This window comes from Coturnix japonica, chromosome Z (genome assembly GCF_054131305.1).
Source record: "Coturnix japonica strain WE chromosome Z, WE-NBRP24, whole genome shotgun sequence".
Classification (NCBI taxonomy): domain Eukaryota; kingdom Metazoa; phylum Chordata; class Aves; order Galliformes; family Phasianidae; genus Coturnix; species Coturnix japonica.
Window position 1 is genome coordinate 30,231,331 of NC_140702.1, and position 119,893 is coordinate 30,351,223.

At 38.9% G+C, this 119,893-nt stretch overlaps 2 protein-coding genes across 23 annotated transcripts; one reads left to right on the top strand and one right to left on the bottom strand.

The window, feature by feature from the left end:
• Positions 1-17,285: 17,285 nt before the first annotated feature.
• RNF170 (ring finger protein 170) lies at positions 17,286-41,190 on the bottom strand. 18 transcript variants are annotated; one of them, XM_015849538.3, is made up of 8 exons: positions 41,152-41,190; positions 35,659-35,704; positions 33,507-33,650; positions 28,752-28,827; positions 27,564-27,675; positions 26,619-26,692; positions 24,290-24,394; positions 17,286-21,368 (listed from the first exon to the last, which is right to left on the bottom strand). In XM_015849538.3, the coding sequence occupies exons 3-8, from the start codon at positions 33,641-33,643 to the stop codon at positions 21,099-21,101; spliced, it is 774 nt and encodes a 257-aa protein (XP_015705024.1). In that variant the 5' UTR covers positions 33,644-33,650; positions 35,659-35,704; positions 41,152-41,190; the 3' UTR covers positions 17,286-21,098. The 18 variants fall into 18 exon arrangements, with proteins under 18 accessions (XP_015705024.1, XP_085384407.1, XP_015705026.1 ...); XM_085528281.1 differs by lacking the exon at positions 41,152-41,190 and adding an exon at positions 40,457-40,513 and having other exon boundaries at positions 27,564-27,672; XM_015849540.3 differs by lacking the exon at positions 41,152-41,190 and adding an exon at positions 40,457-40,513.
• On the top strand, positions 40,586-107,949 carry HOOK3 (hook microtubule tethering protein 3). Of its 5 annotated transcripts, XM_085528272.1 has the most exons (24): positions 40,586-40,739; positions 46,000-46,207; positions 46,317-46,482; positions 54,629-54,714; positions 59,549-59,621; positions 66,751-66,801; positions 70,290-70,422; positions 72,126-72,193; positions 76,485-76,547; positions 77,528-77,611; positions 78,230-78,393; positions 80,521-80,661; positions 83,383-83,584; positions 88,058-88,168; positions 91,086-91,173; positions 91,721-91,793; positions 93,839-93,979; positions 95,944-96,031; positions 100,875-100,909; positions 101,648-101,730; positions 103,033-103,133; positions 106,026-106,130; positions 106,244-106,315; positions 107,648-107,949. In XM_085528272.1, the coding sequence occupies exons 4-24, from the start codon at positions 54,692-54,694 to the stop codon at positions 107,786-107,788; spliced, it is 2,040 nt and encodes a 679-aa protein (XP_085384398.1). In that variant the 5' UTR covers positions 40,586-40,739; positions 46,000-46,207; positions 46,317-46,482; positions 54,629-54,691; the 3' UTR covers positions 107,789-107,949. The 5 variants fall into 5 exon arrangements, 4 of the variants coding, with proteins under 4 accessions (XP_085384398.1, XP_015705039.2, XP_085384397.1 ...); XM_015849553.3 differs by lacking the exons at positions 46,000-46,207; positions 46,317-46,482; XM_085528273.1 differs by lacking the exons at positions 40,586-40,739; positions 46,000-46,207; positions 46,317-46,482 and adding an exon at positions 65,056-65,150.
• The last annotated feature ends 11,944 nt before the right edge of the window (positions 107,950-119,893 follow it).

Sequence of the window (119,893 nt, forward strand, 5' to 3'; positions counted from 1 at the left end):
TGCAGGATGCAGCTGTTAAAGGTGGAAATGTTATTTGGCAACTAATTTCTAATCAGTTATTGTATAGTATTGTTCAGTGCTGTTTGAAGTGCGGAGGCGTAGTATATTTGAATTGCTTGTTGTGCTGAAAATAGGGACTTGGCTGCTACAAAGTAAATCTTAACTATTTGAGTACTGGCAGCTTCTTGGAGACACTGTCTCAATACCCAAAATCAGTACACAAGAAAAAAATTAACATGCCTGTAGCATGTCATCCTGCAATATGTTTTGTGCAGCCTTCTGGATTCTGAGCTGAAGAAGCAGGGAGTAACATTTGTGTGTGTGTGTGTGCAGCTGTAACTGCTGCTGAATGATTTTGCCTCTTCCTTACCTGATTCTCTAACTTTCTATGTTTAGAAAGGAGAAAAAATGGAGTATGACATCTCTGTGTACATATTTGACTGGCACAAAGTTACTTCAGTTTTCCAAGTGTTTTATTTGCAGTTTTTCTGTAACCAGGGGAGACCACTGGGACATTTTTGAGCCAGTTTCGCCACTTTTTGGCCGTTTTATCTGGTTGGTGTTGTTTGCAGTGACAGTGAGCATTCCAGCACAAGTGTGTGGTAACACTTACCACTTTCACGCTCCTGTGAATATTTTGGAAGACCTGCATCAGCAGAAAAGGCCCTGCACAGAAAGATTTAACTGTGCATAATAATCCTGCAGATGGTGACCGACTTCTTGGAATCCACAGTCAGTTGCTGTGATGCTGCATCAGGATTCTACGCACTACCTGGTGTGGAAAAAGGCAGAACCTCACCTTTCTTATAAGCTATTTAGTCATGTCAGAAAAAAGTGAAACAGTACTGAGAATGTGTTGAGAGGTTAATCTGAATGTATAAAGACTTAGGCCATTATGGTACACCATGGTAGATGAAGGGTTTCATTAGTTTTCAATTACTCCTGTCCTCTGATGTTCTTTCTCTCCAGGCTGCTTAGGAAATGGCTTGCAGCTATTTGTGCTGCGAGACTTCTCTCTTCATAGTGGATGACAGTGGCTCTGAGGTGGGACAGGGGTGACTTCTGCACGGAGGGGCCATGTGTGACAAACTCTAAGGATTTGTTCTGTGAAGTGCAGGGAAGATTACTATAAATAATGATTCCAGGGGTGTGGCCCTAGGTAATTACTTGCCTGCCATATGCTTCAGAGTCTGCCATCAGCAAGTCTGCACCCATAGCACGGCTAGTTCTGAGTTCAGCTCTGCTCTGGGTTCTGTACTGGTAACAAACATGGTCTGCAGTAGATTAATAAACCTATGTGCTGGTTTTTCTGGAGAAATTATGATTTCTGCAGGAATGCTTTGGAACAGTGTTTGCCTACAAAGCCCTGCTGACACAGAGATAGTAGATGTGATAGCGCACTACTGGGTTCTGGTATCTAGCACACTTCTGAAAAGACTTACTTCTACTGTTATTTGCTGATTAAAACCTAGTTCAGAGTGGAATTGTAAGCCACTGAAATAAGGTCCATAGAGTCTCAACATATCCATAGCAAACCTCCTATCCCATAACAGAAAATAATTTGGATTGCAGTCTTTATTTATTTCTTGTTTATCAATTAAGCAGTTTGAAGATCTTTCTGCTAGGTACCTTAAAGTGTCTTTTTCAACTGCAGAAGGGTATGCTCCCTGACTTCCACTGGGGAGTAGGTGGAGAAAAGTGGAACTATTTAAAGTCAGACTTCTTATTGCATCCTCCTTCTTAGGCTGTAGACTGTCATTCAAAAAACCCTAACCAGGAACTTGAAAATTGCAGAACTGTTTGATACCATTTTCCTGCCCTCTCCAGAAGACTTCTCACTACCAGGAATGCATGGCCCTCCTGTCTGACAAAAAGATTGGCTTTTAAGGATGGATAGCCCTCAAGAAAAAGCTTATGAAGAATATCTTGTGGCTCCCACAAGACTTTTCTAGAAATCACATGTTGAGCTCCAGAGCTTTTTCCCCCTCCTCTGTATTATAAACCTTCAGATTTTCTTGTGATGCTGGACACAAGCAGCATGGTGGTTTAAAGTTAATAGACAGCTCAGGGCAGCCTGCTTAGGATATCTTTCCTTTCTTCCCTGGAAACTTCAAATGACACAAACAGAAAACTTGCCTCTCCTAATGAACAGAATCAGGATCAGAACTCTTGTGTTGTTGTTGTTGTTTTTTTTCCCCATTACTGGCTTGTTACCAGATCAGACCATTTTTTGCCCATTACTAAAATGGTATGGCAACTCCTTGTGATGTTTGGAAGTCCTGTGCATGCTGTAACTGAAATCACAGCACAAGCTGGTAGATCTGTGGTATGTTTGTGGTATACGCTATTGGATTGTGCTCCCAGCAACACTTCATTGTCCTTTTTTTTATTCCTTTCTCCATGGGAATACATGGAAATAGTTAGATACTGATAAGTGGAGAAACCAGTAACAGTTAAAAGGCAAGGAATCCAGGGAAGGAATATAATGATTATTTAATGGTAACATTTATTGTGTACAGAAAAGAAGTGGGGAGAATTAGTATGGATTTCCAGAATGCTTTTATCTTGTTTTAGTATTTCTGCTTAAATGTCTTCTAAAGTTGTTGTCTTTGGAAGCTGTGTCCCTCCCTGTCTGTTTTGCCTGGTGAGCAGTAATTTCACACTTACCCGTATTTATTCAAAGCCATGGTAACCACCATACTGAAATGTCATCAGCAACAGTCCAGGTCTGATCACTGGCTGATGATGCAAAGGTCTGCTCTCTAATAAAGCATGGCTCATGAAGGATGAGTTCCAAAAGGCAGTTACGCCCTGGCTTCAAGCATTTGCTCTAATTTCAAGGCTTTCCCATGTGGTGTTGCTCAATATGTAGCAAAACAAGTTCTTGCGAGTCCCCTGAGCATTCCTCTCTATGTAACAGATTAGATATTCACACTTCATTAATTTTCTTCTCCTTTCCTCTGTCTGTCCACCCCCCAAAAATAAAACTAAGAACAAAATACCTATTACAAGCAAATCTTGGAGAATTGTTTCTCCTGTTACAATTTACTATTTATTGATTATGGAGACACTTAGGGTAGTCATGTCACCGTGTTCAATGTAAACATTTATTTACACAAGTAATTTGCCTTGGTTGCAGTAGGGGTCAAAGAGAAGGGAATAAGTGTTGTAATATAGTATTGTGCAATTCCTGGCTTTCAAACTGAAAACGATGAGCAAGCCTACGTAGGCCTCTCACCCACCAAAATCTAGCCACTGATCCTTACCACACCCACTCTTCTTAATTAGGAATGGGTCTATGGGCTTTTTAAGGTCAAAAGAAGAGCAGAGACCTTAAGGGATGTTCTACTGTGAAAGTAAAGAGTGGGCCTGTGGTTCCTGAAAACAAGTTTATCTGTTAGATTACCTCTAGTTAACACTGTCTGGAGGTAAGCCTTAGGATCCCTGAGTAGGCTCCTACCAGCAAACACAGCTGTCTGTGTGTGAACAAGTCTTGTTGAAGAGGCATTTTGGCTGCTGTATTTCTTAGACTGTGGAGTTGAAGGGCATTCTTCCAGGACAGTTGTGGTTTTTTGAGCTGTTTATCTGAGGCTTGCTGCTTCTTTCTGCAATTTCTGCCTAGACTGAAGGTTCTCCTGAGGTTGAGGGGCCCACAATGTGCCCTCACAGAATGGTGTTTGTGATGGCTCATGCTGTGTCACTCAGATACCCATGAGAAGGGAGAAACTCTGGATGGGTGCAGGCTTGGCAAGCAGAAATCCATCATTCCTTGAGCAATATGTCTTTCAGACCACCTGACTGCATCACCTGAATAGAGATCTTCCATCAGCTAGAAATGATAGGGCTCCTGCACAGTTGGACCCAGCTTTGGGAGCACTCCATGTCTACTGTTGCTTTTTTTTTGCTCAGTGTCCTTGCAGAAAATATTTATTCATAGCGCCATGAGCCTTGCAATATGGTGTCTGGGGGTAGCTGCTGGGTCTGCTCACGTCGTGTGGTCCTCCCTTGCATGATCAACATACCCAGGGGACCTCTAGAAAAGGAGAAGCAGCCCCTCCCTATTGGTTAGCCACCAGCATCCCTGAGCTCTTTTTCTGTCCAAAAGGAGAAGTGTGAGCAAAATGTCACTTCCTACAACTCTGATGTTCAAACTGGTTCTTCCTAGGCCCTTGGGCATAGCACTGAAACATACTTGTTCAGGACAGCTGTTGAAAAAGAAAGGTGGAGACAGAGCAGCTCAGATTTGCCTCTGCTCTTGCAGTAGCTAATGTGCAGATAGATAGTGGGTGGTTGTCTGCCTACATGCTTTTCTGGGTTCTTACAAGTTGGGCTTATGTGCACCTTTGTATTCTGCCTTATTAAATTAGCTAGCACAGAGGAATCGTCTGAAATACCCTTCCAAAATCTCTTCTTGATGAAGAATTTAAAAAAGAAATTATGGTGTTTGAATAGGTTAAAAACCAAACCAAAACAAAAAACTTCACAAAACCCTACTTTGAATAGATTCAGAAATACTTCTGCTTTTTCTTTTAAATCTGATTATTTGGGTGATAGGTGTGCTGGCAAGCAAATTGCACGCAGACCGAGGTAGTAATACTGAAATAAAATGCAGTAGCTGCTGATTGGCCGGATTAGGTCAGGAGAGGGTTTATCAAGGACGCCTCTGACAGCTTTTTTTCTGATGTGATTATTTTTTTACATAAATAGAAGCTATAGGGCTTAATAATATACAATTGAGGATTATGTCCATTGTATTTTTTTATGTTACTTTAACGAACTATGTAGTACTATAATTAAAACGCTTATTTCTGAAACAAAGTGGACAATATTGTTTGGCAACTTGCACTTGATTAAATGTAAAACATTTTCTTAATTTAGTGATGTGTTTAGGAGAATACTGTAACTTACTGAATATACAACGGTGATGACTGTGTTTACAATAACTTTACAATTCCTACTGTTCAGCAGTAGCCAACTTGTTTAAGAATTAAAAGTAAGGCATACTGCAGCTGTCAATCTTGGAGAAATTAATGCAGTCCTGCTACCACTGTGGGATGGATACCACGGGTTTAAATGGCAGCAGAATTGTATTCCAAGTCTCTGTCTTAAGTGCTTATGACTAAAAGGCGACTTGCCTTGTGCTCATTTATGTATTCCTGTGTGCAGTACATCAGTTAGAAATCTGTTAATGGTTGATTTGTAACACTAGGACCTTTATGGGGATCACAGTGGGATTTTTGTTTGTTTTTGTTTGTTTATGATCAGAGACTTAGACATTTTGGAATGTATAACATTTATCCTTGTGCTGGAATTGTTTACATGCAAAAAGGTATTTATGATTTTTTGCAAAATGCAATGTGCAATTTTGTACACGTGTTTTAAACTAAAGAGTTTATAAGGAAGATATTGTATGTACAATACTTGGACATGAGTATTATTTCTTTGATATAAATATCTAGAGGAAAATTAAAGTTGCTTTATATTCATATTTTTGGCTGATTTTTTTAATTATTATTTCACCTCAAGTCATAGTTGTCATTTTGCTGGAAAATCTAAAAGCCAGTTCATCTGGGTTTTCCCTGTACTATCTTCTTACGCTTTCTGTGCCACTCCCCGCTCCTTTCAACTGTGTCAGCATTTTGACGTTCAAGGAAGAATTTCTGCTGGTAATGATGCTGCTCTTCATGATAACTTTCTTCCCCATACACTAGCAGAGGCAAAGAGGAGAAAGCCCAGCTGCTGTGCCATCAGATCCCCATCTGTTCCTAATGCAGCACTGCTGGGTGGGTTCAGGTTGGTTGCATTGTAGCAGAACCAGGGATGCAGGGCTGGTAAGAACTTCTTCTAGAAGTCACATCTGCAACAAATTGAATAAGGCAGTGCTTTTTTTTTCCCCCTCTCGTGATCATCCTCATGTCTGTAACTGCATTTCAACATATTCCCATGGGAGGGCTGCTCAGCAAGCACTGCTGCATACTGGAAACACCACAGAGGTTCTACTTACTTAAAAACTTTGCTGTGGGAAGGCTACCCTGCCTCCCAAATACATCCTTCCCAGCCAGTCACTTGGGAAGTGGCACAGTGCCAAGCCTGAGCAGGAATACTCAGAGGATGCCAAGTTCTGGTTAAAGCTGAGAAGCTCAGCTGCAGAGACTGCAAGGCCAGCCTGCGTTCTGCAATAAAGCCGGATCCTAACTAGCTCTGCAGAAGTACACAGGTGCTCTGGCACTGAAGAGATGGCAGAGGGGCTGACTTCTGGTTTAAGTTGTGCATTTTAATATGACAGAATCTAGCGTGCAAAAGTTGGAGGGGAAGAAAAAGAAGCCTTGAGTGTGCTGTAATTTGAGTGGTTGTACATACACACTTAGAGTTTATGACCACGTAATCCATTTGGTGTGGGATTACTGCGACTTCTAAATTGGAACCATGCCTCCTTTGGTGCACTGGGAGTCATTTAATGCTTTTTAATCTTTATTTTGTGCATTGCTACAGGCTTTATTTCACACATGCTAGCCAGACTGCTCCACACAGATTTCCACTCCACTCCAGTGCAGATTTCTTCCTCAGAGAACCCACAGTACTCTTGCAATACTCTTCACATTTCTAAACTAAATACAGGCAAGAAGGAGAGCAGCAAGATGGTGAGTCTTAAGTGCTTTGATAGGTGCTTGAGGGTATTGTTTCTAATTTTGGATGTTAATTTGAATTACAGAGCCCACTTATGCAGAAATGTGTTTTTAAATGTAATATAGAAACCAAGCTATTTGTTCCCTTAAAGCTCACAGTTCTGGTGGGGTGTCTCAGAGGTGCCTTCAGAACTAGAAGTGCTGCTCATCAAGGACACAGTTCCAATTGTTTGTGCTCTGTTACCCAACAGTTATGGAGTAAAACTGGATGCTTTGTGTTTGTTGAATGCTGACCTACAGGACCACATTCATCTTTTTTTGGCTCCCTTTCCCTTCACACCCCTATCACTAGGGGACCTGCAAGAACAGAGCAGACACAGCCCTTGTAGTAGTAACTCAGCTCATCACCTGACAGACTTAGGTGTGTTGTGTGCTTCCAAACCTAGTTTCTCCCTCTCCATGTCCTCCGGGTGGATCTGGCAATTGTGTCAGTTGCCAGAAGCTAAATGACAGGGGATGCACAAAAGCAGGGGCATCTCTCAGTGATCCGATGTGAGCTGATAATTCTATGCTCCATCTGTGGATAGATAACAGCTTTTGCCGCGTTACTGTAATTTTCCAAACTTTCCACCTTCTTAGGTGTGACGTAGCAATGTTCGAGTTATGACACAGAAGCTGTGTTGGGTTTCCCCCCACCAACAGAAAATGAGATCAGGAAGTGTAAACGGCAAGCTTTCATCACATTCGGGCAAATGCCATCTTATGTGAGCCACCCTGACACATCTGAAATTCCTGCCTTCCTCATTCACTATTACTCTCAAATGACAGCCCAGCGCTGCCCTGATGAGGCCTTTCGTTCGTGCAGCAGCTCAATGGCAGCTGCTCCCGACGCTGTCCTGCTGTTTGCTCTGTGCTCGCCTCCTTCTGGCACAGCCCCTTTCCCTGACCCCCAGCTGCCCCTCCCCTGGCACAGCTCCATGCCATTCCCTCGGGCCCTGTCGCTGTCACACAGAGCAGAGCTCAGCGCTGCCCTCCGCTCCCTGTGAGGAGCTGCAGCTGCCATGAGGGCTCCCCTCAGCTCTTCTGCTCTGCACAAATCTAGGTGATGGTCTGCAGTCACTGATGCTCATACAAAAGAGAAACTCTGCCTCCCTTTCCACCCCTCTTCCACCCTTACTCCATGCCAGATCTCCCTTCTGTTGTCCCTATCTTCATCTGTGTGCTGCACCCCAAGGTTGCATCTCTTTCTGCTCCATCCTCCTCACCATCTCTGGGGCTGCCCTCATTCACAGCTGTGCAGGATATTGCTCTGCCTTGTTGCTCACCTCCACACTTTTGTCTGTCGATTGAGGGGTGTGGGGGGGGAAGAAAAAAGAAAAACACACAAAAATTTCCATTCAGCGAACTAGCAAACTGACTGACAGCTGCATTGCAGAGGAGAAGGCACTGTACCAGTGCTGTGAGAATGCAGTCAGCACTGCCTTGCTGACTATGTTGGGTAAGGCTACAACCAAGGCACAGACACAGCAAGAACATGGCCCTAAGATCTGGGTGGACTTTGCAGGTTTGGCTCTCATTTCTGAGGAGCTCCTAGACTGCAATATGCACTGGGATTTTTAGTAAGCATAATTTAAGTGGGGAGAATACAGAGAGAGTATTACACAGGAAAGAGTAATAGATACACTTACTTAGAGGTAAAATAAATAAATAAATAAATTAAAAATAAAATAAAATAAAATAAAATAAAATAAGCAAATAGCATGGGAATTCTTGCAGCTATTCTCTGTAACGTATATTAGAAAACCAATAACCTCCGGGTAAAAAGTAACATATAACAAAAGTGCTGGATTACCTCCACTGTCTTGCCACAGGGCAAGGCTCTCCAGCCTTGGAGACTGAATATAAGTTGCTGGAAAGAAGGTCTTCCAGTTGGCTTTTTCCTGGCTGAAGGTTTATGAAGAGTTCTAGGGTTTAAATTGCAGATGCAGGTGCTAGCCAGCTGGGTGATCTCAGGACTGAGAGAGCTCTCCTTGACTGCCCTGACATGTGTTTCCAGACAGCCCAGCAGCATGTCCTGTGGGAAGGACAGAGCTCTTTCAGCCCCTGCACACCTTTAACCCCCTCTATCCCCTAAGGATCAAAGACATGGAGATTTTGGAAAGGGTCCAGAGGAGGGCCACAAAGATGATCAGGGGGCTGGAGCACCTCCCCTATGAGGACAGGCTGAGGGAGTTGGGCTTGTTCAGCCTGGAGAAGAGAAGGTTGCGGGGTGACCTCATTGCAGCCTTTCAATACCTGAAGGGAACTTACTCCCAGGAGGGGAGTAAACTCTTCGAAAGGGCTGACAATAGCAGGACATGGGGAAATGGTTTTAAGGTAAAAGAGGGAAGATTTAGGTTGGATGTTAGGGGGAAGTTCTTCACTAGGAGAGTGGTTAGGCCCTGGAACAGGCTGCCCAGGGAGGTTGTGGATGCCCCGTCCTTGGAGGTGTTCAAGACCAGGTTGGATGGGGCCCTGGGAAACCTGATCTAGTAAATGTGTATGTTTGGTGGCCCTGCTAGGCAGGGGGGTTGGAACTACATGATCCTTGAGGTCCCTTCCAACCCGGGTCATTCTGTGATTCTGTGATCTGTGATTCTGTGATCACAATGTTCATTTCAGAAGCAATGAGGCCCCGCTCACCGCCTGTTCTGGCAGTGTCACAGGACACTTGCCTATGGGTGACAGTTTGTGTTCCCAAACAGCTGCGTAACAATGGCTGCTGTGGGTGGCTGGTGGGGAGACTCTCCCCACTCTTACCCGTTAGTCCTTTCAGTTTACTTCAGAACAGACACTGGGTGGGTGTGACTCACTGCTGCTTTTGAGAAGTGGCTGGTGCTTCACATGGTGTGGCTCCCCATCAGCATTCTCACCAACATGGCTGCAGAGCTGCCAGTCTCCAGCTGGGCTGCGTACCACTGGGTTGCCCCTTTCTCTTCCTCACCCAGCTATGAGGCATGCAAGAGAGATGCAAAAGCCCACGTCCTTGTAATTTGATGTCTGTTTGAGCACCTCAGGGTATGGATAGTGTGAGCATGATACTGAAGGCACGGTGAAGTAAGAACCTGGGCAAACAGGAGTGAGGTAGTGTCTGGGACTGCGGAGCAAACATTGGCCTGCAATGCACTTTGGCAGATAGCTGAGAGGCAGCCAGCACAGGGCGGAGAAGTCCAGAGTAGACAAGGCGCTGCTTGTTTGCTTGTCCATGCAGAAGACTTGAATGCAAAGTCTGGGTCACCCAGGCCTCTCAGGCAGTCACAGAAGGTGAAAGATGGGGAGGGAGGGGGAAAGGAGACACACGTGCCCAAACACCTTACCAGCACTGTTCATGATCTAAAAGCTACTAGTCTGCAGCTGCAACCCTGGCAGAAAGCCCCCATGCCACTCTGGAGGCAAGAAAGTGCAAGATCATGCAACTCAGTGCCTGAATAGCAGAATGTGTTCATGCACACCTCCGAGGAACGGTTCACTTACTACCCTGGAACATCACCTTCCTGCAGCGGCTGCTGGAGCTAGGAAGGGACCAAAGCCTGCCCTGATCCACAGTCTGCTTCCCACAGCTGTGGGAACTGCCCAGGAACAGTGCCCTCATGTAGCTCTCACCCCCACCCTGCTGCTGTCAATAAGCATGTGGAAGCTCTGGAGGGAGGGATTGCTCTGGAACTCCACATTTAATAGTTCCTATGGAAATGCCACAGATTTGTTTAGAAACTTCTGGAAACCAACCACACACACTCCTGACCTCATCAACTAAAAGTTAATGGTTCACCTTATGAAATAGTCCACCCATCTGCTGGGTTAAGACCTATTCTCTGCTAATGGCACGAGGTAACCCCAAGGCCTTGTGGTGAGAAGTGTGGAGTAGTGGCTCCCTGTTCAATCCCATTTTCCATTCTAGCCCTGGTTTCTTAGACCTCCTCTGCTGTGCAGGTGAAGAGCCCTACTGTCTTTGCAATGTCCCTGTACAGAGCTGTCCCAGACATCCTGCTCCTCAGAGTCCTTCCTGGTTCCACTACACCCATTTGTGGGTGGGGAGACCAGAGCTACAGGGACGGCTCACAGTACAGACACAACAGGGAATTATGTGAACCGTTTTATTTTTGGCTCTTCATTCCATTCCTTGTAGTTCTCAACCCTTGGTTTCCTCTCCTGACCCCTCCTGAGCACACCAAGCCATTCATGGCACCTCCTGGGTGTCTGAGTGGTGACAGGCCTGGGGTCTGTCTGTACGCAGCCATGGCAAGGGTTGCTTTTGCCTTGTGCACTCTATTCTGCATTCATCAAAGCTGGGTTTCATCTGTCACTTAATTGCTCTGTTACTCTGACACTGAAGAAAGCTTGTGCTGCCATTCAGTGAAAAGATAGTTTGCTAGACTGCCACATAAACCTTGATAGTGTAAGAGAAAAGTCCCCGAGTTTCAAAGAGCCTGAAACAAAAGCATAAAGGTGTAGTTTACCCTGCCCACAACATAATCACTGATATGCAGAGGTCTGCTCAGTCCACTCCTATCCATCCGACTTGTTTTGCTCTTAGAGCAGCCTTCAGAACAGGTCCTGCCTTTGGAAAGCCTAAGGCAGTTCCAAACCTGGGATTGGGCAGTTCCAAACCAGTGTTGTTTCTGGGGAATGCTGACTTTCCCCACAGCAGATGGAGCACTCATATGACACTCTGTACACTATGTATCATCTATTTACATCTCTTTTTACATTTGCAACAGATGGCTTGGCATCTTTTTTTTTTTTTTTTTTAAATTAAGAGGAAAATATATCTAAAAGTTAGCACAATTTTTTTTATGGGGTGCCTATGGGGTTTACTTTTACAGCACCAATGCTGTGGTTTTTAGCAGAAGGACCTCCCTCACCTTCCCACTGACTTACATGAAGAGGGGTCACGCTAAATATGTGGGGAGGGGGGACAATAGTAAGAAAGCAGAAACTTGCATGGGAGACAGGAGAAGGCAGCAGTGAATAAAAAAAAAGATGAAGGTGAGACAGAACAGGCCTATGGGCAATAACAGGAGGGCAGGAGAAGATGAGAAGTGGTAGTGCTGACAAATGCTATGCTCAAAAGCTGGTCTGACTCACGTCCCACGAAAGCATGAGATTATTATTATAAATACAAAACTTAACAAAGCATGAATTCAACAGTTGGTTTCTTGTTCCCCTTTCAGAGTTCAGGATGATATCATGTTTTCTCTGGAAAAATAAGATTTGGGAAGGAGGAGGAGAGTTACTGTAAATCAGGACTTCCACACACTCATGTGACTGGCAGTGTAAGCATGTTGCCAGCTAGAAGTGTTCTTGCTGTCAGAAGAAAGAAGAGGAGCTATACATGACAGACCATGAGCAGCCACACTACTGAGACAGCATTATCAGACTACATTTGCCTGGAAAACAAAAGGTTTTTGAGAAGTTAGGGATGAAAATAATCAACAGAGTTGGCAGATACGAGCACCATCTTTGTTCACAAAGTCAAGCCTTGCATCTGGACACTGTGCAAGGCTGCTGCCATCTGTTGGGTGGTGGTTAGGGCTTGGTGTGACAGGACAGTCAGTGTGCAACATGAGAACCCTGTATGGACACATGGGATTTAACATGCATCCTTGTGGCAAAGGACCATATCTGAGAGAAGGAAGCTCTCCATGAGGTAGCACAACTGCCCACAGTCTCATCAGGGTTGTAGTACTATGAGTAGACAAGTATCTGCCATGTGCTGATAGGCTAACAGGAATGACTGCAGAATGCAGTTTTAGGTGATTTTTTTCTCTTTTTTTTGGTTGTGATAGTCCTCATGTAACATCTCTTGTGGAAGGAGCATGTGGGGAATGCCAAGATGTGCAGGCAGAGCCCTGGACAAAGGCTGTAAGACCTCTTGGTGGCCACTGGATAAGTGGTGCACTGTGTTTATAAATAAGTCTCTCATGGCTTGAGCATGTGCACCTGCTGGGTGAGATGCCTCTCTTTTGCTAGACTATTTTGACCCACGGACCTTATCTGCAGTAAATCAGATGATGCTCCCACTGTTTCTTGCTTGGTGTTTCTTAGCAAGCAAACATGGTATGGTGGGTGGATGCAAAGCTGGTTTACATTTTTACGCTAGTTTTACTCCTCTGTAAATCCTACTCAGTAGTGACTAATCCACAAGTTGATTCCCCTTTCCCATTCGGATTATTTGATTTTCACTAGATTTTAGTATTTAAAAGAGTTTAACCATTTAGGCTCTACCTATTATGATTTTTTGAATGCTGTAAGGCTGGCTCTAAGGCACTACCCCAGAGCTACTTATATGTAAAGCAGTAAATCCCAAGGCTGAGATAAAAGCAAAGGCAATTGAAATAAAAAGACAGAAAGCCCCCAGAAAGAAAAAAAAAAAGTACTTGAAGGAGAAGGCACAGAAAAAGCAAGATGCAAAAGAAACTATGGCAAATGCCTACGAGAAGTCAGCAAGCAACCAGGACTAGAGAAGCGCACCCATTCTGGCTCTGTTCAAGAATGTTCCTGTAATGACAGGGGTTGCTTGGGCCCTGCAGCCTCTGCTTACCGACTGTCGTCTTTTCCAGGAAGTGCTACCAGGACTCCTCACTCTGGATGGAAGCCAGGAGGACACAAGCAAACCAAAGCTGTACTACTCTGTGAAGAGTTGTGTAACTAATTCCTGCTGGGCTTAGGTCAGTCCACAGCAGCTCAAAGAAAGGCAGTAACTCCTCAGCATTCTGCGAGCCATGCCTCAGGAACCTCAAAAAAGCCAGATGGTCTTCAGGAAGGCTGGAGACCTCTGCGGGTCCATTCAGGAGCATAGAGTGAGAAGACTCGCTCTCCTGATGGTAGGCGGGTGTTTGGACTCGATGGTCTTAGCAGCCTTTTCCAACCTTAATGATTCTATGATTCTAACAACCTCACAAGCTCACAGAGGTTCTGGGCCAGCTAAGCCCTAGGCCCAGGGGTCAGCTTGTCTCTCTGTCACAAGGAGAAGTGCCCCTGCAGCACTAAGGGTGCAGTGGGGCTGGTCTTGTCTAGATGGAGCTCCCCGCATCTACTCACTGACATTGGCACCCACTGCCAGGCTGCTGCTGCGCACTATCTGTCTTTGTTTTCTGGCTGTCTCACTGTACTTGTGGGATCACCAAAGGCCTCTGCTATGCTCTGATCTCCCCAGCAAGGGAGCATACCTTATTCAGGACTATTCTTTCAGCCATTTTGTCATGGTCTAGTGTTCTCCTGCCTCCCCTCCTCCTCCAAAGGGTAAGGATCTATTTATTTGCCTCCTTCTCCTGTTCCTTGGCAATGAAACTCCTGTTGTGCAATCTCCTGGGAAGCATTTCAGCTATTCACTATGTCCTTCTGCCCCCAAATCTACTGTGGCATCTGCAGTGTGAATCAGTGAGAGGCTCAGGGAAAGATAAAGTGGAGTACAAGGCAAAGTGGAAAAATATCTGCTGTTTTGAGGCCCACATTGCTGTCTCTACAGGTGATCTAACAACTAAATTTACTGTTATTGATCACCTCCTTCTTCCAAGCATGATGAAGTGAATCAACAGCAAAGACCTGAATCTAGGAAAGGGTTTTCCTAGCAGACACCTATCGGTTCATGGGATTTCCAGATAAATGGATTTGGTGACACCATGTTGATAGTCCCCATGACTTTAACCATGTCTCTTACATACTTTAGGTTTTGATTGTTGTTATTCTTGTTGATTGTTTTTTTCTTTTTCTGAGTCCCTGGTAGTTGCAGTATGATCACTGAGTTCTCCTTTTCTGCTCATACTGAGCTATTTATTTTTATTTTTATTTTTATTTTTATTTTTATTTTTATTTTTATTTTTTATTATGGGAGCTGTGAACAAAACCATGAGAACAAGAACCCTGGGGACTCAAAAAGTACCTTTGTGTAAATAGGGGTCAACCCTATAGAGATAATCTTCAAAGCAATGCCTTGCTTTTCTTCAAGAAAAGACTTGAGCTCGACAACCCCAAGGACCAGTCTCTCCAGACGCGACTTAAACTGTATGCAGTAGCTCCTCAGTACAAGAGGAGTGCTTTTCTCCAGCCTCCCAGGTGCAAACAGAGCCCTGGATAACTGCGTGTCCACTACACTGCTGTGATTTTTCTGGTATTCTCTTGTCTTGCAGTAGTCAAACCAGGGGTACTTTCAAGAAACCTAAACCAAAAAGCTGCTGGAGGAAGAACCTGGAAAAGGTTCGTCACCCTTTCTGTGGGAAGGCAGCAGATCAAGAATGCCCAGCTTCTTGAGCAAGGAGAAAACAGATGGATGAGGCTGTCCTGAACAGTCTTCCTCAAGTTGTTATGCTTGACTTTTTAACTGGGTGCCTTTCTCACCTTCCTTACTGATGCATGGCCAATGAGTTGAGAGGTAGGCTGGAAGGGATGTACAGAGGCAAGGTATTATTGTGAGGTAGGACTGGTTCATCAAAACTTGCTGTGCAGTATTTACTGTGCACCAAAATAAATAAATAAAATAATAATAATAATAAAAAAAAGTGGGATGAGAAAGATATAAAAACACACAGGGAAGAGAGAAGTGAGCCTAGAAAAACTTAAGGTTTGTATGTTGAACTCTGAAGACTGCAGAGAGAATCAAAACGTCATCCTGACTTAAACTAGCTCAGCAGTGAGTCATGTATGTACTAATAGGTAGTTTGAGTCAGCTTGCATTAAACAGGACCCCATGAGTTTCTGAGATGAGTCCAGGCACGAAGGTAACGCAGTCCCTGGCACTCAGCTACCACAATGTTGAAGAAAGCAAGAAAGATGCAAAGGTGACCTTGCACTTCAGAGAGTACGATGTTTCCCAAGTCTCTCTCACAAAAAGATGTTTTTCCTATAGGTGCTTGTGCTGTATACAACATGGCACAGGTTATTTTCTTGTTTTGATTGATTTTAGGAAAACAGCTTCCAGAATGAAGGCAGAAACAGGGAGGAGGGAGAAGTATATTTTTGACTGTGAAGCACAACATATGCTAGTATGAAGCTGAACAGCTTTCCATGCAGCATATTCTAGCCAATTTATTAGTAACACCTGACATACCCATGGTTCCTCATTAGTTACCTGCCAGCAATGAGCAATTGACTTAATATTGTGTTAATATTGTGTTATTGACTTCACTCTGCTCTTTTTCTCCTTCCCTCCCACCAATTAATCTGTTAGTCATGTATTCCTGGAAGATACGGGACAAACAATGTGTGTGGGATTTTTTTTTTGTTTCTTGGTGCTTTAATCAAAATTGTTATTGTGAATAGTCATTAAAGTGTTTTGGAATAAGGTAGATCCATATCATTAACGCAGGGATTTTAAGCAAGACTCCCAGGGCACAGTGGTCAGGTCTGCTGGTTGATGCATATAGCTTAGTTAGAACCCAAGACAGACTTGGTTAGATCAATACTCAACTAGTCTCGTGTCTAGTAAGGCCCTGAGTTGGCAGCCTTGGAAACAGAGACATCTTTTCACCCATCTACCCATTCCAAGGATGAAGTAACAGTACAGAAGGCAGTCCTGTCAGATGTAATCTTCCATTAGAAGCCTCTTGTAAAGGAGTTCCACCATTGTCCCAGATAATATCTTCTGCTGGTTTTCTGTAGCAACTTTCCTCTAATCTAAGCTTCACTTGCTACAGTTCACCGTCACTCCTCCCAGTTAAATCAGATGTATAGAGAAGTGTTCCTTTCTAATGTATTTAAAGACAGTTATTGTCTCTTCACCAGCCTACCTTCTAGACAAAATGCCAGTCCCTTCAATGTTGCATTTTGTAGATTTTTCATAATCCACGTGCTTTTTTCCCCTAGTATTAGCATAAACAAAAAGCAACAAGATATCAAGATGTTCCCATGGTGGCCATAAAGTACAAATAACAATTATCACAAAAGTAGATATTTTGAGGGGCCTTTTACACCCAACAGCACAGCCTGAGCAACCAAAGAGAGTTACAGCAGAAATTCCCAAGACAAAATACAGAGTTACCTAGGCAAGAAGAAAATGTAGCTATGTTTGATAGACTTTCACTGTGATACAGAGCAAGGGCATACGAATAGGAGAAACCCTTCTTAAGTAACCATCTACCCTGGCAGCCTTGTCCAAGAAAATCTCACTTGCATATGCCTGATCTTCCCAATGCAAACACAGAGGCAGCAGACAAAAGGACAAGTGTCTACTCCAAACTTCCTACCTTGTTTAATAGCATCATCCTGGATTTTATTTTTTTCCCCATAAACATTGTGTTTCCATAATCATAGAAACATGCACCAAAGCAAGCTAAGAAACTTGTTGCAAAGTGTACTCTCAGCAGTGCCAGGTACAACACTGCTTGAGCTGTAAGTGGAGACTGAGGGATGAGAGGCTGGAGAAAAACCCACCTGGACGGGATCAGGACGACCTGAAGACATCAGGGAAAAGACATTTAATGCACCAATATAACTTTGGGACTAAGACCTCTGAGATCGTCATTCCCATAATGGTAACAATAAAGCTGGAAAGAGAGACCGTGGACATAACACAAAAATCAATCAAGACTGTAGCAGAGCTGTCAACAGCTTTAGGCTGGTGAAGGGGAAAAGGAGGAATAAGGACATTCACAGACAGAAAGCCAGTAAAATAAACCAAGAGAATCTCTTTAATAGTAATTTATTATCATTAAAAGTAACAAGAAGTAGGTTTAAATCTTTTTGTCTTAAAAATCTAGAGTAACACACAGGTCTCTGTTACAGTTCTACGAAACCTATTGCAAAATCGCATCCCCAAATTACACCACTCTGCCCTATCCTCATAGGCATCAATGGTGCGAGTCACAAACAACATAGAAACAGACTGCATTATACAGTGCTTGTGATAAGGGTTATCATTAGGCCTCGAGATGCTACAAGTTATTCTGCAAGAATTCTGAGACGCAACTTTTCCTATTTGTTAATACTGCTGAAATATTTCCCAGATTTTGGTGAAGCCTTAAGAATCTTTTAAGAACTCTATTTCCCCCCATATTGCTTCTTTTCTACCAAAGCCTTTTTCCCTTTCTTACTTAGTGACACGGTTGTCCCGTTCCACACAACAAAACTGCAGCAATGTTTGCTCCCCTCAAAGCATCATGTATTTATTTCACATTCTGAAGCTAGTGCTCACTTACGCTGAACATTACTACCAGAATAACTTGGCAGTATATACTTAAGGAATATTAAATGGCCATGTTTTTACCTCCAGCTTCTTGGGAGCTCTACAGCTTCGATGAAGCTCAATATGATAGCAGCACCCAAGATAGTTAACCTAGAGCTAGTTCAGATTTGCCTCCTTCAGGAGGAGCAGCAGCCATGCACTGCTGGTCAGCTGCATCTTCACATTGCAGCTGTTCAAAAAAAGAGAAGCCTGAGCAAGTCATAATACTGTTCCCAAAGTATCTTGGAGAACCAAAACAAAAAACAACAACAACAACAAAAAAAGCACACATTGGTGAAAAGACAGAAAAGATTATCTTAATTCTGTCAAGTGTTTACTGTGCTGGGTTAAAGCTTACGATGTTACTCAACACTCAAAAGTAAGCAGAGGACTCCAAGTGAAATCATTCTGGCTAGCAGAATACAGGTAAACTTTATGCAGCTTTGTGGATGTGGCACGTACGTGCTTTCAGGTACAAAAGGTCTGCTCTTCAGGAGCAGGTTCCTTAGGTTATTTCTGCATGAACTTCTTCACAGTATCAGGTGGGATTAGGGAGCTCAATGAAAACAAATCACTAAGCAGTTTCACATGCATCTTTATCCACTCTAGATTTAGAGAGTCATGGCAAAAAGTATAACCACAATAAAAGGATAAACATGTGTGGGAGGTATCAGATTGACAGATTCTATGAAAAGACTACAGTTGTCCTACAGCAGCAGCTCACTTGATTCTCTAGGTAGACCCACAAGCTAAACTCCAGAGGTGTTAAATTGACTAAAAATACTTTCTAGAGTTTGCACTCAGCTGGATATCTTGGGGAAAACAACAACAAAAGAATTATTGCTTATAGCAAAACTACAAAATCCTGCTTTATCTAACATTCTAATTTATTACCTTGCTTTACCTAAGTTTATGAATATCCCACACTTACTCAGTAATACCTTGAAGACTTAACTGAGGTAGCCACTAAACCACCACCATACAATAACACCAAACAGAGAAAAGCTCAGCTAGGATGCTCAAGAACTGCTGGTCTGCCAAAACCAACAGTCGCTGCTTACGAAAATGTCATTTTCTGTCCTGCTCTCCTCCTCCTACCCTTGTTTCACTTCCTGTTTCTCTTCCTGCCCTTCTGCGATAAACACAGCAACAGGGAAAAACTCAGCCTTCCAGTTCATTTCTAAAATATCGTTGGACTTTCAACACCAAATTTTCAAGTGAAGAATTAGTGAATTTACTTCCAAAAAATACTGAGGGATCATTGCCAGTATCAGCCACAGAATGATACTTCAGATGTCGGTTTTGTCATCTTCTTGAGTAGGAAGGGACCCTTAAGGCCATCTGGTCCAGCCCCTCTGCAGTGAGTGAGGACACCTACATCAGGTGCTCAGAGTCCCATCCAGCCTGACCTTGAGTGTCTCAAGGAATGGGGCTTTAAACAGGGGCAGCCTGTGCCAGTGCCTCATCACCCTTATTGTAAAATACTTCTTCCTTATGACCAGTCTAAATATCTCCTCTTTTAGTTTGAAACCATTTCCCCTCGTGCTATCACTGCAGACTCTGCTGAAGAGTCTGTCCCCTTCTTTCTTTCAGACCCCTCTGGATACTGGAAAGCCACTATAAGCTCTCCCTGGAACCTTCTCCATGATGAACAGCCCCAGCTCCTTCCGCCTACGTACTAGAAGCTGTGGAAAGGTGGCAACTCACAAGAACACGTGTCATGGGCAACACAGAGAAGCTGTGGAAAGGTCCCTTTCATTTTAAGTGTCATAGAACATTACGTAAACATGCAAAGAATCACCTATCTTGTCACAGTCTTTCAAGTACTCAGGAAGTCTAAGTAAAATGACAATTATCTTTCCTAACTAATTATCTGTCCTAAGTTTTCTAACTAAAATGTACATAGAAACAAAACATTCTTGAGCTTTCTAGTGGCAGTCCCTTTCATAAAATGAAAATATTTTCAAATGAATTCTGTAGCTCTGACAGCCTATACTGAAATTCAACAGAAAACCAGAAAAAAAACAGCCCCCCCTAAGAAAAAATAATAAAAAAGTTAAAGCAAAAAACCCACCACCACCAAAACCTCTCTCTACTCCTCCCTCACCCTTCTTACCCCCCCAAAAAACCCCCACAACAACCTTTAGGGATCATCAGTAGCCCAGCCATTTGGAAAACATTTTCAGGAGTTTTTTTTGTTTGTGGTCCCTCCTCAATAGTCTTTTTCAAGTTAATTCAAAATACCCTCTATCCACATTGAAATCAATCAGTCAATCAAGCAAGAAAACCCCAAGGGAAAATCAAACGCCCTCATATCTAAGTTGTTTAATATTCATGTTGAAAATGAACAATCTGGTAAAGTTCTGTAGTGTAAACATCCAGTTCTGACTTCTATAATCACTGTCTAAAATCTGAGGGTTCTTTCTATTGCCTAAATACTTGATGCAGCTAAAGGCATGCAAATGTCCAATGAAGAAACACTACACTGACCTAAAGCTGCATTAAAAAAAACCCACATTCAAGGTACATACCTGCTAAATAAACAACCTTCAGAGGAAAAAAAACAACCCATGCTCCCATTACAAAACAGAGCACTAGCCAGTCTCTGGCGTGCATAACGTAGGTTTCTCCTTGCAGATCATATGGTGAGTGCATTATTATAAAGTATAAAAATAAAACTGTACGAATTGCATGCAACCGTACATAGTGCAGCTCGAGCAATACTGAGGTGTTCCCCCTTGTTGCTGTGAAGCAAGTGGACAGCAGCAAACTGCAGGGTGGAAATGGTACTGCAGTCATTTGATTTCTTCCACAGAGATACACAAAGCTACTTTTATTTAAAAGCTCACAACAGTGAGACATTAAATGTATCAATGACTGTCCTGCAAAGTTTTGAATTTATTTCCTCACATCTAGAGTACCAAACATATATTTTTATCCTTTAAGTCCTTTACTAGAACCCCTTTTTCACAAATCACTCCAAAAGAGGTGTTTTCTGCTTTGATCACATACAATTGTTTGTTAGGTTTAAGCAGATGAAGGTAGTTCATTACACTACAAAACTGACCTCATCGTTATGAAGCGTATGTAATACAAAAGTTAAAGATTCCAGTTAAGCATCACCACACACCAACCTTCCATATTGGTATAAGATAATCAACTAGAAGCTATGGAATTACAACTACTGAAACTGTACAGTGGCACCTTGCTATTCCAAATTTATGGTTCTCCTTTTGAAACATTCCATCTCTGTGACTGGGTGACTTTCAGCCATTTCATCTATTCAGCCGCTGGGTTACCACTTCTCGGTACATGATGGAAATATGTATCAGCAGAAGAAAAATGACAAAGAAATCATCCAAGAATCCCAGAATTCCAAAAAGAGCTTCAGGAAGAAAATCCAGAGGCGATGCCAGGTAGAGAAAGGCTCCAAACAAACAGAGGAATATTCTGATACGAAAGATCCAGAAGAGGTCTCCAACAGAAAACATCTCCCTGAATGCATGCCGCAGCAGAGTGGGCAGATCCATAATTCTTTCCATAATCTACGAAGGGACAAGCCAAGAGTTAACATTTCCATCTTTTTTTTTTTAAATTTTTATTTTCAGTGTGATGTTCCTATTACTGCATTACAGCTTTGGTATCTGTTCATATATATATATAAAATTTATATACTATTATAATATATATATATATAATAAATATAATAATTACTACTATATATATAAATATATAGTAATATATAATAATTATATATTGTTATTTTATATATATATATATATATATTACAGTGTCTGTAAATATATATATATAATTATTATTATATACAGCCCACAGAGAGGTCTGCTGGAGCCTGAAAATTAATTTCAATCTATTCTGGATCAATTGCATAGCTTTAGAACACAAACCAACATCATTTGTCTCTTCGGACTGCAATTTTTCCCCTAGCACTGTTTTGTTATCCTGAGAGCTGCACCAAAAGTAACGTCTCCTTTTTATTGCATTGACCACTGGCAGTATGGCAGTAGAAGGTGAACCTTCCCACCAACATCTCATGACATGTTGCTGTGTGTCACAGAGAGCAGCAGAAGGGCACTCTGACACAATGTCATTTGATATGGCAGTGTGTGTGAAGCAAAGGTGTGTCACTGAATCCCTCCATGAAGAAAAAAAGGGCACCCACTGACATTCATCAATAATTGTGAAGGATTATGGAGACCCAACAGTGGATGTGAGCTCGCAGAGGCAGCAAGGGGTGCATTTCAGCAGTGGTGACAGTGGGTCACCTCAGCTGGTGTCGACTGTTATGAGCATGGAATGCAACCTCTTCTTTATTGCTGATGGAAATGCAGAGCTAGTGGAGGTGACTGTGTTGAAAAACAGTGCTTCATAGCTGAGAACATACTCTATCAAATAATATTGCTGTGCTCTTTGTATTTGTCGGTAGTTTCCATGGAAGTAAATAGGAGGAATTACTTTCAGAGTAACTTCCAGAGCAATATGCTGCCCAAGACAATTTCTCTTTACTCAGTGCAGCCCGGGCAAGCCAAAAGGTTGAACAACCATTTCCTATACACATCCAAATCCAATGAACAGCTGAAGACAAGCGTGTATCAAAGTTATTGGCATCCACTTCATTTCATGAGTCAAGACATGCACTCGGAAGACAGCCTGACTTCCTCAAGTCAAAAGTTGAGTTTCTCATGTCTGTAGAACTTCCAGCATGTCTCTTAGCTATTTACATATATTATGTATAGATATATAGTGGAGGGGGGAAATAAAATCAAATCAGCATACAGCTTGAAATCTGAAAAAGGCACCGAGTAGAACTTCAGATTCTCCTAATCAATTTAAAGAGATTAATCAAGGGAGCATTCTTTCTTACAGCTCATTTGTTTCTTTAAGCATTTCTACTAGTTTTTAAGCCCTTCAAAGTAAGGGTTTATATTTCAAGAAGTAGGTTAACACGGGAAAAGGGAATCTGAGGCCTATTAGCAATTCTTGTTCACAACAGAAATAAACGTTTCTACAAAGATATTACAAGTAAGTAATAATTTGTTATATCTACAAAGATATAATAAGTAAGTAATATTACAATATTACAAAGTGTATTTCAAGCCTGTAAGCCTGTCATAATTTAACTAACTTAATCACTCTGTCCCTGGAGGTATTCAAGGCCAGACTGGATGGAGCCCTGGGCAGCCTGATCTGGTGCACACCCCAACTCAGGGGGAATGGAACTGGATGGACTTTAAGGTCTCTCCCAGTCCAAACTATTTAATGGTTCTGTGACTCTATTAACCATATAAGCATGGATTTCCTTAGCTATGGATGCCCAGCCTTTTGATTTTCCAGCGCCACACTGAATGAAGCGTAATTGTCTTAGACCACATATAATATAGTTAATGCACATATGTAACAATTTTTTAACATACATTAATGATAATATTTTGAAATAGTATTTTTTCTATTGCACTTTCATCTGTATTTTAGATTTTATCATAAATCTTTTAACTTATTGTGTTATTTTTGTGCAAAAAAAAAAAAAAAAGGCTGCTAAATACATGATTCCATCAATCTACAAATAAATATATATGTATAAACATATATGTGTGTGTGTGTGTGTGTATGTGTGAGAATAAATGCAGCTATAATGAGTGTCCTCTGTAAACCCGCCTTTAGCATGCCTGGATTAGTAAATTGACACAAGGTGATTATTACTTGTACATTGCCCCCACGTGGTAAGAACAGCAGAAACACTAATCAAATACGTATTGCAAGACAAAAAAAAAAGTCATGAAGTATTACAGTCTTTTTGTGAGGTTTTTGAGATGTTAAAAATGACAAGATTTGTCAGCACTGCAGGAGTGTTCTGGATATTTCTTCCATAGTGAAAGTGTTAACATACCAATTTATTTTATGAAATAACACAAGACCAAGTTTAATAATATAACAAGACAACTTATATGTCAGCCTAATAACAAAATGTGTGTCTTCATAGGTACATGTGTCAGTAGGCTGTAATAGTATTATCAGCAATTACTGCTTTTTTTTTTTCTCTCTAGGCTTCACAACCATGTGTAAAGTGGAATACATGTAGGTTTTAATTTGACGGAGTATGTGGGGCGTGCAGGAGAGACAGAGTTAACACTGCCCTGTGCCCAGCCCTGCACAACATTCTGTTGTCACCTCTACAGTCCACACTGAAGCTATTCACAACAGACTCATGAAAAACGCTGCCCACAGTCATGTAATAAATATCAAAATGTTACGATCTTGTGAGACTGCATTACAAGCTGTCCAGCCTTGTATATGACCTGCAGGTTGGACAACGCTGTCCTGAGAAAAACCTGCATAGTCCACACAAATCACAAACAAAAATTTCAGTGGGGGAAGAAGTTATCAAAATGCTGTTAAATCACATCCTGAAATCACTGACCTCCACCCAGATTTACCCCAAACTTACAGATCTGGGTTGTCCTGAGAATCTCCGATTGTAATCATTAACATCTTGTAATACTTGTGTTGCACCCTGCTGGTCCTCACTGAAGAGTGGTAAAAACAACGTCACCTAGGCACAGCAAGAAGATTTTGGTACATGTTCAGCCATCTCTTAAATGCAGATATTGGGATTTACAATATATTACAGCATATCTTCAATTAGTTACACAGAACAAACTTTGTGTTAGTTAACTATTTAGTACCAAATTGAAATGAAGACTACTAACATTCACATGGATACAGCTTTTACATTTGAACAAATTATTTGCCGATAACTCTTTAAAGAATATTAACACATTTTCAAAAGACCCTTAAAAATGTGCATAAGAACCTTCCCTCTATGAATAGTTTATTGTAGAACAAGAGGGATAGATGATTAAGAGAATACAGCTAATTCCAGAAATGAACATAGTTTTGTTTCTTTAACTCAAAATGATGTAGAGCATCCACTGAGGCCACTCTCTGTCACCTTTGCAATCACTTCGCTTTTCCACAAATAAGCAAAGCCTTGTATTCCTCCCTGTGGACAATCATACCAAGACCAAGGTGAGTAACAAAAGACAGTAGTAAAATGACAACAGCCTTCATGTTTCTTGTAAAAACAAAGAATTCACTTATGTTCTTGAACTAACTATCACGCAAACAAAAATATGTGAATATGTGTTCACATCTCTCTTATTTTTCTGTTTAGGAGCTTCTGAAGAAGTAAGTCTTGTATTTGAAAACATGTTCAGCTATAAAAAAACGTACTTTATTACAGCAAACAGAACATGTTTATACTTAAACTAAAATCATCCTCAAAAAGTTCTGTCTGTATCTGCCATTACAAGTTTCCAAAGCCAGCTTATGGCTCTAACAGCTAATAATCCCAGCCCTGTGTTAAATCAAAAAGAGGGAAAAAAAGTAATATTCAGAAGGAGGGTCTTCTTCTTTCTCCCAAGCACGAAACCATTACTTGGTTGTTGAGCAGTATTTATTTCTGAATTAATCTTAGTTTTAAAATGATTGATTTCATTACTTTTCATGTCAAGATAAGTATGTTTTAAAAAGAATGTTTCTTTAAGTGTTCTGTTGTTATATTAAATCATCTGTTTCAAGAGATTGGACTCCTAACAGCTTTTGAAAATGTAATGCAAATGATGGTCCTGTAGGATTTAAATGCAGCAGTCACACTTAGAAAACAACAGCATAAGCAGAGCTACAATCCACTTCCAGCCCTGCTATAATCCTTCTGTGTGACTCATGCAGTTCATGTACACACACCTCTGTTCCTCATTTTAGTGATGCATCACTTTTATTACCTTATGAGAAGGGTAAGAATGAATGCATAATCACGAAAGCAATCCCATCCAATGTACTTATTACTCAGAGAGTGACAGAGGAGCATCTATCTACAGGGGGAAATTAAAGAACTCTTCAAAATATCTTAATTTCAGTTTTTCCATCTTCTTTGCCTTCTCTCCCTCTCCTCATAGGCTATACTCGAAACTCATTCATTCTCCCTCTAGCAATACCTATTTTTCTTTCCTTTAACTGTCTTCATGTGGTCCTGCTAATATACAGAACCAAAACAGGATACAATGCATGGGCAGCGCCATGAAGGATGCTAGTAACTTCTAATGAATTAAATAGCTCTGTAGAGTCTCCATTGTTAAACACAAAGCTACTTTTGTTAAAACAGAATGTGGCCCAAAGAATCTTAGCAAACTGCAAGGACGTATCTCAAACTAACAGTGTAAGTAAAGTATGCTGGGAGTAAATTAATACGCTCCCTCTACAAAGTTCAAATTAATTAAAAACTAAAAGTAGGACCAAAAATAAGAAATTGACATAGTTTTCTGTCTGTTTTGTTTCGCAGGGACAACAAGAAGGGAGAGGATACTTCTCAGAAACCAGTAGTATTTTATCTACTGGGAGACTTCCAGACCAACCAGGTCTCTCAGATACAAGTCCTGGTTTAAGAAGTCATTTAACATCCCAAATACAAAGCAGGGAAGAATTGTAGCTAAAACCTTATATTTTTCTGTTTTTCTATACTCTGTTAGAGAAAAATGGTTGGGTAACCAGTGCTGTTCATTAAATGAACATTAAATGTTCATTTAAACATTTAAAGCAAAAAAAAATTTAAAAAACAATGTCCACCATCTACATTTCACAAGTCTATACACTTTCAGCTTCTCAGATTCCTTCTGTCAGTCTTAATAAGGCAGCTCAAATGTAAGTACAATGCATTTCTTTAGAAAAATACTACTAGGTTGCTAAACCATAAGGCCCATGATTGCTTAAAAAATTACCGTTTGTCTGCAAATTGGACAACGGATGGCACCAAGCCACAATCCATACCTCCAGTATGCAATAATGCAGGAACCTGACAAACACAAATTACAGATATTGACACTTCTGAGCTAAACATTATTACATGAAATAATACATTAAGCATCAGCAGAAAAACAAATACCTTAACCATTAATTCAGAACACAAATAATTAAGAATATCAAGAGTTTAAATGTTAGAAATAATAAAAATAATCAAGGAGATATAAAATTCATCCTGATAACCTGGCTTCAATATCAGAGCTTTAATGGGTGAAAAAAAAAAAAAAAAAAAAAAGATAATCTATTTTCTCTTATTGTTTTCCATATTAGTAATTTATTATTATTATTTTTTTTCTACAACCAAGCATTATACACACTATAAAACTACACAGCTGCAGTGAAATAATCCCACTGGGAGGGAGAGGAAGCAAAATGCTACATAGAACTTTCACGTGTGCATTTCTCAATTCAAACAACTGGGCACCAAAGGCAAATATTTTAAGCATTTTAAGCTAGTGGTAATTCGACAAGACCTTCTACAAAACAAACAAACTCCTCTGTGATGGTAACACCAAGCAGATTTTTATTTTATTTTTTCCTAAGCCAGCTTTTAAAATGGTACTTCCCCAAGTGCACTTCAACCTCTTCTGTTTTTCAATAGCAGGAAATAAAATACACTCTTCGTTCATAATGCTTCTAAATGCATTTTCAACTCTGATAGCATAGAAAAAATTCCAGCACATTCTGGAAGTAACCATTTATTAATATGCATTTTATAAATAAATTATATAAAAAATATTTTTAACACAGATGTGAAGATAAACAGTTAAAGTCCAGCAAAGCTATTCCTGACAGTATTACTGCCCAAAGTTTCTGCTTCTCTTCTGGTTTTATCTTTGAGAGTTGGAGGTTTCCCAACTTACCACAGAAGAGATGCCCACAGTTTGTTTCTATAGGAAACGTAGCTTGCTGCAAACAGACTGGACAAGACATGTCTGTATAGAAACGATGCCTGTCACCAGTAGAAGCATCCTGCTGGGACAGAAGAGAAATAGAAAATGATAGAGACCCTATTTTTTTATATAAGAATTCTGCTGAAGTTAAATTAAAAACAAAACAAAAAACAAACAAAAAACCCAGTAAGTTGAATATTCAAATGCAAAACTAGATAAAATACAACTAAATTTAAATTAAAAAAAACATACGTAAATGCATAAACTGCCTCACTAAGCATGCTCTTCTGGTTACAAGCACATAACCCCTTCATCTGTTACATGAGTATGAACTTCAATCCAGTTAAAGACCACAAAGCTAGAACCCCTCAGGTCCTTCACACTACGTAGAATGCATTTGCTAAGGCATGCTGAAGCACAAATAACAATTCAGGTCTGCAGCATTTTTCTAAATAGCTTTGTCCCAAATCAGTCACCTGAACTGCACTGCTTACCAACTCCACAATTTAGGGTTCTCAAGCTCAAACACAGACACCAGCTTGTGTACATCACTGCTATGAGATGTTTTTTCCTCCCCAATTTGTTGTACGTTTCCTCTACTTAAATATGTATTCATGTAAAAAAAATCTGACACTATTTCAAGAATGACTAAAGACTCTCCTGAACACTCTCCATTAAGTATGGCTTCTCTCATTTTAGGTTTGGGACTCAACAACTGCTGATGTGGCTACATGTTAGAGTCTCACCTACACACCAGAATTGTGTGCAAAGCCTGTTGCCTGGCTCTGGCTGCTGTACCATTGTTTTGCTACACAAGTTATCACTTTAAACATCTAAACATCGTCCTGTGGCTCTGGAGCTGTTCTCCAGATTTCCCTTTTTTTTTTTTTAACCACCAAATTCCCAGGAACACTGCAGGAAGCACACAACTAACACAACCTAACACACTCCACCTTGTGGCAAAAGCTGGTTTGAAAAATAACCAGTTATATCTTGTAATGACTTGACTTACATCATCTCATTGTTTGATCAACATTAAGGTAACAGTAAGTACAGTAAGTTACAAAGACTCTCAAGACTAGCTTTTTCCAGAACCATGAGAGAAACCTACACTACCCCAGACCAGATTGAGAATGATTCCAACACTCAGCAAAGCACCTGCTCAGTTTGAAGCTGCTGCCGAAGAGCTCGTACTAGCTCTTGATTTTCTGGATGAATGTTCTGATGTGCATTTCTGTGAAAGGAAATATAAGCAGTAAGAAAAATGAACACTGTGAACCAACAGTGAAAAATAACTGACTGAAAAAAATGAAACATGAACAAAGGGGAAAAAATAATTTTTTCCTGCAATAAAGCATTCTAAAGGAAGTACACAAATAATTAAGGAAACAGGACAATTACTGTAGATACTGAGGTAACTCTGGCCAGCAAGCTGTGCAGCAGCAAAATTTTCCTAATTTTCCATAATCAATTGCTAAACCATATTAAAACTTAAATTCGATCTGAAAAAATATTAATCCATCAGCCTGCAATAAATAAGTAAATAAATAAATAAATAAAAAACAAATCAAGCTGCTCGAAACATTTAATATTCACCATGCAGTAAAGAATGTGTCTTGATTCCTCATCTTTGTGCTGTTGGATTACTTGTAAATTCCTTATTTTCCCCCCTCACTAACTACATAAGTTATCATATACTGAAAAATCTGAACTACTTCAGATTTATCTGCTACATGAAAGATTAATCCACATTTACATAAGAAGAGTAGGCAAATTTGCTTTAGAATGTTGACTTTATGTAACTATCAGCAGATTGGATATAAAAAGAAATCTCTGCAGACTCTACTGGCAAGAAAACTACAGGTTAGAAACATCACGATAAAGAGGAATCTGAGGGAAGACACTGAAGAAAGGAGGCTGGATATATTTGAATTCAAAAGCACAGCAGCAACAGGATTGGAATTAGTCGTGGTGCTGACAACATTAAGAGGTGTTGAGTTACAATAAATACGAGCCAATAACACGTTAAAAACTGTACTCGTGCTTTATTTATCCACATGGATTTAACTAGTGATACACTCTGCTCAGCACTGCGGATGTCTCGATGGGTTGCAGCTTCCACTTTGAGCAAAATGCATAAAATGATGTAGGAAAGTTAGAGGAAGTTCAGAATAGAACAATAAGACTGATACTGCTGACATCTGTAAAATGTTAGAGAAAAACAGAAGAAACAGGACCCTGTATGGAGGAGGCAAAATAAATCTTTCAACCTAATAAATACAAGTAATTATTTTCCACAATTATCTGAAGGCTGGTGGTAAACCATTTCAAACTAAGTGTACCAAATCAGACAAGATTACCTCAGGGTAATGTGAGCCATGTCTGGCTAAAAGTTAAGTTGAAGAACGTGTTATACTGATTCCAGAAGTGACCCAAGCAGCCTGATCCCATGTCAGAGCTGAAGGTTAAACTTGTTGGATTTTCCTAACTTTTTCTGAATCCATTCATGTAAATTCCTCGGTGGCTCTAGGCCCCATCTGCAATATTTCCTTAATTTGAAGAAAGAAACCACAACACTGCATTACTGCTGCAACATTTCCTCCTTCATTCTTTCTTTGAGGAGGAACAGAAATAAAACTGCATTATCAGACTAAAAATAATGTGATCATTTGTAAAAAGTGCATTTATTCAGCAGTAATGCGAGTTAAAAATGAAAAGTATATGAGATGCTTGCACTCAACAAATCTGACCTTGTGGAAGTTGTCCATAATGTAAGTTACATGTTTAACCGTATTTCCCCATTTAGACTCTACAAATTAGCATCTTTTACACCTTTGTTTTGCCAGAAGTTTGATGCATATTGAATCTCAAAGCAAACCACATGTAACTGGGTAGCATGAATTACAAGCCTTGATTCCCTCATAAACAACTAATTGCAAATTTGTTACCAGCGTTATCTAAAAAAGACAAACTGAAGTTACCATTGCATATCTAGCATTTCATCTTGGTGCAAATAATTTACATACATGATTTCAGTCTGGTATTACATACTATACTATCTTTAACATGTGAGACTGCTTGTAGATGCATGGGGGTTGAGCATCTGTTGCTTACGCATAAGATGTTTCAGTAGCAGAACACTGCACAAAGTCCAGAGGAGGACAGGCAGCATTCAAGACACATCCCAATCATAGCTTCTGTTGTGCTGTTAGTGTGAGAAAATATATTGAAATGAATAAGAAACTGTATGGTGCTATGTAACTACAGATATTCGCCTAGCTAAACACAAGCCAAAAAGAAATAAGGTTAGAAGTAAACAACTTTCCTTGTTTCTGAGTTTTCGCACCCCATAACTTCAGGAAAGAAATCTCATGAAATGGCAAGATTGTACAGTGTCTTACAAAGGGCCCCACAAAACTATCACCACCAGGAGGAAGGCTGCCTGTTCATCCAGTGTGAGCTGCCATGAAGGGGAAGTGAGGGACAGGACACGTTCAGACTGGCACCATCATTGTTTTTTGTCATTGTTGTTGTTTTTTTCCCATCAAGGATCAAGACTGGAATTCTGCTGAAAGTACTGACCTCATTTTATATCAAACCTTAAGTACTTATCTGCAATGTGATGATCTCCACATACTTAAAAGATGATAGTAAAAATCTGGTTGCTTTTATCTAAATGAACAACTCTAAAACATACAGTGTCAACAAAAGTTCCTTACAGAAACAGACCTAAACATCCATAACTTGGTACATATGTTAGTAACTAAGTTTCAAAACCAAAAGCTCACAGACTTTCAGCTCCTGCCCCAATGTCATGCTTCTTAGAATTCTGCATTATAAAAAGAGATAGTAGTGACACCCCCTAAAAATTCTTTCCATATTTCACTTTTGCCTCCCCCTAGGTTTACTGGAACAGGCCCTTTTTGCAAGGCATGTATTGTCAGGACAAGGCACAGTGGCTTTAAACTTAAACAGGGGAGATTTCAGATTCATGCTGGGAGGAAATTCTATACTCAGAAGGAAGTGAGGCCCTGGCACAGCTGCCCAGAGAAGCTGTGGTGTCCCATCCCTGGAGGTGCTCAAGGCCAGGTTGGGTGGGGCCATGGGCAGCTGAGCTGGTGGGGGGCAGCCCTGCACACAGCAGGGGACTGGAAATGGGTCATCTTCAAGGTCTCCTCAAATCCAAAATATTCTGTGGTTTTATGACTCCATGTTGCCTGCTTTCCCTTCTCCAGTATTTTTTTTATTTATTCCTGCAACTATACTCACTCTCCCAAGCCCTCCTTCCCATATTTGTGCTCAGGATCTATTTCTACCCGACTTTATATTGGTGGCAAAGTCAATGGGGCAATGAACACAGTATAGAAAACAAAGATAACCAGGGACAAATTAAAAAAAAAAAATCCTCCTTCTCTCTCCCGTCTCTCCTCCGTGGCCAAATATTATTGTACTTCATGTACTGTTTAAATTTTATAATGCACAGATTTTAACGGAGACAGCACAAAGAATTTTGGGGAAAAACACTGCTTAATACAGATAACTATCAAGGTTACAGAAGGCAAATTGTACATCTAAGAAGATGCTGACAAGACCTTCAACCATCAGTTATATTATGCAGAAATTTACTAGTTAGCAGGCTTTTAAAGTATGGGAACTTTTTGCTCAAATTTGTTCACCATTCTAGAAAATAAACCAGCAGGGCACATACCAGGATGCACAGACAATCTGATACACAGGTAGAAAGTAACCAACCCTCCCCGCACAACCCTCCACCATCAATGTATCTTCTGAAGATAACTATCCCTAAGAAAACTTCCATTGCCCTTGTCCACTGCTGATCAACCTTATTTTGCTCACTTTCTTTTTTTATGTGTGTTCTTAACTTACCTTCCATTATAAATAGTAAACATTTTGGTTTTGAACATTAACCAAAAACTTTCAGTTCAAGTCACATCTGCTAAGAAAAACATAAGGGATAACAAAAGCACAAGATAGGAGAGGACTCCTGGGGGAAGAGAAGCATTGTTATGTCATTTAAATAACTGAAACAGCCTCAGCAGGAGAAGCACACTGATGTGTGTTAATTTCTCTATAGTTCCTGGTTGTGAACTGCAGCACTGCCCTGCATGCTAACAAAGCTTTTCAGCTCCTTGTGCCTTTCATGGCAAGCTCTCAAACACACCCTATCTTAGCAATACTTCTCATACAGACAGGTCCTCCTTGGTAAGTTTCATAATGCCATTACTAACATTCAGTCCTCTCAGCTGTTAAAATCACCTCTGTATTCATAACTCTACAGACATGCATTAAAAACAGAATGAAATCAATAAGAAGCCAGTCAAAAGCTCAGATTCATTTTCCTAAAAACACACAGGCTAAAATATTTGTTAAGTTGTAAGGAAAAACTCTGGAGCTACAAATAAGGTTTGATTACTTGACCTTTGAATTTCTCTCATTCTGTACTTAGCCTTTTCTTTCACAGAAAGCATATTAAAATCCGCTGTTTTCCAAATATTCTCATAAATAAATAAATCAGCCTATTTATTTATGAGAAACCAACTGGAATGTGTATTGAAGGATTATATTCAACTTTAATTGAGGAATCATTATTGACAAATCTCTGCTTAATAATAAAATACAACACACCAAACAGTTTATGAATTTAGTTATTTTCAGTAATAAATAATGATGAACATGTGGAAATGTCAGACTTGAGTTTTGAGAAATTCATCATTTAATTTTAACTTAATTAAATTATCAACTCAGCCAAGCAACAAGTTAAACAGACTAAGTGATCAAATAATCATTTCCTTCATGTCACAAAATAAGTGTTGTATATTTATCAATTAGTTGAGAAAGTTAGAATTTGACAAACCCAAGCACACTGATCAATTCCTATCAACATATTCTCACCTTAAAAGCGTATATATCAGAGCAGCAATGAAAGTGAAACTGAGCACAACTGCCACCAGTACCTGGTCACTTATTCCTTCTATAACTGAATCATTATCTAGCTTCAAACTCTGAACTTCTGCCTGGTGACTGTCCATCACAGCTCTAAAATGCAAAAAGAAATATATACGTACACTGAATATCTAGACATACACATACACACATACATTATTAAATAGTCACAAGTAATACATATGCATATATCTATTTACACACAAATTCTTGAAGAAAATAATCAACTGCTGGGGAAAAATGATAAAAGAAAAAGACATGCATTTTACCTAATAGAGCTTGATGCAAAGGACTACAAAACATTTGTTTAGTACAGCAGTAAGCAAGTCTTAAATGACTGCACTGCAACCTAAAGACTGTTTTAAAAACATCAGTCAAATACCTTACCTGCAAACCTTTAAAAAGCATATTAAGGACAGGACATCCTTCTGCATTTGACATATTCAAACAACAATCTGTTTATAAAAGTATGATTCTACATTATCAAGAATTTTTGCTATTGCATAACATGACTGCTGCTAAGGTAAGACAGAACAATATTAAATGTCCACCTGTATACACATAAAATATCTGATGAGTTCTGTATTTTATCTACCTTTTCTACGCCTTACCATGCCTCAGAGAGAAACATGAGTAAAGCTTGAAAACAAAAGGGTATTTTCAGGCTTCTCTGGTCAGACTTGTTTGTTTAATATTCATTTTGCATATGCAAAAATCAGAATGACTTGCCAGCACTAACATTCATTAACCTACAGCTGGAGACACAAGCAACATAAACCAGTTTGCAACATACTTCTAAATCAGTCCTGCTGCAATCAGGAAGTGAAATGAACTGCAGCTGTGAATACTATGAAGTCAGAATGAAGCTAAGTCTGGGAAAAATAACAAAAAATGTTGTATTTAAGCTGTGTCCATAGGCAGTTGGAGTATTTCCACAAAGAACTGGCATAAAATCTCAGCATCAGTTTATGAGGTCAGGGAAGATTGGTATCGTTTTCTTCACTTTCTATTCCTGTGTGGGTACCCTAAGTCTGCAAGCTTTTATTAGAGTATCTCACTAGTTCACAGCTCATATGTTATTGTCAAGTTTGAACCTTGCTGTCTTTTGTAGTGATATTTGTTAGACGTTACCTAGCTCTGAATTAAGTGCAAAAATGAGAGAGAACACAAGCTATGGGAATTTCAGTGCCCAGTTGTAATATGCAACCCTGACAAAATTTCAACATGCCAGTCCACAGCTAACACAAAATGTCATCTTTTCTATAAGATGACTGCTTCTGTTCTCCAAATCTATTCTTGTACGAATCATGGAGCTTTCTCCAAGCTTTGTTACATGTATGTTCTTCATACATACATGAAGAACCACCTCTTCAGCAGTAAGGCAAGAGAAAATGTACATTCTAACATTACTACAAAAGGGGTAAGTGGTATAATTAAGTACCACAAGAGCAGAGAAAACAAGGAGAACCCAGGGTAGATTCCTTTCATTGTTCTTTTATGTTTGGACTTCCACTGTGAAAAGCAAAACAAAATAATGAAGCATATATGAAGTGAAACAATAAACTACATTTTCCTGATGTGTGCCTCAGACTCAAGTGCGACACACACAGCTTTTCACAAGCCACTGTCACAGTCTAACTGCTGAAAGGCCACTTCACATTTGGAAAGGGTAGGTTTTCCTAAACATAAAACACCACAGACTCGTGAAGAGCCATGTCTGAATTAAGTCAATACTGACACAGATTTCATACATACTAATGAACAAAGACCAGATATTTGTGGAAAGGTTTTACTCTGGAACAACAGTCTACACAAAGAGCTACAGCATGGTGCTGCACAGCTTGTTACACAATTATATGGCTTTTGTTAAAGCTACAAGGCTCAGCTGCTGTGAAAATCTGAGCATAAGTTCTTGGCATGGGGTGATGCCTCCCCAGCTCAACACATCCAAACTGTGCACTTATCATCAGTCTTGAAGTTTCTTGCTCTTACAATACCTCATTCTGGGCCATTCATTTTTCACAACTGCTTCTCAGGCGGAGTGCTGCTATTTTCAGCTCCTGCACTGTCTCTCCTTAAGAACCACCATCTCTGCACTAACCTGAACTACGTCACACTGTCATTCCTGAGTTGATTGCTCCATGCACCTGCAGAAATAAATGGCGAGGAATTGGTCCACAGTCCTAAAACAGCTCTGTCAGAACACACCAGCACGCTAACAATAGCTGCATCCTATTGATTTCCAAGCAATTTTTCAGAAATGCACACTGTGGCAGTGAGACACGGATGCTTTCACAGCTTGGCTTCAATTGCCTGGGTGAGTATGCAAAAAAGAAAACAAAACAAAGACTCAACAATGGTCCCAAAGAGAACACTACAATTTGAAAACTGTCTGACTGCAGGAGGAAGGAATTTTCTGATCTCAAGTCCGTTTATAACATTTGCCAACAAAATACACAGAACTGCAAGCTTGCAGTTTACATTTCCTTAAGTGCAACCACAATAGCACACAAAACATATTCATGGTGCTCTGAATGCTAATAGTCCTCCAACTGCTGCTACAGAATCTGGCCTTCCAGTGCTAGAGTCTAGCAGCAGCATGGTCTTTCAGCCTGCACAACAAAGAGCTGAACAACTTTAGCTCATTAAGACTTAGCATTAAGTGATGTAATGCAGTTGTCCTCAGTGACAACCAGCACTGACAAGGACTAAGAGTGTCTCAGGGAAGACTTGTAGAACCAGACAGAAGCAAAGATATCTAAACTTTCACAAAATATAATGCAGTAATAATCAAATGTCATACAAAAGAAACCTGATGTGATGTTTATAAAATCATTTCCTTCAACCTGTTTAACTTGATCCATCCTATATGGACAATTATGCAAAAATAACTATTTTCTCAGCTTTCTCAGGTTGGCCTTTGAGACCACAGACATTAAATAATTCTAAAGTTGTTTATTTGCTTCTGTAGATTTCTACCAATTTTTGTTTCATCACTGCAAAGAAGATGTTTCGATAGCATGCTTCTATACTTTCACACAAAAAACTAGTTCTAGTCCATACTAGCTTTTTAAGAAAAGTTCCATAACAACAGAATGACTTCAGTTAGAGAAGTGAGTAGTAAGAACCAGATTAAATTCTAACAGTTGAACTTCCCTTAGATTTATTATTATTATTTTCTCTTTTCAACCATCCAGCAGGAAGGTGGCATTCTGAAAGGAAAGCATAACACCACCCTGCCTTCCAATTAAAGGAAAAACACCAAACCCCCATCTAAATTGGGATTTGTACCATCGGCTTCAGAAAGACAACAGCGTAGGTTGCAAAGTTTGAAAAAACAACAAAAACTTTCAAGGCAGAAAAAGACAGAAACAACAAAACCTGTTAATTTTCAGATCAACTTCACGCTACTTGTGCTTGCACAAGGCAAAATAGCTCAACTGCCTAGTTAGGAAAAAGGACAAGCAGTAACTGCTCTGTTACTTGGCCTAGCTAAATAACAGCTGAACTTTGCAGCACAGTGATCAGATTTAAGTGACTCAGGATTTTGTATGGCTACTGAACGTAAACAACCTAAAACAGATTCAGCTGGTCACAGAACACTTCACAGTAGAAAGGGATGGAATTTATGCTTGTAAGAAACATCTCATGCTACCCACCTGAACACATAATAGCTTTGCTTTTCCTGAGTTTTACTGACACAGATTACAGACAGAAAGCAAAACTGTTTTGTTTACACTTCAAATAGCAATCTTCCCACTTAAGTTGAGCAACAGACACAACTTCATATGAAAAAAAAGAGGAAAAAACAAAGAGGACTGCCAGAAATAACATTACATTTATGGCAGTCTTATTCTTGAAAACTCATACGGATAGTAGTGAAATATGAGGGCATGAAGACCCCACACTGCTGTGGATACATTATTGTTTCCTTGTGAGGTTTGAAAAGTATTATTAAGTATAATAAAAGGAATAATAATAAATATTATTATTCCTAATTCACTACATACAGCACAATATAAAAGCAATAGCCATGCTATAACTTGCAAACAAATGAAAACCAACTTTGCCATGATTTATTAAGCACTTGCTGCTACCTACATGAAGTCAGAATATCCCCACAGCTATCTACAAGACTTGAATTTTTCACATTTAACAGGGAGGCACCATACGTTGATATACTCTTGAAAAGACAGAGATCTTAGGGTCCACCACCAAAGGAGGACATAAACCTCAGAGAAATAAATAATAAGATAACATAGATGCAATACTGCTGTGAAATACTGATAAGTAATCAAGAGCAACACTGACTTTGAGAGAAGGCTGCAATTTCCTCAGCATCTGAAAAATACATTTGATAACAACGTGCCTTTTCAAGGATGGGCTGAGAGGCAACTGAGTAAGTATAACCTTCCTACATCAGGCCTACTTCTGCTCTTTTCATCTTGTTGCAGTACTGACAGCCACCGCCGGTGCTCAAGATATGAAAAACTGAAAGATGAAGACAGTGGTATGGGCCACAGCGTAAGCTGGAACTTACATTTTGTCTGATGTCTTTTACAAGTACAACCATTAACTCCTTTTCCGTAAAGGTGTTTCTCACTTTGGAGAGGCTATGAGTTCTATAGGATAAACTAAATCCTAAACAGAAAAATACTACTGAGAAAGGCAGGCTGACAAAACTGTAGTATTCATGTGTACAGGCTATGCCTGCAATTCAATTCTCATCTTTTTAAACACCAAAAAGACTTGTCCTCAAGTCCTAAACTAAGTCCTCAGAATTCTCTTCCAGAATAAAAGGAACCAGTATAAATTGGATTCATTTGTGGCAGCAGGTTTCTCCTAACTGACCCGTTTAGGTAACAGAAATCAACTTAAGTACACTAAAAAGGGGCACATTTATTCTGTAGCAGCCCCTCTCCAGATGCATTATCACTTATATTGAAATACTTAAGGAATGACTTCAGAGCTTTTGGTTTCACTGAAGAGAAAAACAGATATCCCCAAAAAGGAAAAGCTATTAGACACTGAGAAATAACTGAGATCTTCCTTGTTGGAAGTTACCTGTTTTCCACTTTGTGGTTATTTGTGTGTCCTGATCACTTGCGAAGGACTTACTGGTGGAACGTGACACCACTGTGTGGTTCAGAATGGAAGTTTTGCTAATCTGCTAGAAAACACTGAAGCAATCTCCAAGAGATGCTGCCTTAGTGATGGTCAGCCCTTAAATAAGGTCTAGAGGAGGTGGAGTCGAGCTCCACCCCTTCCGGTAGCACAGCTAAATTACTCTCACCTGTGCTCCCACAGCTGACCCAACACTTGCCTCAGCTGATTAATCAGAGGTTCAGGCTGTGATTACCAGTTTCCCATACAGCAGGGGATAACACTTCTTCAGTATAAAGATCTGCCTCACCAACATGCTTGCCTGACAAAGCAGCCCTCTGCAGGGCTGGAGGTCTGCAGCCTTTGCACAACATTTACCTAATTAAAAAGCAATAGAAAGAAAATAGGTACTCTGCTTCTTCTAATCACAGAATAGAAACTGAGAATCATGGAATCGCTAGAGTTGGAAGGGTCCTCTGAAGGCTGTGTAGACCAACTCCCCTGCAATGAACACCACAACTAGATCAGGTTGCCCAGGGCCTGATCCAGCCTTGCCTTAGAAGTCTCCATGGATGGGGCATCAATCACAACACCAGGTACCCTGTTCCAGTGCCTCACTACTCTCACCGGGAAAGAAGTTTTCCTCATACCTAACCTAAATCTACCCTATATGAGCTTGAAACCATTTCCCCATGTTTTACCACCACAGACCGCAGAAATACTCTGTCCCTTTCTTTCCTGCAGCTCCCCTTTAGATACTGAAAGGCCTCTATCAGGTCACCTCACAGCCTTCTCCGGGCTGAATGTATTCATGTTAGAATCACTAAAGATTAAACCTTCAAAAGCACATTCCACAGGGCGAAATACTCCAATGGCTAAGTTTCATTTTTTCATCAGCCAGCAATGATGATGGCTCGAAGAAAAAGACAGTGATATGTACAGTATTCCTGTTTGGGGTATCTCACTGGATGGCGCACGGCCTATGTAAAACAGGCCCTGAATGAGTCTTGAACCACAAGGTTTGAACAGACAGAGGTTCAAGGCTGATAAAGGAACAAGGTTATAAAGATATGAAGCGCAGAACTGAAGAAATAGGCAGACTAAGCACTCCCTTAATTTCAAAGTGACGGAGCAGCAGAACAGGCTGCACATAGAGCAGTGGAATGTCCTCTGGAGATATTCAAGACTCATTTGGACGCTTTCCCATGCATTCTGCTGCAGGAAACCTGCTTGAGCAGGTGATGGACTGGCTGATCTCCAGAGGTTCCATCCACCCCTAAGACTGTGTGCAGGCAGGACCACATGAAGAGGCCTGTCACCGCCTTCACTTCTGGGCAGGTAGGAAGGGAAGTGAAACAATGTCACTCCAGTATAATAATGCTTGGTGAAATATGGTAATACTCAGACTGATGCCAAAAGGGCTTTTTTTTTTTTTTTTTTTTTTTACTTTCCTAGAAAAAAACGCCCAACAACACCTTACTGTAGTCAGCAGCGTTCCCGCATGCAAACTCACACCTGCAGCAGACAACCCCGCTGCGTGTCCTTCCACCAGCAAAGCCCGGCACTTCTCGTTACCCCCGACACGAAGAGGGGAACGAACTGCCAACGCCGCGCGCCACCGGCCGTTGCCCCACCTCAACCCGCGGCCCTCCGCCGCCCTCAGCGCGCAGCCGTTGAGCCGAGCCGCTGCTGCCAGACCCAGCGCGGCCATTGCCACGTTCCGCCCGGCTGCGCTCGCTCGCCCACCCGCTCCCAGCGCTGACACCCTCCCGGCCGCGGGGTCGCGGCGGCGATACCTCAGCTCCGGGCTCAGCGCCGCGCTGCCCGCCGGCCGCCGCCCCGCCCCCGGCAGCAGCGTAGCGACGCGGCGAAGGGAGGCGGGGGCACAGCGCAGCCGCGGGTGGGCGGCGCCGCCAGGACGCTCTGACGTGTCCGCGCCGCGGCCCGGCCGGGACGGGACAGCGGGGGACGAGGGGCGGCAGGAGCGAGTGCCGGCAGCAGCCTGCCGGGCAGCGCCCCGACATGTTCAACGTGGAGAGCCTGGAGCGGGCCGAGCTCGGCGAGAGCCTCCTCACCTGGGTGAGTGCCCGACGCGCCCGAGCCTGGGCCGCAGCTCCGGCCCCCGCCCCGGACCTGGCCCCGGCCGCCACTCTCCTCCACCGGCCCGAGAGCCGCGGCCCCGCCTCTGGGCTCTGCCTCCGCACCGCGGGAACAAAGGAGCCGGCGCCCCGCGGCGCCGCCAAAGGCACGGCCGAGGGAGCGGGGCCTGCGGCGGGCAGGTGCTCGGCTCTGTGCGGAGCCCGCCCGGCCTACCGCTTCTGTCCGTCTGCGTTTCTTCCTCTAACCCTAACTAATGCTTTCGTCCCAGAAGCAGAAATTCGGGAGGTCAGAGATAACGGACTCAGCCTAAGGATTGCCTTTTTCCGTGTGATTGTAGGAGGTGTTGGCCTTGAGTCTGCAGCTGTACAGGCTGTGGTTGCAGCGTACTTACGATGCTGTGTTTCTGTGGTTGGGAAGCACTGGGGTCAGTGAGTTTCCTCCCTGCACTGCCACGGGAGTATCTTCTTTGTGAAGCTGTTAGAGGTGACGGTTGGAATCTGTTTTCTGTTTAGATTGTGTGAGGTCAGAGCTGAACGTGGCTACGATGGTGACAGGTTACTTGGGAAACAATAGGTTGTATGTCTCTGAAATTAGAAGAGCAATGGAAGCACGGTTGCTAGGAATGAGCAGTTGGACTGGAAAGGGCAGGAAGCTGAGGATTTGGGGAAGGGTGCACGCACAGTACCTGGGTGTGCTGCTTGCTGCTGTAGTGGTCAGAAGTATCTCAGTTTTGGTTTCCTTCCTTTGCATCCTTGCCAGTCTTTGTATTTTTGCATGGGTTGGTCACGTCCTGCTTTTGGCTTCCCTTACTCTCTTTCTCAGGTGCTGGGAGTGGAAGTCCTCTTGCTGGTAGGCTTTGAGGAAGCAGGTGTGTGCGAGTCCTGGCAGAGAAAGACTCAGCACCAGGAGGATGGTGAAGGCCTTTTGGGTTCATGGGAGAAGATCTGCTGGCATGTGTTGCCAACATCTGTTTTCATTTGAGCTGTCAGATACGTGTTTCTGATTCTCTCTGTCAATAAACCACCCATGCCTCTGAGGAAAACAAAAGTTTAGATGTACACTTAGCAGGTGCCCACATTCCCAGTGACTTTGTATCTCCCCAGATTTCCAGGTAACTAGCAAATGAGATCTTCTAAGTATGAGGCTGTTGTACTTAACCATGTGAGCTGCTGCAGAATTTTCTGTCAGAGATTGAATATTCTCTTGTTGGTCTACTAGGAGTAATGTGGAGTGTTGGTCATAGGCTGGCAAAATAGACTTGAGAAAATGCCTGCAAGGGAGAACATAGAACACATAAATAAGGCATTGGCTGCCTTCCTCCTCCCTACAATAGATTTTTCTACAGACTAACATGATATAAACCAGTGGTATATATATGTTTTGAAGGCCTGCCTTGTCACCACTTCCATGCATTCAGATCCAGTGGAGTCTGGGTTACTCTTGATAGAAATTAGAGCTAGCAGTTCTTGTTTGCAAAGAACAGGAGGACAGCTGGGGGTTTAACCCACCAGGCTGTTCAGCATCACACAGGTTTGTGTTTGCTCCCTACCAGCGCAATGGGACAGTCGGGGGAAAAAGAAAAAACAAACAACCCACGGCTCATGGATTGATGTAAAGACAGTTAAATAGGACTGAAAACAGAGGGAAAATACTTTAACTATGATGGAAGAATATACAGAAGAATGTATATAAATACAGTGCAATTGCTCACCACTTGCCAACCAGGGTCCACCCAGTCCCTGAGCTGTGGCTGCCCCTCAGCCAACTCCCCTTGGTTTTATTGTTCAGCACAACACCGTGTGTTATGGGACTTCCCTTTGGCCAGTGTGGGGCTGCTGTCTGGGTGCTGTTCCCTCCCAGATCCCTGTGCCCCTCCGTGCTGGAGAGGAGCTGAAGTGTCCTTGACTTAGAGTAAGCTCTGCTGTGCAACAGCTGGAGTGTTGGTGTGCTATCGACGTAATTCTCATCTTAAATCCAAAGTACACTGTATCTCAGACAAAAATGAGATGCAGGTCTGCTGCATGTCAGTAAAGCTAATGTTGGTTTGTCTTGGATTATTCTGGAAACCAGTGGAACCAGCTAGCAATTTTTAATTCATGTGTTTGAGGTTGCTGCTTAGCAAGTCAGTCGTCTCGATCGCTAAACTTCATTGTTACCATTGAAAATAATTCTGCATTTCTTTAAAATGTTAAGCCGTTGGGAAAAAAAAATAATAAAGTCTTGTGAGGGTTAGTAACTGTATAGGAGTTGCCACGTGGTCATGACATGTTTGAGCAGTAGTTGTCACTTATGGTCTTTGGCCCTTAAATCATGTACCTGTCCAGTGGAGTCTGCAGTAATGGTTTGTGTAGATTCCTTTATGTCTCCAGCCTTTCCATCCCACTGAGCTAAGCAAGAAGACAGCTGCTTATTTTTTGGTGAGCAAAAATATTAGTAAATCCTTATCTAAAAGCTTCAGAACTGGTGCATTTCCTGACTGAATGAATGTGTGGGGTTATGCATTATTTTTACTATTTCAGTATTTTAGTGTGAATGCAGATTTGAAGCTCTCTCAGCTAAACAAAGTGAAGAAAGGTGGCCTCAGTTTCTTCCAAAACATGGAATTTGAAAAAAAAAAAAAAAAAAAAAAAAGTGACAACATTTTTTTAGTCCTCAGTGAAACTAGTTGTATGAACAAGTTTTGGTTGTGTTTTTTTTTGGTTGTTTTTTTTTTTTTTGCCTGACTTTTCTCCCACGTCCCATAGTGATTCTCAGGAAACCGCTCATTTAGAAGGGAAAACAGAGTTGTTTTAATTACAGTTTATGCATACCTCGGGTGGCCACTCTCCTCCATTGTGCCAGAGAAGGTGGCTGTTGTTAAGAACTGGTTTAACCTCCCCCCCCAGATTGCTTGCTTCACGTTGCATTTATGTGGAGGTACTTGAACTGGTTTGTCTGTTTTTTAAGTAGAGCAGATAAGGCTTTCCACAGGTCTGAGAACCTGTTCAGCCAACGCTGACTGTTCAGTGGCTTAGGCACAGGTGAGCTGAAACTGCTCCTCCCTCTGCCAACTCATGATTTTAATACCTGAGAGTATCCCTCAAGTCTTCCCCCATGCATGGCTGATGTTCCTTTTCTGGTATCTTTTAGCTAGAACAAACTGCTTACCTGTGATTGTGTTTTGTTCTTGACTATTTTTTACCCCACCACCTTTTACCTCTCCATGAGCTTTGTGGTATGGGTTCCTGAATAATTTTTGTGTAGGATGTTCATCTGAGAGGGCTTTTGCTTCCTTCTGTTTCGGCAGATGACCATGATGAGGCATCCAGGGCTGTAGCACATCAGGCGAAGATGAGTGAAGGACAGGAGCCCCACCACTGACATCTCAAAGCTGATATTTATACTTGAGTGGTGTTTGCAGGCTGCTGTAATTGCAGAACTGTTACCTGACCAAGAATCTCCCAGAAGCCTCTTCTGAGACTATTCTAGGAGCTGTGGTATAGTTATCCAGGCAGTAGTACAGCCAGTGCTGTTTAGAAAAACATGGCAGCGTGGTAAGCCTGAAGTGACTTTAAGATTGTTTCAGCATATCTTAATGCAGATTCACAACATTATTTTTTTTTTCCTCTTTAAAACTTGTGACTAGTTCACAGATGACTATCTGGATTGTTTTGCTTTGTGTTCAGTGCTAGGAATGCTTTTCACTCAGATGCATCACTGAGTCATGTCTTGAAACATGGAGAGCTGTCAAATATGTGTGTAGCAGTTGCACTGCGATGCGCCAGTGTCTGAAATCATTGTGGTGTCTACGGGCTTTCTGGCATGTAATTTGATAAATTTTCCTTTTTAACATAGGAATAAGGTCTGATACTGGAAAGGCTGCTTAGCATTGGTGTATAAACAGCACCACAGCACCATTCTTCAAGGAGGTCATTGCTGTGAATTTTCTTTCTTTCATGTTGTTAGGTAACTTATTTTGCCATATGCTGCCTTCACCAAGTTGCCAGCTTGCTGTCTTGCCTGCTTTTGCTTTCTCTTCCAACCCTCAAGGCCAAACATAGTTTTCCTGGTAAATATGTTAAAGCCTTATGATGTGTGAATTTTGTAAATGCTGTACAGGACCACTGGCTTGGCTTTCTCACATTTAAAAACACATCTGGCCATTTATATGGTGTCTGTTCTCTGATCTTTCCCTGTTTTGGCAGGACAGTCTTCTCACTACTGTGTATCTGTCTTCTGTGCAGTGCCTTATCTCCAGCTGGAAGCATTTGCAAGTGCTGAATTAGAGATTTTTACTCTTCAAGAAGGCTGCTTGTAAATGTTGTTTGGGCCCTTTTTACAAAGAGGACCAGTGCTACCAGAATTTGCTAGCGAAAATGTGTTTTCCATTCCTGTTCAATTATGTCTCCTTTTTGAAATATGCTATTCTCGATCCTTGTTTATTTATGCTTTTAAGAACTCATCTAATTTCTTGGGCATACAAAGATTGTAGGAAACTAGCTAAGCCTGCATAAATGCTTTCAATCCTTAATTGCTGACCACAAAGTTCTAGGGTTTCATTTCCTTCTGATGATACTGTTACATCAGCAATTCTTACCTGTTGAAGAAAAATCATCAGATTTCCATAGTGACTGATTGTCCTGGTGATGACAGCAGGTGAAGAACGTAATTTCAATATGTTACTGTTCAGAGAGAAGAAAACACTGAGTTTGCCAGCATTTGTGGAACATAGGTGAAGGTATATGGCACAGTGCCTGCATCTGCTGCAAGAGGCCAGTAGATTAAGTGCCTTTATTTTTAGTGGCCTCTAAGTAGGATGACAGAGTTTGCTGTTCCACTCTTTTAGGCACTGTAATTTGAAAGGCTGATATTCTGAGCGTTTCATTCACTGTGTTTGGAGGAGCTGGGGTATCTCATACCATTGTTTGACAATAGGGATTTTTAACCTGTTGTTGGGTGATAAGACAGGCAGAACTTCTCTTAAAGACTATAAACAAGTGATAGAAGAATGATAATATGCAAATAGTAATTAAAGATAATAAGGCACATTTTGTATGTATTCCTCATCTTTCCCCTTCATTTATATCTCAAATGTGTCAAGACTGGGAAAAGGATGAGAGCAGGATTTGTTAGTTCTGGACAATATTCTTCATGTTTGCTTTTTTACTCTTTGTTAGATTTTAGTTTGTCATGGCCTTGTCCCAAGATTTTGCCCTTTTTTCTTTTTTTCTTTTTTTTTTTAATTCACTCCTTTCTGAAGAGCTGCTGAGTAGTGATCTCTGAAGAAAAAATGACATTGCAATGTGATTCAGTGTGTGCACTGTCTCAGTTCCGCCCATTACTTTTCCATGTGAATTATGAGATGCTGCCAGGAGAAGAAGCAGGTTTATCTGCGGAGAACCATGAACCTGAAGCAGTACTAAGGAAATGAGGAAACAACTGTTAGTTTGCTCATCTTGAAGTGGGAGGTGAGGAGACGAACCTGTTTCCATCTTTTTGAGATAGTTAATTGGTCAATTGAAAAATATCCGAATTGTGTATTTGGCTAATTTGTCATTACTGTGGGATTTTTTTGAGGCTCTTGAACTGGACAATGAATGTTCTGATGCTCTGTTCTTCCTGGACTGGCAGAAGTCTTTGTTGCAATGCATTTGACATCAGTAGAGCATGCACTTTTGATCAGCGGAGGGGGAAAAGAAAAAGGACACGAGACACTTTCTTCTGCTGCTGTCTACTCTCTTAGGTGAGCTAAGGGCTCAGTGTTATCATGGTTCAGAAAGACTTTACTAACTTTTTTTTTTTAAGTTTTCCGTTTCTTTCAGAGACTTAACTTTGGTTTTCTCCAGCTCCAAAGTTCAGTGTTGCTTAATCAGTTCAATTTGCAAGTCCAAGTCTTTAATTAAAAATTAAATTAAAAAAAAGCTCGTTGATCACTAACGCTAGCGTAAGACAGGCATGTGTTGCTGGAAGTGCAGAGAAGTTGGTGTCCTTTCTGTAGCCTGTGTTGTTCACAGCCTGATATGTCCTGCCACCCAGGGAAGGGGATTAGGGGATACCACCATCCCCAGCCTACTGATAGTGTCTTCTTACCTCACAGAGCGTGTACATGCCATCCTCCTGGCTGACTGCCTTTGCCTGGTGTGATTTAATCATTCCTGTGACTTACCCAGTGCTTCTCATTCAGGCCAATGAACAAGAGAAAACGTGGAAAGGAAGAGAAGGCTTTGATGGAGGGAAAAGTTATCTAACATCAGAGGGGGTGGTCTAGCCTCCAGCACACTTGTTTGTGACAGGCAAAAGCATCTAAGTGAATGCATGGCTGGGGCTGTTTGAGTGAGCTACCTTGAGCCATAAAGGGTTGTGGCTTTTTCACGGGGGTGTGCAGGAGTTTTGGAGTGCTGTGTGTAGTGGAACAAGTAGTGCCAAAGAAGTGCATTGTAAATGGGATTGTAAAGCCCTGGAAATGGTAGGGCTCTTTCATACCATTAGCTGCAAGCTTCTTTGCACTGCTTTCTTTTGTCAGTGAAAGTCTTCTTGTCTGTTTTGAGCTACATCCCTTAGGATAGCTAAGTTAGGTACCTAAACTAGAAGCCAGACACACATCTGTAGCATTTGTGATGGGCACTAGAGGATCCGGGAGATAAGGGTATTTTGTTGATTCCAGAGCTGCAAAATGTTAAGTGGGCCTTCCTTCTATTCTGGAGTTGGATAAGACAATCCTTTACATGGCCTTGGTTGCCATGGCAGCAAGGTGTCTATAGTTTAATTTCAGGGTAAAATAAGTAGAAGTATGTTTGTGTTTAACTCAGTACAAGAAAGACAGAGGGCTGCTGGAGAGAGTCCAGAGGAGGGCCACGAAGATGATCAGGGGGCTGGAGCACCTCCCCTTTGAAGACAGGCTGAGGGAGCTGGGCTTGTTCAGCCTGGAGAAAAGAAGGCTGTGGGGTGACCTCATTGCAGCCTTTCAGTACTTGAAGGGAACCTATAATCAGAAGGGGAGTAAACTCTTTGAAAGGGCCAATAATAGTAGGACATGGGGAAATGGTTTCAAGTTGAAAGAGGGGAGATTTAGGTTGGATGTTAGGGGGAAGTTCTTTACTAGGAGAGTGGTGAGGTTGTGGAATTGGCTGCCTGGGTAGGGAGGTTGTGAATGCCCCATCGCTGGAGGTGTTTGGGGCCAGGTTGGACCGGGCCCTGGGCAACCTGATCTAGTAAATGTGGAAGTTTGGTGGTCCTGCCAGGAAGGGGGGTTGGAACTTCATGATCCTTGACGTCCCTTCCAACCCGGGTCGTTCGGTGATTCTGTGTAACTGCAGGAGAAATTATAGATGTTTTGTCAGTTCTAGTGCTACTTCAGTGACTGGGAGGAAAACAAAACCAAACAGGACCTCTACTGTGGTTTAGCTCATCTTAACGTACAGACAATACTAAAAGATGGCAGCCTGTTCCATCATGTCTCTTTCCGTTCTTAAGGAATCATGAGACTTGATCATCTTCTGACAAGGCATGTTCTGCATAGGTGAAGCCCAGAAAAATGTTTACTGAAATAGAAGTCCTAGAAGTGGAGGAGGCCTGAACTTCATGATATGCTAAATTTGGTGGTGTACTACATCTGTGTTACCCATTGTAGAATCTGTTAAAGCTGAAATTTTAGATTGATAAAAACTTACTGCCATCTCCTTCTGAATCCCATTTTTTAGGTAATAAGTCTCCTATATTCGGGTGAAGACAGTTTATACACTGATCAGAAGATTTGTGTGGATGACATTTCAGTCCAGTTTTGTGTTGCTGGCTTCATCTCTTGTGGCTTTGGAGGAGAATTCTTTATTCCACGTATCAACAGAGACAGCATTTTTCATCTAAATTAGAGTTGCAAGAGGGTGGATTTGTAGATTTTAACTATTTTTTTTTCCTGTATTTTGCAAAGCAGAGGGCTGTCACCTGTGTTCATCCCTTTTTTTTTTTTTTTTTTTTTTTTTTTTAATTGTAGAATTGCATTTAAACTTGGACTAGTAGAATGCTAGGCTTGTTCAGAGTGCTATTCAAGAAGCTAACAAACTTTGCTTTGCCATACTTTATTGTAACAGGGATCAATTTGGGTGTGTTTGCCTGGTGCTGTTCTGGTTTGAAGTTGTCTAGCAATCTTCATTTAAGACAAAAGGAGCTTTTCTCTTTTGTTCATTGAGCCCTGTTTGACTTCTTGTAGTTGACATCTACCTTCAGAGAACAATTCTATTTTCCTTCTGTAGTGAAAATGCACACTGTCATATGATTCATACTACCATACTGGCTTCTGTAAGCTAGGAGTACTAAAACTGATACACTTCCTGTGTTTGGTTGTTACTGTTACACTTCTGAAATCATGTTAGTTGACCACTCAAGATACTATGTAAGTTTTTACACTCTGCTCAGCGGAGGAAATTGTTCTCCTATAAGCTGTGCAATTTGTTTTCTTTTCCAGGAGAAGCAGTTTTTAGACCTAGGAGGTGTTTAGTTCTTAATGGACTGCATGTACCCTACTAATTAGAATGTGTTAAAGTCGTGCTCTAGCAGTTTTGCACTGACTAATAGCTTGTATTTTGAGAACGTAATATAAAGCATCAGTGGTAAGCATTACTTTTAAATAAAGAATTATTAAGTGGGTGAAAACTCAAAAAACTGTTGATTTAGGCTTAACTACGTTCAGCCATCATTTTATGTGTCGAATGTTAGGTTTATCACAAATGCTCTGTAGTGTTGTTTTTACATCAGCACATTTATCTGTTCATTGTCTTAATCATATGTCCATGGGAGTGGCCTGTGGAAGGGCCTGGGGACCCCCTGCTGCTCAAAGGGAGGAGGTGCCCCATGTTATGGAGCCATGTTGGAGCACAGAAGGACTGGACAGGAGTAACACAGATGGAAGGAGCTCTATGGACTGAGCACAGTGCCCATTGAACATTCCCATGTGCTGCCTGGGGGAGTAGGTAGAAGGGGATGGTTTGGGGGAGGATGGTTTTAATTTGCTTTTTGTTCCCACAGCTCTGTTCTGTTATTAATTGACAATAAGTTATTTTAACCTCCTTACACTGAAAGTTTGGCTTGTAATGGGTAAATGGTGTCTTCCTGGCTTTTATTTCAACCTGTTTACCTGTTCTTCATTATATTGTTTCCCCCAGCCAATTTGAGAAGTTAGAGCAATGTTGTGGGGCTGAGCTTGCAATTGGTGTGAAACATCACAGCCAGTAATGTAAAGGCCTTGTCATTTCCTTATTCATCTGTTGCAGCACCTAACAAAGTTGCAAAGCAACTCTTGAGTTTTTAATGAGGAGAGTCTTCATCCAAATAAAAATATTCCCAAATCTAAATTCTTGAATAAAACTGTTGGTTGTCTGAGTGCCTGAATCCTGTTTGTTTGCTGTATGTAGCCTACTGAAGTCTTGGACTGAATAACTTATGACATGGTTGTCCAAGGAGAAGGTAGCAGTGCTGCCCGCCAGGTAGAGAAAATTGGGTGAAGAAAGTGATGAAACCTTACTGAAGGTTCTACTCTTTCAAGTATTCTTGTGAGCAGCCTGTTGCAATTTGCACGCATGCCACTGAGGCTGGTTCCTTCCTTCCTTTTGCATGTTCTAGCTGCCTTTCTCATCTCAGCTGTGTGTGCTTAGTTTCATTTGTGGTGATTTTGCTGATGTAGGCTCTACAGAACAGCGAGTTGTCATCTTGCATAGCCAGCTCCAAAAGTATAGTTAATGGGCAAATAATTCTGAAGCATCAGGAAGTGTTGGAAGGAACTCTGCCCTCAACAGTATCTGTCTGGAAACTGACCATTACCTCTTGTTGCCTTTATGCGTAAATTAACTTAGTCACACAGTATTTTTATTATCTAAGATCCTCTAAAGAGATTTTAGATATTATAGAGAAGATAAATAATAATAATTATTATGCAATTGTTCCATCAGTAAGAAAGCAAGCTGTGGATTTAATCACTATACAAAAACCAGAGCTTTCATTCTTAGTGTTAAGAAGGGAGGAATTTTGGAGGGTTTTTGTTTGGTTGTTTTTTTCCTTTATTTTTTGTGCCTTTCTTCTTCCAGCTTCCTGGCATGGTAGATACTCCACCACAACCACATCCTGAACTTCAGCTAGTGTATTTTGGGCACTGAGTTTGTCCAGTTCTCACCTTCATATCATGAATATTTTTCCATGAAATTCATAGCTTCCTTTTTTCCACAGTATCTGACAAATCCTTGTTAGTCATATGATGTAGTTTAGAACTGTAGTTCAAATTTGCCATGGTCCTGAGTTCTTGCAGCAATTCAGCTCCCAGTATTAGACCCGCTTTGCATTGAAACAATCACCTGCAATGCTATTTTATTTTATTTTTTTTAAGTTCTGTATAAAAATTGACTGCTTATGTTTATTGCCTTGTATACTGGTGCTCTGAATAAATACTTGGACAAACAAATTAACATAACCTTTTTCTGTTCTTACATGGAAATTGATGGAAGGTAGGAGGGCGTAGCGGGGCAGTAGCTGATCCTTTTTTTTTCCCCATTTCCTCAGTCTGCCTTGTCAGTTAGTGCATCCAGCTTGTTGTCAGTGTTCCATATAGAGGTCCAAGAAGCAGAAAAAGGGATCATAACAGAGAATGAAGTTAAAACTTTGGGGAACTGTGGTATTGCAGACTGAAGAAGCAGGAACAGTTCCAGCAGGGTGAAGGAGAAGTCTTCGGGGCAGAAGGAGATTGCAATGCACAGGAAGGGCAGCATATAAGGGCAGGCCTTGCTGAAAAGCATTTCAGAGGCGTGCAAAAAAAAAAAAAAAAAAAAAAAGAAGAAGAAAACCAAACAAACTGTGCTGTCTCTACAGTTGGACTGTGCTTTAGTATTGCCACATTCTTACCATTCTTCTCCTTTCTGCAAAATGAATTCTGCTTTCTCTTAGAGTGGGCTGGCTTTGTGTGGAATGATCCGAGAGCGAACTCATAGTTTAAGCTTGACATAAATTTTTTGTTTTCATGTGCCTGAAGAATATGAAAAAGATACAGTACTTTTTTTTTTTTTTTTTTTAAGAGATGAATAAAATCTGTTAAAAACATCTCAGTAGAAATGTCTTTGCTTGCAAAGGAAAGAAAAAAACACATAGTATTTCTTAAAAAGGTATGTATGCAAAGGAACAAGCTGTATAACTAATGGTAATTTTTCTCTGAACTGTCTCATCTAATAAAAAGTACAGTTGTCTTCAGTGGTGGTCTTGCATGTGTGAGTGTGGAATAAGTAGTTCAGATGGGTAACCTGGTAAGGGTAACTGGCAGTTTTGACCTTTTTGTTTGTAAATATTATGATAAAATCAGTTAGAAAACAGCAGAGATTGTGCCTTGTTTTTCTGTCACTTGAAAATAGAGTAAGCAAACTCCCTTCCTGCCTCAATATAGTAGTATCTGTTAATTACACTTTTACTTAGTCAAGGAGGTGTTTCATATATCCATATGCAAAATGAATTTCAAGACATTAGATTACTTTGCAGTATGAGTAAAGACCTTAATTGTCGGTATTGTGCATTTGGAAATACCGTTTTGCTTTGACTATACTTGAAAACAACAGAGTAGAGCTTTTAGGTGATTTTTTTTTTTGCTTGTCTGTTGTGTGGCAGACAGCAATTAAAGCTTTGATAATTTAAGGGGATAGTATGCAAAATTTGAAAGTTTTCATGTTTGTACTTGAAAATTTTAATGTTGTTATGTCTTGAAGTTCAAGCACAAGCATCCTCAATGCCATTGCAAACTCTTTCATGAGAGAGAAGTCATTGTTTTCTGTCTGAAGTGTTGCTGAATTGTCACAGAATTGCTTGATATTCCTTTGATAGTATTACCATAATTCAGAGATTCAAGGTAAATGGAAGTTTCTGGCAACATAGTAATTTATTTTATATCCTGTTATGTGGTTTTTCATGTTTTTCTTTTTTTTCCCCTTCTTTTATCCGCTGTGTGTGTTTTTTGTTGATTTTTATTTATTTATTTATTATTTTTGTTGTTGTTGTTGTTGAGTGTTTAGTTTATCTATTATGGTACCCCGATTCTGTGGTAGGAGAGGAATTTTTAGGTAGCATTTCAAACAAAGCTGTAAGAAAACCTATTTTATTTAGGGCATATAAATCACTTTTGTCTGTTTTGTATGCCACACAGTCATTTGTTTTGTTCTTGGACTGTGTGCATCATTCATGTCTTTTTGCAGATGGCTGTTTGGTTTGCTCAGTGGACAGACTTGGAGAGCTCATCTTTTTTTTTTGTCTTTTCATAGGCACCATTGTTGCCTTTCCTAATCAAGCACTAGGTTTTGTTTCTTCCTGGGTAAATGGAAGAAAGGAACATTCACTTGAGGTGCTTGTTCTTGAAATTTTAAATGGTGATATTGCTAGTGTGCTTATTTGACTTTACCAAGTAACTGAAAATTTGGACATTGATATGAGTGCCTTTTCCATGGAAGAAAGAACTTACATGATTTTTTGTTATGTGAATTGCCTTGAATTGTAAGATACGCACCTAGAGGATGTTTACTGGGAAATGACTTACATTAATGTTAGTATTTCAGATTCCAGTAAAGCAGGAAAATTGTACATTATGTTCACAAAAAACCAATAAATGTTATCTGATATTTATGTAGCCTGAAGTTGCAAGCTGTCCTGTAGGCTTTCTTATCTCTTCTGCATACAAGTAATGTTTCCTACTAAGAAGCCTAGTCTTCCGTGAAAGGAGAATAACAGCAGAAGAAGTGGGCAGATATTCTCTAAATGTCATGTAATCAAAAATATCTTAGGAAAACTCATCCACATCCCTTAAAACCAATGTTCATTTTATTTTGAAAGATTGGGTACCTTAGACCAGTTGAAAAGATTTCGCTGATGCAGAGGGCTCTTTTCCACATCAAAAGAGAAATGAAGAAAAGAGCTCTCCCTTGTGTTTTTGTGCTTTGCTGCTGTGGTGGTGGGGGGAGGGTTGCAGATAGCCTGAAGGTTGTTAGCGTGAAAACGGATTAAAGTAGAACCGTACAGAAATTATATATATTGACTTGTGTTTTGTTGTATTTTTTTATAAGAGGTTATTCTTACTACTGCATAATTCTTCTAAGATGTTACCTGGCATCCTCAGGCCAGGTTTGTGTCAGTGTTTTCAGAGCACAGTCCATAGAGAGAAAATTGTGACCTAGCTCATTTCTTAAGTGTAGTAATTCTGTCATCAAATTGCTCTGTCACGTGGACCTTGCTGTTCCTCTTTTACAGTTCTGAATAACAACAGTTATGTATGTTAGTTTCCATCTGAATACCAGAGTTTGTCACGTTATGGACTTGCATTTGATGCCTGTCACTTTGTTAACTAAGCACACCAAAATAACTAGAACAGTGATAATATATGGATCTGCTAGGGTTTAGCAGCATTGTGCTTTGCTCCTATGTCAGATATTAGGGAACAGTTAAGTCTTAGGATTTTGGGAAACTTCTAAGAGTTTTGTGTGCTTAGTGTTAACTTCTAATACTAGAATTTCTTTTATATATTCATTGGGAGGGGTGTACCTGAATATACTTGAATATGTGCTCCAGAAGTATTTAAGAGAGGGAAATGCCAAATAAAATGTGGTGGAAAAAATTATTTTTTGGCAAATGTGCTGTCATCATTTGTAGTTAAACTTACGGTGTTTGTACTTGAAAAATGAAGATACTAACCTATAACTGTGATTAATATATTATTTTGCTATTAAATTTAAGCTTCTTTCTTCTTAGTGCCTGAAAGAAATGTGTTGGTTTTACTCTGTTCCATTTGCTGGTAGATAGCTGCTTTTTTTTTTTTTTTAATGTTTAAAAATTGATTGACATTGAACTCAGAGTACATAACCTTTTTCATTCTTTTCCAGATTCAGACATTTAATGTTGAGGCACCATGCCAGACTGTGGAAGATTTAACGAGTGGGGTTGTGATGGCCCAGGTTCTTCAAAAAATGTAAGAAATTATTTAATTATTTACATGCATACAGATTTATTATTTATGAATGTGTCTGATGTGAATGTATTTTGATTCAGACTTGGCTGGTATTCTGTAACAGCATGACTAATTTTTCATTTAGACAGTACTTTAACCTGGGATGTGACAAATATACTTTTTCTCCATAGCTTTCAAATAACTATCTTAAAACTTTTCTTTTTTGGCCTTTAATTTAGGAAGCTGTGAAGGCATTTTTTCAACTGTAATCTTACTAAAAAATGAATTGGGTTATAACTAAGGTCCCAAGTTACTGGTTAATGGTAGAATTAGTTTGGAGTGATAAAATCCAGTGATGAATTGAAGCTGTTGATTTCATTGTTTCCGGAGGTAATACATTCTTGAGAGCAAATGGGGGAATAATAGATGTCGCACTAGGTAATGGTTTTGTCTCCTTGAACTCTAAGGTCAAATAGGATGAAATGCACTAATTGAGACTAATTGAGGATGGAGACTGCTGGTAGTCATCCGAAGTGTAGCCGATCTATATCCACGATTGATTGTCTACTTTTACAGGAACAAAACTTCTTCAAACTTGGCACTAGTGGTGAAATGTTGCTAATCTTAAGGAAATTATAATCAAACGAATAAGAGGAAAAGTACTTAGTTCAGAGTCAGGGAATGTTTAAACATACAAAGCAGGTGTAAAACAGGCTTTTCTAGCCTACCCTTCTTTCTGTATTACCAGTACTGGTTACTTTGCTGTCACAGTAAGTACACAGAAGAAATTTTTTTCAGGTGTAGAAGTGTGTAAGAGCAAGACAGATGGCTGATAAAGATCATTTGGAGAAATACTCCATTGAAGTTAAATAGGAGCAAATCACAGAATCACAGAATTGTAGGGGTTGGAAGGGGCCTCTAGAGATTATTGAGTCCAACCCCTCTGCCAAAGCAGGCTCTCTACACCAGGCTGCACAGGTGTAGACGCCTGTCCAGGCGGGTCTTGAATATCTCCAGAGAAGGAGACTCCACCACCCCCCCAGGCAGCCTGTTCCAGTGCTCCGTCACCCTCACTGTAAAGAAGTTCTTCCGCACATTTGTGCGGAACTTCCTATGCTGTAGTTTCATCCCATTACCCCTAACTGGGCCATGTCATTAGAAACAAGCCGTTTTCAGTGAACACTTGAAAACTTAGCCTTCAGTATGAAAATCCACCATCAAGTTAATTGCAAAAAAGACAAATTTATTACCTAGGTAAGAAGGCTCAAAGCCTCTTAAACTCTATCTTTCTTAATCCATTAAGAATAATAGACTACTTTTCTTAAAATGCGTGATGAAATGTGGGTATCCTTCAGCATGGCTGCCCCTTATTTAGAATTCTCTAGTAGTGCATAAAGGGGAAAAGGGAGAATTTTAATAAATTTTAATACTTTTTCTTATAAATTATTCATCTTAAAAAAAAATGTTCTATATATTTTTACCCTCGGGGTATTTGCTTGTTTGTATGTGTAAATAAGAGGCCATTCTGCAGAAATATCAGTTCATATAGCAGAATTTTTTTTATAGAGGGAATTATACCTTCAGAAGCCATTCAGGAACGTAGTGTGCAATATCATATGACAGAACTGTGATTTATGTAAGCAAGCATGAGTGTTTTACTTACAGATTCTGATGTTAATAAACAGATCTTGGTGAAAACAGTGAAAGACACCTTCTCTGTTTTATCATAAGACCGTTATTTTTGTATTTCAGGTTAGAGTGTGATTGAAAAGAATTCTCCAGAGCAAATGGGGAAGAATTCATCTCTTTCCTACTGTCCGTTGATATTCCCAGAAAAGCAAATTTTTCTTTTATCCCATTCTGGAAACTGTTCAGTGTTCCTCTTCTTTTAATATTTTGTTTGTAGCCTGTGTGTTGTGCCCCTCTTACTGAATTATTCATTTGTGACATTACACATTGCAGCGGACCGTGTATGTTTTGACTCATGTAAAATACAAAAGCCATGCTTTCATGTGTTCCTTCTAGAGGGATCTTTTTAGTCAACAGGTATATCTTAAAGCAGCTTGCCACACTACTGTTAAAATGAGTAATAATCAGGTGTTATGTTCAGTGGGCTGATTTTGTTTTCCTTCAGAGAATATTTTTTGTCTCTTGGCATCTATGATTTGGAGAAATGGTTGCTTAAAGAAAGGGAAATTTGCATACAAAGTAAGTTGGGTGTGATAGAGCACTGCTACAATTGGCATCACATAAAGTGATAACACTGTTGACAACAGCATAAGTATTTTGTGCTCTAAAGAAAAGTCTCAATTACTTGCAGTGCTATTGAGAGCAGTCAACTGATACACAAGTGCTTTTATAAATTTGGTAAGTTATCTAGAGCAGTAGAATCCCCAACTTTGGATATAGGTTTAAGAACCTCCTCCATTCAAAATACTGGGTACAAACAATCTCAAAGTAACAGTGGTACTCCATTGTGTTTTCTGGCTTCTTGTTTAGTGGAGTACATCTTCAGACAGAACTGGTACATTTTCTTATCTTGACTGCTCAGTTCTCTGCTATAAATCTATGTATTTGCTTAGGTGATGTTTTTCCAAACATTGCTGTAAGAAATGACAGCACCTTTCCTTATGGTGTGGACAAAGGGAGCTCAAGAGCTCTGGGTGTGATTGACTTGTGATTACCAAAGTTTCAGCAGAGGAAGACTTGTTTGCAGCAAAGGTGGAGTAATTATTTACAGTTAAAATGGTAAATCAAAAAACAAGAATTTGGTATATTCATGGCACTGTGGTCTTGAAGCAGCTGAACTTGGTGACCAACTATAATTAATAAAATGATTAAGTCCTCAAGAAGGACCCAGAGGTTTTATTTATTTATTTATTTGTTGTTGTTATATTTTGCTGGTGAGGCACATATACCTGCTTTCTTACTGAGCTGGGTAAGTGTTTGCTAGTTGTGGGTCTCTGAGCTCAGTCTGCTTGCGATTGGCAGAGTACCCATCCAAAATACTCTAGGGTACTTTTTGAACACCAGAGCTCCAATTGAAGCAGTTCAAGGAGGTCACAGGTTTTTTTTTTGTTTGTTTGTTTTGTTTGTTTGTTTGTTTGTTTTTTGTTTTTTTTTGTTTTTTTCCAAATGATCCTGTTGTAATTGGAAAGGTAAGCAAATAAAGACCTTTTGCAAAGAGATTCATTTATTAAACATAAAACATGAACATGAACTTTTCTTATCTCTGGTTTATTCAGTATGTACTGAATTAATTTTGTGCTTAGACTTGCTCATCTCTGAGGGCAGAGAGGCCATTCAAAAGCTGTTTGGAAAATATCTACTTCAAACCCAGATGAAACTCTGGATAAGACATTGCTTTCCCTGTTTCATACTTAAAGGTTTTGTTGTCTCTGCTAGAACTGTGCTGGTTTTGAATGGGAGCAATTTGGAGTCGTTGGTTTAACTAGTAATTAATTCCTTTCTTCCAGCTATATGTTTGCAGATGGTATGTCAGAGGAAAAGAAATGTGTCGTGATCTTCACCAGAGTCTGTAACAGAATGTAAAAATAGTAGTTGAAATGTGTCAGTAGAGAAATGTTGCTGTTTATGATCTCACCTCCACTGATCTATGTTGATGAAATGCTTAAAGACCTTGGTACACTGTGAAGAAGACATTGTGCAGAAAACGGAATACAAGGGAGGTGATGAATCAGGAGCAAGATATGTCTTCAAAGACTGTGCCCTAATATAATCACTGATACATCTGCAGATCTGCTGCATATATGATTGCAGAGATGGTGCTCGAATCTCCAGACTCTCCCTCCCCCCCATCCCCCCTTTTTTTTTTGAGGTTTTGTCTCATCTTGCCCCTAAAAAGAAAAAACAAAAAGGGAAGGGCTCAGTTGTAGAACCTTTTTATCTTCAGAGCTGTAAATCTATAGTACTTTGCAGGAAATGCAGTACTGTAATTCCATAAGTTAGAATAGTTGCTGTGGGACTCTAATCTTGCCTACCACTCTGACTCTTAAGTGCTTTATTCATTTAAAAAAAAAAATTTTTTTCTTCCTTGACTGCTTCATTTTTTTTTGTTTGAAACATAAGCCTTTCCTTACTGGGGCAGGAGGCTCCTAACAGTTGTCTTGAACAGACAGCTAAGCCGAAGTGCCTGTAGAGGAGAAAGGAAGTTTATGGAAATATACTGAAAAACATACTTTACAAGCAGTTGGCATTCTTCTTTTCTCTGTCTGTATCTAGATTGCATTGTCAAGAATACCGACAGTAGAAAAACTGATTTTAAAAAAGGCATTCACAAAACTATTGGCCAAGGGCACTGTGGAAAGAGATTTTGCAAAAACTGATCATATGTGGTAAATTAAATAATAGAGAACTGTGTTCTTGATAGAAAGCACTTTGCTCTAGAGGTGCTTTTTAACTGTTCTCACAGTATGCGTAGAGCATACGTTGTTCATTTTCAGGCTTTCCATTTAGAAGGAGTGTATTTACAATCAGAATATAGCAGTAGGAATCTGTAATATGTAAAAAAATTTAAGTATTTTTCCATACTTTCAAGCATTGCAAACAAACGCTACTGCAGTGCCAGCTGAAAATTAAAGGAAGAGCTTACAGACAGGGAGAACTGAAGAAGTACACTACCAGTCCAGCAGCGTCTTCCAAAGCATGGTGCACAAATAGAGCCGTGCTGTAGAGTATAGGGGTAATCTGTGCTGTTGTATATAGGCCATATATAGAATGCAGAGATAGACAGACATTTAAGTAACATCAGCATAAGATAGGAGCCTAACTGCTAAAGTATCTTCCTAGTTTCTTGAACTTGTTTTTAACAAATACTCTATTTTTTGTATTTCAGAGATCCAGTGTACTTTGATGAAAACTGGTTAAACAGGATCAAAACAGAAGTAGGAGATAACTGGAGGTTAAAGGTATTTTACTTATTTTGCTTCTCAACAAATCTGTATTTTAGTTCTTAATACAGTATCGTGTTTTAATAAAAGCTTTTTTTAGTTTAAGATGTTGCTTCATCGTGTGTTGAATTTAGGATAGCTTTTATTGTACATTTTTATATTGACGTAGCTCTGCACAGTTGAGTGAAGAAAACATCCTGAATTTCTAAGTTGGTTTCAGTAATTTAAAAGAAAAAATATTAAAATAAACTTCATGTTTAAATTAACATTTGAAAAACACAGAAATGAGTGAAAGTTTTGTGTTTTTTTTACTATGAAGTATGAAAGTAACTTTACTAAAAAAAAAATCTCTGAGAAACAACTGCAAAAAATAACAGATCAGTAACCAATTGATTTAAATAGAAATGGCAAAATGTTATTTCATTTTACTTTACAGCTTTGCACAGCAAATGAGTTTTAGGAGAGGAAGTGATGTGTGTTTGTGTGAGGAAGTGATACACGTGTGTGTTGTTTGTAGTCAGCGTGCTTTTTAACCACAGCCTATTTGCTAGGTCATTTGTATTATTTGGTATTCGAGTACTTTCTCTTACACTGAACAGAGTCTACACTGGTAAAGTTTTGTAGTGCTTTGGTACAGAACCTGAAAAGCATAGTTTTGTGTTTGGGTATTAGTCTTGTTTCTGGCTGGAGTTGCTCACACATACTTTTCTGAGTTGCCATTTCTTGCCTGATTTTTCTGATTTATTTATTTTTTTCCTGTTTGATGGAGTTTGCTGTAAACACTTTTGTTGTTGCTTTTTCTGGCCTCTCAAGAGCCCTTCTGAACATCTGGAAAAGGGCTGCAGCTGTGAAATGCTTTTGTGCTTACAGGCTTATCAGTGTTGGGCTGAAAAGAGGGGAGAGGCAGAGGCGAGTGCTGCCTGACGAGGGGATGAAGGGGTATTGCTACATATATATTGTCAGTAAGCTTGTCAGTGTGGTTCCTTCTGCCTGGACAGTAGTTTGCACGTCTGGACTCTAGAATGATTTGTCTAACAGGGTTACCAGCAAAAATATGGGAATATTGATGAGGATATAATCTAAGAATATAAAAAATATAATGTAAGAATAAAAGACATGGTTCCTAAAAAACAAACAAACAAACAAAAAACAAACAAAAAAACCAAGCACCTGTATTTGTTCTACACTTATTACAACAATTAATTTAAGTTAGCTTTTCAAAGTAGTGTGTGGAACTGCAGGTGAAGGTGAACAGCTGCTAACAAGTTTTAACTTTTCCCTAACATAATTTTGTGTCTTATTTCTAAGGAATATTGGCTGTGAAGTTTGGAGAAAAAAGATCTGAGAACTGTGCACTATAATAGGGTATCAGTTGATACCTTGATATCACTCTTGTAGTGAGCTCGAGGAAGTCTTTTTCTTAGTCATGTACTAATGTAGCAGTTCCTAAATCTGAGCAGATGTGAACATAACAGACCAGGCAGTTATTCAATCAGACTTCAGTATGTGACTGAAATCCTGATAAACATAATTTCATTTGTTCTTGTTTTTCATATTTCCATATAAATAAGAAACAAAGACCGATTATTTTTCTTGATTCAAACAAGAGTATGCTACAGCTTTTTGCACAGCTTTTCGTATTCAATTTCCCCAACCATTAATAATATTAAATGCTTTGAGTATTTCTTTTAACTCCCAATTTGCAACCATAAAGGTAATTTCATACTTCTTCAGCTGTTCTTCTTTATGTGTATGCAAACAGTAGTTTAGTTCTTCAACTGTTTGTGTATCAGTCATTCATAGCCTTGCTCACAGGAGCATTTTTAATCCGTGAGCTTCTGTTGGTTTGTCAGTAGTTTTTAAATGTAGGCAGCATACTTTTGTGTGCCTCCTTAATTTAATTCTCCTTAATATTTTAAGAAGCATGTGAAAAATGTTTTTTTGGGTTAACTCAGTACCTCGCAAGTGGGGATAATGAGACAAAGTATATTTTTGCTGCTAAGCGTGGTTGCACTCTGCTTCCAAAACTGTATGGTATAACGGTGATCCATATTACGCTTTCAGTATTATGAAGTGCACAAAGGAGCTAGTAGAAGAATTAGGCTTAAATTAAATGCCTGTGTCATTGTACGTTTTAAAACAGTGATGAGGTGGGCTGTATCATCCTGCATAAGGCCCTCATATCCACTTTGAATAGAGGCATTAAGGAAATGATGTGGTCTCTGCCTCTCAGTTGGATGTCCATCTCCGTGAAATGTTAGAACTCTGGGGCCTTGTAAAGCAGGGAACAGTCAGCTAGTGTTCCATATATTATAGCTGACCTGATCTCTCTATCTAATGTGTTCAGACAGAAGCTCCTTGTCCATTATTTAAGGTTAAAATTTCTGAGGCACAGCATACATCACTGTTACTTCTGCAGTTTGTTTTTTCTTTTGTGTAACAACAACCCCTTCCTGATCTAATTGCACTGTTAAGTTGTGGTTTAAGAAAATGAAAAAGAGCGAAGACATCTCCTTCCTGACATATATCAGGAAAAGCTGAATGCTTTAGTGTGGCTGGAGTTAAAACTGTGCACGCATTGGTATCTCATACTGAAGAGGATAACATTTTGAAGACAAAACAGTATTCACTGAAACTACAAAATGGTATAGAAAATAAATCTGTTGCAAAAAAAAAATAAAAAAAAAAAAAATTTGCAGGAATGAAGAACCAAGAATAGTTAATTGTCAATAGTACAGAAATATCAGTAACAGAACAGAAAGTTTGACCAGTAACTGTTTCATACACGTGTCAGTTATTGATTTTTATTTATTTATTTTGTAATTACTGAATATGTTGGCTGAACTGTAGGAAAACCACCCCCTTTCCATTCCCTGTGGGCCATGCCTGCCTTGGAACAAGCAGGAAATACATTGTTGTGCATGGTCTCTGACTTTTGCTTTAAGCATTCAGATTGCAGCATTGGTTTAAAATACAATTTTATCCACGTTTCTAGCAGTGAGCTGAATTTGTGTCATTCCTGACTAACACATTCAAATGATTCACTAGATTTTCTGCAGTGAGTGCAGTTTGAATGCCTTGTATTTGATAGAATATTGCAAAATAGAATCATCAGTTAAATTTGAGTGTGGGATATTTGGTACTGTAATCCAGCTAACCTGATCTGCAGGATTTATCTTGGACTGCAGAACTATGGTTGTGCTGAATTATTGCACAGTACAATCTAGGACAACTGGTATAGTTATGGAAGCTAGTTTTCTGTGTACAGAGTTGTTGTCCTGTTACTTTCTTTTTCTCTATAAGAAAGAGAACACTTCTTCATGAGCAGCCTTTTGAGTTTTTAGTTGTGTGTTTTAGTTGTGTTTTGTTTTTTGTTTTATTTTTTTTCTGATAAAGATAGAATGTGCTGTCCTGTCTGTCATATGAGTGTGCTTCTGCAAGGAAGGATTGGAGATTATAGACACAAGATAGCATTTATTTCTGTGAAGAAGATAATAAGCAACAGATAGATCGGTCTCTGTTCTTTCTTTCTATTTATTTTCTCTCTCCCCTTAACTCAAGGGTGTCCCTGTGTCTGTTCTTGCAATTTCTTTTCTCACAAAACAGGCTGGAGGAGCATAACCCGTGAAGCTAATGGCACAGTCTCTCCCTGGGCCCCACTTATAACAGAGAAGAGACAGAGTGCAGCTTAAGGCAGAAACCTAATGTAGTGGAAACTATGCATATGCTTTTTTTTTTTTAATTATATGCAGCCAGGGAGTTTAGTCAAATAATCTGTAGCTGAATTATTAAGATTTCTCTTGCCACAGTAAGTCTGCCATAGCAACACTTCCAGAGGTTATAAGGTTGTTGATTATAAACTATGTGAGTGGATATTTCTCTGTACTTAACTATCCAGGACAGAAGCTGCAGAACAGCATCTCAGAGCACTGGGGTTCCCATTTAGACACTTTGTACAGAAACGTACAAGGATAAATTTATTTACATGGAGTCTTCACTACAAACAGAATTTCAGACATACATGTAAAAAAATTATAAATACAAAATTAGGAACAAGCTGTCAAAATACTAGAGAGTAAACAGGAGGTTAAATAACCCCTGACTCCTTTGTCAGCAATCATAAGCTTAAGAGCATTTCAACTGTCCATTACATAAGGCTTTTCTTGTGTTGGTCAGCTGTACTCCTGAGGAGAGAAATCTAGGCAAATTATCCATATAGACCTTCAATTTGGAATCAGTGTGCAAGTTGGAGATAAAGAAAAATAGTAATTTCATGTGATAGGTGAGGAGAAAACCATTCCCACCATTACCCACCTCACAACCCTATGCCTTGCAGTGTCAGCTTATGTGTTATCTATAGTAACCTTGAGGGAAATTAATATCTGCTTTCATTCTAGTCAGGTTAATTCTCATCAGGTTAATACTACAGAGTAAGGGTCCGTCTTGTATGGTGTGTAGTAACTATGTAATGCTTTACAGCAGCCACTGTGGCTGCAACTGACTGGTTGGTGATCATTTAACATAAGGAAAGTCAACATGAATCTGCAGTGGATATTAGTGAAATTGGTTAGGTTGCTGATAGAGCCAAATAGGAATACCATGTGCATGTGAGCTTATCTCCAAAGGATTGTGAAACACTTCTAGTCACAATCTGTATTGGAAATAGTATCTGTTGTATTCTGCCATCATGATTTAATAGTCATTGTTAAGTTGTAGTTATTCTTCTTTGTCCTTAAGAGGAAAATAAAAACTTAGAAACCATCCTTTGCTAGAATTCTAGAATTAATAAGCTTTAACAGTTTCCTTTGCTTTTCTCTTTTGTGTCTGTTATTCATTTTCACCCATCTCTGTTTGAAATCTTCCTTGTGAACTCTAGTTTATGCTATGGCCTGGCAAGTGTTAAAGGATCGCCTGAGTTGAATCTCAAAACAGAAGGCATTTGTGGTAGTTTGCTGTGATTTTCTGCCACTGGCAGTAGGACCATCTAAGTGTATTCACTGTTGACAAGTAAAATGAATCAAAAGAGCAAACACCCCTAGCAGTACTGAAGATCATTGTTAAGTTCAAGCCAGTCTATGAAGAAGCTCCTTTATAGTTGTCTGATTGTCTGCCTGATACAAAGATGATGTAGTTAACTCCTGAAAACAAGTTATCTTGATACTCTTGATTGACAGTGGAATAAAGTGGGGCCTTAAAGACAATATTTTTTTCATTTAGTTTTCTTTTTCAGAAGATACTGTCACGTACAGTAGTATTCGTGACAGATTTTGATGAATATTTTGTTATGGCATCATAGCATTAAGCTCTGTGAAAGTAATATGGAGGAAGATAAAATAAATCTTAAACTTAGCAAAGAGTTAATTCAAACAAAGCTCGCATGAAAAGGGGAAAGCAAGTATTTTCTAGGCTAGGCCATTCCATTTTGTTTCTCATTTCTGGGATTATGTTCAAGTTCAAGGTTCCTCCCAATGTTCTCTTCGGTAAACTGGACTTAAATTCTACAACATGGCCCTTGGGTTTCTGTGGCACTTTCTGCAGCAGACTCAGGTAAACTTCAAACTGGAAGACTTTAATGAATCGAGCTTGAAAATTCTTATTCCAATCAGTGCCATATTTCTTATGGTGATTTGAAATAAAAATTAAATGATTTGTATTTCTTTAAAATCTGAAATCTGTTGTAGACTTTGGCGGTGATTGTTCATAGTCCTGGGGATATGGCGGTGATTTCTTCAGTGCTAATAGATGTTTTGTGTTATCATGTGTAGTGTATTTCTTTCTTGTGTTTTCCGTAGGAAATATCATTTATTTCAGTCATCTCATCTTGTCTGTTGAATGCTGAAGTGTTGAGTTTGTCCCTGGATTTCAGTATCATGCCTCCAAACTGTGCTCTGTAGTGTTTTCTCAGATCTTTTGGAAGGTGGATTCAGTCCACTGCCTGAAGTTCCCTATTGGATATTTCCAGAATGTATTCAAAAAGTATACGGAAGTAATTGCAGCCTTTAAGCACAGTTGAGGTTTGATGGTTCTGTTTTCATTTTTCTTCCTCCATTACAGTCTCACAGTTCAACACTGTGGGTACTGTTGTCAGCAACAGTAGTTTGTGAATCCTAATTCTTATGCTACTCATGTCTAAGATAAGATGAATAGAATTGAGATGTGATTATTCAGTTCTTTAACCACCCTCTCATTTCTGCTCAGTCTTTACAGAACCTGTTTGTGGACTTCCCATCACAGGAAGTAATGCACTGCTTCTAGTATCTTAAGTTTCTTGTTCATATAGTTGAACATTGTTGGAATCTATAGCAATGATGTTCAAAATTTTTTTCTTTTTTTTTCTTTTTTTTTTCTTTTTTTTTTCTTTTTTAAAAATTCATCTGTGAGATCACTTGGCAGTATTTACAGCTTTCTTCATAGCCTCCAGTACTCAAATTAACTGGGTTTTTGCCAAAAAGAGAGCTGAAAGCCTTCAATACTGGGGAAGTGTAGCATAGATTCTGTACAGCAACAGATATTTAACTGATGCCATTGGTTTTGTAAGTGGAACAGAAGCTATCTTTGACACTGAAGGCATTGCTGAGAAATGTGAATTTTGCCTTGATACTGTAAGACAGACATTAGATTGTAAGTAACTGTGCTAAAAGGAGAAACAAACACAAATGAAGCAACTAGGAGGAATAATTAATGAGCATGTTAATAAATTAGGCTTACATATGTTCTAAATAAAGGATGGTACTGAGCAGTAACTGATTTTGGTTTGGAAAGAGAGATTTACCTCTACAGAAAATAGGTCACGGAATACTTTAAAAAACAAAAGAGGATTTTTTCAATTTACAGATAGTAATAGATATACTAAGATAACTGTAAAGAAGATTCATGCTTTGGAATGAACATCTAAGACTGTTATTTTCTTGAATACTTAAATATATTATAGGTACTTGTAAAGATTTGTGATCAGATGGCAGTCTGATCACGAGGGAATGCTGAGTAATTTCCTTAATTCTATCTGAATACTTTTAAACAGAATTTTATTGTGTGAAGAGAGATGATTGTACCTCTTTTGTATGATTCCTCTGTGATTGCCTCTTTTGTGATTCTGTCTCTGATGTATTGTCTGCATTTATTCCATTTTCTTTTTCTTGACAAACAGGTAAGCAACCTGAAGAAAATTTTAAAAGGGATATTGGATTACAACCATGAGGTAAGAACAGTTCAATGTAACGTTTGTGTTCTTTCTGTAACATATTTAATTGTTTGGTAAATGTGAACTATATTTTATGAATGCTTTGAGTTCTGACTCTGTCTTTCAAAATGTTTGTTGTACACTGTGTTTCATTGCCTCTTCTGAGATGTAAGCCTACTTTATCCATTACCTTTAGATCTATCAGAGCAATCTGACTTGGAAGTCTTGTCATAAAACAGTAGATGTTTTGACTCTTCCAGTGATGGTCTTAAACAGTACCTGTGGTATTACTTCTGTTACAGTTAGAGACTGCCTCTTGCCTTCTTTTTTTCTTTTCAAGGATAGAAAGGAAAGGACATTTCTAGCATCAGCTTGCGTTACAGTTGTTAATGAAATATTTTAATCCTGAGATAGTGGAGTCAGCCCATTGTGTCCTCTGTGAGCAAAGTCAGAATGCGTTGCTCCTGAGAAGAAACAAAGAATTTAAGTAGTGAATCTTCAGTTGAATTTTGCTTTTAGCTCCAGTGATATTTTGAAGCAAATTATTCAATACATAAAATCCCTAATCTATACATTAAAAAAAAAAAAAGGGGCAAAAAATCCACTGTCGGCTGCTTGTGAAAACTTTGGTGAGAGAGGTACTAATTAAAAAAAAAAAAAAAATTGTTAAAAAATAACAGATTTTGAGAGAGAAAAGTTAGACTGGTAAGTTCATATTCAGGCTCTAAATTAATTTTGTGAAACTGACTGAGTGATAAGTTGACCTTAGCTGGCTGTCAGGCACCCACCAAGCTGCTCATACTACTCCTTCTACCCAGAAGAGCAAGGGGAGAAAGTACCATGAAAAAAGCTCATAGCTTAATATATGGAGGAGATCACTCAGCAATTGCCATCACAGTCAAACAGGCCCAGCTTGGCTAAAATTAATGTGAATTATTACCAATTAATAACAGTGTAGATCTGTGGGAACAAAGAGGAAACCAGAAGCACTTTTTTCCTGTCTCCTTGCTTCCTGGGCTCTACTTCTGTCTCAGTTCTGTGTTCCTCTGCCCTAACAGACATAAAGGCACAGGGGGATGGAGCTGTGGTCAGTCCATGATGCTCTGCCCTGTCACATGCTTCCTTTCCTCACCTTTGTCTGCTACAGCCTGGTGTGCCTCCCACAGAATGCAGTCTCCTGTGAGCTGCTGTTCTTCACAATCTGCTGCAGGGTGGGTCCATACCAGGCAGTGCAGGTCTCAGGAAGCAAAGTGCTCACAGCTGGTCATTTTAGGAAGAAAGAAGTTCTTTGTTACAGAAACTTAATATTACTGTGACAAAGAGATGTCAATTTCTTTTTGTGTGATGGAAAAACAGGATGATTAGGTTTTTGAAAAATTTACTGCTTCAGCAGGTCACCAACTTTTGACCTGGTCTAGATTACATTCTCAAAGTAGGTCTGACACATTCGGAGGTTTTTTTCTTTACTTTCTTTTCGTTGATGTGGTGTTAGTAGTGATACTGGAGACTAGCTGGATTTTCTGATAAATCCTATTTATGTTTTCATTAGCCTGATTTCTTCCTCTTATCAGGCACCTTCTCCACAGTATAGATGTGAATATATATGAATTTTGCTTGATGTAGTGAAAAGATTTGGAAACACAGTATATAAGTTTTTATTGTTAAAATAAATAAATAATACCACAGCAAGCAGGACAGTCTTTCAGTAGCTATTATGCATTGCTCCCTTTGTCATGTATTGCTTGGAAGAGCAAGAAGCCAAAGGCACTCATTTATGGCTTGTGTGCTTTGTGATTCCCAAGTAATTTTGCTGCAGGATTCTGCTGCTCTCATATTGAAACTTTCATTCTTTTTGCAGAAGTCTTTCATACTTCTTGAATAAGGAAAAGTGGTGAAAAGAGCACTTAATCTCTTAAGATACTTATTTTAGACTTTTTGGTTGTTACTTCATTGTTACTGATGTGTAACTTATCTTGTGTTTATGCTTATTTCCTATGTTTCAGTATGGTGTTTGCTGATATGCTTCTTCCCTGCAGCATTTCTCAACAGCAATTATATTGTCATCAAGCATAAAACAGTTATATTATTGTTATGTTTGACATTGCACTTGAAAGAAATGCAGGGAATACAGATGAACGTGCATACACATACCACGCTTGAATCATTCAAATAATATTATGTTTTACTATGTTACTGCAGCCTGTATACAGTGGTAATGTTTTTATGTTTGATGTGTTCATAGAATTCTTGCTTTCTCACCAGAATGACATAAAGGAATTATTTTTAATACAATTCATATGTTCTTTCCAGTATGCAGAGTTTTTGTTTGTGCTGGTGCTCATGCTTTGAGAAAGCTGTTACGAATAATAATTAAAAAAATAAAATAAAATTAAAGAAAGAAATTTTTAAAAAGACCAGAGAAAACAAACGAAACGAGGACAAACCTAGCCACAGCAAATGCACAAAACCTAGCCCTGGCAAACTTGGCTTGATTTCTTTCTATTCCTTATATAAATCTGTTAGAATTTTTTTTTTTTAAATAAATTCCTTTACCTACTTTTCTATTTTTTTTAAAATTTTTTTTTAATTCCTGAATGTTAAAGTCAAAACGAGCATTCAGCAAACAAGTGACTGATCCCCTCCGTAGTCATTGTTTCTTTATTGCACTCTGCTTAAGAAATGACAGTTTCTTTTTATCTGCAATTAATGTGTCAGAGATGCATTTAATTCCACATTTCATATTCATATTTTCAGCTCCCTGAAAGCTCTTTGAAATCCAGCAGAATTAATTTCTTCTACTGACAATCATTAATGTAAATCCTTCTTAATTATAAATCAAATTACATTAATTATAAGTCACATGTTTTCTTTCTTATGTTTTTCAGGATTTTTTATTTTTCTTTGTATATCTGTGTGTGGGTTGCTTAATTATATGTTGTACTACTACCTCAAATTCTTTCCCATTAAACTATCCTTTTCAGCTCTAGGACTTGCTAAATATGGTTGAATTTACTGGAAGTGTGGGACTGGGTGATCAAGTGTTTTATAGTCTCATGTTTGTCATCCATCAGTGCTAGATACATGTTTTGTATAAGTGAAACATTTTAATTTTGGCTTTCCAGTGGGGTGAAATGTGAGACTTATGTAAAGTGTTTCGTGCCAGCTAAAAAACTAGATGTAATGGTGGATTTTCTTTTGAGGCTGCCTCTGTTACTTTCTTACCCAGAATAAGCAAATCTTACTAAGTTTATAATGAGTAGTTTCTTATTAATTGGGACAGGTTTGTGTTCTGCCAAATATTAATAGTATCAAAGATTATGGATGGTTTAATACTCAAAGTTCTGTTATATTCGGCTGGCATTACTCAATTTAGTTTGTTTTAAAGGTGAACTGAAAACTATACTAAAGCAAAAAGTGAGCACTTCCTGTTAATTATGTTTATATGTTGAAGTTTATATACATAAACTGTATGTCCATTGATACAGATATTCTGGGTCTTTATACAGATTCTTGGACAACAGATAAATGACTTCATCCTTCCTGATGTTAACCTGATTGGAGAGCATGCTGATGCTGCAGAGCTTGGAAGAATGCTTCAGCTTATTCTGGGATGTGCTGTGAATTGTGAACAGAAGCAAGGTACTAAGGTTTGAAAATGTTTGTTCCCAGAGAAAATGATATTTCTCAAGCTGTCATTAGAGACAAATCAATATTTTGTCAAAGATAGCATTATTTTGCCTTTCAGATAACTTCTGTTTTGAGTTTCACTGGCTTTGCATTCTCAAACTGTGGAGCAGGTTTTGCTCCCCACATACGTATTTTCAAGTTTTATTTCTTGAGCTGAAAAGGAATTCCAAAACTGAAATTTCTTGATCTCTCTCTGAAAGACAATTTTGATTCTCTTGTACTACCAGCTGTCTATCTAACCTGCACAGTTAAAACAGGGACCCGTTCACTTTCCTGCAGATGCTTCAGAGGATATGGTGGACTGTGCAGACAGTAGTTATCACTCCAAGTCTCTTGCTGTAAACTTGCCATATGTTTTGGTGCAGTATGTCTTTGCTGTCCAATTACCTTAAATTCCACTTAATTTAAGCCAGTTTAAGATAACAAAGAAACTTCAGTTTATTCCTCAGATTTAAAATGAGAAGCACGGAAACATGTACATAAAATAGGTGGATAAATGAAATTATGTTTAGGTATTTATATTAAAATTGCATAAAAATTTTTTGCTTGGTGATTTAAATCATTGCAGTTTCTTTTCTGCCCGAATAGTGGGTGGGCTTTTAGACCTCTGTGCCATTTTGTATGGTGGTGCATCTTAGCTTTCTTAACTGATTTACCTGTTCCACCTTTTTTAAGTGTTACTCTCTAATCTGAAATTGTTTCTACTGCTCCTTTGATGAAGTGAAAGTCTGGCTTTCTTATTAATTAAAGTAGGGGTAATTTTCTTCAACAAATAAGCAAATGAGTCTGTTGCATTAGGCCGTCTATCCTCTCTGTCATATGTAGGATTCTCTTTATTTCTTTTAGTGATTATTTGGCACCCTTGAGTGAGAAGTATGTTTTATTACTGAATTCTGTTGCACTGTGAGACTGAACATTAGAAGCATACTAAATGAAAATATCTGAGCAATGTAATTTTATGTATTTTGTGTGAGGTTTCGCATTATGTAATTGATCAATTTGTGATACTGATCCCCAGTATCTCCCACTTCCGTGGATCATTAGAGAATGTAGGTATTCTTTATAGAAATGGTCATATCTGGTTGGAAACTGTATCATACTGGGCAAGTCATAAATCCATTGACTTGGTCTAAACATCAGGTGTCATTCTGGCACTGCCTCATCTTGCAGAAGTACTTATCAAGTAACTCACATGAACTTACAGGGGAGGCAGGGAGAAAGGTGGGAGGAGTTTATTTGTGATATAACACAAATAAAAACAAAAACTAAAAACAGGTATGAAAATGACTTGAAATAAGGATGTAGAAAGGACACTAATATTAATTTGCAGAAAAGGACAGTCTCTCTTCACATTGAGTGCTTGTATAGCCTGAATCATGTGAAATACAAGAAGAAAAAATTCAGATGGTAATTACATAATTTGTAATGGATGCAGTGTTCTAGTGAGCCTGGGTTTGTCTGACCCGACTTTCTGATGAAGTCTTGTTTAATTTTTTGGGGCAACGCTTGAACAGTGTTTGTGCATCTTAGTGCAGTCTTCAGCATCTCGTCATTTAGCAGGGGGAATGCAGCTTCCAACCTCATGTTTTGTATGTAACATTCCAGAATGCTTTTTTCTTTCTTTCTTTTTTTTTTTTTTTTTTTTTATTCTCCAGAGTACATCCAGACCATAATGATGATGGAAGAATCAGTTCAACATATGGTCATGGCAGCAATTCAAGAGGTATGCTGGAATACCTACAGTGTGTAAAAGTTCATCTTTTCAGCATACTACAGAAGTATATACTTTTTCACTTTAAAAAAACAAAACAGGACAGTTAAAAGTAAATGTAACAAGTGCAGATTTTGCAATTTTACTTAGAAGAATCTCTTCTTAATTTTTCATGAAAAAGTTATTTAAATATGCTCTATGTAATGGAACTCTGCTTGAATGTCCCACTTTTCTTTAAATCTAGAAGATTTGAAACTTCTAGATATTTTTGATCCTCAGTTCTCTTTCCTTTATCTTTTCCTTACCCCGTGTCTCCTGAAGTGCACTAGATTTTATGTGAGTAGCCTGTAAATGTTCTTAAAAATTTCTCCCTTGTAGTTGTAAAACTCCATGAGCTGTTAATGTTTTCTTTACTGGACAAGAAAAGAAAGATAAATGTTTAGCAAAGTATTGTTTTGTTGGATGTTGTATTATGGATAGGTTAATGAAGGTATTTGTGAGGCATGTTTTTACATTCTGGCATATGTTCTGTAGTCTGTTTTGTAAAAGTACTGTTGGAAACTTGGTTTGTTTCTGAGACTGCAGTGGTTCTTCTGATCAGCCTGAAGAGTTACACAGTGAAGGATTTCATGGTTAACAGTCACTACTGAATTGCATTAGAAACATATGCAGGCACATTGGAGAAGTAACGTAAACCAGAGTATGACCACTGTTACCATGAATCTCCTGAGTGACTTCTTCTGTGTCTGAAGCACCTATCAGTCTTCATTCATGCAGGTTTACTGCATGGAAGGCCACTCAGAGAAGCAGGAATCTTGGTAATAACTTTTCATCTTGAGTACGAATGGGAGAAACTACATTCTACACTGAACTCTTTGTTGTTATAGTCTTACTTCCTATTGGCTGTTTGCGAACTCACATATGTGTATGTATATATATGTATGTAGTGTGTGTGTGTATAGTACTGCAGACAGTGTTTCTGAAATGCTGTCAAAAGAATCCTTTTCCAAAATCATCTTCCAGTCAGTGCTGCCAAGAACAGGCAACTGGTTTGCTGTAATTTGGCAATATTTTACTTCTGCTCCCCCTCCCCCACCTCACCCCACCCTTAAACTATGAGGTAACATTTTTCTGAATTTTCTCATATCATCTTTTATTAAACATAGCTTTCAGCATCACTTTTTACTGCATTGCCTTAAAATAGAAAGTATTCTGTCATCCTCCCTCCTTTTGTGAAAAATCTCTTGGATGCAGACTTAGTTTGATAGAATGGCTCGATCTGAAGCAGTCAATAATTTGGCCATTTGATGAATAAGCATTGAACTTGTATGGCTTTTGTGTCCTTTCTTAGGTATAACAACCAGAAGTGGAGAGAAATTACATTATGAGGTTCTGTTCCTCTGAAACACGTTTGAAATTAATTGACTTAAGATCAGAAGCTTAATATTTGTGGACTAGTGTAGTTTTAAGTGATTTTAATGCTGTCTTCCAAAAAAAGAAGCTAGTTAGAATGTAAGGTATTAAGAACCAAGTGAGGAGGGTCTTTACCAGGGGATGATGCTTTATCAAAGAGGTTAGAAAGCATCCTTGAAAAGAAGAGTTCAGGACTAAGGAGTCTTTTCAGGGCGATTCTGCAGCCTTTGGCTTTGGAGGAGTGATACTTCATTGTATTTATGGAGTTTTTCTGTTTCTTGGACTTACAACAGCTCTTAGAATCTAAATGACTTGGACTAGGCAGTGTGTAGGAGAAACCAAAGTGAAGTGCCTAGGAGAGCAGCTATATATGCATAGCTGAAAAGTTGATATGTCATCTAATCTAAACATTTCAAGGTACATGACAAGCAGTTACTCTTTCTTCTAAATTAGGCATCTAAAAAGACTTCTTTATGCTTTACTAATGTATTATGTAATTCATCTTTATCTGTAAATGCCTTTTGATACTTCAGTGGTTTTCATAAATGATCTTAGTCGTGAAAACAGTTTTGAAAAAAAAAAAAATCTGCCATTCTTTGTTTTCTTAAGAAAAAAAAAAAAAGAAAGAAAGAAAACAACCTACTGGGCTTAAATGGAAAAAATAGCACTTTATTATTTAATAGCACTTAAACTGGGGGGAAGGGTTGGAAAGAAAGAACTGTTAATTGCCATGCCAAGGACTTAAGAAGACAGTTCCTTCTCACCCTAAAGCACACCTGTTTGAGCAGAGATTGAAGCAGATTAACCCAGAGGCCCACACCAACCTCAGACATACTGTGAATTTTATTTTTTTTTTTTATTTTGTCTTTTCTGCTAAGATCTCTCAAGTGTAGCAAGTCATAAAGGTTGAGGATAAATGGTAAAACCCACTGACTTATTGGCTGCAGCTTGCTTTCTTGACAGGAAAGCAGAAACATCAGGGTAGCCACTAGCAGGTTCTACAGGCTATTGAACTGCTCCTGAGTTTGTCTTGTGAAGGGCTCATTAAGCTGATGTTCTGAGGAGGAAGTTGTACTAGAGACAGAAATTACATGTTGAATGTCAGGGCCATGCTACTGTCCCTTACAGGTAGTGTGCAGCTTGGGAGCTGTCAGCTGGAAAGAACGTAAAGGCTTAAAGGATAGTATTAACGTTTCCTGGGACGTGCATTTGTGAACAGTGGTGTTGGATCTGAACAAGATGAAGAGCGTGTGGATAGTCTTGAGATTCCTGTTAGTCATCTAAGAAAGCACTTAAACAAGCTAGAGTGATTATGTAATGAAATTGTATATAACATCTCTAAGAACAGAGCCTCTGTATGTGATACTGAAAAAGGTGTGTCTTTATTTTTCAAGAGAGCTCTGAGGGTAGAGACTTCCTGATTTCTGTTCTAGGGAATCTGAGTTTTGAGGAAATCTTCATTTCAGGGTAGATTGTCTTTGTAAAAAAAATGGACAAAATGGAAAGAATTAAGCAGCTAGCAACAAACCTCATCATGGTTGTCTGATGAATTTAAACGTATAGCGTGCAGATAAATCCCAAGTAGGGAGATGGAGAAAGGGAGAGAAATGTAAATGTATAAATATTTGAGTAGCATAAATGTCAAACAGAGATTTGCTCTTGTGCATGGTGGTACAAACAGAAAGGATGGAGAGAAAATGCAAGCTCTGTGCTGCATACCAAAGAAACTTTGCCAATGGAAAGTAATGCAAAAACTCTGGTTTCTGGCAGGAGTAAAGAAATAAAGAAAGCCCTGTCTCTGGCAAGAGCAGCCAGCTGGGCAGGAGGCCCTGAGAAGATGGCGGTAAAGGACTGTTGTCCTGATTTTTGTTGGATTCAGCTTCTTTCATTTGTGACTTCCTTGAATTGTGCTTCGAAATAGTAAAGCATTGCATGTGGTTACAATCACAGAAATTCTGTTTCTTCAGTGCTTTTCTTGTTAGTAACATCTTACAGGGCTGATTACAATTTTAGTGATAATAAAAAGCATAGTATGTTTGCTGCACATGTGTGGAAGATGGTCCTTGGGCTACAGTTTATGTTATTATGTTACATTCGAATTAACTTCTAACTACTTGTAGAGTCAGTGTGACTGGGGCTAGGAAAGAAACCTTCTTTTATTTTGAGGTGGTTGGTTTTTTTCTTTCACTAAAGCATATCACTTTACTTAGAATTTCCCCCTACCCTCCATTAGTTATCATAAAAGGAATTTTATTGGTTGTTCTCAAGAATATTATTTTTAGAATATGTTTTGTTTATTGTTTATATATATATATATATATAATATATATATATATATATATATATATATATATATATATATATATATATATATATATATTATATATATTTACATATTGTTTATGTTGCAAATTGCATATAAGTCCAGAACAGGAAGTTCCACTGTTTTGCATGATTAGTTGATTTAGACTTAACTCTGACTTTAATTTATTTGGTTAGTTAACTAATGTGAACTTCCAGATGATCAAAAATTGAAAACCACTGGCAGAGAACAATGTAGGGCAGGCCTTGAATATGTAGATAGCTATCATCATTCTAGTGCCACTTCAGTAAAATGTTCTGCAGAGCATACCATTGGTTGCATTGTAAATAAAAATGTGCTTTAATAGAAGAAAAAGGACATGATGTAATATTTATTTTATGTATCTTTACATTCGACTGAGGATTTCAGTAGTTATTTCTGAATGTCATTTATAAAAATGAATTAGAAAGCTGATGTTGTCAGAATGAAGCTCACAGGGGTTAAAATCATCTTGGTATTTCACTAAAGCTTGGCTTTTAATATAAAGTAAATATTTGACTTTTCTAATCCACTGTAATCTAATTGCAGTTGATGAGTAAAGAGTCTCCTGTCTCTGTTGGAAATGATGCTTACCTTGACCTTGATCGGCAGGTATCTAAGACTGGATTTTTCTTCTCTTTCAATTATAGCACATCAGCACCCAGTCATTTTGCATTATTAAGAAGCTTGTCCTTTTAATCTAATCATAAAAGGCCTTCGTGGGAAATTAAGTAGTGGAAAATTAAGCTTCAGTATTTTGAATTATCTTGTTTTATAAATCAAATGTTCTTATTTTGCATACTTAACAGAGAAGATTTCAGTTCTGGGGTAAATTAACTTGAAAAAGTAAAATATGACATTCATGTTTGGAGGGAAAAAAAAACACAAAAAACCCAAACAAACAAAAAAACATAGAAAGCTCATCTAAATTGCATCATTTGTAGTACTAGTACTAGATATCACTATTTCCATATAAATCAGGTTAGCTGTCTTTCATCTTAACAGTGTTCATGTAACAAATGTAGAAGATAATGCAACTTTGAAAATGTAATCTGTAGAGAGGTATATGTGAATATTTTGCACTGATTGTAAGATTCAGTGCCTTTTTTTTTTCAGAAGAAATCTGGATTCTCCATCACCATGCTATTTGTATTCTTACTAAGTAAGATTCCAAGTGATTAAAGAGATTTTACCCTAATTGTCCATTGCCTGTATTCCACCTTCCAATCCTTTGTTTATTTAAAAAGTAGATTTAAAAACCAAAATTATCCACTCTTTGTATCCATAAAGAAAAGTGGTATTGACAATATTTTCATGTACAGAGTTGAAAAGTTCCTCAGGGTTTTCAGATGCTGTTCCTACAGTAAATGTGATTATTGTAACACTCTCTTAAGTAAGTTTACTTCTGTCACACAAGTTAAGCAGTGTTTCCATCTGCCTCTTTGTTCCTTTGTGAGTGCAAGATTGCCTTAACTTCATAAAATGCGACAGGTTACCTTAAGTTAAAATAATTTTATAGTCATGTAGTTCAGAACTTTTCTACGTGATTTACAGAGAGCTCTGAAACTAAAAATGTTTGTTGCTTATGGTAGCTGAAGAAAACTACAGAAGAACTGAATGAAGCTCTGTCAGCAAAAGAAGAAATTGCCCAAAGATGTCATGAGTTAGATATGCAGGTGAGTTTTCTGCATGGTACCTATTTAATAATAGCTGGGATAGAAATAGGTTCATTTTTAAGCTTCTAAAGACAAGTAGTTCTGTAATGTAATATTTGAAAGGGGAAATAAAATTACATGATAATTCACTGTGGTTATTTTGCTTTACTTGTGTGAAGAGTGTGAAGAGTGAAGTTCTTTTTTTTTTTCTTTTTTTCTTTTTTTTCTTTTTTTTTTTTTTTTTGTTCATTCATTGGATATCCATTACGGAACTGATAAACATTTCCTTTGGAAGTCAGTTTTAAAATTGTTGCTCTGAAGTGCTGGTTTTACTTGTTTTTGTATATACTGAAATCGCGTTCTTTGGTAGCTAAGAGGGTTTTCTTCAGGTGTTTCAAGGAACTGCAGTTAAGAATTGTTTTCTGAGTGGCAGATACTGCTGTTAATGCTGGCATATGCTAGCTACATCACATAGCAGTTGAGTATCTATTAATGTTACAATGTGATCTTAGGAAATGTGATTTTTGAAACCTGCATGTTTATATTTGTAAATTGTGTTGTTACTTCATTATGCACGGGGGGGAAAAATACGTAGAACTGGATCGTTGCATTATTCTGTTTGTGTAACTATTAAAACAGGTTGCAGCCCTTCAGGAGGAGAAGAGTAGCTTGCTTGCTGAGAACCAGATTTTGATGGAACGTTTAGATCAGTCTGACTCTATTGAAGATCCCAACAGCCATGCTGGTCGAAGGCACTTGCAACTGCAGGCGCAACTAGAACAACTCCAAGAGGAAACATTCAGGTAGGGAAATTACCTGTAACTTGTTGGTAGCTGACAACTGACGTGACTATATGTCTCTCTTTTCACTGTCTGAATTATTGGAGTTGGCTGTACTGTGGTAGTTGGGAAGTTCTTGAAGTGCTTTTTAAGATTGACCTTTTCACATGTTCTAGTATCGAAAGTTGCTTATTAATGCTGAAATACTGTCTGCATGTTCCCCTCTACCCTATTAAGTTTTACACTATTTAGGTGCAATCATTTCATCGATATTTCAGAATCAGTGGGGATGAAAGATAGAATGCTTTCCTTTGTATAAATCATTCTGATTCTCTTATGTTGCAGTACAAATTCCTAGGTGAATATTTATGATGGGTGGTAGGAGTATGCAACAAAGTATGTTCTTCTCTTATGTCTGGAAACAAAATATTTTATGTCTGAAAGATGGAGATTTTGAGCTATTGAGCTCTATTCCTCTTTTGCATTTCCCCAGTGGATGAAAATTTAGTTTATCCTTCCTGATTCTTTTAACTGTTGCTTTCAGCCTCTCTCAGCCCATAATGCTGAGGAAAACCAACCTACTTACTTCACTGTTGTCTTTTCATGCTTATTGCTATGCTTTCCCTCTCCTTTGTGACTGAGACTGTAGTATTTCTCTCCCTTCTTTTCCTTTTCCTGCCCTCTTTTCCTATTGTGATTTTCAAATAATTTTGCCAATTGTCAAGTAACTTCTTTGTCTGTTTTGTCATTTCCATTTGTCCTGCCTAGCCTCTTTTCAGAGTATTCAGGTGCATCATCTCCCTCCAGTTTCCTGAAAAATATTTAATGTTTCTCTTTTGTTGCAGCTGATATGTTTTCTTGTTTCTGTATGTCTACCCTGTGAAGGAATGGTATTGTGGTATCTCTTTAGTGTAAACCCTTTAACTCTGCTTATTCATATCTGTTCTCTGAAGTTATATGTACGTGAGCCTTCTGACTATTTCCTATTCACATTAAATAGATCTTCTCCCCTTATTCATTGTCTGCATTGCCAGTTACTCTAGTTTCAGGTTTTGGAGGGCTTTGTAAATCATTTTTACCTGAAGCCTGTCTTCCAGTTCTTCAAGTCCTTCCCCTTCTTTCTTAGTATGTGCTGTCTTATGTCTGTGCTCTTTCTCCAGCTCTACCCAACCAAACAGGAAGTATGTACAACCTAACTGATAAAAAATGTGGTCTGGTGTTGTTATTCCAGTCTTACTTCTGTGTCCTTTTGACAGTTTGGGGCTACCAAAATTCCAGCCTTAATTGTATTTGGCTTACAGGTGGCCTGCTGATCATATTTATCCTCTGTTATTCTCTATTCTTGCTGTTTCCTACTGAAATCCTTTAACTAACAAAGCACTTTTTTTTTTTTTCTTGCTTGTACTTCTTTTGGATTGTCTTCATTTTAGTTTTGGATCAGAATTAGGATAGTATTTTATGATGCAACCTGTTTGTTTCTACTCTTTTAAATGCTTTAACAGAATTTCTCGTAGTTATACCCCTTGTCCACTGCCAGGTTAGTGCAGCTTTGCCTGTATATAGTGTAGATGAAACTTTTATTCTGTTTATGTGCTGGTCAAAACACAGGTTACTAAATGACTTGATTCTTCAAAGGTTTTAAGAACAAGTAAGGCTGCGAGAATAAATAATAAACTCCTCAATGAGAGCTCTACAGCATATAGTACATCTGGCAACCAGATCAGTGCTGTTAAAAGTATGTGGAACTGGAACAGCCAAATAAACTCCTAGGATAAAGTTATCAAATTCAAACTCTGTACAGCTCAAGATGAAAAAGGGTGGAAATTTCTGTTTGAAAATCCATTTCTGAAAAAGTAGAGTGACAAAAAAAAGTCTTCCAAAAAAAGCTGGCTTTCCATTAGAAGATCACAACCTTGTCATGTTCCAAATAGAAATACTGAGATCAGATTAAAATCATCAGAACGCAATCTGCTACTGTCTTTTTCCAATAAGCCTGGCATTTAGGTGTGTATGTGATGTTGCATGTTAGACTGCTGTTTTCCTTTCCAGTGTAAGTCTTCTTGGAAAAGATGTATTGTTAGAATGATGGTGAAGAAAGATAACTCTGGGTCAAGCTAAGGAGTTATTTTCCGTTTTACATTATCTCTACAGATTAGAAGCTGCCAAAGATGACTATAGAATACGCTGTGAAGAATTGGAGAAGGAGATAGCTGAATTGAGACAACAGACAGAAGAGCTTACCACGTTGGCAGAGGAAGCTCAGTCTCTGAAGGATGAAATCGATGTACTGAGGTACACAGACCACCACAGTTTTGCTTAAGCAAATACGTTATCTACTGATTAGGCACATAAAAGTATTAGCAAATGTAACAGTGTTACACTGTCTTATGGCCATAACAAGTCACATACTGATTTCTGAGTGCAGGCTGTTCTTCACTTACTGTCCCTTTCATGATATGGGAGTCCATTCTTGTCAATGAGATAGGCCTTTTGTGGTATTGTGTTGTTTGCACTTTGGCTGGCACTTTGGTTCGTTGTCCAAATTGGAGAGATGTGAATTTGACAGTTGGACCGCCTGGTGGATAAGGAATTGGTTGAATGACAGCAGACAAAGGGTGGTGGTGATCAGTGGTTCTGTGTTCAGGTGGAGGCTAGTCACAAGCGGTGTCCCTCAGGGGACTGTCTTGGGACTGTTGCTCTTAAACATCTTAATTATTGACACTGAAGATGGAATTGAGTGCACACTCAGCAAGTTTGCTGATGACACCAAGCTGAGTGGTGCATTTGACACAGTGGAAGGGATGCTATTTAGGAGGATGTCAACAGACTTGGAAGGTGGGCCTGGGTGAATCTAATTAGGTTCATCACAGCAAAGTGCAATGTTTTGCTCTTGGGCTAGAAGCATCCCAGGCATTACAGTCTAGGAGGAGCAATCCTTGGGAGTAGCTCTGCAGAGAAGGATGAGGGGGGGTCTTGATGGATGAAAAACTGAACATGAGCCAGCATTGTGCTCTTCCAGCTTGGAAAGCAAGTGGTATCCTGGGCTCCGTCAGAAAAGCAGGCCAGGAGGGACGGGGAGGTGATTGTCCCTCTCTATTCTGCCCTTGCGAGGCCCTGTCTGGAGCAGATGGGGGGCTGCTGGAGAGGGTCCAGAGGAGGACTAAGATGATCAGAGGGCTGGAGCACCTCCCTTACAAAGATAGGCTGAGGGAGCTGGACTTGTTCAGCTGGGAGAAGGCTGCAGTGTGACCTAATAGCAGCCTTCCAGTACCTAAAGGGATCCTATAAGCAGGAGGGGAGTCAACTCTTTGAAAGGTAGATAATAGCAGGACAAGTTGAAATGGCTATAATTTGAGGGAGGGAAGATTTTAGGTAGGATATCAGAGGGAAGTTCTTTGCCATGAGAGTGGTGAGGTGCTGGAACAGGCTGCTCAGAGAGGTTGTGTATGCCCCACCCCTGGAGATGTTCAAGGCCAGGTTGAATGGGGCCTTGGGTAGCCTGGTCTAGCACTAAGTGTGGAGGATGATTACCCTGCAAGCATCAGGGGAGTTAGATTCATGATCTTTGAGGTCCCTTCCAACCAAGCCGCTGTATGATATAAATATGTGGCAGCTGTTTTTGCTGCTGGATTTTGGCACCCATAGTTGTGATGACTGACTGTGCTGAAGGTGTATATCCCGTTTGCTGCGGAGTGTAATCCTTTAGCAAGGGTTTCTTGCTGCCATCGGTTGTTCAGGTTGACTGCCACTCGTGAATTTTTCTTTCTACCAAGGCTAACGTGACTTATTATAATACTGACTTTTATAATTCTCTGGATTTATTTCAGCAGCATCTATCTTTATGTTCTCTGTCTTTAATGTCAGTTATGAGCCCACGGTACTGCAGAATTCCATACATTTTCTGTGTGGGAAGGTTCAAAAATAGTCTTCTTTCAGATAGAATCTCTCCTTATTTAGGAGTTACAAAGATTTGACTTGCACCAGCATTTCATAAGTTGATCATCAATGTGGAATTCTCCCGATTTCTCAGGCAACTGAGTATGTAAAGTAATTCAAAATGAAGCTGGGATAGTGTTAGGGAGCAGAAAAATAAGGGCCGCTGTCTTCCTGGCAATGTATCAGGTTGTTCTAATTTCATTATGGGTTCTACTATCTCAGTTTTGTCATCCTGAGAGACAGAGGGGTTCCAAAAAATTCTAACTTGTTCGTCTCTTAACGTGTGTATCATATGCTTCATGCAACTTCCAAGTAACAACCATAATCTTGTCTCTCTCTTCACTGTGTTGTTTACTTTTCTTTCTGTTAAGCCTGATCTAACTGCTGTATGATCAGTACCGTTTTTCCCTACCGATTCAGTGAAGATGATCATATCCTACTGTTTATTAACTTTTGCCTTCAGTCTTTCCAGTACATACTCCACATTTAAACTCTGTTAATGGTCTGAGTAATCATGGTCTTATTGCTCCCCAATTGCTACTTCACCTTGTGAGTCACACTAAGCACCTTCATTCCTGAAATTATGTTGGTCAGCCAGAAGGAGAGTTTTTTTTAAAAAAATACTAAATTTTGCTTCAGTTGGTGTTCTGAGGTGTCCTTCCTCTGTGTCCAGGAATACCAGGATTCCTGCATGGATCTGTACCGGAGGATGGACTTAGGCTCCATTGTTTCTCCTAACTCAGCTATTAGTGCAGCTTGCACATTTGGCCTCAGTGAGAAGCAGCTGGCCACAATGAATAAACTTTAAATGTGTACTGTGACCTTCAAGATGGTACAGACTTGTGTTCAAATAATACTTTCAGAAAGACCTATTTGAGCAGCTATTTGAATTAACAGATGGTGGAAGGAAATTAAGTTTAGAAATGAAAATACCTGCTGAGGATATGATCACTTTCTTGTGTTACTTGTGATGCCATGGGATGTCTTGTACTTGACTTATAAACATGAAGGAAACTTCAGGGCATTTGATTTTCTTAGCTTTTGGAGTACAAATTTGATACAAATTTTTCTTTCCAGGCATTCTTCTGATAAAGTAGCCAAGTTAGAAAGCCAAGTGGAGTCTTATAAGAAAAAATTAGAAGACCTGGGTGATTTGCGTCGGCAAGTGAAACTCTTAGAAGAAAAGAATACAGTGTACATGCAAAATACTGTCAGCCTGGAAGAAGAGCGAAGGAAGGCCAATGCAGCACGCAGTCAGCTGGAGATATGTAAGAGACAGGTGAGAAAGTCATAGTCAACACAACATTCCACTGCATTTTTAAACACTTCCTTGTCATAACACAGCTAATAGCACGAAGTAAAATACAAATGATGAACATCTCCTTACTTGTTTTTTAGGTACTGCCTTTCTAATCTGTTCCCATAATTCTTATATCTGTTTGAGTTTCACTGACATATGTGTTTGTCAGCATGCGCAACTTCTTACTTTTCAAAAACCAGTGGGTGTGAGAATTCTTTTTCTCGAACTCACTAGTAAGGCTTGGGTTACAGCCTCTTCTTTAAGACAAAATATATACTTTCTACTTGGAAATTTACAGCAATGATGGATGTACCACAGCTACGGTAAGTTACTTCCTTAGTTAAGTATATTTGTTTCCTAGTTTGCCTGATACGTATGAATATCTAGTTATGCACAGGTCTAAAGAGAGAAGGTTGTATACTGTCCTTGTTGTTTGTATGCACCCAGAAGAGCACAGAATTTTTGATAAGCACAGTCTTTGGGGTGAAGCACATCTGTTGTTTTTTTTTTTTTGTTGTTGTTGTTGTTTTTTTGTTTTTTTGCTTAATAAGGCTTCACGTGATCCTGTTTCTGTAAAGAAGGAAGATGTTCTAATCTCTCTGCTTCTACACTGATATAGACATAATTCTTAGATTCTTGTTTCAGGGTCAGACAGAGGCTGGTTTGTTAGACGAGTAGTGCCTGATATGTATTTCTGCCTGATCTGATACTCCAGGTGATCATGTTACCATACTTACATGTATGTGCCAACTTACAGGAGAATAAGAACACAAAAACAACCATGAACTACAAGCCCTGGTACAACATGTGTTCCAGAGTCTTGAAAACTTTTTTCCTGCATGTGGTCATCTTCTCTGCTAAGTTAACAAGTTTAGCCCCTTTAGGCTGATTGTATGTACAGTTCATATGATTCCAGGAGAGGAAAAGAACTTGGATCAGAAAAATATTGATATAACAATCAAAGTGAAAAGTGAATACAGAAAGCAGTAACCTTTCACACAGAAATAGTGTCATGTTTACTAGCAATAAATATTCCTTGCCTTTAACAGCTGAGTACACAAGTATAAGTATCTCATGGACTAGAGTGCTTGAAGGTTAAGGGAGCTTGTGAGAGCTGGGCAACATTTAAACAACACTTCTTCCAAGCTTGAGATCAGTGCATCCCTAAGAGTAGGAAACTGGGGAAGGGTGGCAGGAGACCTACATGAATGAGCAAGGAGCTTGTGGATAAGATAAAGGGAAATAAGCAGCTTCATGAAATGTGGAACAGGCCAGAAAACTGTGTTGCCATTTAGCAGGAGCTGGACAGGTTGGAGAGCTGGGCAGTGAAAAACCAGATGAGATTTAACAAAAGTGAGTGTAGAGTTTTGCACCTGGGAATGAATAAATGCATGTATCAGGAGAGGTCCAGGGCTGACCTGGAGAGGAGCTCTGTGGAGAAGGACCTGGGGGTCTTGGTGGACAGCAGGTTGGCCATGAGCCATCCGTGTGCCCTGGTGGCCAAGAAGGCCAGGGGGATCCTGGGGTCGTGAGAAGAAGTGTGTCCAACAGGTCAAGGGAGGTGATCCTTCTTCTCTACTCTGCCCTGGTCAGGCCTTACCTAGAGGGCTGTACACAGTTCAGGGCTCCACAGTACAAAAAAGACTGGGATCTCCTGGTATGAGTCCAGTAGAGAGCCAAGAAGATGAAAAGGGGCCTGGAGCATCTCCTCTACAAAGAAAGGCTGGGTGACCTTGGTCTGTTCAGAAAGGAAGACTGAGAGGGGAATCTGCTAAATGTTTATAAGTATCCCTTTGTTTCCATACTTAACGATATGGCCAACCTCTTTTCAGTGGTCTGTGGGGCCAGGATAAGGGGAAATGGCCATAAATTGGAGTACAGGAAGTTACACAGCAATATGCAAAAGAACTTCTTCACAGTGAAGCTGATGGAGCATTGGAACAGGCTGCCCAGGAAGGCTGCAGAGTCTCCTTCCGTGAAGTAATTCAAGACCTTCCTTGGACACCTACCTGTGCAGCCTCTTCTGTATTGGACCTGCTTTGGCAAGGGGGGTTGGACTCAATGATCTCTGGAGGTCCCTTCCAGCCCCTACAGTTCTGTGATTCTGTGATAATTGTGTAACCTTCGTGTCTGCATCTGACTGTACTTAACTGAGGTAAGGATTTTGGAAGGGGAAGCTCTGTCATTTGTTCTGCAAAAAGTACTGTTCCTTTCCTGTGCTCTAAGGGTGAGACTTCCCATTTGAGGTGCTGATAATTTGTACAGAACTGGTCCACTATCTGAGACTGGCATTAACATCAGGTGCCTCATATGAGAAGTGACAGTTTCTTACAGTGTTTCAAAATGATCACGGAGTGCCTATACCTTACGTGTCCTGTTGGATTTTATTTTATTTTTTGGAAGCTGGCTATGAATTGTGAACTGTCACTTTATTTTCTGTGAATCCTAAATTTTGCTGTAAAAATTAAGCTAGATGTAAAGATTCAGATACTGTTGTTTACTACAGTAGTGGAATGTGCTTTCTCTGTTGTGTGGAGGAATTCAGCCCCACTTAAGATGATGTCAGCAATGGAGTTATTGGAGGCATTTCTTTGGCTTAGAAGCTCTGTGCTGTGCAGGTGAAAATTTAAAATGTTACAATAATCTGCAAGGAAATCTAATTTTATGTACTATTTCCATTAAGATGATGCTGGTGGTGGCACATTGTACCTGGAGACATTGCACTTACTTAGGAGGCTTTGCTTGCTTTTCTGAAAGCAAGTGCAAGCATTTTCTAAGAAACATTTTATTGCAACATAAAGAGTTCAACTGTGCAGATTCCATGATTATTTTTGTAATTTTAATTCAGCCCCTTTGTGCATGTGTGTTCTGATACATTTTTAACAGTATGTCCTGCTTTTCTTTGCCAGATTACTGCTTTACTCATTCCACATGTCAGATAACGCTCAGTAAATGTGATGGCAGTTCATTCATTATTATTATTATTATTATTATTATTATTATTATTATTATTATTATTATTATTATTATTATTATTATTATTTTAATCTTCTGCATTACCGTGTAGCTGTGTATCTTTGTGAACACTCCCAAATCCTGATTTTGGGCAGTTTATTTCCTTCTGTGGTTTTCTGTGTAGCATTATCATAGCTTGATTACAGACATCAATGCATTTATTCCAGTTGAGGTAGGAATATACCTATTTTACAGAGAGGGCAGAATGAAGGCCTCCATTCCTTTCGTATCCGCTGTGATGGAAGTCACATCTGCAACATTATTTTCAAATCTAGCATTGTGAATTTTTTTTTTCCCTCTGATCTCAGAAATGACAGACATTTTTTATTTTAAATCTTTATTTAAAGAGAAAGAAAGAAAGAAAAACAAAAAACAAAGCAAAAAATCAAAACACTCCGTATCTTTCATTCTAACACAAAGACCATGCAGATTTTCAGGCCTGGTAGTTATATTCTTACAGTTGTTCACAGTGGAAATAAAATGTAATTGGAACTGCCAGGCAGTCTTATGTAGGCACAGCTACTGCTTTGCACTGACAATTAGTCACTTCCTCTGTAATCTGAAACCCATGAGAAAGCCACCTTATGAATTGCTTCTGAAGAAGCTTTATGTCTTCAGCTGAATCATCATTCAGCTTATGTTATTTGCAGATCAGTCTTTATTCAGATTACTTGCTTCTATGCTTTCTACATTATGAGTATCACTAACGTCTGAGAATGAGATTTTGTTAGTAAAGATTGAGAACTTTAGAAAGGCAAAACTCAGCTGTTTTGCCTTCTGTTCACTGATTGTTTCTGCTCAGCTTTTGGATTTCTACTTATCTAATAAGCTCTTTATTGATCTGTAATTGAAAGTGTATACTTGACTCTGTTAGACGTGTATTTCATGCGGAAGTAAACTGATTATAAGCCTCTGGCCAAATCTTCATATTAGAGTACAAAGAAAACCATTAAGTAAATCTCAGGTTAAGGGACATTACCTGACTACATAAACTGGTGGTTGAGTTCTGAGTGAGGCGTAACAACAGCTGTAGATCATGTAATGTCATCAAAGGCTTTTTTTTTTTCCCTTGGCTTCTCAGAAAGCAGGAGGATTTTTCTACTGCTTCTGAACAATGTGATGCATAGAAGTATATAACTTTTTTCTTTTTTTTTTTCTCCCCTATTAGCCATGTTTAGGCTTAAAGTCCTGTTTGTAGATATACTGAATGTGTTCTACAGGTTTTGCTTCTTGTCGTTGTCATGAGATCTACTACTTGAATGCTGCTAGTTTTACTGAAACACAGAACATCAGACAGTTTTTAGAAGTCCTATAGATAAGCTTTTCACTTGTTTTACAAAAATAACTTATGGTGCATGGTAATTGGCTACTTGTGTCATATGTATTTTGTTTTAATACTAATATTTGCAGACAAATTATTGATTCTTGTTCTCACAGGCAGTTGAACTACAAAACAGGTTATCTGAAGAATCCAAGAAAGCTGATAAATTAGATTATGAATGCAAACGGCTGAAAGAAAAAGTAGACAGTCTCCAAAAAGAAAAAGATGTAAGTGCCAAGGTGGTGGGGTGTTTTTTTTGCTAGCAGTGAAAGCAACTTTGTGTCCTTTGTAACAGAGAGATGTCATAATAAAAATTAGCCATTTAGAGCAACCTTTTAAAACTAGGAAGCCTTTTTTTCACTTAATTTCTTCGTGTGTATTTTATGAGATCCTTTTTAAATTTTAAGAACTGTACAGCATAGAATTAAGTGACTAAAATCATATGCAACACTTCTTTAAAAAGAAGAACCTTCCCAGCTGAGATCTGAAATTGCTTCTTGCCCTTTCCTCATGAGAAGGTTAATAAATGCTCAGTGTAATTGCCAGGTATTCTGAATGACTATTTTAAAGTAGGTATTTTTTGCAGCATCTTCCTATAACTCCTGTTTTATTTATTTATTTAGATCTTTCTTTGAGATCCATCTGCATGCTTCTCTTTATGGAGTCTCGAACACTGCAACAAGAGGCTTTGGAGTCTTTTAGAAGGACGTTTCCATTGTTAAAATCTTGCCTTTCATGACAGTTCATTGATCTGTCTTGTAATGTCAACATGGAATACACAGGGCTGGTCTGTTCTGTTCCTCTCTGTCATTTACTGCTGATGATTCTGAGATGAATTACTCTGTCCCCTCTTGCTAAGACCAGTCCTTCTGATTTTTCTTGCATACTCTTGTTTTGCACCAGTTTGTTTCAGTGTTTGTTTTTTTTTGTTGAGTTCTTTTCTTCATAGGAATGCATTTGCAGTGCTCCTAAGCATGGCTGACACTTGTGAGTTAGAAATTTCTCAGGCTTGTTTGAAGTCTAAGTCCATTTATCCCTCAGGCGGATTCTTTGTAGGCATTTCCTTCAATACATCGTGTTGCCCATTAGTTATTTTCAAGAAATGTCAGCCCTTACTCTTAAACAATACCTGTAAAATAGAAAATCTTCAATAATTTTCAGTTCACAGGTCCCTGATTTCCATTTTTTTTTTTTTGTTTTTTTTTTTTTTTTTGTTTTGTTTTTTTTAACTACTCTGAACAATTGACGTTATCACTTCCATTTGCTCTTCAGCTCAGACTGGAATGCTTATAGTAACCATTTGTGCTTTGGCTTTCATCTCCGCTTATTTAAAGCTTGTTTTTCCAGTTTTGTTACACTTAACAGTGGTAAGAGTGTGTTTGTTGCTTATTTGTTGCTTGACAGACCATTTTGTCTTGCACAAAGGATCTGAATTGCAGGTGACTGTTGTACAGTTTTCAGTTTTACTGCCTGGCTAACAGCATGTTCTTTTTACTTAGGATGTTTTTCAATACTTTCTTCTGAATCAATATGCACCTTTGAGAAATAGTTTATAGCTGAAGATTCTCAACATTTGTATTAGTGATTCACCACCGATGTTACCTATTCTTCCCAGCTGTCATATACATATCACTGCATTGCCCATCACAAATCAGAAGCTATGTGCTGGTGTTTTGTCATTTTAGAGGCCGTTAGAGAAATCAGTTTTGTCCTTTTCTTTATATTCAGGCAAAGTGCAGTGCAGTGTTTGATATCTCCAGCTTTGTAGGTGAATTTCACTTCTGTGGTCTGTAGTTTGAGAAGTAATATTATTTGATGACTTGACTTTGTATTCACTATACAAATGAAGACTTTGAACTTTGTCTATTTATTAAAATATTCTAGTGTTTGATCAATTAGCTTAATGTCTTCTGATGTAACAGACTGCAGAATCTTTGCTTTCAGCGGCTGAATTTGAACACTCCTCTGAGTAGCCATTTTTCTGTATTTGTAGTAAAACCAGCTTTTAAATGGCTAGACTTATGAAATGGCTTGCTGTGCTAACAGAACACACACTGTATCCCGTTTGTTTTGACAGTTGTACCAGAGTTTCCTGGATAGGATTCAGAAATACAACAGAGGCCTCTGCCACACCTCACCAATGTAGTCTTTGCCAACGGTTTTCCAAGTTCTTAATCTATTTGGGCTGAAATATAAAATACATATCTGAATCAAACACTAATGTGTTCAGATTCAAGGAGATATCAATATGCACAGCAGAGTTGAGGTCTGACTTGGGCCTTTTAGTGATGCTGGATATTTCTGATATTGAAGCACACTACAACTTACATCTTTAAATAGTTGCTAGTCTCTCCTTTCAATTCTCACTCTTGGCATCTTTCTGGACTAAAACCTGGTATTACTTGTAAATTCTCATTTTTGCCAAAAGGAGATTTCTGTCAAATGAGAGTATTTACATGATGCTACTTTAGACCTACCTATCTAGATCCCGAGATTGGCCTGTTCTGTTTTTCAGTTCTTTGGACTAAGTCTTAAGCAACTAGTATTTCTAAATACATGAGATGCTGGCTGGTGAATGGCAGGTCTAGTTGGCACACACCAGGAAGGAGTTACGGAACTGCTACTCACACTTTCACGGCTGAAAGGGAAACAAAACTAAGTTAGTGAAGTTTTTGTTTTGTGTTGATCATGCCTTTTATTTCACTGCTGGCTAAGTCTTGATTCTTGGTGAGGGAAACACCTGCAGTGTCTTCTCACTTGACTTTCCCTTGGAACAAACCCCCAATGAGGGAAAGAGGAAGATGGCTTAACGGTTCTTGTACATACTGTTTAATATCGGGCTTCAGTACTTTGTGTCACTAATGTGAATGATTGTATTACCTTATATCCTAATGCTTTTACTCCTCATAGCTGTGTTAGCAGAGCATCAGACCTCCTCCAAATAACAGTTTGTGTGAAATACTTTAAATTTCTTCTTATTCTGTCATGAAATAGGCTGAGATGCCTTAATTTGAAAAGCAGACTCTGATATCACATTCAGTTCTTTTGAAAGTATTGATGCTGTATGCCTTTTGTCAAATTCTATAGTTTGAAGATGGAATGGTAGTGCCTAAACTTATATTTATTCTCTTTCTGATTATTTAGAGATTAAGAACAGAAAGGGATTCTTTGAAAGAAACTATTGAAGAACTCAGGTGTGTACAAGCACAGGAGGGCCAACTCACCACCACAGGTAACAAATATGAAGATGAAAAGCATCTTTTTCTAGAGATTTATCTGAAGAGTACTGGTTGTGCTTTGTTTAGGAGAAAATAAATTTAGAATTCTTTGAAAGCATCAATGAGAAGCTGCTTCTACTACTCAAAACTTGCATAACTTCTGATTTCAGTTGATCAGAACTTTGTCTCCCCCTCACTGTGGTAGTTCTAGGATGTATTTCTGAACTGTCTAGTCAGTCTGAAGAAAATTACTTATGCTTTCTCGGGTGTTTATGGTATTTCATGTGTTGTGATGTATTTGTATTGTTAGACAGCCTTCTAATAAAGACCATAAGCAGAAAATGCACCAAAAAATCATGTTGACCAGATTCTCTGTAGAGAGAATTAACAGTTGTTTTCTGAATGAAATTGTGCCTGTCCTGCTGTAGCTTGACTCTGTGCCATTTTCCATATTTATAGCATTACTCTAGAGTTACAAACTTGCAGAACAAAACTTATTACTGTTTCTGTAAAAGAAAATAACTGGTCTGCTTGTTAAATGTTTTACTTCTCCTGACACAGGATTGATGCCCCTAGGAACACAAGAACCATCAGACAGTTTAGCAGCAGAAATTGTTATTACTCCTGAAATAAAGTAAGCCAATACATGTGCTTTGTTGTACTAACCATTATGATGTACCCATAAGTGAGTGCTGAAAAGTTTCTGCAGTTAATATTTCCTATCTCATTAAGGATTTTTGTGCAGCAGGAGCTTTTATGCTTAGAACAAAGTTCATTTGACCTCACTCCAGTTTTTGTATTGTGCTCCAAAAGAAGGAAAAACAAGGAACTTCACCTCAGACTGTACTTTTCCTGCAGAGGTCATGTAACTGCAGCTTGTATGTGCTTTGACAGAATACCAGTATTTGCTGTTGCAAAAGGAAAAAATGGCTAACAATGTGAAAGGAGCAGTAAATTTTGTAACCAATTTTAGATCAATAGTAAATGATTACTATGAAAGAACATAACAGCCGTGGCAGAGCTGAAAGTCATTGTATCTTAAAGAAGTTGAAAGTCACATTATGCCAGTGTCACGGGCTTACCCCTAGATATCAGTCTGTGACAGGGGGGCACAGGCCCTGGGAAAAGGGAAAAAAAGAGGAAAGGTTCCCAGCACAACCCTGCTAGCCATGGGTTCCTGGAGACGGGGAAGGGCAGAGAGCGAGCAGATAGCTTTAACAAAGAGAAAACATAATGGCAGCAATCTGAGGAGGAATGGGAATTTACTAAATGTAACCAAATCAAACAAAATCAAAGAGGCGAGAGTACCTAAAGTAGGAGGTGAACCATGATAGTGCAAGGGAAGCATGTGCTTTGCTCTGCAGTGAGCTGAGACGGTCGGAGGCAGAGAGCAGCTGGGGTCCGGGCCAGAATCCCACCCCACTTCCTTCTCATGGCCCTTAACCTCCAGGAACCAAAATGGTTCTGGCACTAGCACAGAACAAGAACATTAACTCTTTAACTGCCACTGTTCTGCGTGATGTTCTGATGTGGAATACCGACAACAGAAATCACAAAGTAAACCAGTAAGCTCATTCATTATGACTATAACCTGAAAGTTAGGTTACTTTGAAAGACAGCCATGTCTTAGAAATCTGTTGACCCTGTAAGCATTTAATTTTTTTCATCTCTACAAATACTGATACAGCTGATAAAGAGTGGAAAGCTCCTTGTGTGGTCAAAAAATAACTTCAGTGATAAAGGAGTAACTTTTTACCAAATTAATCGTGGAATAGAGTTGACTTTCTTCTACCTCTACTGATACACCTTAAATTCAAGAGCATTCATCTTAGTTTTGTTAAGGAATTGGAAAACATTTTTTGGCAGTATTAGTGGAGTATGGAGTTACTGATTGAAACTACAAGACTGGATGAGAGAAGACAGGAGCCGTAAATTCTGTAAATAGCCAGGGACAGACTTGTCATTTCACCATCTCCTCACACTCCTGAAGATGAAATCTAGATTTTATGGAAGTATGCATCTGTTTATAGCTCCTCAACTCAGCCTCCTCGACTGCTACATAGAGGTAGTGGCAATAGCTATCTTAGTACTAGAACTTCCTGAGCTGGAGGTCTGGGCTCTTGCTTCTGTAGGTGAAGAGGAAAGGCAGCCCACACATTCAAGCAGCAGTTACTGTTCTCTTGTTGCCACATTGTGGCAGAACATGAATCTGTTTACAAGCATCTTCCTCCATCTCATGGAGGAAACCAGTTGACTACACAGGAAATTTTTGCAGCCTAAGGCCTGTCAGTTGCACCAGAGTGAATCAACAAGTATCATGAGGAAAAGCAAACCCTTAAGTAGGAGTAGCTTCTCCAGGTTTTAGCAGTAGTTCATTTACAGCTGAGATTATAACCTCTCTTGATTACAACCTCACTTAGTTCCAGATTTTCTGTATTCTACCTAATAAACACATCCTGCTATACTCTGAGATCTAATAGGGTCATTCAGGCAAATTTCTTCTGTGTTACTTTCAAAAATTACTGCTCCTTTAACTGGATTTTAATTTGGGGCCTTGAAGACATGATTGTTGTTTCAGCTATCTCCCTTATATAGATTAAGACAATCTTTATGCAATCTTTACACATCCTGTGGTAATGTATTTACAATTTCTGTAAAATTGTGTTTCAAATTATTTAGGGAAAAACTCATTCGTCTTCAGCATGAGAACAAGATTTTGAAGTTGAATCAAGAAGGTTCTGACAACGAAAAGATTGCCTTGCTGCAAAGCCTTCTTGATGATGCAAATTTACGGAAGAATGAGTTGGAGACAGAGAACAGGTAAGAAGTATTGTCCTCTGCCCCCTAAGTTATTTTTTTTTTCAGTCAATGCAGTACACTTCTGTACGGTTGACAGGTAAACAGAGGTCAAACCAAATGTTTTGTATCAAAGATTATCGTGATAGAAAGGTAATCAGTGATAAATAGGAAACACTTATCGATGTCAAAGGCTTGCAGTAAACCCCACACAGGAGTGATCTCCAGAGAAAGAAACCCTTCCTTAGTGGTAGTCAGCCCTTAAGTGAGATCTGTGAGAGGTGGAGCCAAGCTCCGCCCCTTCTGGTAGCACAGCTGAATTACCTTCACCTGTGCTCCCACAGCTGACTCATTGGTTGTCTCAGGTGGTTAATCGGAGGTTCAGGCTGTGATCAGCAATTTCCCATACAACCTCTGACACATTTTTCCCAACCTAAGGTTTCCCCAGCACAATAAAAGCATAAACTTACTGTTCTGAGTGAAATGCCAAAAGGTTGTGATTGAATTACTGCAGATCAAAAACAATCTAAGAGATGGGGAGGCTATGTAAGCTATGTAAGAAGGCAGGCTCTGGGGGTTGTTGTTTAAAAATACCTGATGGAAGTGCCTAAAGCAGATGGAGCTAAAGTCTTTTCAGTAGTGAGGCCGAAGAGGCAATGGGCAAAAACTGAAACATGAGAAATTCTACCTAAATGTAAGAAAATATTTCTTTACTGTGAGTGTTGCTAAACACTGGAATGTGATGCCTGGAACATGTTGTCTCCATGCTTGCTAGTACTCAAAGCACAGCAGCCCTTGTCTGTCTCTATGGATGTGCACCTCCAGGAGCACGATCCATCTGAGGATGCTAAGGTGATGATAAATAAAGCTGACCCTTAGCTGCACATGGCTGCTCTTTGTTTAATCTTTGAAAGGTCTTGGTAGTTGATAGAAATTTTTGAAGTTTGAGAAAAGGTCAGTGCTACACTCACCTTCAAAAAGGCTGAAATCATAGAATATCAAGGTTGAAAAGGACCTACAAGATCATCTCATCCAACCAGCAAAGAAAAAGGATCTGTGCATGCTGAAGTGTATCTGCTTCCAGTCACATGAGGGACAGGCAAGGCCAATGTGAATATTTCAGGCCTGACTAATGTGATTGTCTCCTACAGTGAAACAGGTGTCTGCCTATGTGGAAGTGGCTTTGGCAAAGCCTTTGTTACAGTCTCCCATAAGTATCTTTATGTTCAGAATGGTGACGTACAGGCTGAATAAGCAGTAAATTCAGTTGTAGTGAATAGTATCAGTAGGGCATGGAGATAGAGAAGCATTGAGGTGAGGGATGCTGGAGCATACCATGTGTGGTAAGACTGAGGACAGGGTTTGTTCAGCCTGCAGAAAAGATGACAGGGGAGATCATTCTGTGATATACATCTGTATAATGGGAATGTGTAAAGAAGGCAGCTGGTTTATGGTGGAAGTACAAGAGGCAGTGGAAATTGTTTTGGGTACAGGAGATTTTGAAGGAATACAAAAGGAAAAACACGTCCAATGTCTTCTCTTAGAAGAGAGGCACAAAGAAGTTGTCTGACCTCTATCCTTAGTGGTATCCAGACCTCAGCATTACATCATACTGCTTCAAGGAAGAAGTCTGAGACCTCTCAGGAGGTCCTCCAGGTTATTAGAGTTCTGTGTCTGCATAAAGGCAGTAATGTAGTTGTCCTCCCACAGAAAGTCAAAGAGTTAGAAACTCTTCTTGTTTATATATGGAAATAATTTCTTATGACTTACATCCAACACTGACTTGGAGAAGTATCAAAAATGTTCTGAGAGGCTGCTGACACTGTCTCTGCAACTGTTGTACCAAGTTCTGTTGTAAATGTTTAGTGAATAAAATGCAGTATTATATATCTTATGTAGGTCTGGAAACACCAAATCCAAAAAGTCTTAGGCGGCATCTTGAAATTTTTTGTTGTTTTCTGAGAAACAAAATTTTACCTATTCCATAGATTGGTGAATCGGAGACTTCTTGAAGTGCAATCGCAGGTTGAAGAACTGCAGAAATCTTTGCAAGATCAAGATTCAAAAGCTGAAGATGTAAGTAGAAATCTGTATCGAACTTATGTTGAAATAGTTGCAGTGACTTAAATGTAGAACTTTTTGTAGAACTTTCTGCTTGCTATTTAGTAAAGAATTGGACTGCTAGGAATTTCTTATTGTTTAGCATATTCTTTGTTATTGTCTTAACACTAAATTGTTCTTCTTTAAATAGAATATAAGACAAAAAAAAAAAAGACATTTCTGTAGGAAAAAAGGATATAAACCTTCTATGCAGAGAAAGTATTAAATATGTTTTATTTGGTTAAATTTTGTATGTTCCAGCACCAAACACAGCATTGTTTAAAATTAGATAGCTAGAATAGAAAGTTTTGAGGGAAATTAAGGGCATGGTAATTCTCTACATCTTAATAAAGTATCTGAAGATATTTTTGTTTAAGTAGTGGAATTTAAAGTCTTTGCTGCTGGTGGATGCCCTGTAATTTTATTTTTTTTTTAATGTATCATCTAATGACAAAAAGCTGGGCAGGCCAAAACTGGAAATGGCAAATGGGTAGTCACTTAACGTAATGCAGCGTTTTCTGTTTCCACACACAGAGTTACTTTTGTTTTAACTATGAAAATATACATCGTGGCAGGTTGTGTGAAGAACAACTTTCAGTTTTCCACTCAAAAAATGCTTTTGCCACCTCCTGTATTTGATACAAGAAGTCCTCTAACTTTCTTGGAAACAGTGATTTTCAGGAGGATATATGTATATACAGTGTATACTCACAATACCAGCGTATTCCCTGCTAATTGGCAGCAAGTTGTAATGTGTTGCATTCTATTTTTGTGTTTTTGTTTTAACCGATTTATATTAAAGAAATGACATCTTCTACCTGCTTCTTTTCATTTAAGAGTTTTTAATTTAGCTTGTCCAATTAATTGTTAGAATAAACTGCATGTAAGTGAAGACCATAGTCTGTTTCAATTAAGATTATTTTCTTAACTAATTTAGAATGTGTTTTAGAGTGCATTTTAAAATAGGTTAATACTATTTTATGATTCTGAAATATTCTTTATGTTCTTGTTCATTTACCAAAGTCTGATTTTTCAGGATGAACAAGAATATAAGAACAATCAGATACTATGTATTGTTAATGGTCCCTATCTAATTGAATTCACTATGATTTACTGCACTGGAATTCTGTTCCTTTATAAAGCTCTGATTTGGATGACAGCTTAGGGCATGTCTACAGCTTGCTTACTGGGCTGATTGCAGCCCGTGCAGGCAGCATGTGAGGTTGTTATGCTAGTAGTAAAACAGTACCATGGTACAGCGTGCTGTGTGTGTACGAACAGGTGCTGCTAAGCAGAGCTGGAGTTCATGGCCTGTTTTGCCAAGTTCAGTATGTAGGCCTTCACTTCTCTTAAAGAGGCAAAATAGTGTAGAACCAGATCAATTGAGGCTGCAAGAACATCTGAATTGATGGTGAACCTTATCCAGTCTAACACAGACTGTGGCAAACCTCAAAGTTAAACCCAGTATCAAGGGTAATCAGGATGTACTTGGACATCTTGAAGTTATCCGTAAACTATCCATAGAAAAAGTGACTCTTGAGAATCACGAGAACAGAGATAAGGAGGCACATGGCATGCAGTTCATTGTTGCATCTGAATTTTAACTACTTCTCTGCAATGGTGCATTGAATTTTTTATACTGAAGGTGTAGTGGAAAGAGGATGTTAGGAAGGTTTCATGAGTAGTCCCTTCTGGGTACTGCCTTGCTAGCTAGGGAATGGCTGCCTTTCCCTGAGCTTCCAGACTGCCATATCAGGTGAAACATCCATGGTGTGCCAGAATAGCAGGTTTAATTTGTTGTCTTTCAGAACATGTACATGTATAGGGCTGCTCAACAAATATTCCAGACAACCTTGTTATGTCATTTGCATGCTCTATTGCTCCTTTTCTTGCTTTTTGCTCTTTTTCTGCTTACTGTAAATATAATCCCAAATAAACAACTAACCTTCAAGTGCTTCCACTCCTCTAAATCAAGTTCTGCCAAATCTGTAACAAGTCAGGGATTTTTTTGTACTGTTACATAGGCAATCTTGGCTTTATGTGCTATTCTTAATACAGTTACTGTGTCTTCCTGAATTAGCTCCTCCCTGAAAGGTCCCCAGAATTCTGTTATCTGTTCGGTTTCTTGTGAATTCAGCAGCTTAGCTCGTTACTCCTACTTGTCTGTGAAATCTGGTCATCCTAGTGACATTCACAAGTTTTCTCAGCTTCTGACATCGTTAGCTGTTGTATCAGGCAGTTTTCTTGAATAAAGTGCTATAGTGTCTCTCATACTGTTTAGTTATCCTAACCTCAAGCTGGATCACAGTCATCTGTCTGCAGCCTTTAGTCTCCAGAAAAGAGAGAGAATGCTTTTCTTGGCCCGTATGCAATTAAGTATTAATAATTTTTCAAGGAAAAGGCTTTATTTTTTAGGTGTTTCAGATGCAAGGGCCGATAGCAGTTAAATACTGGGGAAATTAGCTTTTCTAAATCACTTCATCAGTTGTTTCTTTTAGTGCTTTGTAAGCGGAACTCGTTAGCATAGGGACAGAATAACTAAACTGCTAGTATGGATTTGTTGATTTTTCTACAGTTCTATAAAGAAATATTTTTCTATTATGAACAAGTGAAATGCATGAAGATCGTTATGAAGCTATTTAAAGAATAGAGGAAGCTTCAGCTCCTGCTGGGATTTTAAGATACTGGCCTTCCTACGTGGGAACAGCAGTTATACCATTTCTGAGTAGCAGAGGATTTAGATGCGTGACTTTGAAACTGACTGAAACTTTAAAAATAAAACTGGGCAGACACTACTTTTTTTTTTTTTTTTTGAGTAATTCATTTGGATTTATCTATCTTAGAGAGTATGCGTCTTTAGGCTGGTAAAGCTACATGTTTTACCTTTTGTCCTTTTTTCCCTTCTTGTGTCTTGGGAAATTATTCTATCTAGCTTCCTTTAATGGCATGTGCTGTGCATTGTTCTTGCTTGTGAGAACATTTGATCTATCTGGATGGTAAGCAGGTTACTCCCTGCTGATCGGTATCTCTCCCAATCTATATCCAAATGTAATGTAAGGATCCTGAAAACAAAACCTGAGATCATCGTTAATTTTCTTAGAAGCCTTTGGAAAGTAAATAGTTACTGCTGCCAGTTTTTCCTTTTCTTGTCTAAGCAAGATGGGTAATACTCCATATGGTCAGACAGAAGTGGCCTTTCCAATTTACTTTAGGACCAAGAATTTGTTGTTACTAAAAAGCTGGGGATGCAGTAATTGTTCAGAGAACCAGAAAAGATAAAGCAAAGTGATAAAAATCTGCAGATTCCTTGCTGCTCTAAATTTATGACTCTATAATCAATGGAGTTATGTTGGCTTATTTTTGCATACTCTTCCAATTGGAAATGCAACTTTTGAGGTTAATTTACACATTGGATGTTAGAATTCATAAAACATGACCCAGCAATGTGATCAAAGACAATATTTGAAAGCCTTTACCTGTAGCAAACCCAGCATTTGGGGTTGATACACACTGTAATTGTCCCTGCTGGCTGGGTGTCAAAACATGTACTGAAAGATCAGTGGAGGATAAGCAGTGAAGTTTGATGATGATGGTATTGTAGAGCAACTGTCACGTGCTAGAGTTCCACTTTGGTTGGTGTAGAATAAACACACAACAAAATGGAGATTGATTTAATACTTTACATTTGTTTTATACTTGATCTGTGTGATAAAAGCACAATTTATAATCACCCTGGGAAAACACATGCATTTCTTTATTGTAGTGGTAACTCAATAGACTGTGTATTTTCTCCTGTTATGTTACTTGTATTATTTTTTTCTTTAATGACTTTACAAAAAGCAGTTGTTCTCCTTTGAAGTTCTGATTTGATTATTTATGAATGTGCTTTTTACTATTTCTGTTTTTCTTTTTTTTTAGTAGTGTGTTTTAGAAAATGTTTTAGTATGAAACAGCTGATGAGAATGGAGGAGAAAAATACGCATGCCTGAAAATATGCATAGCTTTAACTTTTCTGTTCACGTACTTTCTAAATAGTTTCTTCTGTTGGTTGCTCTTTTGCTTTGTACTGATGTCATCTCTGTTTCTTGGCATGGGCTTCTGCTCTAGGCTATTGTGAGTATGGCTTTCTGTTTACTTAACACTACTTTCAGTTCATAAACATTTGCTAATTTCATTTTATTTTATTTTTTTAATTTTTAAAATACTTACTTTATGCAAAGTGAGTTTAACGTTAAAGTAAAATTTACTTTGAAGCTATTGCTTAAAGAGCTTGTAGAAATGTGAATTAACCAGAAAGTGGAACACTGTAAGTTGTATGATACTTTTTTTTTTTAAACATGTCAGTAGAGATGAGAAACAGAAAAGTTGTAAAAATATTTATTGTTCCCTGGTCCAAAACACTCTTTTTCTACTAATTTCTGCAGGAATAGGAATTTGTTTCAGCTAACTTATTACATGTCTTCATTCAAATTGCTTTGCAGTGACTCTTCTAGTGGTTTTTGCTGCATTTTCTATTTCAGGTTAATTTGTTAAGGCTAATTAAAACTGCTGATGATCCTTTATGGATCTTGCCCATATTGATCTAATTCCTGGGGAAATATCTGTGAAAATATGAAGCATTCTTATTTCAGAGTTATCACACAGATGTCAAGGAAAGGATTCTGCCACAGAGGACAGGTTTACAATTGTGATCTAAATCTGAGTGAAGTAAAAAGGTGGATTTTGGTTAGAATGTCAAAAATGTATCTTAAAGTTAATTTTAAAATTATGTTAAAGCACCACAATATATTAAAGTAACGCATTTAACTTTCCATTTTAGTCAGTTCTTCTGAAAAAGAAACTTGAAGAACATCTGTAAGTATTGTGTTAGTCTTATTTTGCTTTCTATTTAAAATGTGCTTTCCATATGGCAGGGAAGGCAGACAGTCATGAATAATTCATCTAAAAGCTATATGAGTAAGAGAAACTGCTTTGCACAGGAGAGCTAGGGAATCTGCTCTTTGGATATTATTTTCATTTCATAGAAAACTCTTGACAAAATAGTAAAAGCCGTAATTAAACCATCATTCTGTGATAAGGAATGATGTGTAGGGAGCCTGCTTTGGCAGGGGGGTTGGACTCGATGATCTCTAGAGGTCCCTTCCAACCCCTACAATTCTGTGATTCTGTGATAATTAGGATATGTCACCTAACTGCATAAGAGGAGTGATTTATTTTGTTCTGAGGTTCTATAGTTCTATAGTTTCTATAGCTTTGGGGCTCAGCCGTTCTTTCTTAATGTAATCTCAGTTACAAGTACTCATTTTAGGCATTGGTTGCACAATTTACTAGAAGTTCTAAGGTTAGTTAATGACTTTGTACCAAGAATGAAGCCGCTTTTCCTCCATATACTGTAATAAGTTTCAGCTTATGTTACAAATATTTCTACAGTGACATTGATATACCTGTCTTTTGTCCTTTTTGCCCCACAGCAAAAATCAGTAATGCTGTAAGAAACATATGACTATTTGAGTTTTCTTATATGTCATTTAATGTTCATTCAATCACAGTAGGTTTTGGGAAAACAATATATGCCTTTTTGATTTGTAACAGTGAGAAGCTCCACGAAGCTAATAATGAGCTACAGAAGAAACGAGCTATTATCGAGGATTTGGAACCAAGATGCAATAACAGCTGTAAGTTCACTGGCATTCAGTCTATTCCTTTTCTTTGTAAAGTTCTTTGTGAGGTCTTTAATTAGAATGCCTGTAGAAAGTGCAGGCTAAACAAAATGTACATTTTAAATGGCAGTGATATTTGTTGTTAATTTCTTCAGAATTTATGATGGCTAGAAAAAATGCTTATAATACTCAAAATGAAGGAGATGGTATCTTAAATACCACCATAACAGTGACCATAGAAGTAGCTACTCAGTATCATAATGGTCGTTGAACCTCTGCTGCTCAGAACTGTTGTGTCTCTTAGCATCTTAATTTTTAAGATCCTTGGGTTATTTTTACTGACAATACATATTCCTTCAGTATGTTTTTGGATGACAGATTAGAACTGTGTTGTAATTTGAGAAAGCCTTTAGACAGCGGTCAACAAGAGCGGCAGTTTTATATCATACAGACAGATGGTTTCCAAACTCCTAGCATCTAGCTGTTAATGACTGATGTTTTAGTACAGTCATGCTGTTTATTTCAGGAGATATATTACTGGAGCTGGGTTGTTGTTTTGAAGCTTACTCACTCTGAACAACAAGGCAAAAACCTGCAACCAATTTTAGTTTCTCTGGTATGTGCTAAAAAAATTCTAGTCTTGAAAAGATCCAGGAAAACTGAAATACATCAGTACTCATTGCACGAATCCTCTGTACAAAAGGGATTTTTAATTATTTTGAGCCAAAACTATGGGAATGGGCCTTTTTCTGTGAAGATGTGTAGTTTATACAGACTGTAGTGGCTCAGCTTATTTTTTTAATCAGTGCAGGAAAAGACCATGCAGTGAAACTATCCTGGGCTGCACTGCTGCAGAAGAAATTAAATGGAGTAAATTAATGTAATTCTGATAATTTTTTGTCCAGTGTTACAGTTATCTAGGCATCATGCCTGTTGATCATTAATCTCACATAGAATAGGTAAACTCATTTTTATCTGAGTTACAGTACCAAGATATTTCACAATATATAATGTATTAAGAAACACATGTTGTGAGTCTGCTAACAAATTGCAGTGATTTGATTCCCTTTCTCTTTATTTTTCATCGTTTTTTAAAACGAAATTGTGTACTTGCTTGAGATTATGAAAGAATGCACATTTGTCCTTTTCCTGAGCTGTATAGTAATTAAAATAATGATATCTGCTGAATTACGTTCCTCATGTTAGCTTTTCTTAACTGCAGTATGTTCTAGCTGTGCTTTAAATGTCTGTGTGAGCTCATGAAAGTAAACATAATGCAATTGTTGTTTTCCAATGTGTGTTCCTTCTTACATAAAGCACTCAAAATTGAAGAATTACAAGAAGCTTTACGGAAGAAAGAGGAGGAAATGAAGCAAATGGAAGAGCGTTACAAAAAGTATTTGGAAAAGGCCAAAAGTGTAAGTGTGTCTGTTCTGCATTAATGATTCCTGTCTGCTTCACATGCCTACTCTCCAGGAACAGAAAACAAAGAAGTTAACTTGTATATACAGTGTTAAGAACAAGAAGAGAAATTGTGCACCATCCTACTGTTATGGTACACAAAATTGATTTATTCTGCAGATTTTACTCTTGTGTTCATAGCTGTCCCCTTTTGCTGCCTATCAATAAGCCCCTTTGCTGTCTCTATAAATGTATATACCCATAGCAGTAAATTTCTGGGAGTCACCCCGTCTAACCCACTTAGCAAAGTCAGCAGATGACAAGGAGAAGTGTGCTAAACCCTTTCTAATGTTATGACAACCTATTTCTTTATCAGAATTCTTCAATACTTGTGTCTCTGAGCTGACGGAACTGTAGATTAGCTGAAGTCACATCCATAGTAGGAAGTGATGTGAAATAGCTGCTTTGTGTTTCACAGTCAGAGATCCACCCATATGAACTACCAAGGAAGGAAAGCTCTATGAACAAAAGTATTTTTTTAATCGGCGTTTGCGTTGGGACTTCTGGGGACTTATGACAGTTTTCCTGAAGGTTATGCTTATGTGCACATATTTGTAGCTTACTGAGACCAAGTACTGGCACAGCTTGATCAACAAGCTCTGCTTTCATCAGTTTTTCCTGTTTTGATAAAGATTCACAGACAGAGAAGGAAGTTTGGAGTTCTTTGCTTTGTGGGTGGCTGCATCCATTTACGTGTGTTGCTAGATGGTCTGGGCTTCTCACACTGCTCAGTCAGTAATGTCTGTCTTACCTGCAGTAGACAATTTGACAGACCCCCACACTGACCCCTTTCCTGCTACAGATTTTGTTCAGTTCTTAATGCTCAATGATTTTTTTTGTCTTTATTCCTTTTAGGGTCACTTTTAACAGTTTCCTTTCTGTTACTGCCCTTAATGTTTACAGCCAGGGGTAATTAGAGATTTACCAGGGTCATGATTACCAATTTATTTTATTATTCATCCTTTGCTTCCTGGCTTTTGATTGTGTCCTGGCTTATCTAATTGATTTAGAAACCATTTTAATATGAACTCCTTTACTGATGCTTTTTCTAAACAAAGTAGGTTGGTGGTTTTTTTTGCTGTTTGGTTTTTGGTTTTTTTGTTTGTTTTCTCTACTGAATCACCTGCAAAAGCTGTTAAATTCCTCTATTTATGATTAGAATTGATTTACCTTCGCTATTTAATATATGCTCCTGGATAGAAGATGGCTAATGGTATTGAGGTTGTGGCTTCAAAATGGCAGTACTGAGATCGCAGCCATGGTTCCATTTCTTCTCTCTGACTATACCTTGATATTCTGTTTAAGTTTCTTGAAAGTGTACCATTGTTTTCATTTATGCCAGAGTTCATGATAGTATCAAGAAGTCTGGTGTGGCTGGATGGAGTTTAGCTGGAATCTATAAATGAGTTCCTAATCCGGCAGAATTTTATGCTTCCTCCTGTTATTTTGATATAGATTCCTCAGTGGCTCCTTATAGGATTTTTCAAAGGCCTCTGGAAATCTAAACAAATCTTTTTAATTTCCTTTTTTTTTTTTTTTTTTTTTTTTTTTTTCCCTTTTCCCTTTTGCCTTATGTTGCTTACTATTTCTCAGGGTATTCTGATGAGAGAGTCCTGACTTCCCCTTTCAGTAAGATTTATTTGTATGCACTGTGTTACTATGGGATGTTTTATACAACAGTGTTATTAGTTATTTTAGTCAGGTTAGCTTTTTGTGATCTTCTTACCAACTTTCAGTATTCATTTTTTTGTGTGGGAAGATGAATACAATCATAGCCTTCCACTACTGAAATTTTACACTAATCCAACTTGTGTTTTCTTAGAAATATAGTTTGTTAAAGTACTGTTTTATTCCAACATCTGTGTATGAATCTGAAATGGGTAGAAAGACATATGAGAAGTCTTCCTGTACATCCACATTCTATTGAAAAGATTTCTGGTTTTTTTTCTATTAAAGAGTTAGGAATCTAGATGTTATGCTGCATTTGTTCCTGGTTTAGCTCTGCGGCTTTTAGCACTCAGATGCTGCCTGTATTGAATGCCACATATAAGCATACCTAAGTGTGCATTCATCTTATTAATAAGTTAACTGCCATGCATATGTCACAGCATGCTTCTTGACATAACAAAGTTTTCTAGAATTAGTGCCATCTGGTGCCAGGTGGCATCTTTCCAGACTGAAGATACTTGTAAGCTGTAAAGGATGAGTTGGCAGGCCACAAATAGGTAGACGAGAGCTATAATGAGAAAAGTCTGTGAGAAGAGGTTTCCACCACTGTGGCCCAGCGTAATGCTGCTAGTGGAAAGACCTGTGTATGTGGCTCTGAGATACTTAGCCTCTTAGGTGTCAGTTTTTTCCATTAGTAGTTTCATTCTGTGGCCACGTAGAAGAGGCTCCTGTTCGGATTTGCTAATGTACTATGGCTGATGTTCAGGGCATCTGTCTTGCAGTTCTTCAAGATTGTTTTATAGGATTCAGCCTCTTAAAGCTACACATTCCTTTGTCCAGGGAGGTAGTTGAGTCACCATCTCTGGATGTGTTTAAGAGATGTGGTGCTCAGGGATATGATTTAGCAGAGGGTTGTTAGAGTGAGGGTACTATGGTTAGGCTGTGATTGGACTTGATGATCTTTGAGGCCTTTTCCAACCTGAGTAATTCTATGATTCTGTTCCACATGTTTGTGTGTCTTTTCTTACTATTTATGTGTTTTAAGTCACTTCTTTGTTTTCTAACCTGCCTTACATGGTTATAATTTTGTTTTGTTCTGTTTTTTGTTTTGTTTTGTTTTCTTGTTTCACTGTATTAATTTTGCAGCATTTAATTAAGCGCAAGTTGGTCTTATCTTACAGGTCATTCGTACCTTAGATCCTAAGCAAAACCAAGGTGCAGCTCCTGAGATTCAGGCTCTGAAAAATCAGTTGCAGGAACGGGATAGAATTTTTCATTCACTGGAGGTATTAATCTTCACGTTTCCTTGTTGATGTGTATTTCCTCATTGTTTTCTAGATAAAGTCTAATACTTATATTACATATTGTTTTTTAACTTTTGTTTTTGTTTGTTTTATAGAAAGAATATGAAAAAACAAAAAATCAAAGAGAAACAGAGGAGAAATTAATTGTTAGTGCCTGGTACAATCTGGTAAGAAACTCCAGAACATTAAAACATGGGTTATTTGTGAAGTGCCTTGTTGATTTACATACTGTTGTTTGAAAAGTGTTTTCCAACACATGAGACATTTGTTTCTATGTTTCTTAAAGTTTTAAAGATTTTACTATGTAAGAGTTTATATCTCTGATAACATTTGGGTAAGCTGGAAGCCTCCAATTGCATCTTGAAGTTCTAGTCTTTCTGTTTACTCACTTCCAGTGCTTGAATTTCTTACTTTGATTCTGCCATGTCCAGTCTTCTCATTGTTTCTAATGAAGGGGCAGAAGGAAACAATACAGCCTAGTACTGCAGTAAGCACTCTGACAAGCCACCTCTTCAATCTTGGGTATAAGTCCCAAGTGAAGGGTGAACATGGGCCTAGCATCCCCTTAAACTGTTCAGAATATAAGGAAACAGCTTCAAAGCTTTTGCTGAGTATTTGTGCAGAGGCATTTTTCGCCTTCAACAAATGTTGGGTCTAGTAACCCAGCTAACATCCATTTTTCATTCTCCTTCACCATGATGTTTAAATTACTCCTCACTTTCAGAAGAATTTTCTTCTTGCTGTTCTTTGTACTTGTTACATTCATGGATAGTAAGGCAAAAATAGTACTTAAGCAAAGTGTTTGAATCCCTTAAATATTGAAGGGATTTTCAAGTGGCTTGTGTCCTTGACCACATCTGTTGCATTACTACCACTGATGCACAGAACACGGGGCTGAATAAAGAGTTGTGTTAAGTAATGAGTGCCAAGGCAGACATGAGTGCCAAGGTGAGTGTTGATGGTTTTGTGTACGTCTTTTTCTAATTAGCTTTTACTTCTGTACACAGCTCACATCTCTTATTTTCTCCTTGCATTTGCTCCCACTGGAAACACACTTTCAAGATGTGCTGCTGCTGTATGAGCTGGTGCAGAGATAAAAATAATTTCATTGTTTTCAAAAGCAAAGTACTCTTCTAGTTCAGCCTACTAAAGGCAGATTGGGTGATGGGGGGAGGCACTTCTGAAGAGGTTTGTCCAGTTACCATGTGCCTATGTGGAAAAGTATATTGTTAGATATTGGCATCCAATGGACCTGCTTCTCAGCAGCTTCCTCCAAATTTGGACAGTGATTGGAAAAAATACTGAGGACATTGTAAAGGATCAGGAATAATGTCTTTTTTGTCATGCCCTTAAAAATGTAATGCCTTATGTTTGAAATTCGGAGCAACTTGGTGTTGGTGGAGGTGGTAAAATATGAATGAATAAAGTTGTCAAGTGTTGTGTTTTTTTGGTGTTTTTTTTTTTTTTTTCTGAGAAGTTTTTGGTTTTTATTCCCACAGGGGATGACTCTGCATAAAAAAGCAGCAGAAGACAGGCTGGCTAGTACAGGCTCAGGACAGTCCTTCCTGGCTAGACAAAGGCAAGCCACGAGCACAAGGAGATCATACCCTGGTCATGTCCAGCCAGCAACTCCAAAGTAGAGAAGCCTAGCCCCTAGAAAGAAAATTGCCCTGTGATTCAGGCTACTTCTATTGCAAATGACAACATTCAAGGGAAACGAACCAGCATTTTTTTCTCTTTTTCCCTTTTTACCACCCTTATTTTACAGTTCAGTAAAATATTTTGATTTCTCATTGTTCTATATAGTCTTTTGCTTATGTTTTTGGGAGTCCATCTCTCCCTTTCTCTCTCTCGCTCTCTCTCTGCATTTTTCTGAATGTGCCAAAGTTTTGAAAACATCTAGCTGTACAATAATGGAACCTCATAAGTTTATATGAAGCCTGGTCTCTTATGAAAAGCCTCCTATGGGTTGTCTAACAGTGTAAATTTCCTGCCACAGTTGATATGTTTGTGCCTACAAGAGTTGTCACACTTTGCAAGACTGCCTTTGTTTGAAAGGAATTAGACCTTTAGAATTGTGCTAACCAATTACTTCAAAGAAGACTGAAAACTCATAACGGAAATGCAAAATTAGTATGTAATATTATTGTAAAATATGTTTGCATCTGAAAGACTTATTGGCAACAAAAATGACTTTTATTATTATTATTATTATTAATCTCTTATTTTTAAAGTTTCCTCTTGTTCTTGGTGTTGAGTAGGGAAGCAGGATTTTTTTAAGGTTTTTTTTTTATCCCCTAGTGTTATGTTTGCTGGCAGAGCTGAATATTCTCAAATAGTTTGTCCTGTTGTTCTTGATCAGTTATATGCATAATACATAGTATTAAAAAAAAAACAAACCTGAAACATATTTGAACTGCTTTAATATGCTGCTGCATCTTCCATTTTGAAAAAGGCATTTTTATTAAAACTTTACTGCTTTGGACTTGCAGTACATAGCGAATCGAGGCCTAAGTTAATGCTGTTACTCTGTTTCAGTTGTCGTCCCCTGCTAAGCAACTTGCTTTTAATGTGTTGATTCAGGGTATAATCGTCTCTGTTGCCTTACTAATGGTACCAGTGCCTTCAGGTGAGCATGTTGCTGACTTTGCTGAAAGCTGGCTGTGATTTGCTGCCTTCTTAGCGTGTAGCTGGTTGATCGTATGTTACTCTCTGTTAACTTCATATTGATCAGTCAGGTGGATGGTGGCTCCTATTATTAATTTAGGCCCTGATTCTACAGAGTTCTTCTTTTTCCTTGAGTGATTCTGTACTCTGGCTATCCATTTATTTTATTTTATTTTATTTTTTCCAAAGATTGGTCAGACACAAAAGAGCTGAGTATTGGTGAAAAATTATTTTCTTATTTTAAACATTATTATCTTATTGTAAACATTTGTAATTTAGAGACTGTTTGTACCCTAATGGCACGTGCAGTCTGGTTTCCATATTTATTCTTTTAGTTTATTTTAAAGTCCTTCCCAGTGGAAATGTTTTTTCATAAATACCAATACAACAATTTATTGAGGGTCTGAAGAACTGCATTAATTCACAAGATAAATGGGATAGGCAAAGCATCACTAAATAAGCACACCTGGATTAAAGGGCAAGGAACAGGTGAATGACACCTGCAGGTACTCATATCCTCAAGTACATCATCAGTTTTAATCTAGGCTAATTATGTTTTTAGTATGTATCTGAAAAAGCTTCAGTCCTGATTTTTATATCTTTCGTACCAAAAGCATAGAAAGTCGGTTATCTGCATGTAGATTTGTCTTCTATGTTTCACATTTGGAAAAAAATAATAATAATTCCCTTTATTAGTTCAACTTAAGAGAAGTCTGGGCTATACTTGCAGGATAAGATGAGACAGCAAAGGTATGTTCTTGTGTGCAGGAAAGTAATGATGTAAAGGCAGCTTAGAACAATTTCTGTCCTTTTGTGTCTCTTACTGAGATGCCAAATGCTAACAGGACAAGAAAGTCTTATGTAAATCATGAAATCATAGGTATGACCTGCCAAAGTGACCACTGTTTGCTTGAAGTCTTTTTAATTATCTTTTTTGTGCAATCCATTGTAGTCGTTTGAAGAACTTTTCTTGTCTTGAACTTTTTACCTGTCTCCTGCAAGAACCAGAGCAAAGTGAATTTTTTGTTCTTATTGGATAGTTCAGCTTTTTTTATCACCTAGAGGAAGAAGATAAAGATAGCTAAAAATCCGTCTTTATTTTAATGTTACCAAACTGCCAAAGCAAACCTTGTGATAGAAAGAAATATCGTGATTTTAGCAGGTAGTCTTATCTCATAAATTTGTCTGAAAATTTCTTTTGTTGTTGCTATTAATTAGATGCATTCCTAACATAACTTAAATGCAATCTGTGCTTTTATTATTTTAACTTCTATTTTACCACTTTGTCCCCAAAGTTCTGATGACAGACAAATGCCTCTGATGGCTGAGAGATGGCAGAGCTTCTAAACAGTATTTGTACATTAGCTTTTAGTCATGGCATCTTTCCTCTCTTCATGGTTGCCTGCTTATTTTTCTACTCTGTGTTGGAATCTCCTCTTTTTGACTCAGCTTTCCTTTTCCCATAAGATAATATGCTGAAAATACACTAAAGTGTATATTAAACAAAACTTGCATTAAGTATAAAATTATAAGAATTATACTATAATCCTACAGGCATACTTCTAAAGATAATCTCTTTCTATCCAGTTACATTGAGTTATTTGTCCAGTCTTTTTAATGGCCATCAGTGGAATTCAATTCTTTGTTCCTCAGCATTTTCCTTTTATTGTTTATTGCATACCTCGATTCTTGATCATTGAATATGGACAGTTCTTAAGAAATATTGCTGGTTATGTAGCTTTGGAAGAAGTGTGAAAAATAAGGGCTCAGAGTATGACTTGAGGGAGAAAGCACCTGTGCAGAAGAGCTAGCAGTGAATCAGCCAATGCTGTCTATTCTTTGTATCATCAGTGAAAGAATATAGCCAAAAAAAACCAAAACAAAAAACATTGTCTTAGTACAATGTATACTTCTAAGAGACTTCCAGGAAGGTTTGTTTGGAGACAGTAGACTGTTGACATCAAAACTATAGCGATAATTGTTAAAACAATATGATAGGCTGTCCTGATATATTACAGAAGCAAGCAAGCAAAAAAAAAGCCCTGTCTAATTACAGGGTGGCCTTAAAGAAAAAGGGTTTTCCAGGACAGTGTCAAAACAGCTGAAGAATTCCTAGGAATACATTCCCAAGTACAGTGCTGAGGATATTACATGATAGATGTAGTCTTCTTGGGAGATTTCAATTAAATAAAAGGATATCAATTAAATACTCATAGCTGTTCATTGCTTAGAGTTGAAGCATAGTTTCTCATCTTAAAGAATGTGTGTGCAGTTTGTTTTCTACACTTCCATGCTTAGTTGTTAGCACAAATGAACAGACATTTTAAAAGAGCTTTCAGATTGCTCAGGTTTCTTACAGCATCACTTGAATCTCAGTGTGTGTTTTCCAAGTGCAGTGACAACTGGAGTAATCTAGTGTAAGGGTTGAGTCCCGCCCACAGTGCAAAGGGAAATGAACTGTCAGAGCACACAGCTGTATATTTTATTCAGATGAAGCAAACACTGCATTGGCTACAAGGTGTTTTTTAGTATCTCTTTGGAAATAAGCAGATGGTGATCTTGTGCTGTTCTGAAGATGGTAGTAACAGCTCAGCAGTGCTTTATGGCTTTTTATTCGTGTAAGCAGCACCATCAGTTTTTTCATTGCATATGGGAGAACTAACCATTGACAATTCCTACTGCTGCTTTATGATCACCTTTCTAGTAAGCGCTGTGTGCAGGCTGTCAAGAACATTTAAGCGGATTTGTCAGTTTTAAAGTCCTTGATATTTTAACAGGTGCAAGTAGCTTTTGCCTTTCCTCAGTTCTCTACTGTATTAAACTATCCACTTCATAGCTTCCTGGATGATCTTTAGTGCATTTAATTAGCTTGATATGTTGACATTTTCTGAAAATACGATGATTGGAAAATTCTTTAATTTCAACATTTGATTTTCTTATGGTTTGTGATTGAAGACAGTCCTGAATGTGGATTTTTTTTTTCCTCCTCTGAAACAAAAAGGTTGCTGATTTTTACTCATTTTTACCGATTTTTTAAATCTTCCTGGATGTTCTGTCATTTTGCAAGGATTGATGAGGGAGCTATTTTTGCACTCAAAATCAGATCTGCAGTGCTGACTTCTTGTGGGTTTTTTGCACATGTGTCTTACGTGGAATGTGTGGACTCCTGTTTTGCAGTAATACAATGTTGATAAGTCTTGATATCTCCAAAACACAGTTAGCAAACTTTGCAGGCATGTTCTTTAGCTAAAAGAGGTTCCTTTGACAGGAAGGCTCTTAAGTGATGCAAAGCAAGTAGTTGTACTTCAGGGGTTTTGCCTGCAGAATAGTTTGAAAGATTGATTGTGATTGATGTGTGATCTCAGGAAATCTCGTGCTTACAAGGAAAACCTCTTTGGAAGTCCTTGGTCAGATCAACAGTATTAAGTGATGCTGGCAGTATGATACACTTAGTGTGCTGTTAAAACGGAGAGGTGGGTCATTATAAATGTCACAGTTTGAATGTAAAGATTGCATAGGTATGAACTTTGACGAAGTTGTGAGCCACAAAAAACTGCATGCAGCCTGGACGTGTCCCCTCCCATGTAAAAGCAATCCAACTCTCATGTACTGGCAAGGGTGTTGCTTTCCTACTTTGTACCTTTCATCAGGAGAAACATGTAGACTCAAAATACCGTGTGTGCTGGCATAGGAGCAAGGAATGGCAAGGAGTGAGATTTGCTTGCACTTGGAAGGGCTTCAAGCCAGATCATTTATCTGGGGGTGAGCTGAAGGAAGTTGCCAAGCTCTGTGTAGGATCTTAGTCACATCGCAGGCTGAGAACTTTTAAGGAATTGAGGAAGCTATATTGCATGGCTGACTTTGTTAGTTTGCTCTGGTGGTGGTTCTTCCCTTTGGAAGCTCAGACAAAGAGCCTGTTAATAGCTGCAGTATGTCTTTCATAGTTTTGCTTTATGGTGGTAGTTTAAAAGTATAGAAGTGGAACCTGAGCCTTTGGAGCTAGCTGTTCATTTTTCTAAATAATTTTGGATCACAGTTGATTTATGTATTGGAGGCTTTCCTTATTTCAGATAGAAGCTGTGATAATCAAACACAGCCACCTCAGACTTCTTTCATCTGGAATAGCAAATTCCTGTAGATTTTCTTAGCTGCCAATCTTACTGCAGTGTTTGGAGATTCTGATGACTTGTTCTCTGTTTCTGCTTGACTCTGCCTTAGTGAATTCACTGCAGTATTTGGCCACAAAGATGATTTTTAAGATCTATCAGCTCATTAAATGAATTGATACATGAACTTGCTGATGAATGTAGACTGAAAATGACTGAATCTCTGTAGATAGAGAAGCTACAGAGAACTTGGTAGATGAAATAGTCCCACCAGACGTAGCCAATCAGCTACCCATACAAGTTATTCTGGTTTGATACTTTGGGTAGTGGGTCAGTAGGAGCTTATCATAAATGCTCTGATGAAAGTCCTCATCCAGCAGTTGTTAGTGAATGACTTTTCTATTGACTTCATTATAGCCCATCTTCTGATCTTTGCTTCTAGACCTTAACAAAGGAATGGGATTGTCCTGAAGTAGATCCCTACATTACTTGGTTTTGATGGCAAACCAAGGATTTCTTTGGGTGCTCTTTGCTGTGTATATACAAGATCATTTCAAAAACTGATGGCTTATCCTTCAGTCTCAGCGGCACTGTGTGTTGATTTCAGACTGAAACCTGTTCCTTCTGTCAGATAAAACTTTCTTGCTGCTGTTGGATCTCAGAGAATGAGCCGTATTACATGAGAAGTGTTGCTAGAAGTTGGGACAACATTGCTAGGACAGTTGGGACAGTGTTTCCTCTTGGTGACCTTGTTCATTGTTTCAAACTAGAGAGGTTCTTTACTGTCAGATGATGTTAGAGCCTCACATTCCAGAACAAGCAAAACAGTTATTTTAATCTTCTCAAAAGCAAACATTTTTCAGCGCTTGGAAGTGCTGTTAACTGCTGTGGTGTGGCACAAATGTGAATTACTGCAAGAGCAAGTCTTTCCATTGGTGTGAGTGTTGTTCTCCAAACAGAACTTGAATCACTAAAGATTATCCCTAACCTCAAGAGATAAGAAAGTTAACATAAAGGCCATTTGTTAGCTTGTTAACATGCTTGCATTGCAAGCGTGGTAATGAAAATGAGTGGAATTTTAAAAGAAAATCCCAAATGGAGTAATATAGAGAGTTATAGCTGTGATAAAAACATTAGACTTTTTGATTTGGATTTGAATAAAGCATTCCTTGTGTAAAACAGATTTTATAAAGCATAGGTTTTAGTCCTTAGCAAAGGTTAGAAACCAGGAGAATAAACCTACTTCTTGAGAGTTTCAGTGGTTTTGAGAGGGAACTTAAAGTTTGTATTTAACAATAATAGTAAAACCTTTGAGTAGTAATAAGCATGACATAATGCCAAACATCTTAGAACTTATAGTCCACTTTGTATTCTGTAGTAGGAGGAATTATTAAAATGTGGTGTTGATACGGCTCTGGAAGATGATATGAGGAGAGGCTTATTTTAAAAAGTTAAAGGAAATAACATGGAGAAAATGTAGAAAGAATACATGTAGTAAGAAAAAAGAAACCTTAGTAGTAGAAGCCAGGAAGTAATACTAAGAAATCTGCAGGAAGAAAGACTTAAGTTAACTTAAAGTAGATGCTTGGCAGAAACAGAGTCTGGTGTTAGAAGTAAAGGTGCTGTGTTGCACTTCTTACTTTGGTGATTGTATTACAAAATACTGGTTGCAGACAGAAATTGGCTAGGAGACTTGATCCCTCTTAAGACTCCAGATGTACACTGAATAGGAAAAAACATGGTTGCTTAGAAATAAGATATGGTTGGGTTTTTTTGGGTCACACTAGCTTTGTATGAGCAGTGTGGTTAGGAAGGTGTGTTGATATGTGCCTCCAGAGCTGGCTGGTGGAAAGGGGAAGCTCCTGTCCTTTCTGAGGCTGTAGTGTGCTGCAGTCATCCCAGTGATTAGAAAAAACACAGGATGAGAGAAGTTGAGGAGGCTGTAAGGTATTGATTGACTACTTGTAGTGAAGTAGAGCTAATGAGTACTCGTACTGAAAACAGAAGGGAAGTGTTCCTCTGAGAAATAATCCACCAAGATAATGAAATGAGCCTTCAGTTATTTGTAACCCAAGTGTTTGGGAGTGCCAAGAAAATTAAAGTCACTCCTCTGACAGCAGGTCATCTGCAGAATAATCTGACCTGGTCTGGACACGATGAAGAAGAAGCAACAGGTTATGCTAAGGGAATTTACTGTCACATTTCACGTTTGTCATCTTCTGGAGTGTTGCTGCCTTCACAGGTAGATTTTGAAAGTATTGATTCATCTTCAGAGGTTCTCAAAGACATAAAGAAAACAACAGGCCATTATTTTAAAATGTAAGAACTGCTTGTTTGAAAAGGGCACTCAGGTGAATCGGGGGATTTGATACATCCTTGAAAAAGAATATACTGTCCAAAGTTGATAAGACCTGTTTAGATGTACTGGTGTCCCAAAGAAAAACCTATAATGTCATGTTTATGTCCAACAGGACACCTGAAGCGTTGCTAAACAGTAAAGCATGAGCAATGTACAGGAGATGCTCCAAACGTAATGCCTTCTATTTTATGATGTTGTCCCATGACGTTGGAGGAGGATGTTGGTGCTACAGCAGCAGAGGCAGATCCTTCCCACCAGCATCTTGTTACATGTTATTGCTGCATGACTGATGGCAGCAGGAGTGTGTAGCTTAATTCCTTCATGTGGGAAAAATGGCACCCACTGACATTCATCCATAATTGGTGAATATTTATGGAGACCAACCAAAAAAAGAGTGATCTGTTGGTGAGAATGTGCTCTATCAATTAGTATTATCATACTCTTTCTGTTATCACTTTTGTGAAAATAAATAGGTGGCATTACTTTTGGAGCAACCCACACAATAGGTGGATTATAAAAAGTATACAGATCTATACATAACAGAATAGATGTGTTCTTATGCAGGATGAACTTTTCTTTTTCTATTGACTAACTACAGTAATATTCATGTAGTTAATCCTGAACTCTGTAACTTTCTGCACTCAGCCAGGCAGTGCAGAGCTGGCGTAACTGCACATCTCAAGCAGACAGTAATCACTCCAATATACAGTCAAGGTCTGCTTTGAATGTGCTCCTTCAAAGCATCTTCTATTTTTTTGTTCCATTTCATTTCTATGTGTATCTTTCTCTTTGGTTTTCAACTACAATGAGTGTTCTGGGTTGGTGGATGAGAAGGAAAAGAGAGATTTACAGGCTGCAGCACTTGTAGCTGAAGGGCAGGGTTGTGGGTTTGCTTTTTGTTTTTTATTACAGTTTTTTCTCCCAGTAAGTCCTTGCATTTGGTTATAAATATTCCTCATTCTGGGTTTTCCTGTGACAGGAGCTGTCCTTAAACCATGCTTGACCCCAAGCAGTTCGAGAGTGAAACAAGTAAGAAGGAGAGCAACAGTTAGCACAATGTGATTTCAGTTTGGTGGAGATAGTTTTGTTATCATCACTGTGAGTGAAAATAAGAGGGGACAGTTAGTGCTGTGCCATGCTGTGTTATGGGGGGATCTGAAAGTGCTGTAGCCATGCTGGTAAAATTCTCCAGCCTCTCCAGTTCAGTTACTGCAAGGAGGAGTTATTTGCCAGGATAGAGCAATGTGCCAGCCTGTCTGGTTGTTGTCCAAACTCAGCTTCATTTACACACTACTATGGTGTGCTCCTAGTGCTGCTCGGTGACACCTAATGTGTATTTTAACAAGAATACCTTACCATTTTCTTATTATTAAAACCCAGTTTTGCATGCAGTTAATGGAACTTGCCAGTGTAAGGTGGCACTGTTGCTGTTTTATCATCATGCACAGGTTTAGCTTTAATAAGCGTTTAAAGTATTCATTGTTGTTCAGAGCTTGAAGGCTCAGGCAGATCCACTCTGACCCTGACTGTGTTCTAGTATGTGACCATGCATAGCATGGGACAAGCAACTTTCATTTTATATTGTGTTGTGTTTTTTTAGTTATGAGCAGCATAAGCCAGAAGACCCTCCTTAGTTTCCATAGCTGTGTTAGTTGAGAATGGTGCCCTGCAGGACTTTACTCAAAATGGTCTAAATTTTACTGAACTGTATCTAAATTTAGGTTTTATCCAAAGCTGTGCTGTCTCTCTTTCCAATTCTGACATACAAACTTCCTGTTAATGTAAGAGTTGCTCTGGCAAAGATGTTTGCCCCATGAATTTGCACAGCTGTAAGGAGAGGCAGCCTCACTGAGCTACTTTACAAATGCCTGATCTGTTCTCAGTTGTCATTTTATTTTATTTTATTTTATTTTATTTTATTTTATTTTATTTTATTTTATTTTATTTTATTTTATTTTATTTTATTTTATTTTATTTTTTTCTTTTAATGGTAATATGTTATCTGCTTTTTAACTTTCTTCTTTATTCTTTTATTTGCAGTGATGTGGTTGCATGACCTGCAGCATTATTATAACAGGGACTGTTCAGTGCATGACTTGCTTTTCTGTCCAGACTGCATAACCAAAACTTAACCAGTTCTGCACTTACGGGCATCTGATTTCAAAGGGAGATCTACTTGCAGAGAAGCTTGCCATCTTGGGGAGTGGCTTTCCCATTTCCCGCTTCCATTTACTCTTTCTCTTCACACAAAGTCTCCTCTGGCGCTAAAAGAGCGGTTATCCAGTATTCAGAACTCTACAGGAGGCATTCTGCAAACTGACAGAGCACTGTCAGCTCTACATTTACTTCTGTCTGTCCATTTAATTCTGATTAACACGCAGACTTCCTGCAACATTTGCATACTCTGAGCTATAAAAGTCTAGTCTTAACGAGTTCCTAAAAATGCCTTTTGGTGACTCTTAAAACTTTAAAGCACCTGCACCCTTAAAGGATATACCTTGAATCTTTAAGTAAATTAAAAGTGAAGCCAAGGAGGTGTGCTGCCAGGGGGAGCGGCTGCTTGGCCAGCCCATCTTCCTTAGGAAGCCGAGCAAGGTTCGTCAGATAAATTCTGAGACAGGCAAACGATTGTGCAGTCCTGTGTTCACAGACACTGCCTGCTTCCTTACTATGTATATACACAGTAGATTGTGGCTGTTGTATTTTTCTCTATATATTTTAGCTGTGTCGTCTGTTTCTTTTAGAAACTTCTTATTTCCACTCTGTGTACAATTGTTAAACAATCCAAGGAAAGTACATGAATGGGGATAAACACGAAAGCTGGCCACACTTTCAGTATTATGCAGATTGTCCTTGACAGTTTATAATTTGGGTTGTTTATATTTTACCTGTACTATTCTTTTTTTCCTCTCATTACTGCAGTCTTAGCTATTTCATTTCCAATTGCACTAGTTTGGCTGTTTCTTTGTATTATGAATTTTAGGTATAAGATTTTTGCAATATTTAGACGGTATAACTCAAAGTGCTTCGTGCTGCCTTTATTAATTTTTAAAAGCTGCTTATTTAAATATTTTTAAATATCTGCACATTTGTACTACTGTATCTTCGTTCTGTGCTGGACGCCCAGTACTGGCAAGATCCAGAAGGCAAGGGAGTACTGTCGTGGTGTAAGTTAGGGTGTTTGTTGTGTAGCAGTCGTAGTGTGTAACAGGTCGGATGAGCCCACAGGGCCCTCCGTAGTGTCTGAAAAGAATCCGAACAAAGAAAACCATACGTTTGTTTGGTTAAAGTCCAGTTCTTGAGAAACCCCATTCTTGCTCACTTGGATCTTAATCCTGCAAAAATATATGCATGTGCTTAACTCCAGGAATAGCTTTGCTTATTCAGGCAGTAGTGTATCGGTGAGCCCTGTTTTCCACCTGAGCACCCCTATATTGGAGACATGGTTTGTCCGTCAGCCCCTGCAGGCACCCGGGGCCTTGAAAGGCCGTGCCCCCACATTGGGACACCTCAGGCGCTCGGCCCTCACAGACCCCTGTGCTGGGACACCTGAGGGGCTCGGCCCTCAGGCACTGTGCCCGCTGCAGCAGAGGCGTCGTGCCAGACGAGCTGGAGAGCAGGCAGAGCTTGTCCCCGTGCCACCTCAGCAGGGAAGGGCCAGATGGGCTGCAACAGGCCCTGCAGGAGTTGGAGGGCCAGCGTGAGGATCCCAGTGAGAAGTGTGTGCTGAGTTCCCTCCTGGGTTCCATGCCAGACACCATAGGAGACCGGGAGCCTGCGGCTGACAGCCCGACGGGACTCCCACATGGGGATATGTCTTTCCTGGTCCACCGGGACCTGGGGCAGTGATGTCTGATGTGACCTGCAGGACAGATCAGGGCCGTGACGTGTCACGCATTCCTGCAGCAGTGCCAGCAGCACTTCCATCGGACTGAGCCTAGCAGAGCATAAGAGTTTTCATCTCTCCAGGTCCCAGCCGTCAATCCCTCATTCTGTGTCAGGGCAAGCTTTATAGAAAAACCTCCTTTCTGTTGTGTGTGAGGCATAGTTTGTTTCCCATCGCCAGCACAGTTTCTGTTGGGTGCGCCCTTCTCCAGGCCGAGCTGGGTGCGGGGCCGGGGCGGCCCTGCGCGGGGTGTGCGGGGATAGCTGTTTGTCACACCTGCCTGCAAGGGCGTCCCAAGCTGAAGCTGAGCTGTACCTCATTTCTCCATGTGGTCTGTGCAGTTAGAAACTACATATCAGTTGTTCTTGAGCCTGAAGACATTTATATGTAACTGTGTTTAGCTTGACAAGGCGTGTTGGAGTTCACTGAAATGGCGGCAAAGCGTGAGGCAGCTCTCAGCGTTCAGCTGATGGAGTGGTGCCACGTCTGTGCCGTGACCGTGAGCCCGCGGCTCTGAGGTGAGCTCCAGCATGTCTCTGGTGTACTAACTTCATTTACGCCGCGTAGAAACTCTTCTACTTCCTTCATAGCAGCTTGTTTGACAGTCCCAAATTAAGTGTTGACCAATTATCAAAGTAACTGTTTGTGAAGTTGACAGTGATATATTTTCTGTAAAGTAATGGATTTGTAGAGTGTCAAAACATAAATTTCCCATTTTGGTTCATCT

Bases quoted from the DNA above. Each gene is read 5' to 3' on its own strand.
- RNF170 (XM_015849533.2), bottom strand. The intron at 27,676-28,751 runs GTGCTTTGCTGA...CTTCTGTCCCAG, and splicing joins AGCAGCTTCAAACTGAGCAG to CAGGATGCTTCTACTGGTGA. The intron at 21,369-24,289 runs GTAAGTTTGGGG...GTCCCTTCGTAG, and splicing joins TCTCAGGACAACCCAGATCT to ATTATGGAAAGAATTATGGA.
- HOOK3 (XM_015849553.3), top strand. From the start codon at position 40,683: ATGTTCAACGTGGAGAGCCTGGAGCGGGCCGAGCTCGGCGAGAGCCTC. The intron at 54,715-59,548 runs GTAAGAAATTAT...TTTGTATTTCAG, and splicing joins GCCCAGGTTCTTCAAAAAAT to AGATCCAGTGTACTTTGATG. The intron at 76,548-77,527 runs GTATCTAAGACT...TGCTTATGGTAG, and splicing joins ACCTTGACCTTGATCGGCAG to CTGAAGAAAACTACAGAAGA.